The sequence below is a fragment of the Corvus hawaiiensis genome, chromosome 3 (assembly GCF_020740725.1).
Source record: "Corvus hawaiiensis isolate bCorHaw1 chromosome 3, bCorHaw1.pri.cur, whole genome shotgun sequence".
Lineage (NCBI taxonomy): Eukaryota > Metazoa > Chordata > Aves > Passeriformes > Corvidae > Corvus > Corvus hawaiiensis.
Window position 1 is genome coordinate 106,478,128 of NC_063215.1, and position 134,576 is coordinate 106,612,703.

The following is a 134,576-nucleotide window of genomic DNA, read 5'->3' on the forward strand; positions in this document are numbered from 1 at the left end:
CCTTGAAAACTGGCTTTGGAAAGCAAATACTTCCTAGGTGGAATTGTCAAATTCTAGAGACCCCTGTGGGTTGCCAACTGTTTGGAAGGAAAGGGATCCCCAAGTAGTGGATGAGCCATGAGCAGCACAGAAGCAAAGTAGTGGAATCTCTCTCTCCCTTCCTGCCAGCTCCATACAGTTCAGAGCAATTATAGTGATGCTAGTTTCATGAAAAATAAAAACAAAGTGATCTTCTCAATAATAAATAACCCCTCGAGTGCCTCACCCATTAGTTGTGGTGATTGTAAAGGTGGGAGTTCAACTAACTCACTTCTTCCCTTGTACCTGATCTACAGCTTCTTCTGAGTCTACAACAAAAACCCAGAGGAAGAAGAGTTCATGGTGTATGATAGGACCTGGGATGCCTCTGTTCCCAAGGGAACTGGCTGAACTTTTTGGCTTGAAGACTGACGTGCGGAAGCCCGGCCTTGGCAGTGCAGGTCTCCGCTCGCAGCCTGCTCAGGGGGCCTTGGCCCAGGAGCCCCGGCAGGGGCAGCTGAGCAGCGCTGCCCCCGGGGTCACTGCCAGGGAGCACAAGGTGAAGGCTGAGCATGGCTCAGCCTCACAAAGAGGTAAGGCGGGAGCTGGGCCGCTCTGTGGCGGGAGGAAGGCTCTTGTGCCAGCCTAGAGAGCCTGGGCACATTGCCAGGGAACAGTTCTGCCCTGCATGTGCCCCCTGCACTGAGCTGTGCTGCTCCCAGTGCCCCGTGGAGCTGTAGGGCTGCTCAGCTGTGGGGCCGGGAGAGGAGCAGGAGGGTGCGTGTGCAGCTGAGCCATTCCTGGAAAGCACAGGCCTCTGGGCTCCCTGCTGTCCCAGGGCAGCCCAGAGGCCAGGCTGCTCCTGTGCTGGCTCTGTGCAAGTGGGTCAGGGTGTCTCCCTGGCCTGCCTCAAGTGGCTGCTGGCAGGAGCATGTTTCCCTGTGCAGCTCTTTAGAAGTTTCCAGGTGGTCTGTCCCATTAAATACGTAGCTTCCGATGCTTTAGGTTTGCATTGCGGCCTCTGTTATATTTTGTGTCTCCACTTTGCAGGCGTGACTGGCTACAGTCTTATCAAGAAGTTTTCCTTGGACATTTCCTATGTTCCCTAACCGACAAAGCCCTTGCCTCCTGTCCAGAAGAGCTCTCTTTCCTCGAGCTCAGGAAGAAGGTGCTGCCTGTCCGAAGAATGTTTGAAGATTTGGATTTATACGTTAGGCTTTGTAGTTACAGATGTACATATGTTCTGACATGTAGATGTAGTTTGAATAAATGTGTTGTCATTTTATCTTTTAAATTTTGAAACTAGATTTTCAACAGTATATATTTTATTTTGATTGGTTTTGTTTGTTTTAAATAAAATAATTTTTAAAAAAAACAAGCCGAGAATGTGAGACCTGCTAGCCTAGAGGTTGTCAGAGTGCAGCTGACTCAACGTGCCACTGTCTCACGGTATTCTTTCCTCACAGCGCCTCTCCTCTTCCTCTTTTGCCATGTTTTCTTCATGTCATTTGTGCTGCTGTTTGTTATTTAGCATTACAATGGGGCCACCTATTACCATGTTTGGGGGACAATGGACCCAGAAGATCCTGTGTAGTCTCCAGTTTTCTGCCTCGATCTATTCTGTGCTCACAAAAGGCCTGAGCAAAGCAACAAAGAGAATGTGCCCAAATCCCAAAGCTTTGCTCCTTTGCAATGTCAGACGGATCTGGCTCAGAGGTGTCTTCAATCACAATTCCATAGGTAAGAAGAGGACGTGTATTTCACTGGGAAAAGAGGCACTGCTTTGGAAAAGGCATCTGTATGTATATTTACCCAGGACAGCAGTCCAACGGCGTTGTTTGCAACTTGTTTGCAGAAGGATGAGCAGACTGTGAGGTTATTGAACAGGTGACAAGGGTTCCTCAAATCTGTACCCTAGCCTGGGTGCCATTCAGCCCAGAGTTATGGGGTAATGGCGTAGTACATCCCACACATATTCTGCCTCCAAGAAAAGCTTGGCTTGGCTTAATCGAGTGAAATAAATAGAAGAGCAATGAAATGGACATTTAAACTCGTCACTTTAGAGTGATTCTCCTGCTTTCCAATGTCAGCCCTGTACCTCATGCTCCCAAGGCTTGTTATGAACGAGTGTTTGAGATTGCTTAAAAATTCACTGTCAAGGTTATCAGTAAAACCAGATTGAATATGTCCTAGGTTACAGTGTAAGATGCAACCAAGAGTATGTATTCTATTGTCACCTTCACAAGCTGTTAAAACAGATGGGGCTGTGTTTGTTATCTCCTACCATGACTCATCCTGGATAAATCCCTCTGGGGGCTATCTCTGTTTAATGGGCAATCAATGACCCACCCCATGACTCACAGAATTACATCAGCCCATTGGGAGATGCTCCACCCAGGGGGAGGAGCCAAGCATTCCCACCTGGATATAATCAGGTAGGATTGAAGCACAAGCAGCTCTTCTCTACTGGATTCCCAGAGGATAAGAGCTACTACTGGACCCTCTTCTGAAAACCAGAGTCTTCTACAGGATCACTGCTTCAATAGGACCACTTCATCTGGGCTCCTACCACCACCCTGACTAACAGGGTGTCAGGTTGTATCCTGACTCTGTCAGTGTTCTTGTACTATTGCAATTATTTTAATTTTCCTATTAAATTGCAGTTCTGTCTTGTGATCTCTCACTGGTTTGTTTTCAAACTAGTACAGAATGTTAAGTAACAGCTCAACAAAATTTGTTGGCAACATTCACACTATTACTTACTAGTCCTTTAAGGCACAACAAGGAAAAAAAGCAACAAACAAAATGCAGTCAATCAAACTAGACATGAACTGAGAACTCTCTCTCTCTGTGTGTGTGTTTAGACGGGTTTGACAAAGGGAGAGAAAGGACAAGGATGAAAAGGAATGTGGCCTAAAAGCTTAACAGCACTCAAGCTTAACAGTAGTTAAACTGGAGCCGTGAGGAGTGGGGGTATTGGCCCAGGATCCATTGTTGATCGACGATCCTTGAGCTCGCTGGCTCTGAGAGGCCCCACTGGAGGTTGCCAGTGGCAGCCGCTGTGGTCCAGGAGAGCTTCCAGGGCTTCCTTTTGGACCGCTGTTTATGGGCCACAAGACAGTGGGCTTCAGTCATAAAATGCTTCATCATGGCCGCACTTTGGGTCAGCACCCTGTCTTTGGAAGTGCGAGAAGAAGGATGTTATGGCCTTCAGGCAAGAAAAGTAGTTTCCAAGACTGTTCATAGAAAACCCCAGGAGCTGGTTAGACAGCACAAGTTCCTGGGAGCACTCAGTGTTTTGGGCAAGCTCAAGAGGAGCTGAGTCCAGGGGCTGTTCATCAAGGCTGGGGCCTAACAAGCATTTCTGAGATCACAGTGTGGCCTGACAAGGCCAGGGAAGATTCACCACCACAGTGTGAAGCATGAAGTTTTGATGTGGAGTGAAAAGCCGCTGCATGAAGTTTTGATGTGGAGTAAAAAGCCATGGCCCAGTGGAAGCCCGGGGCAGTTTCCTCAGGCCTGCGGGAGAATCCCACTGCAGATCCTTGTGCCACTGATTCCATCTCTCCCCACCTTTCTCAGTTCTTGGTGGCAAGGTCACTTAGGTTAGACACACAGCTCCCAAGAAGTGCTCCTGTATTTCTCTATACAATGAATTAAAGTGAGATTACACATCCCAAATCTGTGTTTTCTTTCTGGCAATCTGACTGATTGCAGGAATTTCTGGAACATCAAACTTGCTTCCTCAAATATTTCCTGTGCATGGTAATGAGCACAGAGGAAAGATTTAATGTTAAAAGCTTTGCCCAGGCAATGCTCTTTTGACAAGTTCCCTCCTTAGCTCTCCTTGGGAAGATCTGAAAGGTTCAATTGATGCCATGAAGATTTTTGCCTTTTCTTTTATACCCCGTTATACTTTTTTACAGCTTCTGTATTCCTAGTGCTTTTTGCCTACATTCTTGGACTTGTTTGTCAAGCTAAGAGACTAAACATTTTAGAAGCTTCGTAGCTAGGGATCAGTGTGCCCCAGACCCCAAGGTCCTCTCCAGAACACATTCTGTAAACCAAGATAGAACCATCCAGGGGAAGGTTCCTTGGGGAGGGGGGCTCACTTGAGCCTCTCATTGGGGAATCTTTGATAGATATGCTAATTAGTAAAACCTATAATGTTATACCCAATGTTGAGAGGGGAGACACAGAGAGATAGACTCGGTGGGGTGCATCTTGATGCCTATGACCTGGACGTGTACACCTAAGGATCCTTAAAATAAATACCAAGGTAAAATCCCTTTTCCCCTTCTAACCGTGCATGACTCTTGATTTTAAGACCAAGAAAAGGCATCACAATGACCCCAGCAAAAGCTCCTGCAATGGCTGCCCGCCAGCAGAGCAGGGCTGTCAGCTGTGAACCAAGTGTTGCCACAGGCAGCAGCTTACCCAGGGCAGCAAATCAGGAGCTAGGAAGGAGCTGATCTGAAGGCCAAACCTCCTTAGCTCCTTCCAAGAGCACTGCAACAATTCCTCATTCCAAGGAGGTGCAGTGCTGGACACCAGAGCTCTGTGTGAGGACTGGACACAAGTTTGCTCCCACCGAGTGCTGTGATGGTTTCTGCAGGAGCTCTGGGCTCCTGTGCCTGCCGGACACCATGAGGAGAGAAGGAGCCGAGTACACTGACACACCTTTGCCTCGAGCATAGCCTGGCCTTGACCAAACACACTGAAAGGTTTCCCCTTTGGCCCATGTCTCGAAACGTCCGGTCAGCTGTTTGACGACTCCAGTTGGTTTGGTGTAAAAGAACTTCCCTCAGAAATACTAGTGTCTTGGGGTAACTTTATGATGTGTATCCCATATTGCTGCCCTATGCCCAGAAATTAATTTTTGTGCCTTTTTATGCCTTTAAACTGAGCCTGAGAGGAGGAAGGGAAAACTGAGCAAAACTTTTTCAAAGCAGTTTGCAGCTTGTTCAAGGTCACACACAGATAGTGACATTTTCTCCAGCTGCGGCAGGGGAGGGAGGAGGCACCTGGCTTGCGGCTGCCCGGTCAGCTTTTGGCCAGTTGTTCAGTTTCTTTTTCTTCAGAGAGAGACTGAGAGTTGAACTTTTTTCCTTCCCTGGAATTTCAGATTTTCTCCCTTTTCTACTGGACTGCTTCAATTATCAGAGCATAGTGGGAGGACTTTCCATCAAGCACAGAGGGCCTGGCCCTGGGCCAAGTCCCAGCTCCAAGGAGACCAAAGGGAGGACTCTTAACACTTTGCCAGGTTTTTTCTCCACAGCGAGAGATTTTTATTAGTTAGCATTATTTTCCTTTTCCCGTGTGTTTGTTAAAGAAATCGTTTTTATCTCTTTCACTTTCCTTTGAGGAAAATTTATTTTTTCCCAAACCTGGTGGGGGAGGGGTGGTGATGTGCCTTCTCTCAGGGGATATATTTCTAAATTTGGCCAAACCGGTACAACTAGGTTTGTCTTCCTCCATGCCTTCCTCTCAGCAGCCTTGGGGATGTTCCTATGTGAAGCCATCTGTCTCAGTTTGAGAAAACTTAGGGCAGTCTGGAATTAGTTGTCTCCTCTAAACTGTTCCAACAATCCCTTTCCAGCAATAGGAAATGAATACTAATAGATGAAAGTGGAAAAAACCCAACATTTTATTAACAAACAGAATGCCCACAAGGCAAGGAAAAATAAGTAAGTAACTTGTAGATATCAAACTGTCAGACCTCACCGTCCTCCCACTGGAACAAAGACCCAAAATGCCAGAGGAAAACCCGCCCAGGACACGCGTTACAAGATGGCGCTGGCTTCTCTCTCGGGAAAAACAGGAGCTATCACGGAGTAGTTCTAGCAGCAGATGAAAGCTCGGTGGCTCGCCCAGCGTCGACTTCCACCCCACGGCAGAGCTCCGCAGAACGGTCATGGCAGGTGAGGCGGCTGGGCTGGTGCCCCTCGGGGTCTTTTCTCCCCGGCGTGGCTCAGCTCACAGACTCTTGGGCTGGGAGCGGGGCCACTCCACTTCTGCAGGCACGATGTCCCCGGTCTTGGACAAACAGTTTTCTCCTAGGAGAGCCCTGCATACTGTTCCACACATCTTTCCTAAAGGCCCAAACCAACTCCAGACACTGTACCTACAGCAGGTTTCCACAAAGGGCTGCAGAAATCCAGGACAGCTGCAAATGAGTGTCGGAAGGGTTTTGTCCTGGTCCTGACAACAGAAATCTTAATAATCTGAAGGAATTTCATTCAGATGTAGCATAGGATCTGAGTTTTTTCTATTGATATGTTTCATGATGACGAACAAGCTGGTACAAGGCTGACATGTGAAAGCATGAGCATGTCCTCCAAAGTGACCAGATTAATTGTCCATTTTATTATTCTTCTGGTTTTTCCCCTCATATAAGCCAAGGCAAGCTTTTCCTGGAGACAGAACATGTGTGGGATGAACTGTGGTCCCTCACAGGGTCACAGGGCTGGCAGTGACAAAGCAGGCAATCTGCTTCATTGGGAACCACTACAGAGCTACACCCCAGTGTGGGTTTCAGTAGCAGGGTATTATTAAGAGCTCCTTTCCTGCATGAGGTACAAAAAGGAGGTCCCTGACGATCATCTTGCAGCCATGCAGTAAAGAACTGATCCTGCTCCCCTAATTAAGCTTTGGCTGTGGCAATGACACTCTTCCCACTCATCTTTTTACACAGACACTTCAGGTTTTCCCCACACTCTTGCAATACTGGCAGTCGCTGTTTCCTATTTACTGTTCTTCCCCAGAGAGTGATGGTATAGCTGCAGCTTGGAAACAAAATGCCCTGAGATCTGGGGATCTTGAAGGAGCATGAAATGCTAATTAAATGTTAATCTGGGTAGCTACCCAGATCTGCACTTACCAGTATTCTGAGGCACCAGCAGGAGGATCATGCATCATTCCCGTTTGTTGGTGTTCCTGTTTCTGGTGTGCAAGAGCAATGACTTAGCGGAGAGACAGAAATGCCCCTATTCAAACAGTGGGTGTGCAAGTAGACATGAAGTTTCACTGCCTTTTCTAGGATATTTTAGAAAGATCTAAGAGAATATTGCAGGAGGGAGCAGGTGCCTAATTTTGTCTCCAGAGGAATCCCCAAAGGACACATCCACTCTGCTGGTGATGGCAACCCCATAAGCTCACGGACTAGTTTTCCCTGACGCATGCCAGCCTTCCCAGGCTTTACTAGTCCGGGATTTGACCCATAGCTAAGCAAACACACGCAGCCACGTGACACAGAGTTGTTCCTCCAGAAAACCTAAGTAACACATTCACATGCATTTTCTTCTCTAACATCCAAGCCTGGAAACCATGAAGACTTTGGTGTCAAAAGGTTACAGTTTGCACAGGGCTCAGAAGTGTTTTTCCCTAAGGCAGAGCAAATTGACATGTGAGGTTTAAAAGCTTCAAATGACTATGAAAGGCAACTGAGAAATAAATTCTGGAAAGGCAGCATTGTCAGTGATCATGCAGCCCACCAAGAGCTGGAGCTGAACCCAGAATTGCTTCTTCCAGCTAGGCAGGAATTCAATATGCTGGCAAGCACTGGTCCATGGTACCAAATGATCCCATACCCGTGGGCTGAATGGCACCCAGGCTAGGGTACAGATTTGAGGAACCCTTGTCACCTGTTCAATAACCTCACAGTCCGCTCATCCTTCTGCAAACAAGTTGCAAACAACGCCGTTGGACTGCTGTCCTGGGTAAATATACATACAGATGCCTTTTCCAAAGCAGTGCCTCTTTTCCCAGTGAAATACACGTCCTCTTCTTACCTATGGAATTGTGATTGAAGACACCTCTGAGCCAGATCCGTCTGACATTGCAAAGGAGCAAAGCTTTGGGATTTGGGCACATTCTCTTTGTTGCTTTGCTCAGGCCTTTTGTGAGAACAGAATAGATCGAGGCAGAAAACTGGAGACTACACAGGATCTTCTGGGTCCATTGTCCCCCAAACATGGTAATAGGTGGCCCCATTGTAATGCTAAATAACAAACAGCAGCACAAATGACATGAAGAAAACATGGCAAAAGAGGAAGAGGAGAGGCGCTGTGAGGAAAGAATACCGTGAGACAGTGGCACGTTGAGTCAGCTGCACTCTGACAACCTCTAGGCTAGCAGGTCTCACATTCTCGGCTTGTTTTTTTTAAAAATTATTTTATTTAAAACAAACAAAACCAATCAAAATAAAATATATACTGTTGAAAATCTAGTTTCAAAATTTAAAAGATAAAATGACAACACATTTATTCAAACTACATCTACATGTCAGAACATATGTACATCTGTAACTACAAAGCCTAACGTATAAATCCAAATCTTCAAACATTCTTCGGACAGGCAGCACCTTCTTCCTGAGCTCGAGGAAAGAGAGCTCTTCTGGACAGGAGGCAAGGGCTTTGTCGGTTAGGGAACATAGGAAATGTCCAAGGAAAACTTCTTGATAAGACTGTAGCCAGTCACGCCTACAAAGTGGAGACACAAAATATAACAGAGGCCGCAATGCAAACCTAAAGCATCGGAAGCTACGTATTTAATGGGACAGACCACCTGGAAACTTCTAAAGAGCTGCACAGGGAAACATGCTCCTGCCAGCAGCCACTTGAGGCAGGCCAGGGAGACACCCTGACCCACTTGCACAGAGCCAGCACAGGAACAGCCTGGCCTCTGGGCTGCCCTGGGACAGCAGGGAGCCCAGAGGCCTGTGCTTTCCAGGAATGGCTCAGCTGCACACGCACCCTCCTGCTCCTCTCCCGGCCCCACAGCTGAGCAGCCCTACAGCTCCACGGGGCACTGGGAGCAGCACAGCTCAGTGCAGGGGGCACATGCAGGGCAGAACTGTTCCCTGGCAATGTGCCCAGGCTCTCTAGGCTGGCACAAGAGCCTTCCTCCCGCCAGAGAGCGGCCCAGCTCCCGCCTTACCTCTTTGTGAGGCTGAGCCATGCTCAGCCTTCACCTTGTGCTCCCTGGCAGTGACCCCGGGGGCAGCGCTGCTCAGCTGCCCCTGCCGGGGCTCCTGGGCCAAGGCCCCCTGAGCAGGCTGCGAGCGGAGACCTGCACTGCCAAGGCCGGGCTTCCGCACGTCAGTCTTCAAGTCAAAAAGTTCAGCCAGTTCCCTTGGGAACAGAGGCATCCCAGGTCCTATCATACACCATGAACTCTTCTTCCTCTGGGTTTTTGTTGTAGACTCAGAAGAAGCTGTAGATCAGGTACAAGGGAAGAAGTGAGTTAGTTGAACTCCCACCTTTACAATCACCACAACTAATGGGTGAGGCACTCGAGGGGTTATTTATTATTGAGAAGATCACTTTGTTTTTATTTTTCATGAAACTAGCATCACTATAATTGCTCTGAACTGTATGGAGCTGGCAGGAAGGGAGAGAGAGATTCCACTACTTTGCTTCTGTGCTGCTCATGGCTCATCCACTACTTGGGGATCCCTTTCCTTCCAAACAGTTGGCAACCCACAGGGGTCTCTAGAATTTGACAATTCCACCTAGGAAGTAATTGCTTTCCAAAGCCAGTTTTCAAGGCCTTTGTTTCTGTAACTCCCCCCCAGTTCTTGGTTGGGTTTTCTTGGTGGTTTTTATTTCTCTTTACAACAAAGGCAGTGCTGGGACACAAACAATGGCACCACGTGTTAGAAGCAAAAGAAGATTTGCAATCAAATATAGATGTCCCCACTATTCAAGCAGCCCATATCTGTAGGGAACACATTGTTCATGCAAACGCCCCAGCTTTCTCTGCTTTGTTGCTCCAGGAGTTTATTCCCTGCTTTCCTTCCTGCAGAGACACCCAAACCCAACATAAACATGACCTGCCTCAAAACATTTCTGATCTTCGCTAATCCTGACAATTCAAAATTTTCTTCATGGAAACGGCATGGTGCAGGTTAATCTGAAATGCTCTACAACGGAGCTTTTGAAACTCAGAGAACTAATCATTCTGTACAGGCCTCCACCAATGATAAATCGTTTTTCTGCATCAGCAAAATTGTTTCTTCAAATCTCATCTCTCCTATCATTCCATGCCCAGAGATGGCAAAGGAACAACAACCCTGGCATTGAGGCTTTGAACTTGAAAGCAGGGACTGACACACATGCACCAGACACCTCATTTGGTCTGGCACAACTCTTCTTGTCAGGGATCAGGCAAGGCAGGGAGGGGGGACAAGGCAGAAGGCATCTCCTCCCCCAGCCTCAGCCTGCAATGCTGACACGGGCAGAGAGAGTCGGGGAAGAGATTTGCCATCGTGAACCTGCCATAGGTGGCTTTAGGCTTGTGCTGTCAGAGGATGACAAACTCTGATCCTGCATAGGCTGCATCCATTTGGAAGTCTCCTTCCCCTTAACTGGAACATTCACAAGGCCTTTCTGTCTAAGGAGGTTTCCCTATTTCTCCCCGTGCAAAACCAGGCAATGTCCATGAATCTCCTTCAGATCTCAAAGGGCTCAGCGCAGAAACTGCCCCAAGGGAAGGTGTTCTCCTTCTTCCTTCAAAGGCAGGAGGAAGGAGTGGGAACATTTCTCCTTTCATGCTAAATGTCTTTTTTTCTCTACTAATTATGACCTTAGAAAGGGTGCAGGGAGATGAAAGGCATGTGCAGGATGGAGAGGAATGTTTTCTTTTCCTGTGGCGCATTTCCCGAGCCCCAAGGTACCAGTGCAGCTCCTGGAGTAATTTTCACTGCACCACCGGAGCACACTCCCAGTGACCAGGCTCTGGGAGAGCCCATCAAGGAATTGAAAGGAATTTGAAGACATTTAAACCAGGATGGTTTTCAACCAAACTGCCACAATGCCACCCCTGGGTCAGCATTCCAATGGTCATTTTAGGACAGACATGCCCTGTACCTACCTGCATGTTCAGAGTTCTTCTCTTTGCTTCTGATGCTGGATCTTGGCCTTGAGAAAAGGGAGGACAAAAGAATATATGAGGAGGTAGAAAGAGAAGGGCATGGAATGTGTGTAGCATCAAAGGAGGCAAACCTTCTTAGCATGGTCCCCCTGATGAAGGAGGAAATGCAACACATAAACCCAACACGATGCAAAGCTGAGGAATTGTCCTTAAGCTTTCAGGTGCTGGAGTCCCACAGAGCTTGCCAAGCTCCGGCTGAAACACAGCAGTCATTCTTCAACTTGCATCAGACCTGCCCAGTTCTCTCCTTTTGCAGCCAAGTGGCTCCTACAGCCTCTGTGAAGCAGCAAGAGCTGCTGAGCTGAGACACAAGTCTGTATGGAGGGCAGCTACTTTTGTTCTCCTGCCCAAGCTTGACTTTGCCTGCTCATGCCTTACACTGGTGACAGTCTCGGGCTACATGGGGCCATAGCACTGCTCTCTCCTGAGAATGACAGTACACCTCCTTGCTCTTTTAAGGACAAAAAGGCCTTTTCCAACTCAGCTGCTAGGTAAGGATATTCCGATTGCACTTTAAAAGCCCTACGGACGCTTTTCAATTGGAATGATACTTCTGGGACTCCTGCTTTATCCTTGTCACTAGGATAAGCTTGACAGCTACATTTTCTCACACATATATCCAAGCCAATATCTTTGCATCAGGTACAGTCCTATAACTCTTCTCTAGCACCTTGCCCTCTTTGATCTTAAGCCCAGATCGAAATACTAAACATCGATCAGATTATACATCTGTACCCCAAGTTTTATCTGGGCTCTGGTTTCACGGTGGAGGCCCAGGCACAGAGAAGTCACACCTGACATTTACAGGAGCAGCACCTGAATTTGCAGACACCTCCTCAGTAGCCAATATTTGCCCTGACATATCCTCATGGCTGCAGAAGTTGACAGGCAAGGATCACAGTATTCAAAGAACCGCAGTATCCACATCCATGCAATACAGTTCCCAAATGACAGCACAAACACCACAGAGGGAATCAGTAGCCAAGTCCAGCAGAGGACCTGTTCTGAGGTGCTCTTAAGCCCTGCCTCCTCTTCCCCACAACCACCTCTGCTCTTAGGGCATATGGTGTTGGCTTTGCCATTGTGCTGGATCACCACAGATGGGCAAAATGGGGAATACACTGAGGTTTGCCTAAATACAAGGGAGAGATGACTGTGGAAAATAACCTCATGAGACGGGAAGCGTGAGGGGAACAGCACACTGGAGCAGCAGACACCTTGGCTTACCTCATCTCCTGGGACTCCTGGAAATCCAGCTGCGGAGAGCTTGGGACAGACGCTGCCGCACTGCTCACAGGGGGACTCACTGCCTTGTGTATTGGGGGGATCAAAGGTGGTCCCAATGATCCCTTCTTCATATCCCCAACACTGGAACACAGCAAGGAAGCCTGCAAAGAGTAGAACACAGTACTCCTCAGATCAAGCATCCAGCCTTGCCCCCCTTCATGCCTGAAGACATTTAGCCATGCTCTTAGCTGAGACCTGGCAGAGATGTCAATGGAGCAGCTTGGTCTAGGACAGGGAATGGAAAGGGAAGTGGTGAGGGAGAGGCCATGTCCCACATTTGCCACCGCTATCCCTGTGCTCACTTCTCTGGAAATGTGGCTACATTCCCAGATGGCATGCACATGTTTGGCACCAAGATGTTCTGCGGTGCCACTGCCTCCACTGGCCTTTTGGATTGTATGGGAATGGCCTTGGATCCCTATTCTCTCCCTGTCCCTAAAGCACCTAACAGCCAGTGCTGATCTCCAGCCAAGTCCCCACAAAGCCATCCTGCAGGAAGTCCAAACCTGCTTTTCTCAAGCCCCTCATTTCTGCTGCTGCTTCCCTTCCCTCGTACAGTTCCCCAGCAGCCTTTGAGCCCCGATGCTGCTGAGCTCTGGGCATGCTCGGTGCTCTCCAGCTCCCACACATCCATCATCTCAGGCTCACTGGCATTTAGGAAGTTCTGCTGAGCTCCCTGCCCTGCTGCTCTCTGGAAGGCCTCTGCCTGCCCAAGTTGCTCCAGGGCCCCCATGCCATGTCCAGCAAGCGGGGTGGAGGCAGCGGGGGCAGATGCACACCCTTCCTTAGTATCCCATTGTCCCTGGCACAGCTAAAGAGCCAAATCAGGCCCTGTTCAAACTTCAGTGGAAGGATCAGTTCCTCTCAGGGATACGCTGGGCCCTTTCTCAGCAAGGCTGGAATCAAGTACACAAGCCTTGGGTTGGACATTCTGTTTACCAAAGCTGTTGTTCATCTGCCTCCTCCTGCACCCCACGGCAAACCCAAAACAACTGCAGGTCCTGGCCCTGCTGCAAAGGCAATCGTGGGGGTGGGCTCTGGGCTGCTCTCCCCATGGCCACCTGCCATCCCTTCCCTCTGGACAAAGCCGTGCCAGAATGCACAAAGCTGCCCAGAAGCTGATGAAGTCTAGAAATAGCATCAGAGACAACTGGGCACAAGGGCATGGCTGTACAACTCAAAAGCTGACACAACCTGGAACTGACTTTGCAGGACTGCCGGTTCCAGCAAACACCTTTCTCCGTCCAAACCGGACACAGCTGACAGAGAACAGCACCAAGACACAGAGATGGTTCACACATACCCGTAGTTTACTAAATGTAGAAGGATTGGTTCACAAGATTGGCCAACTTCAGCTGCTCTGACTGCCTGTTGGTGTTTTCTCAGCCATAAGACAGAGCAGGAGCCACAAGAGAGCCAGAAACCATTCAAAGACCTCCCCTGCTATTGATACCCGCTGAGGACATGAAGCCTTCACTACACACCCACTGCAAAGACAGCCTGAAGTGCAGTGTCCTGCTGAGCTCTCCCTTTGCTCAGCTGCTTCCCTGGCCTCACACCACAGCAAAAGGTCTCCGAGCTCTGCCTACAGCACATAAACTGGAAATCCACCAGACAGGACTTAGGTTGGTGTCCTTACCATATGTCCTTTTCTCTCTGAACTCAGCTCCTGCTTTTTTCTCCTGTCATCATCATTGCCGGTGACATTTTTCCCATTCTCCTGCTCTCTGCTACTTATTTTGTTTGTGTTAGAAGAAGGAGAGCTCTTCTGGATGGGAGGCAATGGCTTGGAGGGAAGGAGCATAGAGGGAGATTCCACGGTAAACTTCTTCGCAAGAGTGTAGCCAGTCAGTCCTGCAAAATGGAAACACAAAATATAACAGAGGCCACAATGCCAACATAAAGCATCAGAAGCTACAGTATTTCATGTGAGAGATTCCCTGGAAACTTCTAAAGAGCTGCACAGGGAAACATGCTCCTGCCAGCAGCCACTTGAGGCAGGCCAGGGAGACACCCTGACCCACTTGCACAGAGCCAGCACAGGAACAGCCTGGCCTCTGGGCTGCCCTGGGACAGCAGGGAGCCCAGAGGCCTGTGCTTTCCAGGAATGGCTCAGCTGCACACGCACCCTCCTGCTCCTCTCCCGGCCCCACAGCTGAGCAGCCCTACAGCTCCACGGGGCACTGGGAGCAGCACAGCTCAGTGCAGGGGGCACATGCAGGGCAGAACTGTTCCCTGGCAATGTGCCCAGGCTCTCTAGGCTGGCACAAGAGCCTTCCTCCCGCCAGAGAGCGGCCCAGCTCCCGCCTTACCTCTTTGTGAGGCTGAGCCATGCTCAGCCTTCACCTTGTCCTCAATTGGAAGTTGCTTCAGGCACCCCATGCCACGACTAGGAAGGGGGGTGGAGAGAGCGGGGGCAGGTGCACACCCTTCCTTTGCATTCTGTCCTTTTTGGCACAGCTAAGAAGTCACGTCCGGAGGTGTCCAACTCAGCACTTTGTCATCTTCCTGCAGGTCATTGAGCCTTCACCAGCCCAAAATGTCGGAGAGGTTTTCCCGCACATGCGGAGGCTGGCTGGCAGCATGCTTCCTCAGCTTGGCGCCCATCACCTTGTAGAGGGCGCAGGCAAGCTTGGTGACCACAGTGCGGACATTGGCGCTTCGGACAGGCAGCGCCTTGTTCCCCAGGAAGGACCAGAGCACGGGCAGGGCGTAGCGCTGGACGACTTCGGGGCTCCTGGGATAAACCCATGCCACAAGCGCTGCCGGAAGAGAGACGCAAACTTCTTAACCACCAGCCTTAATGCAAACAAGGATCTACCTCTAGTTGTGATTTTGGGAGTCTCTCTGGCTAAGATCAGTGAAATAACAGTGAGAGCCCCATGATCCAGAAATGGGCAAAGCAGCTGAACATCCCCAAAACAGAACCACCAAGCCCTCAGGACTAATTTCTCCAGATCCGAGCCTTGTACCTGTGGCAGACTTCACACCTTTACTAAATCATTCCACAATCTGTTTCTGGCATGATGAATGACCAAAATGTCAAATTGCTGTTTATTTCCATTTAGAAGTTGTCTAAACCCACTGCTGAAGGTTTGAAAGGCACTTTAGAGAGGAAATTGAGAGATTTCTAATAAAAAGGATGACTCCGTTTTTGTGACCTGGCTTAATTAGCAGTGGATTTAGACCCCGCTAAAGCAAGGCTATAAATAAAGCAAGGCTATACACTGTCTTCTCTAGTATATATTGAGGTTATCATTTTTCCATCCCTTGGCTATTGCTGACATAGCAAGCTCCTCTGAGCAATCAATTATCAGCTGCATTTGGAGCATTTTGGGCAGCGCTGACATAGGAAGACCCTGACTGCACACCCTGAAATGCTCAGTCCAATGGCACTTCCACAGCACAGGCAGGGAGCCTCAGCACTCTGCTTCTGCCCCTCTGCCCCCAAAGGCTGCCTTGCACAAAATCCGTGCCTCTAACATGTGTGCTGAGTTTGGACCTAAGCTGTGACCCCCAGGCACTGCAGGCTTCCGCCTCAAAACTTTCCAAGAGCAAAGCAAGAATTCTGTGAGGACAAAACAAACCGATCCCCTGAAACAGCATTTGCCACCATTTTCCCTAAAGGATCAGAGCTGTCCCTGAGCTTCCAAGAGAGGAGCCAGCTTGGGAATTTTTAGCCCCTCCCTTTCCTGGAGGCAGCTTCTGAGATGCCCCAGTGAGAGCTCAGCCCCGAGGCCGAGTGCCGCCCCCATCTCAGATGCTGCACACCTCTGCAGCAGCCAGGGAAAACCTGCCCAATACACCTTCCATGGGTATTGGGCAGGAGGGACAAGCTCAGCACCTCCTGATTTGGAGGAGCCACTCTGGTGTCTATTCACTGGCATTCCCTGTAAATTCTGCCTCGGAAGACCTCTTGCCTTAGAAGGGGAGGCCATACCTGAGAGATGCTCCGTGACATCCAGCAGAGCTTGGCCCTTCAGTTCACTCCTGCGGTGGCTGAACTCTTTCATCAGGGATACTTTATCTACAAGGGAAACACACATTTCTGCTCTCTCTTCTGAGGTCATAAGAGAAAGGACAGTGGGGAGGGAAAGGGCAGGGGCAACTACATTTTGTAAAAGAAAGGAAATTCCTGCCGATTTTTGAATCCTTTTCTTCTTTCCTTCCAGCCTACCTGGGAGGATTTTAAATTCCAAAAGAAAAGCTCTCCTGTCACTTTTTAAATCCAAAGTTGTCTGCTGTACCAGGAGCTATGTTAAACATTTCACATCAGGGACCTCAAGACTTCAATCACACGTAAGCAGTGAAAAGATTTTGCATCCCAGAGCTTTGCAGAGGTGATCTTCTCTCTCCCCTATGGAAAAGGGTGAGAAGGCTCCAAAATGCACACCTCCGTTCCCACCTGAAGGATAAGCTGTTTTTAAATTGTCAGGTTACCTGTGTGGATCTAGGGACAAGACTCCAAGTTACTCATACAAGAGCTATTAGTGCTCAGTGCCTCAGTAGCCTGTGGGTTTCTGTAACATCTGTGAAATCAGATCTTGGCAGAGAGACTGGAAAATGAACTGATTTCCCAATACTTGACCGGCGTATGTATTTTGGTTTTCCTTGTGCCTATCTGTCGCGGTTTTGGGGGTCATGTTTGAATTTACTGTTGCCTGCATTGGCCTGCAAGCCTCGAGTCCTACCACTCTAATAAGCCAAGGCAAGCTTTTCCTGGAGACAGAACGTGTGTGGGATGAAGTTTGGTCCCTCACAGGGTCACAGGGCTGGCAGTGACAAAGCAGGCAATCTGCTTCATTGGGAACCACTACAGAGCTACACCCCAGTGTGGGTTTCAGTAGCAGGGTATTATTAAGAGCTCCTTTCCTGCATGAGATACAAAAAGGAGGTCCCAAATGATCTTCATGCAAGCATGCAGTAAAGAACTGATCCTGCTGTCCTAATGAAGCTAATGCCTATGATGTGGAGCCTTCCAGGAGGCTGCTCTGCAGAGGTTCTGATGCGCCGCTGTCCCTTCATGCCAACAGCAAAGCTATTCATTTGGGAAGTCAAATGGGGCCCAGGCAAACTCCAAAAATCCCTTTGGCCCTGAATTCCAGCAAAGCTGTAGTCCAGCACTTCCTCTTCAGACAAGCAGCACAGAGCCAAGGGCTCCTGGGACTTTTGGGAAATGCTGATGCACATTCAAGCCTGGTGGGGGACTGGTGCGTAAGGACTGCACCTGCACAGCTTCTGGTGGATGTCAGCTGGAGGTTTCCACAGGCAACAACAGCTGTCAAGGCACTCAGCGTTCTCTTGACTCGCAGAGGCAGAGACACACTTGAGGAGAGTCCATGCCAGGGCTCAGCCTTACCTAAGTGAGCCATGGATTCTTCCAGCGCTTTCACAGCTGCGGCATAAACCTCGGGGTCCTTTGAGTTTAGGTTGTTTGTTATTCCTTCAACCAGACAGATGATCACCGGGTTTAAGCCATCTTTCAGGATGCCTACGATTTCAGCCAGCACGTCCAGCGCCTTCTGCTTCACTTTCTTGTGCGTATCACCAAGTCTCGGGACAAAATAATCAAAAATCTGTGAAGAGAACAAACAACATGAAAGCTGGATTAAAATGTCCTTGTTTGAGGAAGGGACGCAGAAGTGAGCACTCAGCAATGTAAAAGATGAAAGTGATCCTTCCTGTCAGGTCAGCACTTGCTTGCACAATTTCCCTGTTTTCCTGTGGGCCGCTCACTGGAATGGTTGCACAACCTCATGCTGGTTGAAAGATTTTCATATATTTTGAAGAGCTTTGGGTGGGGACAGGATAGTTCCTATGGTGTTTCTCTCCACATTTCAGTCATTAAATTCATCCCATTTATTGATGTAAAATGGTATCTTTGCTTTCAAAGTATGGAACCAGATATTTACAATGCCCCTTTTTCTACGCAGTTGTCTCAAGTTCTGAGGGCAGTTACGATTTTGCCAAAACTATGGCTGGAGGAGATCCAGGTTTTGTTCCATCTGTCTCAGAACCTGTGTCTGGAGAAGTGCAGGGCTCTGATCAACTCTTGCAGGATCCAGACCAATTGTCTACCCAGCAGGTAGACTTCTGAAATTTAATGTGCTGGACCGCTCTCATTAGAGCAGGTTCAGTCCCTTGACAGCCACATTATCAGGCACCATTTTCTGGACAAAGGGAAAAAGCAGCTACTGGGAGGAGAAGGAAGAGATCTGTCCCTAGCCATTTCCCTCCTTTTCCAAAGAGAAAAAAGACCCCCCAAGAAGGGTGAGCACCGTCTTTACCAAGAGGACTAGGGATGCCGATGGAAACGAGTAACCAGAGTTGTGCCTGTGCAAGACAAGTCGGAGTTTACAGAAGTATCCTTTTAAAAAAAATTGGTTTAAACCTGCCCAGCCTGATACTTCTCTTCCCCATCCAAACCCATTTTTTTGTCTAGAGAATAATTGCCACGCTTTCAGTGGCTGGATTCCCTTCACTTAACCCAAGTGGGAGTAGGAGACAGCAGAAGTTACACCAGCAGAAAACTCTGTCCTCATCTGATGAACAGCATCAATAGGCACCTGCCAGACAAATACATCTGGACTGAAAGAACTTGTCCTGAAGCGTGGACCTGAATTAAATATTTCAGGGTAAGAGGCACCAGCCTGTCCCACACAGCCAGGATGTAGTGCCAAGACACACTGAATTAACTTGCCTGCTACAGGCTTGGGAAAGGAGCTAAAGGAAAGGAACAATGAAGACACCCTACATACTTGGACAGTGTTAGTGGAGACGAGCTGGGGGCTGCTTTTGCACAGGTCTAGGAGGAGTGCCACTCCTTCCATCCGTGTCTTAAACTCCTTGGCTTCCAGGAGATTGTACAGCTTCTGGAGCGACTCCGTTTCTTCCACAGCCGGAGGTAACGTGACCTGGGCTTTTGGGCGGCGTAGGAGGCGTCCATCAGAGGTAGACTTCACCCTGTTGAATAAAACCAAATGCGGACCTGTTGGTGATCATACCTTCAGTTAATTGTGAGCAGAACATCTTGGGGAGGTTTCCTAATGATGTGATTTCAAGCTAGAAAATCCTGATCTGAAAAACAACGGGAGACCTCATGACAATCATTACAGGAGACAATCTGCAAGCAACATTCTCACCAGTGCTTACTCAGGAAAACCAAGGATGAGATGCATCTCACTTCTCTCCAGACGGCTTCCCAGGTACACATGTCGCACTGCTTTGTGAAGAAAGAGAGATGCTACTTCCATGTTTAAATGCCTCATCATGAGGGAGGTGTGCGTCTTATAATAAGGAAACTCATCCCTCTGGAGAAGTGTCTCTACAGCAGGCATGACAATCTGGAAAAGTAGCTCAGATGCATCTGAACAGATGGATAGGGGCATATCTGAAGGATCCAGAAAATCCGTAAGAGGGATAAAAACAGAAGCCAGACATCCCAGCACTATGCTCACATGATTGCTTCCCTAGAGACTAGATCCACAGCTTAACAAACCCACTGGGAACAACTCTCTTGAGCATGGGAAGATCCTGACTACGCTACTGAGGCATGTGGTCACTCTCCTGCCAGCGCTGAGCATGACAGAGCTAAATAAATCCCCTCTGTTATCAGAGGACAACAGGTACAAGTAGCTCTCCCACTGGCAGGAAGAGACAGCAAGGACCAAATTCCTGTCTCAAATGCTGATTGCAGCACAGGGGGAAATAAACCAAACATGCTGTCCATCAAGCAAACAGTATGAAGGACAGGAATGTCAAGACAAAACGTCCACATTGAGACACCTGTTGACCAAAGTTGCTCAGGAACTGGCTTGCTACTTACTACTCATCTTGGTACTGTCTGAGGGTAAGAAAACCATGACTCAGGAAGGCCAAACCACATGCATGGGAAGTGCTATTTTGGGGAACAGCATCTTGCTTCTAGACTGGGACTTCTCATCAAAACACCCATCTGAAAAAGACTGCTCTCAGAGGAAAAAAACCCTGCTTGAATTTACTTGTCCCAAGTGAGGCAGCGGAGACATGGCCCTCTCACAGCCTCCACAGCACTGTCCTTGCCAGTGCACTGGATCTTCTGAGCTGCAACCAATGGGTGTCTTTTTGTCGCCCATTTTTTGTGGAAACCCTTCCAGAGAAGTTGTGTTCAGCGTAATGCAGAAGGAGACATTTTTTATGATAGAGCATTTGTAGGGAAAGGAAACAATCTCTGGCACAGGTCATCTCCACCAGAAAGATTTTCCTGAGGAAGAGACATGTAAAGCTTGCCACGTGCTTTGTCACATCTAACTAAAGTGCTCAGTACCGTTTACTAGAAGGCAATGTGGCCTGGGGCTTCTTCGAGCCATCGCTCCTCTTCTTCACAGGCTTCTCGACAGATGGGTGTTCATCCTTCTGCGTTTCCATCCCCTACAAAGGCATAAAGAAACCCCATGGATCTTTAGAATGTAAAATAGGAAATTACCTGTTTAAAACACAACTTATAACCAGGATCACTGCAACCAAGGCTTGGGCAAACCTTTCCGAACTTACAGAAGGAAACAGGCCAGAGGTTCAGTGATGCCAACTCCTTGTTTTCAATAGCCCATGGCAGGTTATGGCTGCTACCATACTGAGCAGCAGTCTAAAATCCCCAATTCATTCCTCTTGAGCATAAATGGGAATAATGCAAACTGGTAGGGAACTAATGCTCTTAAAGGAAGCTGCAGAAAAATTTGGACTCTTTGGAGGTTGGCCCATTGTGTTGGAAGTTGATTTGGTTCCACACTCACTCTCCCTGTTGCTGCACAAAGGCACACTCCCTTCTATAATGTAGGTAAAAAGAATAAAAATACCCCAGGCAAACAAATGATTTTCCACTGGATGCTGCTGAATTCACCAAGCTTCTTCCAGCTGCACAGGGCATGACAGCAAGGCAGTATTCCCAGAAGACAGACAGTAATTGTAGGAATTGGGATTGACTGGGACATCTTTTGTATATTTGGATATTTTCTTGGCACTACTCTACAGCTTCCTGTGTCTTTTGCAGACTCTGTTATCTCCAGAAGCACTGTTCTCACTTAATTGCGTCACTGGGGGCAGAGTAGGGATAGTGGGGTGGGGGGTTATGCTTAAATGTAAACCCATTTTCTCCTCTTTCCCTTCCCTGTTTGTGGCCAATATTCAAAATATCCAATACCCCACTTTTCCCCTAATATTATCAATTCCTTTGTGCTCTGCAGATGAACAGGCTACAGATCAACAGTTCATTCCCAGGAGCAAAATGATTTGGCAGAAGAGGAATGGGATAAGATTAGGTCTGTTTGATCTCATATCAGCAGTGGCAATACTTGCACAAAGGAGACATTTCTCCTACCAAGCACTTACTTTCTTCTTCATTCTTGTCAGAATATCTTCCAGGTCACGGGTGGAAAGAGATTGTTCCAAAAGCCTTTTAAATTTTTGGTGATTCAGCATCATTTTCACCATCTCCTGTCCATAATGCCTAAAACAAGAAAGAAAGAAAGAAAGAAAGAAGGAAAGAAAGAATAGAAGGTGAACAAACAAAGGAGGAGCATTAACAGAATAAGCTGATACCTTAAACTCAGCAGCTGCCATACCTGCATGAGAAGGCATTACCTACTCAGCAAAGAGAGAGATTTACCTCCACTTGGCACTGCACAGTGCTGTCAGCTGAACACAAGAGGCAAGAGGAGAACGTGGGGCAACAGAAAAATACAATCTCACTCTGAAACTGTGGGTGCGCTTCTGTGGCATCGAAGGATCCCAGGGAACAAGCAAAACACCTCTGCTTTGAGTCAGAGCTTATTAGCAGTGTCTTGCTGCCATTGCACAGTAATTTGCCTTTCTTTAACTGGCAGGGAAGCCAGGACCAAATGCCTCATGCTTGCTTTTGATTATTCTATACCATATGTATGCACAGGGACAGCTAGTTGCTCATGCGTTCTTGGCAGCTATTAATGGGAATTGAATCCTCAAAGTGAGGGGATTTGGGTGGTTTGGGTTGATTTTGCCACTAGGAAACCACAGTTTTCTTCAAGAAGCAATTTGGAGGTCATTCAGCCACAGATAAGAGCATTATAGAAATCTGCAGAAGAGGTTTAGAAAGACTGAATACATTGGCTAAAGACCCCGGGAATATTTCTAGGAAAGTCTTAAGTTAATGAGAAATAGATGTATGCGATCCTTCAGTGATGAACATTAGCCAACATTTTGGCTTTGTCTTGTGCACCTAAGGCCAAGCAAAACTGTTTGACTGGCTCATCTGATGGCTCTTTTGATCTCAGGAAAGAATCATTCAAGTCCCAGGAAGTTGGCAATGCTCCCTCTTGCGGGACAACCTCATGTTCCCCAGCACAGTCATTTCCCCAGACAAGCCAGGGCAGTGGTCACAGCACCAAGCCTGACAGAGCTCAAGAAGCCTTTGGACAATGCTCTCGGGCACATGGAGTGACTCTTGGGGGGCCCTGCACACAGGCAGGAGCTGGACTCGATGACCCTGATGGGTCCCTTCCAACTCAGCGTATTCCGTGACTCTGTGAACCTCATCCACACAGTGAGGGAACTTAATATTTCCTTTAGCTTCCACTCTTTTGTGGTTTTGCCCTTTACAGCCAGACACCCAACAGTTTTCCTGTTTTAGGAGGTGAAATGAAGATCATTACCTTGTGTCCTCGTGACAGTCCTGAGCAAGCGTCCCTGCCGCGTGCGCCAGCCTCTCAGCCCTGGGCGTTCCTGCGAGCTTCGTGACTCCAGTTTTCTCCATCAAGGACAGGAGGAGTTGGGCCGCGCACTTCCGCACCTGGACGTGGCGGCTCCTGGGAAGAAGAGAGCGGACACTGGGGCACAGGGAGCAGAGGGACACAGCGCAGGCCTTGGCCAGAGCATGCTCCCTGTCATTGCTGGGGGAAGGAGGCCTGGGTTCTCCCTGACACTTGGGACACCTGTAGAAGGTTCTGTCCGCAGAGAAACACAAAGTTAGCACTCTACAGAAGGACTGCCTGCAAGCAAGAGTGAGGAATTCAGTCTCCCTGCACTATCTGATACTCAATGTCTTTCCCCAAATTCACTCTGAGAAAGAGGGAAATTAAAGACAACCCAGGCTGACCCATCAGGAGCCAGCCACTACACAGACAGCCGCAGCAGGATTGAGGATATTTGCACCCATTTACCCCCAAATCTGCAGACCTTGGGAAAGAAACAAATGCAGGGAAAACACGCTGTGGGACATGAAGTTGCAGAATATTCTGCAATGCAGCCAGTTTCTTCTGTGAGGCTTGGCGAGAGATACATCTGAATGTTTCCCCCTTTTCCAAAGCTGAGGAAAGGGTGGCAGTCAGTTTAGCCAGCTTGTCCTGTTCTAGACAGTGTCTCTTGGGGACTATCAGGCCCAGCACCAACACTTAAGGCAGCACCTGCTTCAGCTGTCCCATGGCAGTCGGCCTGTGAAGGTGCCTGTACAGTGATTCATCATCTCAAGGCTAACATGAGACATCAGTTTGAATAGCAAGTGGGGCTCTAAGGCCAGGACAGTCCTACAAGACTCCTCTTGGCAGGAGCTGCACCTGCTGTGCAGGCTGTGCCACACCCAGCACGTTCTCCCCCATGTGCTCCATGCCCCAGCAAGAACCCTCCTTACTTCTCAAGTGAATGGCATAATGAGGATGCATGGTTTTTCCCAAGGCCTCTGTGGTTAGGGCTGTGAAATATCAAAGAGCGCTCACAGCTGCAGTTGCAATTGTCCCTCTTCCCACAAAACCACAGGGCTCTATCCTTAGCCTTTGCAGGCACTTTCACTTGCCCACCATTCACCACATCTAGGCAACTCGGACAGACTGGGAGAACTCCAGGAAGCAGCAGCAAGCTGAGTCAGGGGAGGTTGAGCTTGGATATCAGGAGAAAGTTTTTCACCCAGAGGGTGGCTGGGCACTGGAACAGGCTCCCCAGGGTACTGGTCACAGCACCAAGCCTGAGAAAGTTCAGGAAGCCTTTGGACAACGCTCTCAGGCACATGGTGTGACCCTTGGCGTGTTTGTTCTGTGCAAGGCCAGGAGCTGGACTCGATGAGCCTGATGGGCCCCTTCCAACTCAGCATATTCTACAGCTCTGTGATTCTGTCAACTAAAGGGCTGCACGAGGGCAGAAATAGGTGACAAGAGGAAAGAAGTGAGGTTGATTGGAGAATCAAGTCACTGAGATCACAGAAGATGCAGGATACAGGACCCTTCCCTCCCACCATTCCCATTCTCTCTCTCAGCCCTTCTCCCCCACACACAATAGAAGGTGAAGAATATCACTAAGAGAAGAAGAACCTACTGGACTCCACTGTCCATGAGAGCAGTCATTGCTCGTGCAGGAGTCACATGCTCCACCATGACTCCCAGGGTGTGACTGGCTGCTTTCTGAACAAACTCTGGGGAGTTCCACACCATCTGGAGAAGGACCCGAGCAACCTCATCCACCTCCGAGTCCATGTCCTTCTGCAAGGTCACAAAGAGCTCTCCAAGAGTGACGATTGCAGAGTAAGACACCTTTGAGCGAAGGTTGGTCACCTGGGGAAGTCATGAGGGGAAACATAAGAATCACCTTGAAAAGAAAACCAGTTGCCTTAGACAAAAGTCCCAGGAAATGACAACACTTCCCGCTATGTCCAGGGGAACACAAAAGCACAGGCAGAGCAGAAGAGCACAAGCACAGAAAGGCACTTAACTCTGGCACCTACTTGAGCTATGCCTCAGGCCTGCTTCCTGCAGGCCTAAAACATATTATTTCACTTAAAGTGTTCTACTTAACTCTTCTGGAATGTCCACTGCTTTGGTTTTAGGCCCTTTTATTCAAAAAACAAAGAAACAAATTAAAGCAAGGGCTGCTCTCAAGCCATAAAGGCACAAGTCATAAAGACAAAAGAGTCATTTGCTCCTGTTTGAAAAAGTAACAGCAGCAGTTGAAGCCCTCAGCCAGGAAACAGAAAACACAGGCTCAAGTCTACAGACTAATTGGCAGTGTTGAATTACAGCTTGGGCAGAGATTTGGACTGCAGCAAATAACATAATTAGTGTCTCCGCTTCTGCATTTGCACGTTGCATTGTAATGGCAGCTCGCTCCAAGAGGAGAGTGTCAGATGCCCGACCTACCAGTAAATAGAGCTACATGTGCACACAGATCCTATAGAGAGCTGACAGACATGAGAAAGATAAGGTCTAGAAACAGAAATGAAGGCAGTTCCTGAGCACACAGGGAGATGAACAAGCACATATCTACTCTACACACCGTGTAAGAAGCACGGAGGACGATTCAGAACAATGTTCTTACCTCGTTGGTAAGTGCCAAGCAAACCTCACGAAGTCTACAAAGAAGGACTTCTGAGTGGGACTCAGCCAGGTGTTTGATGCTGAAGAGTCCCTTCTCCTTCAGCTCCCTGAAAGGCAAGTACCAAAAAGATTGACTTTCTCTCCACCCAAGAACTAGGCAGCACCCTCTGAATTTACCAGGCTGGCGGCTCAGTCAAACAAAGGGAGGTGCTTTTCAAGCAGTACTTGATGAAATCGTGGAACTCGCTGCCACAGGTTGCTGTGGCTGTCAAAAGCATACACAAATCCAAGAGGCAAATAGAGGGCTTTCAGAGTCTTCATTTGTGGCCGTTTAACAAGACAGCCTTTCTGAAGTCTCTGGCACATGAAGTCCCTATGTCAGTGCTTCCTGGAGGCTGTGAGACCGTGCCATGCTGCTGTTTCTTGTCACCTCCCTGTACCTGTCCCTGAGACACAGTCCCACTGGGCTGTGTCTGGGGCATTTTCCTTCTTTGCCAGCCCCAGCAGGCAGTTCAGCAGTGAGAGTCTGCACTGGCACTCTGTAGCTGAGTTTCCACTCTGCAATCTAGGCCTGTCTGTCACCCACTCCACTCCACCTCACACATTCTCCAGGAAAGCAGCAGGATGCCCCAGAAGATTCCACACCAGGGCAAGAACAGCTGAAAGTCTAGCTTTTCCCAAAAGCCCCTACCTAAAACAGCAGCAACATGTTATTTACAAGGTGCAAACAACTCCCTCTCTCAGCACTTGCTTTGGGCAGGACCTGAGCTACAGGAAGGCGCGTGATGCATCGGGGCTGCAGCGCAGGGCTGGCGGCCGATGCCACGGGCATCCCTGAGTGTCACCCGGACCCCCCCACAGCTGCAGAAGCTCTCTGCACCTCACAGGGCACCAAACAGAAATGGGGAAGAGAAAGCAGAAGAGACAGGGCAGAGCAAAGGCGACTGCACAAGGAGATGCATTGCAGCAGATTTTTCATGCTTATCCCAGGGTGAATGGAGTCCTTATCCCAGGGTGAATGAAGCATCCAGCAGTGAGTAGATGATAACCCAGACATCAAAAAGACAACCAATATCACCTAACATTTGTGGGGTTATCACCTCTGGGCCTCTACAGGCCTCCTTCTGTCTGTGTCTAAGTTTGGGACACATTGTGAGTATTGACAAAACATCTCAGGCCCATATGAAGCAGTGAGAAGGAAACAGTTGACTTGCAAAAGTGCAAGATTCCTAGAGGATTTTATTTCTTTTTCCTTCTCTTCTGCCATGAGCCCCTCAGGACTAATGACAGGCTGAGTGACTCTATAGCACAACTCAGTGCATTTCTCAGAAAGAAGAACTCCCTGTAGCTGCTCCTGGGACTCACATGCGGAAGGTCTCAGGCAGACCCTGACTCCTGCATCTGCTGCCAGCAGTGGGGCCAGAGACAAATCTTACTCAGTCCCACTGGGCCCCGAGGCACCCAAATCTCTACACTCCAAACTGCTGCCATCCTGCTTCTGGCTTCAGCCAGCAAATCATCTTGTCCCACAGCTTTCTCTCTTCCCTCAAGATTTCCTTTGCAGCCCCACAGAGCAGCAGGCAAAGCGAGGAAACAGCACGGACCTGCTGCAGCTGGAGCACTGCTGCAGACCAAGGCCAAGAAAAGGCTGCTCTCAAATCTTTATCCTCTCTCTGCTCTGGAGTGGTTTCACTGGTGCCCCTCGGCCCTCTGGGCTGTTGGGGCTCAGAGGCACTAGCAAGATGCTCTCCTAACCTACCTTAACGCTAAGAGGGAGACAGAGTGAACGGGGCCTTTCTTACCAGTCATCGCTGCTGAGCAAGGAGAGTGCCTCGAGCAAGGACTGCTGTGGCTCCAAAGAGGCTCCGTCCTTCTGCCCCTTCCCACGGAGCGGCTCCTCTCGGCGCTCGGCACCAGTGGCCGTCTGCAGGGTCACTGTAAGGAGAGGGTCAGCCATGAGCGCTGCAGCCCCGGGCAAGGCACCCCGCCATGGAGCGGCCTGCAGCCCCATCTCCCAGCCAGGCTTCCATGAGGTACAAACTGGCACTGGCTCAGAGAATTCCCTGCTCTCTGGCTCCTTGCTTTCTCCCAGCCCCCCCAGCTGGGCACAGCTCCTTGGCTCAACCTGACAATTGCCCACACAGCGCCAGCTCCCAAGTGCCACAGGTACCACAGCCAGCGGCACGTTCCTGAGGCTGCAGAGCTCCCACTCCCTGTGAGACAGTGCCCACCAGCAGGACTTGCTCCCCACGAGGGACCCCTCAGCTGCCTCTCCTGTCTCAGCGCCCTGATTTCCCCGAGCCCTGAGGACAGAGGCACTCTGCAACTCCCTGAGGAAAGACCTGCAGCTGCCTCGTGACAGCACCAAGCCGAGCCTGAACAAGCGAGTCCTGCTGGGCCCGGCTGAATCCCCTCAGAGCAGCTACCAGGGAACAGCGATACCTGACCCTTCACACCTCACAGCGCCTCTGTTCCCATTGGCTTCAAATATTCTAGACAGAGGGCAGCTGAGTGCACTTACATTTCAGCCTGCTCTTGGGAAGGGAGTAGTTCATGGATTTTGTTCTTTCTAAGCATCATGAATCTTTACTATTTCAATAAAGTACACACTGGCTGTATTTCAAAGATGCTGAGGTGAAATTTGTTTGTCCTCAAATGGACTTGTGTGCACACTGTGCAAGCCTAAGCTTTCTCTTGTGGAAAAATGGAATCTCTAGCCCAGATGGTTGATAAAAAAGCCTTCCAAATGCAAATTGATGATAAGAATACGTAAATACAGATGCAAATTGTTGGCAGACACAATCTCTTGATAGTCAGTTTACAAGGTATGAGAAAATTCAGATGATAAATGCATTTCTTAAGAAACCCACTTGTCATCCAAAGGACTGTTGATCATCAATTTCATGTCATGCACTCAACAGGTCGTTTTCTAATGTGTACAAGGAAACATCTGAGCTGTCTCAAATGATGGAGTTTAAATATTGCACAGAATCTAGATGAACTGCTCTAGAATCTGTAGAAGTTTTGTGCTACCCTGCATGTTCTCACACAGTATGGAGGAAGTGTAACATCAAAAATATTCAGATGGGAGCTAATCTGGCTGTCACTGGTGTACCCCTGTCACTGCCATCAGTGGTGTCACTGCAGAAGGATGTCGATGTACACATCTATATTCAATAGGAATGGGGAGCCACGTCAGGCTAGTTCTGGTCAATTGTGAGCATGGAAGTAGCATCACTAGAAAAGAGCACTCAAAGTATCATTCCTAGCTCCCTTCTTCTTCTCTCACCCTACTCAGGATCATAGCACAGGCAGGCTGCCCTCACAGGAGAGGCAAGAGCCACTAGGGACTATGTGCTGTGTATTCACTGCAGGCAGCAAACAGCCTGGGAGCACCAGGCAGCCCCTCCTGGCTGTCACCTGCTACACAGGCCGCTGTATTTGGGTGGGGTGACACAGGAGGCGCTGCTTGTTCCCTCTTGGCATTGCAGGCCGTGGGATGGCAGCGGCGAGAAGCCATTGGGCACTTCTGGGAGCAGCAGCACGGCTGCACCAAGTGGCTGACTGCCATGCAGAGACAACCCTTGCTGGGAGAGCAGGAAAGCTGGCTGCAGAGGCGGACAGCAGCACAGGCAGAGGGCCAAGATGGAGAGTGGACAATTGATCGTGGTGGTACTCGTAGGTGCACAGTGAGCACACCCTGCCAGACTGCCCCGAGCTCATCCCTGCAGTTACAGCTGCCTCCTGGCACCAGTGCTGTAGTTTGCTCTATCAGGATGGGCAAAAGCCAGAGCTTAGGTCTTTACCACTACTTTATGCAGCTCAGCTTTCCAATGGATCAATAAGAACCAACTGCTCCAGTACTGCCGAGCTGGAGTAACTCAAGAGTAGATTTGCTGTTCATTCTCAGCACAGGCTATGAACCCAAGATCCCAGCTGTGGTGGCTGAGGCAGGAGGCAGTTTGTGCTCCTTGTGCAAGGAAAACCGGTGCAGGAAAAAGCTGCTGTGGAGCAGGCTTACCTGAGGAGTTGCGTGGGAAGCTGCCGTCTCCATGGATGATGGGCTTCTTGGGCAGTAAGGGCACGTTGTCCTGCTTCCTCAAGACCTTCTTCTTCAAGGCACTACCAGGGTGTTTCCTCTGCACACTGGAAGCTGTGCCATTGACAGGCGGTAGGCTAAAGCCTGCAGGGACCAAAGAGGAGCTTGGAAGTGGAGGGTGGCAATGGAAAGGCCCAGAAAACTTGCTGGAGCTGGGTAACATCTCTTTGTTATCCCAAAGAACTTCAAGTATAACAGTGGCACAGAAACCAATGGTTTCTGAAGAATGTCTCCTGTCCTCACCTTGGCAATTACACACAGTGAGGTGGAATGCTTTATTGCCATAACCTCCCACTGCTCCAAGGTACTGTTTCTCAGCCTGTGTCAGGAGGCCCTGCTTGAAGCAAGAAAATCACAGGAGTGCTCCAAGACAGATGAAGAGCCTACGTGATCAGTGAGCAGGCAGTTCCCTTCCTACAGGCCATGGCAGGAGAATAAAAACCATGTGCAATACGCAGCAAGGAGGGGTAAGTAGCTGTTGCTTAACACTCATGGCCAGGAATTGCAGCTGTTTCTCACTTCTGGCTTCTGAAGGACTCAGCTGCTCTCGGAGACCGTGAGGCCAAAAAGAGGAGTCACGTGAACACAAGTTGCAGAAACATTGATGTTAATGCATGGAAAAATTGAGAATGAGAGGGCTGTGAGATACAGCAAGAAAGGTAACCAGGAAAAATCAAACTCTCCCATTTTATTTTGCACCCTTGCTTACACTCAGCATTAGAATCCTTGCTTCTGTGCTTCCCAGGATGCACTTTGCCCACATTCACTGATGTGTAGCTTGCTCTGCCATTCAGAACTTCTCTACAAGGGCCTTTGCACATAAAGAATGCTTCTGGCATGACCTTAGCACCATCTCCAAACCAGTGACCTTGCCACCACTGGAAATAGCCAAGCAATTGCTCTGTAGCTGTCAAATATATTCCCAAGAGAATCCCCACCCCCCAAGAGTGGAAGATTATGATTTTCAGGGACAGTTTGGGCCTAGCACTAAACAGTCACTGGAAAGGAAGTCTGCTCATCCCTGTCCTTATCCCTCACCTTTCCAAAGCCATCCTTCAGGGCTTCGGCACTCGTAAGGCCAGCACTGGTGGGGTGATCCGTCTCCTTGGCCTGGCTCACTGGGAGGCCTGTTAATGGAAGCAAAGGTTCCTGTAAATCTCTGGCACACTTCAAGCCCCCAACAGCGCCTTGCTGGGCAACAGGCAAGACAGCTTCCAGATTGCAGAGCTCTGATAAGACCCAGAGATTGTGTCTGAGAGCAGCAAGCTACATATGCCTAGAACCTCTCCCAATGGATGGGCTACTGCCACAGTGCACTGGCAGCAGACATGGCATTGCTCTGTGGCCAGCAGAATGAAACCTCCTGCAGGATGGAGGCCTCAGCCCTGGATGCTGGAGAGCCGCTGCGTTTGATAGAGAAGGGCAGAGACGGAGCTTGCTCTTGACAGAGATTCTTATCTGTCCTAATTCATGCTGATTTTAGTAAACATCTTCTCCCTGGTTCCTAAAAGAACTCTTGGGTTTCAATGCCTGTAAGCATTTGGATCAATATTTTCTTGTCTTTGTGGCAATATTTTAGAGGACATGAAAAGAAAAGCTTAGGATTGCAGGAGTGTTAGCAAAACGTGAATTGTGTTCTTGAAACTGGATAATTTGCTTTCCCCAAGGATTTTCATTCTAAACTGTGTGAGATTGGGCCACTTTCAGGCCAGTCTGACTAAAGGCTGATTTTCCTAATGGAAGTGGAACAATGTAGCTCATTCTGAAACACTCTCCAACAGAGCCCTTAAAACTCAGAGGATGAATCACTCTTTACATGGCTTCACAGAGGATTAAAACACGTGGCAGCAAAGTAGCAAAAAACCAATGTCTTAAATCTGGATTTTTTGCCCTGCAAAATGGTCAGCTTAATAATAAAAAAGAGTTAGATATGGGCTTTGAGGAAGGAGGGCTATTCTGGATTGGGAGGCAAGGCCTTGGAAGGTAAGAGCATCTGAGAAGTTGACAGGGAAACTACTGACTCCAGGGTAACCTCCTTGGGACCAGTGCAGTCAGTCCCAAGTGCAAAGTGGAGACACAAAATATAACAGAGGCCACAATGCCAACATAAAGCATCGGAAGCTACAGTATTTCATGTGAGAGATTTCCTGGAAACTTCTAAAGAGCTGCACAGGGAAACATGCTCCTGCCAGCAGCCACTTGAGGCAGGCTGTGTGAATGAAGAGACACTGGCACATCAGAACCTCTGCAGAGCAGCCTCCTGGAAGGCTCCACATCATAGGCATTAGCTTCATTAGGACAGCAGGATCAGTTCTTTACTGCATGCTTGCATGAAGATCATTTGGGACCTCCTTTTTGTATCTCATGCAGGAAAGGAGCTCTTAATAATACCCTGCTACTGAAACCCACACTGGGGTGTAGCTCTGTAGTGGTTCCCAATGAAGCAGATTGCCTGCTTTGTCACTGCCAGCCTGGGTGACCCTGTGAGGGACCAAACTTCATCCCACACACGTTCTGTCTCCAGGAAAAGCTTGCCTTGGCTTATTAGAGTGGAAAAAAATAGAAGAATAATAAAATGGACAATTATACTTGGATACGATCACGCTGTCGATGTCAGCCTTGTACCTCATTCTCCCAAGGCTTGTAAGTCATCCTGAAACATATCAATAGAAAAAACTCAGATCCTATGCTACATCTGAATGAAATTGCCTCAGATCATTAAGAATTCTCCTGTCAGGACCAGGACAAAACCCTTCCCACACTCGCTTGTAGCTGTCCTGGATTTCTGCAGCTCTTTGTGGAAACCTGCTGTAGGCAGAGTGTCTGGAGTTGGTTTGGGCCTTTAGGAAAGATTTGTGGAACAGCAGCAGGGCTCTCCTAGGAGAAAAATGCTGGCCAGCGATCATATTTTAGTAGTCCCCTGTGGGGGATGGCTTCACACAGCAAGAGCCCCAAGGCTGCTGAGAGGAAGGCACAGAGGAAGATAACCCTCCTATTTCTGAGGGAAATTCTCTGACAACAAACCAACCTGAGTTGTCAAACAGCTGTGAGAAATATTCACTCAGCCATAAGGCTGAAAGAGGAGAAAGTCATCTAAGCAAAACTCTTTATGAGTATAAACAAGTCAGCTGAGTTGAGTGCATCTCCCTTAACATAAACAGAGTTGCCCAATCAAAATTAATAAAGAAATGACATTTATTATGCGACCGAAATATCGTTTTCAAACACCACGATCGAGAAAAACAGCACCGAGCCCGGGGTCGGAGCTGGGTGAACACGCATAGATCTGATCTCTATCGCATCAGACCTTCCAAGTTCACGAGTGCTGCTTTGGCTGGTCCCTTCTTATACAGTTTTTGGGCAGAGTCCGAATTAATTCTATTCTTCTCGTATTCATGAAGTTTTCTTGTCCCAGAGTAGTTGGGCCGCACAAAGCCTTTCCTGGGTCTGATGAATTGTCCATCCTGGGTGATGAGTGGGCCATTTCTGCTGATGGATGGGCCATCTCTGGTTCCCGGAACAGTTATTTTTAGTTCCCGGAATGTCCGATTCCTTATCAGATGCGCTGTAGATATCAGACTGTGGTGATCAAGTCGTCATGGTGCAAATGTCCCGGTGATAAGATCCAACCCCACCTAGGTGGAATCCTCACTTATTGTGAAAGAAATACTTTTAGTGTTGTGAAATTTTTCTCTCAGCCACGCTGGTGCAGGGATTTAGAAACTCGGTCTCTGTAGGGTCTCATTACATTTCAGTTTTAGATAGAATAGCACGAATTACATATTTTATTTATAACATCCCTGATGAGGCACAGCTCTGCCTCAAATGCACAAACCTTTATGCCTTTTCCTGGCCCATGGGGCTGCCTGTCCCCTTTCCCACGTGCCGGCTGCTCAGGAACTTACATTCTTTCCGACTGCCCACCAGGCTCCAAGCAACAGCTCCTTTCCCCTCCCCTTTCTCTGCCGGTAACAAGCGTGGGTTCCCTCCCCTTTTCCTCCCGCCCACACTCAGCAGGCCTGGCCTCCTGCTCGTTACATCTTTGCTTGTGTGACATGAGCACTCCTTCTCATGGCTACCTGCAATGCCTGAACGAAAACATCATTTTATCCCTCACGCAGCTGGCCTGATGTTTCGAGACATGGGCCAAAGGGGAAACCTTTCAGTGTGTTTGGTCAAGGCCGGGCTATGCTCAAGGCAAAGGTGTGTCAGTGTACTCGGCTCCTTCTCTCCGCATGGTGTCCGGCAGGCACAGGAGCCCAGAGCTCCTGCAGAAACCATCACAGCACTCGGTGGGAGCAAACTTGTGTCCAGTCCTCACACAGAGCTCTGGTGTCCAGCACTGCACCTCCTTGGAATGAGGAATTGTTGCAGTGCTCTTGGAAGGAGCTAAGGAGGTTTGGCCTTCAGATCAGCTCCTTCCTAGCTCCTGATTTGCTGCCCTGGGTAAGCTGCTGCCTGTGGCAACACTTGGTTCACAGCTGACAGCCCTGCTCTGCTGGCGGGCAGCCATTGCAGGAGCTTTTGCTGGGGACATTGAACCTTTCAGATCTTCCCAAGGAGAGCTAAGGAGGGAACTTGTCAAAAGAGCATTGCCTGGGCAAAGCTTTCAACATTAAATCTTTCCTCTGTGCTCATTACCATGCACAGGAAATATTTGAGGAAGCAAGCTTCCTGCTCCAGAAATTCCCCAAATCTATCAGTTTTCCAGAAAGAAAGCACAGATTTGGGATGTGTAATCTCACTTTAATTCATTGTGCAGAAAAATACAGGAGCACTTCTTGGGAGCTGTGTGTCTAACCTAAGTGACCTTGCCACCAAGAACTGAGAAAGGTGGGGAGAGATGGAATCAGTGGCACAAGGATCTGCAGTGGGATTTTCCCGCAGGCCTGAGGAAACTGCCCCGTTCCAATGGGCTTGTTGCACTAGATAAAACTCATGCTTCAGGTACATGATCTCTAAGCTGAAATTTCAGGGCTCAGAAAAGCCTCAAAGAACTGACATCACTCAAATTTAATTTTATCCTCCCATCAAGTCTCTGACTGATGATAAACTGTGTTTGACCTCCACAGCAGCTCCAGTCCTGATGGGCTCTGTAGCGTGCTTGCCATGAGCATGTTTCATATAACATTACTGTATGTTTGCTGCACAACAATGGGAGAACATCATGGACCTATTTCCTTGCTATTACTCCTATGAAATGAAACCTTGGAAGATATACCTGACTCCCTGCCTTATGTACTAGCCCCACTCTCAATGGGTCCCACAGAGAGCTTTGGCTGGAACTCAGGGGAACAGGAGAGTTTATCATCTTTGGAGAAAGGGGCAGGCAACTCAGGAGGACTCTACGGATGTCGTGAGGTTATGCAGGGACAAAATTGCAAGGGACAAAGCCCAAGTTTAATCTGACTCCTGCAGGGAAATCGTAGAATCACAGAATGACTTAGATTGGAAAGGACCTGAAAGATTCTCTACTTCCAAAGCTCTGGCTGTGGGCAGGGATACCTTCCACTATACCGGGTTGCTCAGGGCCCCATCCGACCTGGCCTTGAACGCTTCCAGGCTTGGGGCATCCACAGCTTCTCTGGGTAACTTGTTCCCAGTGCCTCAGCAGCCTCACAGTAAAGAATTTCTTCCTAGAAACTTGCAAAAGAGAGTAGAACTATTGCTGTAAATACAACAGCAACAAAAGGAGGGCTGAGGAGAATCTCTGCCTTTTATGTGGGGGGAAACAGAGAACAAAGCCTGAGGAAAAGCCTGAAGTACTTCATGCACTCTTCCTTCCCTGGGTGAAGACTGTCAGGGAGTGGTGGAATTAAATGGAATTAAATGCAGTTGGTGGCTGGTCACAAGTGGTGTTCCCCAGGGCTCAGCACTGGGGCCAGTCATGTTTCATATCTTTATCAATGATCTGGAGGAGAGGATCAAGGGCATCTCAGCCAGTTTGCAGACGACGCCAAGCTGGGTGGGAGTGTTGATCTGCTGGAGGGTAGGCAGTCTCTACAGAGAGATCTGGCCAGGCTGGATCATGGGCTGAGGTCAGTTGTATGAGGTTCAACAAGGTGAAGTGTCCCGTCCTGCACTTGGGCCACAACAACCCCACGGAAGGCTACAGGCCGGAGGCAGAGTGGCTGGAAAGCTGCCCAGCAGAGAAGGACCTGAGGGTGCTGCTTGGCAGTGGCGGAACATGAGCCAGCGTGTGCCCAGGTGGCCAAGAAGGCCAATGGCATCCCGTCCTGGGATATGCTTTAGTGGTGGCCTTGGCAGTGTTAGCGGGCTCAGGTTATTGGGGGAACTCTGTGAGCTTAAAGGTCTTTCCCAATGGAAACAGTTCTGTGCTTCTAAACCTCCATTCCTTGTTTTGAAGGATGCAGTCCCAAACAGACCTGCATTTGTGTTTTTAAGGAATTTAGCATCTACTTTTCCGTGCAAGTAAGAGGAATCAGGCTTGAAATGCTCTCAAAACACTTTTATTCCTTGATCTTAAGCTGTGTGTTTGAATTGAGGAGATTTTGTACAGAAAGGTTGGACCAGAAGATAAATGCAGGCAATTTAGCTGCAATGGCACTTGTTTCATCTGCTTTTCTGCTTCCTTTCCCCATGGGGGGCAGATTTGGGAGTATTTGTCTTGTGCTTTGAGTTCTGGCCCAGACTTGCTCATGGATGTGCTGTAAAATCTTATCTACCCCTTTCTACTGACAAAATCTTGCAGACTGGTGGGAATTGCTAGAGACAAGGCTTATAAAGCAGTCCCCAGTATGATTAGCCCAGTGTCCCTGCTTAAATCCAGGCCTGCTTGTATTAAAAAGGAGCAAACTCTTCTAACCACCCCGCCTTTTATTTGCAGCTCTTGGGGCAAGTCCTGCGTGCCATTCCAACTCTTTGTTATCAAATGTGCAAAGTGATGTTGCTGCTGTAGCAGCAGCCTGAGTTCAGTGGGAACAACTCCAAAGCACTGTCCTGGGTCCCACTGCAGTGGGCAAGGTCAGAGACTTGCCTCTGCTGCCATGGGCATCCTGCCATGGGGAGAGCAGCTGCTGGGGCTTCCCCCATTCTGCTGACAGCAGTCTGCCTCCAACATGTGGACTGTATGGCCATGATTTTGACAGCATGTGGAAAATGCATCATTTGAACATTTTTTCTGTTGCTCTAACATGACCTGACTCGAGCAGTTTGGTAGGCAGGACGCCCTGTGGGCAGGGCCATGGCAGGGATGGGTGGCTGTCACTCGCACTGGCAGCGTTATTTTTCCATGCAGGCTCCTGATGCTGCGGGGCAACGCACCAGCAGCTGTATCGGGCCCAGTGACCAGCAGCACATCGAGGAGACCCTCATCTGCACAGAGCCCATCACCCCTTTGCTCCCCCCATGGCGGCACAAGACAATTCCGCCCCAGGTGAAGGGCTGCAGCAGACTGGAGACTCCTTCAGCCAGGACTCGTTGCAATCTCCTTCCTGCAGCTGTGCCCGGAGGATGTTGGCCTACAGCGTCGGTGCCCATGCCCAGGAATGCTGCTCGGCTCAGGGAGGCGGAGTGTGTACAAAGGCTGCGCTCAAAGCGCTGATCGTGAGACCCCGGAGCCGCTGGCAAGTGCAGCAGCTCTTCTTCATTCCGTTCAAGTGAGAGCCCAGCCTTAGAGCCTGTCCCTGGGGACAGGGAAACGCTCTATGTATAGTTTTGAATTTTCAGGGACAGCCAAGATGAGAATTGTTTTGAGGCAGGTGATGTTAATGTTGGGTTTGGGTGTGTCTGCAGGAAAGAAAGCAGGAATAAACCCCTGCCACAAGGAAGGAGAACATTTGCATGGCCAATTTACACCCTACAGATACACTGATCATATCAGCCCACTGAATACTGGGAGCATCTAATGCAGGGGGCAAAGCTTCCTTTAATAGATGGGAAAGATGAGATTTGAACAAATAATTTTGCTGATGCAGACAAAGGGATCAGATCCACTGGTCCCTTGCCTCAGGGTTAGTTCTGCCAAATCCTGGCACGGCCCCTTTGGAATGATTCCTTAATTGCTGATATGCAGCTGGAATGCTGAATGCATCTGGGGAGAAGAATTGCTGAGTATGTAAGGTGGCATTTTTGCTGGATTAATTCTGGACTAGGAGTGAGCTATCTCATTAAAGCTTATCTTTCTCTCTTTTATTATTGACTGTAATGTTCTACAGGGGGCAAAAAATCCTGATTTCAGAAAGTTATTCCTTTTTTTTTACCGCTTGGCTGCCACATGATTTTATCATTGGTGGAGGCCTGTACAGAATGATTAGTTCTCTGAGTTTTAGGAGCTCTCTTGGAGAGCATTTCAGAATGACCTGCCCAGTGGTATTTCCATTAGGAAGATTTTCAATTGTTAGGATTAGCCAAGATCAGAAATATTTTGAGGCAGGTCATGTTTATGTTGCGTTTGGGTGTCTCTGCAGGAAGGAAAGCAGGGAATAAACCCCTGGAAAAATGAAGTAGAGCAAAAGTGGATTGTTTGGATAGGCCAATTTGTTCCCTACAGATATGGGCTGCTTGAATACTGGGGATATCTAATGGAAAGTGCAAAGCTTCTTCAACTTCTAACATGAGGTGCCATTGTTCATGTGCCAGCCCTTCGTTTGTTGTGAACAGAAAAAATCAAATCCAAAAAGTACAAAACCCAGCCCAGATGTGAGTGGGAGTTACAAAAATAAATGCCTTGAAAAGTAGCTTTGGAAAGTGCCTTTCCTCCTAGACAGTGTCAAACCCACAGGCCTGGCCTGCTGGGGCTTAGGGCTGGCTGCCCTTGGGAAGGGAAGGGGATGGTGTTGGGATGGGGGTTTTGCGGCCATGGAAACGAGAGAACCACGGGTGAGCGTGTCACAAAGGGGCAGCCCCGCGCTGAGGTTGTGAAGGTGGCGGGTGTCACAGACACGGCGGCAGGAGACGCGTCTGGCTCTGCCTCTCTGTGCCGACTGCTGGCGATTGGAGTCCCCCGACCTTGTTCTAAGGCTGGGTACCAAGCTCCCGTCGCTGTCTACGCCGAGAGCGTTCCCAAATTCAAACCCAGATACTTCTGCGAGGCAGAAGCACGGGTTCCAACATGGACTTCAGTGGAAAAGGAAAGACCGCTGAAGAAAAAGGTGAGGATAGAATGGAGATGAAAGGCCTCAGCCAAATGGAAAAAAATCCCAGCAGATTTCAGGGAAAACTGGTCGATGGTGGTCAGTGCTGGCTCTGTGTCAGAGTAGGTGGCTGACAGGTACAGATGATCCTGTTGGGATGCCCAAGGCATCACAACATTCTGTCCTTAGTTTACTCTGCTTTCTCCTTTTTCTGGGTAGCCAAGTCACTCATACTGCCAGCCAGGACAGGGACTGTGGCCACAGCAGACCACAAAGTGGACATGGTCATAAGATGCAAGGCCTGTTTCTACCTTTGCCATCAATGTCAGGTCTCACTAAAAATAAATTTCCCGTTCTTCCTCTGCTTGCTGATCAGCTCGAACCCTGAGGATGTTATAACGGTGCTATTAAAACACCAGCAAGGCCTGCCTGCTTGCTGAGAGGTCTTGCTGCTTTGCAGGAACAGCAGTCAGGACTGTGTGGGTCTGTACTTGGTAGGCACAGAAGCCCAGTCTCAAGAAGGAATGGGTTTTTTCCCCACTTATCATTGCAGCCTTCCACCTTGCCCTTCAGGCTTGGCAGGTCCATACTGTTAAGAAGAATTACAGCGATGCAAGTTTCATGAAAGATCAAAACAAAGCAAACTTCTCAATATTTAAAAAACCCCTTGAGTGCCTCACCCATTCGATGAGTAGATATCAAAGGCTGGAGTTCGACTAACTCACTTCTTCCCTTGTACCTGATCCACAGCTTCTTCAGTAGACAAAACCTCAAGGAAGAAGTGGATGGAGACCATGCCTAAGGAGGGCCCTGTGCGGCCTCCCCACCCTGGTGCCCTCCCGCCCCTGGCTGGCTGCAAGGATGCTGTGCAGACCCCCAGGCTTGGCAGTGCAGGTCTCCGCTCGCAGCCTGCTCAGGGGGCCTTGGCCCAGGAGCCCCGGCAGGGGCAGCTGAGCAGCGCTGCCCCCGGGGTCACTGCCAGGGAGCACAAGGTGAAGGCTGAGCATGGCTCAGCCTCACAAAGAGGTAAGGCGGGAGCTGGGCCGCTCTCTGGCGGGAGGAAGGCTCTTGTGCCAGCCTAGAGAGCCTGGGCACATTGCGAGGGAACAGTTCTGCCCTGCATGTGCCCCCTGCACTGAGCTGTGCTGCTCCCAGTGCCCCGTGGAGCTGTAGGGCTGCTCAGCTGTGGGGCCGGGAGAGGAGCAGGAGGGTGCGTGTGCAGCTGAGCCATTCCTGGAAAGCACAGGCCTCTGGGCTCCCTGCTGTCCCAGGGCAGCCCAGAGGCCAGGCTGTTCCTGTGCTGGCTCTGTGCAAGTGGGTCAGGGTGTCTCCCTGGTCTGCCTCAAGTGGCTGCTGGCAGGAGCATGTTTCCCTGTGCAGCTCTTTAGAAGTTTCCAGGGAATCTCTCACATGAAATATTGTAGCTTCAGAGGCTTTATGTTGGCATTGTGGCCTCTGTTATATTTTGTGTTTCCATTTTACAGGACTGACTGGCTACACTCTTGCCAAGAAGTTTACCGTGGCAACTCCCTCTATGCTCCTTCCCTCCAAGCAATTGCCTCCCATCCAGAAGAGCTCTCCTTCAAACGCAAAGAAAATAAGTAGCAGAGAGCAGGAGAATGGGAAAAATGGCACTAGCTACGACGAAGACGGTAGAGCAAACCAGGAGTTGAGTACAGAGGGAAAAGGATGGAAGGTAAGGAAATGAAGCTAGAGTCCTGTGTGAAAGGTTTTCAGTTTATGTGCTGTAGGCAGAGCTCGGAGACCTTTTGCTGTGGTGTGAGGCCAGGGAAGCAGCTGAGCAAAGGGAGAGCTCAGCAGGACACTGCACTTCAGGCTGTCTTTGCAGTGGGTGTGTTGTGCAGGCTTCATGTCCTCAGCGGGTATCAATAGCAGGGGAGGTCTTTGAATGGTTTCTGGCTCTCTTGTGGCTCCTGCTCTGTCTTATGGCTGAGAAAACACCAACAGGCAGTCAGAGCAGCTGAAGTTGGCCAATCTTGTGAACCAATCCTTCTACATTTAGTAAACTACAGGTATGTGTGAACCATCTCTGTGTCTTGGTGCTGTTCTCTGTCAGCTGTGTCCGGTTTGGACGGAGAAAGGTGTTTGCTGGAACAGGCAGTCCTGCAAAGTCAGTTCCAGGTTGTGTCAGCTTTTGAGTTGTACAGCCATGCCCTTGTGCCCAGTTGTCTCTGATGCTATTTCTAGACTTCATCAGCTTCTGGGCAGCTTTGTGCATTCTGGCATGGCTTTGTCCAGAGGGAAGGGATGGCAGGTGGCCATGGGGAGAGCAGCCCAGAGCCCACCCCCACGATTGCCTTTGCAGCAGGGCCAGGACCTGCAGTTGTTTTGGGTTTGCCGTGGGGTGCAGGAGGAGGCAGATGAACAACAGCTTTGGTAAACAGAATGTCCAACCCAAGGCTTGTGTACTTGATTCCAGCCTTGCTGAGAAAGGGCCCAGCGTATCCCTGAGAGGAACCGATCCGTCCGCTGAAGTTTGAACAGGGCCTGATTTGGCTCTTTAGCTGTGCCAGGGACAATGGGATGCTAAGGAAGGGTGTGCATCTGCCCCCGCTGCCTCCACCCCGCTTGCTGGACATGGCATGGGGGCCCTGGAGCAACTTGGGCAGGCAGAGGCCTTCCAGAGAGCAGCAGGGCAGGGAGCTCAGCAGAACTTCCTAAATGCCAGTGAGCCTGAGATGATGGATGTGTGGGAGCTGGAGAGCACCGAGCATGCCCAGAGCTCAGCAGCATCGGGGCTCAAAGGCTGCTGGGGAACTGTACGAGGGAAGGGAAGCAGCAGCAGAAATGAGGGGCTTGAGAAAAGCAGGTTTGGACATCCTGCAGGATGGCTTTGTGGGGACTTGGCTGGAGATCCGCACTGGCTGTTAGGTGCTATAGGGACAGGGAGAGAATAGGGATCCAAGGCCATTCCCATACAATCCAAAAGGCCAGTGGAGGCAGTGGCACTGCAGAACATCTTGGTGCCAAACATGTGGATACCATCTGGGAATGTAGCCACATTTCCAGAGAAGTGAGCACAGGGATAGCGGTGGCAAATGTGGGACATGATCTCTCCCTGACCACTTCCCTTTCCATTCCCTGTCCTAGACCAAGTTGCTCCATCAGTTTGACATCTCTGCCAGGTCTCAGCTAAGAGCATGGCTAAATGTCTTCAGGCATGAATGGGGGCAAGGCTGGATGCTTGATCTGAGGAGTACTGTGTTCTACTCTTTGCAGGCTTCCTTGCTGTGTTCCAGAGGTGGGGATATGAAGAAGGGATCATTGGGACCACCTTTGATCCCCCCAATACGCAAGGCAGTGAGTCCCCCTGTGAGCAGTGCGGCAGCGTCTGTCCCAAGCTCTCCGCAGCTGGATTTCCAGGAGTCCCAGGAGATGAGGTAAGCCAAGGTTTCTGCTGCTCCAGTGTGCTGTTCGCCTCGCTCTTCCCATCTCGTGAGGTTATTTTCCACAGTCATCTCTCCCTTGTATTTAGGCAAACCTCAGTGTATTCCCCATTTTGCCCATCTGTGGTGATCCAGCACAATGGCAAAGCCAACACCATATGCCCTAAGAGCAGAGGTGGTTGTGGGGAAGAGGAGGCAGGGCTTAAGAGCACCTCAGAACAGGTCCTCTGCTGGACTTGGCTACTGATTCCCTCTGTGGTGTTTGTGCTGTCATTTGGGAACTGTATTGCATGGATGTGGATACTGTGGTTCTTTGAATACTGTGATCCTTGCCTGTCAACTTCTGCAGCCATGAGGATATGTCAGGGCAAATATTGGCTACTGAGGAGGTGTCTGCAAATTCAGGTGCTGCTCCTGTAAATGTCAGGTGTGACTTCTCTGTGCCTGGGCCTCCACCGTGAAACCAGAGCCCAGATAAAACTTGGGGTACAGATGTATCATCTGATCGAAGTTTAGTATTTCGATCTGGGCTTACGATCAAAGAGGGCAAGGTGCTAGAGAAGAGTTATAGGACTGTACCTGATGCAAAGACATTGGCTTGGATATATGTGTGAGAAAATGTAGCTGTCAAGCTTATCCTAGTGACAAGGATAAAGCAGGAGTCCCAGAAGTATCATTCCAATTGAAAAGCGTCCATAGGGCTTTTAAAGTGCAATCGGAATATCCTTACCTAGCAGCTGAGTTGGAAAAGGCCTTTTTGTCCTTGAAAGAGCAAGGAGGTGTACTGTCATTCTCAGGAGAGAGCAGTGCTATGGCCCCATGTAGCCCGAGACTGTCACCAGTGTAAGGCATGAGCAGGCAAAGTCAAGCTTGGGCAGGAGAACAAAAGTAGCTGCCCTCCATACAGACTTGTGTCTCAGCTCAGCAGCTCTTGCTGCTTCACAGAGGCTGTAGGAGCCACTTGGCTGCAAAAGGAGAGAACTGGGCAGGTCTGATGCAAGTTGAAGAATGACTGCTGTGTTTCAGCCGGAGCTTGGCAAGCTCTGTGGGACTCCAGCACCTGAAAGCTTAAGGACAATTCCTCAGCTTTGCATCGTGTTGGGTTTATGTGTTGCATTTCCTCCTTCATCAGGGGGACCATGCTAAGAAGGTTTGCCTCCTTTGATGCTACACACATTCCATGCCCTTCTCTTTCTACTTCCTCATATATTCTTTTGTCCTCCCTTTTCTCAAGGCCAAGATCCAGCGGAAGAAGCAAAGAGAAGAACTCTGAACATGCAGGTAGGTACAGGGCATGTCTGTCCTAAAATGACCATTGGAATGCTGACCCAGGGGTGGCATTGTGACAGTTTGGTTGAAAACCATCCTGGTTTAAATGTCTTCAAATTCCTTTCAATTCCTTGATGGGCTCTCCCAGAGCCTGGTCACTGGGAGTGTGCTCCAGTGGTGCAGTGAAAATTACTCCAGGAGCTGCACTGGTACCTTGGGGCTTGGGAAATGCACCGCAGGAACAGAAAACATTCCTCTCCATCCTGCACATGCCTTTCATCTCCCTGCACCCTTTCTAAGGTCATAATTAGTAGAGAAAAAAAGACATTTAGCATGAAAGGAGAAATGTTCCCACTCCTTCCTCCTGCCTTTGAAGGAAGAAGGAGAACACCTTCCCTTGGGGCAGTTTCTGCGCTGAACCCTTTGAGATCTGAAGGAGATTCATGGACATTGCCTGGTTTTGCACTGGAAGAAATAGGGAAACCTCCTTAGACAGAAAGTCCTTGTGAATGTTCTAGTTAAGGGGAAGGAGACTTCCAAATGGATGCAGCCTATGCAGGATCAGAGTTTGTCATCCTCTGACAGCACAAGCCTAAAGCCACCTATGGCAGGTTCACGATGGCAAATCTCTTCCCCGACTCTCTCTGCCCGTGTCAGTATTGCAGGCTGAGGCTGGGGGAGGAGATGCCTTCTGCCTTGTCCCCCGTCCCTGCCTTGCCTGATCCCTGACAAGAAGAGTTGTGCCAGACCAAATGAGGTGTCTGGTGCATGTGTGTCAGTCCCTGCTTTCAAGTTCAAAGCCTCAATGCCAGGGTTGTTGTTCCTTTGCCATCTCTGGGCGTGGAATGATAGGAGAGATGAGATTTGAAGAAACAATTTTGCTGATGCAGAAAAAGGGATCAGATCCACTGGTCCCTTGCCTCAGGGTTAGTTCTGCCAAATCCTGGGCACGGCCCCTTTGGAATGATTCCTTAATTGCTGATATGCAGCTGGAATGCTGAATGCATCTGGGGAGAAGTATTGCTGAGTATGTAAGGTGGCATTTCTGGATTAATTTTGGAGTAGAAATGAGCTATCTCTTTTAATATTGACCTGGCCTTTCTACAGGGGGAAAAAAATCCAGATTTAAGACAGGTCTTCGTTTTATGATCTACCCCATGCCACTTCCATTGGGAAAATTTTGAATTGTCAGGATTAGCGAAGATCAGAAATGTTTTGAGGCAGGTCATGTTTGTGTTGGGTTTCAGTTTCTTTGCAGAGAAGAAAGCAGGCAATAAATCCCTGGAACCATGAATTAGAGCAAAAGTGGGATATTTGGATGACCCATTTGTTCCCTACAGATACAGGCTACTTGAGTATTGGGGACATCTCATGGGGAGTGCAAAGCTTCTGCAGCTTCTAACATGGGGTGCCATTGTTTGTGTCCCAGCACTGCCTTTGTTGTAAAGAGAAATAAAAACCACCAAGAAAACCCAACCGAGAACTGAGGGGGAGTTACAGAAACAAAGGCCTTGAAAACTTGCTTGGGAAAGCAATTACTTCCTAGGTGGAATTGTCAAATTCTAGAGACCCCTGTGGGTTGCCAACTGTTTGGAAGGAAAGGGATCCCCAAGTAGTGGATGAGCCATGAGCAGCACAGAAGCAAAGTAGTGGAATCTCTCTCTCCTGTCCTGCCAGCTCCATACAGTTCAGAGCAATTATAGTGATGCTAGTTTCATGAAAAATAAAAACAAAGTGATCTTCTCAATACTTAAAAATCCCCTTGAGTGCTTCACCCATGATTGTAAAGGTGGGAGTTCGACTAACTCACTTCTTCCCTTGTACCTGATCTACAGCTTCTTCAGTAGACAAAACCTCAAGGAAGAAGTGGATGGAGACCATGCCTAAGGAGGGCCCTGTGCGGCCTCCCCACCCTGGTGCCCTCCCGCCCCTGGCTGGCTGCAAGGATGCTGTGCAGACCCCCAGGCTTGGCAGTGCAGGTCTCCGCTCGCAGCCTGCTCAGGGGGCCTTGGCCCAGGAGCCCCGGCAGGGGCAGCTGAGCAGCGCTGCCCCCGGGGTCACTGCCAGGGAGCACAAGGTGAAGGCTGAGCATGGCTCAGCCTCACAAAGAGGTAAGGCGGGAGCTGGGCCGCTCTCTGGCGGGAGGAAGGCTCTTGTGCCAGCCTAGAGAGCCTGGGCACATTGCCAGGGAACAGTTCTGCCCTGCATGTGCCCCCTGCACTGAGCTGTGCTGCTCCCAGTGCCCCGTGGAGCTGTAGGGCTGCTCAGCTGTGGGGCCGGGAGAGGAGCAGGAGGGTGCGTGTGCAGCTGAGCCATTCCTGGAAAGCACAGGCCTCTGGGCTCCCTGCTGTCCCAGGGCAGCCCAGAGGCCAGGCTGTTCCTGTGCTGGCTCTGTGCAAGTGGGTCAGGGTGTCTCCCTGGTCTGCCTCAAGTGGCTGCTGGCAGGAGCATGTTTCCCTGTGCAGCTCTTTAGAAGTTTCCAGGGAATCTCTCACATGAAATATTGTAGCTTCAGAGGCTTTATGTTGGCATTGTGGCCTCTGTTATATTTTGTGTCTCCACTTTGCAGGTGTGACTAGGTTCATTTTTGCCAAGTCTTTCCGGCCATCTCCCTTTATGCCCCTTCCCTCCAAGCCATTGCCTCCCATCCAGAAGAGCTCTCCTTCTTCAAACGCAAAGAAAATAAGTAGCAGAGAGCAGGAGAATGGGAAAAATGGCACTAGCTACGACGAAGACAGTAGAGCAAACCAGGAGTTGAGTACAGAGGGAAAAGGATGGAAGGTAAGGAAATGAAGCTAGAGTCCTGTGTGGAAGGTTTTCAGTTTATGTGCTGTAGGCAGAGCTCGGAGACCTTTTGCTGTGGTGTGAGGCCAGGGAAGCAGCTGAGCAAAGGGAGAGCTCAGCAGGACACTGCACTTCAGGCTGTCTTTGCAGTGGGTGTGTAGTGCAGGCTTCATGTCCTCAGCGGGTATCAATAGCAGGGGAGGTCTTTGAATGGTTTCTGGCTCTCTTGTGGCTCCTGCTCTGTCTTATGGCTGAGAAAACACCAACAGGCAGTCAGAGCAGCTGAAGTTGGCCAATCTTGTGAACCAATCCTTCTACATTTAGTAAACTACGGGTATGTGTGAACCATCTCTGTGTCTTGGTGGTGTTTTCTGTCAGCTGTGTCCGGTTTGGACGGAGAAAGGTGTTTGCTGGAACAGGCAGTCCTGCAAAGTCAGTTCCAGGTTGTGTCAGCTTTTGAGTTGTACAGCCATGCCCTTGTGCCCAGTTGTCTCTGATGCTATTTCTAGACTTCATCAGCTTCTGGGCAGCTTTGTGCATTCTGGCATGGCTTTGTCCAGAGGGAAGGGATGGCAGGTGGCCATGGGGAGAGCAGCCCAGAGCCCACCCCCACGATTGCCTTTGCAGCAGGGCCAGGACCTGCAGTTGTTTTGGGTTTGCCGTGGGGTGCAGGAGGAGGCAGATGAACAACAGCTTTGGTAAACAGAATGTCCAACCCAAGGCTTGTGTACTTGATTCCAGCCTTGCTGAGAAAGGGCCCAGCGTATCCCTGAGAGGAACCGATCCTTCCACTGAAGTTTGAACAGGGCCTGATTTGGCTCTTTAGCTGTGCCAGGGACAATGGGATACTAAGGAAGGGTGTGCATCTGCCCCCGCTGCCTCCACCCTGCTTGCTGGACATGGCATGGGGGCCCTGGAGCAACTTGGGCAGGCAGAGGCCTTCCAGAGAGCAGCAGGGCAGGGAGCTCAGCAGAACTTCCTAAATGCCAGTGAGCCTGAGATGATGGATGTGTGGGAGCTGGAGAGCACCGAGCATGCCCAGAGCTCAGCAGCATCGGGGCTCAAAGGCTGCTGGGGAACTGTACGAGGGAAGGGAAGCAGCAGCAGAAATGAGGGGCTTGAGAAAAGCAGGTTTGGACATCCTGCAGGATGGCTTTGTGGGGACTTGGCTGGAGATCCGCACTGGCTTTTAGGTGCTTTAGGGACAGGGAGAGAATAGGGATCCAAGGCCATTCCCATACAATCCAGAAGGCCAGTGGAGGCAGTGGCACCGCAGAACATCTTGGTGCCAAACATGTGGATGCCATCTGGGAATGTAGCCACATTTCCAGAGAAGTGAGCACAGGGATAGCGGTGGCAAATGTGGGACATGATCTCTCCCTGACCACTTCCCTTTCCATTCCCTGTCCTAGACCAAGTTGCTCCATCAGTTTGACATCTCTGCCAGGTCCCAGCTAAGAGCATGGCTAAATGTCTTCAGGCATGAATGAGGGCAAGGCTGGATGCTTGATCTGAGGAGTACTGTGTTCTACTCTTTGCAGGCTTCCTTGCTGTGTTCCAGAGGTGGGGATATGAAGAAGGGATCATTGGGACCACCTTTGATCCCCCCAATACGCAAGGCAGTGAGTCCCCCTGTGAGCAGTGCGGCAGCGTCTGTCCCAAGCTCTCCGCAGCTGGATTTCCAGGAGTCCCAGGAGATGAGGTAAGCCAAGGTGTCTGCTGCTCCAGTGTGCTGTTCCCCTCACGCTTCCCATCTCATGAGGTTATTTTCCACAGTCATCTCTCCCTTGTATTTAGGCAAACCTCAGTGTATTCCCCATTTTGCCCATCTGTGGTGATCCAGCACAATGGCAAAGCCAACACCATATGCCCTAAGAGCAGAGGTGGTTGTGGGGAAGAGGAGGCAGGGCTTAAGAGCACCTCAGAACAGGTCCTCTGCTGGACTTGGCTACTGATTCCCTCTGTGGTGTTTGTGCTGTCATTTGGGAACTGTATTGCATGGATCTGGATACTGCGGTTCTTTGAATACTGTGATCCTTGCCTGTCAACTTCTGCAGCCATGAGGATATGTCAGGGCAAATATTGGCTACTGAGGAGGTGTCTGCAAATTCAGGTGCTGCTCCTGTAAATGTCAGGTGTGACTTCTCTGTGCCTGGGCCTCCACCGTGAAACCAGAGCCCAGATAAAACTTGGGGTACAGATGTATAATCTGATCGAAGTTTAGTATTTCGATCTGGGCTTAAGATCAAAGAGGGCAAGGTGCTAGAGAAGAGTTATAGGACTGTACCTGATGCAAAGATATTGGCTTGGATATATGTGTGAGAAAATGTAGCTGTCAAGCTTATCCTAGTGACAAGGATAAAGCAGGAGTCCCAGAAGTATCATTCCAATTGAAAAGTGTCCGTAGGGCTTTTAAAGTGCAATCGGAATATCCTTACCTAGCAGCTGAGTTGGAAAAGGCCTTTTTGTCCTTAAAAGAGCAAGGAGGTGTACTGTCATTCTCAGGAGAGAGCAGTGCTATGACGCCATGTAGCCCGAGACTGTCACCAGTGTAAGGCATGAGCAGGCAAAGTCAAGCTTGGGCAGGAGAACAAAAGTAGCTGCCCTCCATACAGACTTGTGTCTCAGCTCAGCAGCTCTTGCTGCTTCACAGAGGCTGTAGGAGCCACTTGGCTGCAAAAGGAGAGAACTGGGCAGGTCTGATGCAAGTTGAAGAATGACTGCTGTGTTTCAGCCGGAGCTTGGCAAGCTCTGTGGGACTCCAGCACCTGAAAGCTTAAGGACAATTCCTCAGCTTTGCATCGTGTTGGGTTTATGTGTTGCATTTCCTCCTTCATCAGGGGGACCATGCTAAGAAGGTTTGCCTCCTTTGATGCTACACACATTCCATGCCCTTCCCTTTCTACCTGCTCATATGTTCTTTTGTCCTCCCTTTTCTCAAGGCCAAGATCCAGCGGAAGAAGCAAAGAGATGAACTCTGAACATGCAAGTAGGTACAGGGCATGTCTGTCCTAAAATGACCATTGGAATGCTGACCCAGGGGTGGCATTGTGACAGTTTGGTTGAAAACCATCCTGGTTTAAGTGTCTTCAAATTCCTTTCAATTCCCTGATGGGCTCAGTGGATTCTCCCAGAGCCTGGTCACTGGGAGTGTGCTCCAGTGGTGCAGTGAAAATTACTCCAGGAGCTGCACTGGTACCTTGGGGCTCGGGAAATGCGCCACAGGAAAAGAAAACATTCCTCTCCATCCTGCACATGCCTTTCATCTCCCTGCACCCTTTCTAAGGTCATAATTAGTAGAGAAAAAAAGACATTTAGCATGAAAGGAGAAATGTTCCCACTCCTTCCTCCTGCCTTTGAAGGAAGAAGGAGAACACCTTCCCTTGGGGCAGTTTCTGCGCTGAGCCCTTTGAGATCTGAAGGAGATTCATGGACATTGCCTGGTTTTGCATGGGAAGAAATAGGGAAACCTCCTTAGACAGAAAGGCCTTGTGAATGTTCCAGTTAAGGGGAAGGAGACTTCCAAATGGATGCAGCCTATGCAGGATCAGAGTTTGTCATCCTCTGACAGCACAAGCCTAAAGCCACCTATGGCAGGTTCACGATGGCAAATCTCTTCCCCGACTCTCTCTGCCCGTGTCAGTATTGCAGGCTGAGGCTGGGGGAGGAGATGCCTTCTGCCTTGTCCCCCGTCCCTGCCTTGCCTGATCCCTGACAAGAAGAGTTGTGCCAGACCAAATGAGGTGTCTGGTGCATGTGTGTCAGCCCCTGCTTTCAAGTTCAAAGCCTCAATGCCAGGGTTGTTGTTCCTTTGCCATCTCTGGGCATGGAATGATAGGAGAGATGAGATTTGAAGAAACAATTTTGCTGATGCAGAAAAATGATTTATCATTGATGGAGGCCTGTACAGAATGATTAGTTCTCTGAGTTTCAAAAGCTCCATTGGAGAGCATTTCAGATTAACCTGCACCATGCCGTTTCCATTAAGAAAATTTTGAATTGTCAGGATTAGCGAAGATCAGAAATGTTTTGAGGCAGGTCATGTTTATGTTGGGTTTGGGTGTCTCTGCAGGAAGGAAAGCAGGGAATAAACTCCTGGAGCAACAAAGCAGAGAAAGCTGGGGCGTTTGCATGAACAATGTGTTCCCTACAAATATGGGCTGCTTGAATAGTGGGGACATGTAATGGGGATTGCAAATCTTCTTTTGCTTCTAACACGTGGTGCCATTGTTTGTGTCCCAGCACTGCCTTTGTTGTAAAGAGAAATAAAAACCACCAAGAAAACCCAACCAAGAACTGAGGGGGAGTTACAGAAACAAAGGCCTTGAAAACTGGCTTGGGAAAGCAATTAATTCCTAGGTGGAATTGTCAAATTCTAGAGACCCCTGTGGGTTGCCAACTGTTTGGAAGGAAAGGGATCCCCAAGTAGTGGATGAGCCATGAGCAGCACAGAAGCAAAGTAGTGGAATCTCTCTCTCCCTTCCTGCCAGCTCCATACAGTTCAGAGCAATTATAGTGATGCTAGTTTCATGAAAAATAAAAACAAAGTGATCTTCTCAATAATAAATAACCCCTCGAGTGCCTCACCCATTAGTTGTGGTGATTGTAAAGGTGGGAGTTCAACTAACTCACTTCTTCCCTTGTACCTGATCCACAGCTTCTTCAGTAGACAAAACCTCAAGGAAGAAGTGGATGGAGACCATGCCTAAGGAGGGCCCTGTGCGGCCTCCCCACCCTGGTGCCCTCCCGCCCCTGGCTCGCTGCAAGGATGCTGTGCAGACCCCCAGGCTTGGCAGTGCAGGTCTCCGCTCGCAGCCTGCTCAGGGGGCCTTGGCCCAGGAGCCCCGGCAGGGGCAGCTGAGCAGCGCTGCCCCCGGGGTCACTGCCAGGGAGGACAAGGTGAAGGCTGATCATGGCTCAGCCTCACAAAGAGGTAAGGCGGGAGCTGGGCCGCTCTCTGGCGGGAGGAAGGCTCTTGTGCCAGCCTAGAGAGCCTGGGCACATTGCCAGGGAACAGTTCTGCCCTGCATGTGCCCCCTGCACTGAGCTGTGCTGCTCCCAGTGCCCCGTGGAGCTGTAGGGCTGCTCAGCTGTGGGGCCGGGAGAGGAGCAGGAGGGTGCGTGTGCAGCTGAGCCATTCCTGGAAAGCACAGGCCTCTGGGCTCCCTGCTGTCCCAGGGCAGCCCAGAGGCCAGGCTGTTCCTGTGCTGGCTCTGTGCAAGTGGGTCAGGGTGTCTCCCTGGTCTGCCTCAAGTGGCTGCTGGCAGGAGCATGTTTCCCTGTGCAGCTCTTTAGAAGTTTCCAGGGAATCTCTCACATGAAATACTGTAGCTTCAGAGGCTTTATGTTGGCATTGTGGCCTCTGTTATATTTTGTGTCTCCACTTTGCACTTGGGACTGACTGCACTGGTCCCAAGGAGGTTACCCTGGAGTCAGTAGTTTCCCAGTCAACTTCTCAGATGCTCTTACCTTCCAAGGCCTTGCCCCCAATCCAGAATAGCCCTCCTTCCTCAAAGCCCATATCTAACTCTTTTTTATTATTAAGCTGACCATTTTGCAGGGCAAAAAATCCGGATTTAAGACATTGGTTTTCTGCTACTTTGCTGCCACGTGTTTTAATCCTCTGTGAAGCCATGTAAAGAGTGATTCATCCTCTGAGTTTTAACGGCTCTGTTGAAGAATATTTCAAAACGAGCTACATTGTTCCACTTCCATTAGGAAAATCAGCCTTTGGTCAGACTGGCCTGAAAGTGGCCCAATCTCACACAGTTTAGAATGAAAATCCTCGGGGAAAGCAAATTATCCAATTTCAAGAACACAATTCACGTTTTGCTAACACTCCTGCAATCCTAAGCTTTTCTTTTCATGTCCTCTAAAATATTGCCACAAAGAGAAGAAAATATTGATCTAAATGCTTACGGGTATTAGAACCCGGGAGTTCTTTTAGGAACCAGGGAGAAGATGTTTACTAAAATCAGCATGAATTAGGACAGATAAGAATCTCTGTCAAGAGCAAGCTCCGTCTCTGCCCTTCTCTATCAAATGCAGCAGCTCTCCAGCATCCAGGGCTGAGGCCTCCATCATGCAGGAGGTTTCATTCTGCTGGCCACAGAGCAATGCCATGTCTGCTGCCAGTGCACTGTGGCAGTAGCCCATCCATTGGGAGAGGTTCTAGGCATATGTAGCTTGCTGCTCTCAGACACAATCTCTGGGTCTTATCAGAGCTCTGCAATCTGGAAGCTGTCTTGCCTGTTGCCCAGCAAGGCGCTGTTGGGGGCTTGAAGTGTGCCAGAGATTTACAGGAACCTTTGCTTCCATTAACAGGCCTCCCAGTGAGCCAGGCCAAGGAGACGGATCACCCCACCAGTGCTGGCCTTACGAGTGCCGAAGCCCTGAAGGATGGCTTTGGAAAGGTGAGGGATAAGGACAGGGATGAGCAGACTTCCTTTCCAGTGACTGTTTAGTGCTAGGCCCAAACTGTCCCTGAAAATCATAATCTTCCACTCTTGGGGGGTGGGGATTCTCTTGGGAATATATTTGACAGCTACAGAGCAATTGCTTGGCTATTTCCAGTGGTGGCAAGGTCACTGGTTTGGAGATGGTGCTAAGGTCATGCCAGAAGCATTCTTTATGTGCAAAGGCCCTTGTAGAGAAGTTCTGAATGGCAGAGCAAGCTACACATCAGTGAATGTGGGCAAAGTGCATCCTGGGAAGCACAGAAGCAAGGATTCTCATGCTGAGTGTAAGCAAGGGTGCAAAATAAAATGGGAGAGTTTGATTTTTCCTGGTTACCTTTCTTGCTGTATCTCACAGCCCTCTCATTCTCAATTTTTCCATGCATTACCATCAATGTTTCTGCAACTTGTTTTCACGTGACTCCTCTTTTTGGCCTCACGGTCTCCGAGAGCAGCTGAGTCCTTCAGTAGCCAGAAGTGAGAAACAGCTGCAATTCCTGGCCATGAGTGTTAAGCAACAGCTACTGACCCCTCCTTGCTGCGTATTGCACATGGTTTTTATTCTCCTGCCATGGCCTGTAGGAAGGGAACTGCCTGCTCACTGATCACGTAGGCTCTTCATCTGTCTTGGAGCACTCCTGTGATTTTCTTGCTTCAAGCAGGGCCTCCTGACACAGGCTGAGAAACAGTACCTTGGAGCAGTGGGAGGTTATGGCAATAAAGTGTTCCACCTCACTGTGTGTAATTGCCAAGGTGAGGACAGGAGACATTCTTCAGAAACCATTGGAATGTACATGGAGCTGCATCAAGGACTGTGGAAATCTATGGACTCTGTGCTCCTGATGAGATGTTGTGTCTGGTTTGTGTGTCTCTGCTTACAGTCTGTGATGCATTCCCATTGCATGTAGGTCCGTGCTGCATTGGGCAAGTTGGCTCAAAGGAACTTAGAGCGGATGCCAATGGAGCTTTTGGAGAAAGAGATCAAGACAGAGAGAGAAAAGGAAACGTCCTTGCAGCTGCCTCCACAGAGAGTTGACCCCGGGGATGCAGCTGCGGCAAGTAAGTGGTTGCTACACCTGTGGTCCTTTCTGATCACTTGCTTGCCCTCTGCACAGTGTTGCCCTCAGACTGGGGGGCTGTTACATTTGCATCTGAGTGGGAGTTTGCATAGGATGTGTTTCCGGTCCCCAAAGAAAAATGGAGAGGCATGAAGTGTCTTGCCCATGGCCTCACTGAGTCCGTAACAGAATATCAGCTTCCCACCTTCCCCTCTGAAGTCCTTCAGAGTGTAAAATTCTGTCTTGCAAAGTACACTGGGGCTTCAGACTCTCTCCTGGATAGCAGCCTCCAGGAAAAGTGGGTCCAAAAGAATGCTTTTCAACCAAGGTGCAACCTGGAAGAAACAAAATTCAACTCCTTCTAATGAAAACCCCAGAGACCCTTCTCCCACCACTCCCTGCTGAGGAGCTGGTGCTGTAGAGCTGTGCTGAAGCCCCGAGCCAGTGCTTCTGTTGTAGCCCCAGGAGCAAGCAGCGTTGCCGACTGAATCCGGGCTGAGGGGCTCTGACTGCAGTGCTGTGTGCGCTGCCCCAGGGCAGCAGCAGGGACCTCAGGAGGCAGCACTCAGCCCGAGGGCATCACGCAAGGTTATCTGTGCTTTCTTTTGGTAACTTCCCCAGCCAGCCTCTGAAACAGGAAAACAAAAGCAAAGCAATACTGGGGTTTCCTTGTTTCTTCGGGGAAGCATCACTGCAATTTGGTTCTAAACCAGAAGAGGGTAGATTTTGATTAGATATTAGGAAGAATTTCTTTATAATGAAGGGGATGAAACACTGGAAGAGTTTGCCCTGAGAAGCTGTTGTTGATCGATCCTTGAAGGTGTTCAAGGCCATGTTAGATGGGGCCCTGAGGAAGCTGCTCGTGCTGAAGATGTCCCTGCTCATGGGGGCTGGACTAGATGGTGGTTAAAGGTGCCTTCCCACATAAACTCTTCTAGGATTCTGTGATCACTTTCCCATGGTGCTGTGCCACTGTTATACTTGAAGTTCTTTGGGATAACAAAGAGATGTTACCCAGCTCCAGCAAGTTTTCTGGGCCTTTCCATTGCCACCCTCCACTTCCAAGCTCCTCTTTGGTCCCTGCAGGCTTTAGCCTACCGCCTGTCAATGGCACAGCTTCCAGTGTGCAGAGGAAACACCCTGGTAGTGCCTTGAAGAAGAAGGTCTTGAGGAAGCAGGACAACGTGCCCTTACTGTCCAAGAAGCCCATCATCCATGGAGACGGCAGCTTCCCACGCAACTCCTCAGGTAAGCCTGCTCCACAGCAGCTTTTTCCTGCACCGGTTTTCCTTGCACAAGGAGCACAAACTGCCTCCTGATTCAGCCACCACAGCTGGGATCTTGGGTTCATAGCCTGTGCTGAGAATGAACAGCAAATCTACTCTTGAGTTACTCCAGCTCGGCAGTACTGGAGCAGTTGGTTCTTATTGATCCATTGGAAAGCTGAGCTGCATAAAGTAGTGGTAAAGACCTAAGCTCTGGCTTTTGCCCATCCTGATAGAGCAAACTACAGCACTGGTGCCAGGAGGCAGCTGTAACTGCAGGGATGAGCTCGGGGCAGTCTGGCAGGGTGTGCTCACTGTGCACCTACGAGTACCACCACGATCAATTGTCCACTCTCCATCTTGGCCCTCTGCCTGTGCTGCTGTCCGCCTCTGCAGCCAGCTTTCCTGCTCTCCCAGCAAGGGTTGTCTCTGCATGGCAGTCAGCCACTTGGTGCAGCCGTGCTGCTGCTCCCAGAAGTGCCCAATGGCTTCTCGCCGCTGCCATCCCACGGCCTGCAATGCCAAGAGGGAACAAGCAGCGCCTCCTGTGTCACCCCACCCAAATACAGCGGCCTGTGTAGCAGGTGACAGCCAGGAGGGGCTGCCTGGTGCTCCCAGGCTGTTTGCTGCCCGCAGTGAATACACAGCACATAGTCCCTAGTGGCTCTTGCCTCTCCTGTGAGGGCAGCCTGCCTGTGCTATGATCCTGAGTAGGGTGAGAGAAGAAGAAGGGAGCTAGGAATGATACTTTGAGTGCTCTTTTCTAGTGATGCTACTTCCATGCTCACAATTGACCAGAACTAGCCTGACGTGGCTCCCCATTCCTATTGAATATAGATGTGTACATCCACATCCTTCTGCAGTGACACCACTGATGGCAGTGACAGGGGTACACCAGTGACAGCCAGATTAGCTCCCATCTGAATATTTTTGATGTTACACTTCCTCCATACTGTGTGAGAACATGCAGGGTAGCACAAAACTTCTACAGATTCTAGAGCAGTTCATCTAGATTCTGTGCAATATTTAAACTCCATCATTTGAGACAGCTCAGATGTTTCCTTGTACACATTAGAAAACGACCTGTTGAGTGCATGACATGAAGTTGATGATCCAGAGTCCTTTGGATGACAAGTGGGTTTCTTAAGAAATGCATTTATCATCTGAATTTTCTCATACCTTGTAAACTGACTATCAAGAGATTGTGTCTGCCAACAATTTGCATCTGTATTTACGTATTCTTATCATCAATTTGCATTTGGAAGGCTTTTTTATCAACCATCTGGGCTAGAGATTCCATTTTTCCACAAGAGAAAGCTTAGGCTTGCACAGTGTGCACACAAGTCCATTTGAGGACAAACAAATTTCACCTCAGCATCTTTCAAATACAGCCAGTGTGTACTTTATTGAAATAGTAAAGATTCATGATGCTTGGAAAGAACAAAATCCATGAACTACTCCCTTCCCAAGAGCAGGCTGAAATGTAAGTGCACTCAGCTGCCCTCTGTCTAGAATATTTGAAGCCAATGGGAACAGAGGCGCTGTGAGGTGTGAAGGGTCAGGTATCGCTGTTCCCTGGTAGCTGCTCTGAGGGGATTCAGCCGGGCCCAGCAGGACTCGCTTGTTCAGGCTCGGCTTGGTGCTGTCACGAGGCAGCTGCAGGTCTTTCCTCAGGGAGTTGCAGAGTGCCTCTGTCCTCAGGGCTCGGGGAAATCAGGGCGCTGAGACAGGAGAGGCAGCTGAGGGGTCCCTCGTGGGGAGCAAGTCCTGCTGGTGGGCACTGTCTCACAGGGAGTGGGAGCTCTGCGGCCTCAGGAACGTGCCGCTGGCTGTGGTACCTGTGGCACTTGGGAGCTGGCGCTGTGTGGGCAATTGTCAGGTTGAGCCAAGGAGCTGTGCCCAGCTGGGGGGGCTGGGAGAAAGCAAGGAGCCAGAGAGCAGGGAATTCTCTGAGCCAGTGCCAGTTTGTACCTCATGGAAGCCTGGCTGGGAGATGGGGCTGCAGGCCGCTCCATGGCGGGGTGCCTTGCCCGGGGCTGCAGCGCTCATGGCTGACCCTCTCCTTACAGTGACCCCGCAGACGGCCACTGGTGCCGAGCGCCGAGAGGAGCCGCTCCGTGGGAAGGGGCAGAAGGACGGAGCCTCTTTGGAGCCACAGCAGTCCTTGCTCGAGGCACTCTCCTTGCTCAGCAGCGATGACTGGTAAGAAAGGCCCCGTTCACTCTGTCTCCCTCTTAGCGTTAAGGTAGGTTAGGAGAGCATCTTGCTAGTGCCTCTGAGCCCCAGCAGCCCAGAGGGCCGAGGGGCACCAGTGAAACCACTCCAGAGCAGAGAGAGGATAAAGATTTGAGAGCAGCCTTTTCTTGGCCTTGGTCTGCAGCAGTGCTCCAGCTGCAGCAGGTCCGTGCTGTTTCCTCGCTTTGCCTGCTGCTCTGTGGGGCTGCAAAGGAAATCTTGAGGGAAGAGAGAAAGCTGTGGGACAAGATGATTTGCTGGCTGAAGCCAGAAGCAGGATGGCAGCAGTTTGGAGTGTAGAGATTTGGGTGCCTCGGGGCCCAGTGGGACTGAGTAAGATTTGTCTCTGGCCCCACTGCTGGCAGCAGATGCAGGAGTCAGGGTCTGCCTGTGACCTTCCGCATGTGAGTCCCAGGAGCAGCTACAGGGAGTTCTTCTTTCTGAGAAATGCACTGAGTTGTGCTATAGAGTCACTCAGCCTGTCATTAGTCCTGAGGGGCTCATGGCAGAAGAGAAGGAAAAAGAAATAAAATCCTCTAGGAATCTTGCACTTTTGCAAGTCAACTGTTTCCTTCTCACTGCTTCATATGGGCCTGAGATGTTTTGTCAATACTCACAATGTGTCCCAAACTTAGACACTGACAGAAGGAGGCCTGTAGAGGCCCAGAGGTGATAACCCCACAAATGTTAGGTGATATTGGTTGTCTTTTTGATGTCTGGGTTATCATCTACTCACTGCTTCATTCACCCTGGGATAAGGACTCCATTCACCCTGGGATAAGCATGAAAAATCTGCTGCAATGCATCTCCTTGTGCAGTCGCCTTTGCTCTGCCCTGTCTCTTCTGCTTTCTCTTCCCCATTTCTGTTTGGTGCCCTGTGAGGTGCAGAGAGCTTCTGCAGCTGTGGGGGGGGGGTCCGGGTGACACTCAGGGATGCCCGTGGCATCAGCTGCCAGCCCTGCGCTGCAGCCCCGATGCATCACGCGCCTTCCTGTAGCTCAGGTCCTGCCCAAAGCAAGTGCTGAGAGAGGGAGTTGTTTGCACCTTGTAAATAACATGTTGCTGCTGTTTTAGGTAGGGGCTTTTGGGAAAAGCTAGACTTTCAGCTGTTCTTGCCCGGGTGTGGAATCTTCTGGGGCATCCTGCTGCTTTCCTGGAGAATGTGTGAGGTGGAGTGGAGTGGGTGACAGACAGGCCTAGATTGCAGAGTGGAAACTCAGCTACAGAGTGCCAGTGCAGACTCTCACTGCTGAACTGCCTGCTGGAGCTGGCAAAGAAGGAAAATGCCCCAGACACAGCCCAGTGGGACTGTGTCTCAGGGACAGGTACAGGGAGGTGACAAGAAACAGCAGCATAGCACGGTCTCACAGCCTCCAGGAAGCACTGACATAGGGACTTCATGTGCCAGAGACTTCAGAAAGGCTGTCTTGTTAAACGGCCACAAATGAAGACTCTGAAAGCCCTCTATTTGCCTCTTGGATTTGTGTATGCTTTTGACAGCCACAGCAACCTGTGGCAGCAAGTTCCACGATTTCATCACGTACTGTTTGAAAAGCACCTCCCTTTATTTGACTGAGCCGCCAGCCTGGTAAATTCAGAGGGTGCTGCCTAGTTCTTGGGTGGAGAGAAAGTCACTCTTTTTGGTACTTGCCTTTCAGGGAGCTGAAGGAGAAGGGACTCTTCAGCATCAAACACCTGGCTGAGTCCCACTCAGAAGTCCTTCTTTGTAGACTTCGTGAGGTTTGCTTGGTACTTACCAACGAGGTAAGAACATTGTTCTGAATCGTCCTCCGTGCTTCTTACACGGTGTGTAGAGTAGATATGTGCTTGTTCATCTCCCTGTGTGCTCAGGAACTGCCTTCATTTCTGTTTCTAGACCTTATCTTTCTCATGTCTGTCAGCTCTCTATAGGATCTGTGTGCACATGTAGCTCTATTTACTGGTAGGTCGGGCATCTGACACTCTCCTCTTGGAGCGAGCTGCCATTACAATGCAACGTGCAAATGCAGAAGCGGAGACACTAATTATGTTATTTGCTGCAGTCCAAATCTCTGCCCAAGCTGTAATTCAACACTGCCAATTAGTCTGTAGACTTGAGCCTGTGTTTTCTGTTTCCTGGCTGAGGGCTTCAACTGCTGCTGTTACTTTTTCAAACAGGAGCAAATGACTCTTTTGTCTTTATGATTTGTGCCTTTATGGCTTGAGAGCAGCCCTTGCTTTAATTTGTTTCTTTGTTTTTTGAATAAAAGGGCCTAAAACCAAAGCAGTGGACATTCCAGAAGAATTAAGTAGAACACTTTAAGTGAAATAATATGTTTTAGGCCTGCAGGAAGCAGGCCTGAGGCCTAGCACAAGTAGGTGCCAGAGTTAAGTGCCTTTCTGTGCTTGTGCTCTTCTGCTCTGCCTGTGCTTTTGTGTTCCCCTGGACACAGCGGGAAGTGTTGTCATTTCCTGGGACTTTTGTCTAAGGCAACTGGTTTTCTTTTCAAGGTGATTCTTATGTTTCCCCGCATGACTTCCCCAGGTGACCAACCTTCGCTCAAAGGTGTCTTACTCTGCAATCGTCACTCTTGGAGAGCTCTTTGTGACCTTGCAGAAGGACATGGACTCGGAGGTGGATGAGGTTGCTCGGGTCCTTCTCCAGATGGTGTGGAACTCCCCAGAGTTTGTTCAGAAAGCAGCCAGTCACACCCTGGGAGTCATGGTGGAGCATGTGACTCCTGCACGAGCAATGACTGCTCTCATGGACAGTGGAGTCCAGTAGGTTCTTCTTCTCTTAGTGATATTCTTCACCTTCTATTGTGTGTGGGGGGGGAGAAGGGCTGAGAGAGAGAATGGGAACGGTGGGAGGGAAGGGTCCTGTATCCTGCATCTTCTGTGAACTCAGTGACTTGATTCTCCAATCAACCTCACTTCTTTCCTCTTGTCACCTATTTCTGCCCTCATGCAGCCCTTTAGTTGACAGAATCACAGAGCTGTAGAATATGCTGAGTTGGAAGGGGCCCATCAGGCTCATCGAGTCCAGCTTCTGGCCTTGCACAGAACAAACACGCCAAGGGTCACACCATGTGCCTGAGAGCATTGTCCAAAGGCTTCCTGAACTCTCTCAGGCTTGGTGCTGTGACCAGTGCCCTGGGGAGCCTGTTCCAGTGCCCAGCCACCCTCTGGGTGAAAAACTTTTTCCTGATATCCAAGCTCAACCTCCCCTGACTCAGCTTGCTGCTGCTTCCTGGAGTTCTCCCAGTCTGTCCGAGTTGCCTAGATGTGGTGAATGGTGGGCAAGTGAAAGTGCCTGCAAAGGCTAAGGATAGAGCCCTGTGGTTTTGTGGGAAGAGGGACAATTGCAACTGCAGCTGTGAGCGCTCTTTGATATTTCACAGCCCTAACCACAGAGGCCTTGGGAAAAACCATGCATCCTCATTATGCCATTCACTTGAGAAGTAAGGAGGGTTCTTGCTGGGGCATGGAGCACATGGGGGAGAACGTGCTGGGTGTGGCACAGCCTGCACAGCAGGTGCAGCTCCTGCCAAGAGGAGTCTTGTAGGACTGTCCTGGCCTTAGAGCCCCACTTGCTATTCAAACTGATGTCTCATGTTAGCCTTGAGATGATGAATCACTGTACAGGCACCTTCACAGGCCGACTGCCATGGGACAGCTGAAGCAGGTGCTGCCTTAAGTGTTGGTGCTGGGCCTGATAGTCCCCAAGAGACACTGTCTAGAACAGGACAAGCTGGCTAAACTGACTGCCACCCTTTCCTCAGCTTTGGAAAAGGGGGAAACGTTCAGATGTATCTCTTGCCAAGCCTCACAGAAGAAACTGGCTGCATTGCAGAATATTCTGCAACTTCATGTCCCACAGCGTGTTTTCCCTGCATTTGTTTCTTTCCCAAGGTCTGCAGATTTGGGGGTAAATGGGTGCAAATATCCTCAATCCTGCTGCGGCTGTCTGTGTAGTGGCTGGCCCCTGATGGGTCAGCCTGGGTTGTCTTTAATTTCCCTCTTTCTCAGAGTGAATTTGGGGAAAGACATTGAGTATCAGATAGTGCAGGGAGACTGAATTCCTCACTCTTGCTTGCAGGCAGTCCTTCTGTAGAGTGCTAACTTTGTGTTTCTCTGCGGACAGAACCTTCTACAGGTGTCCCAAGTGTCAGGGAGAACCCAGGCCTCCTTCCCCCAGCAATGACAGGGAGCATGCTCTGGCCAAGGCCTGCGCTGTGTCCCTCTGCTCCCTGTGCCCCAGTGTCCGCTCTCTTCTTCCCAGGAGCCGCCACGTCCAGGTGCGGAAGTGCGCGGCCCAACTCCTCCTGTCCTTGATGGAGAAAACTGGAGTCACGAAGCTCGCAGGAACGCCCAGGGCTGAGAGGCTGGCGCACGCGGCAGGGACGCTTGCTCAGGACTGTCACGAGGACACAAGGTAATGATCTTCATTTCACCTCCTAAAACAGGAAAACTGTTGGGTGTCTGGCTGTAAAGGGCAAAACCACAAAAGAGTGGAAGCTAAAGGAAATATTAAGTTCCCTCACTGTGTGGATGAGGTTCACAGAGTCACGGAATACGCTGAGTTGGAAGGGACCCATCAGTGTCATCGAGTCCAGCTCCTGCCTGTGTGCAGGGCCCCCCAAGAGTCACTCCATGTGCCCGAGAGCATTGTCCAAAGGCTTCTTGAGCTCTGTCAGGCTTGGTGCTGTGACCACTGCCCTGGCTTGTCTGGGGAAATGACTGTGCTGGGGAACCTGAGGTTGTCCCGCAAGAGGGAGCATTGCCAACTTCCTGGGACTTGAATGATTCTTTCCTGAGATCAAAAGAGCCATCAGATGAGCCAGTCAAACAGTTTTGCTTGGCCTTAGGTGCACAAGACAAAGCCAAAATGTTGTCTAATGTTCATCACTGAAGGATCGCATACATCTATTTCTCATTAACTTAAGACTTTCCTAGAAATATTCCAGGGGTCTTTAGCCAATGTATTCAGTCTTTCTAAACCTCTTCTGCAGATTTCTATAATGCTCTTATCTGTGGCTGAATGACCTCCAAATTGCTTCCTGAAGAAAACTGTGGTTTCCTAGTGGCAAAATCAACCCAAACCACCCAAATCCCCTCACTTTGAGGATTCAATTCCCATTAATAGCTGCCAAGAACGCATGAGCAACTAGCTGTCCCTGTGCATACATATGGTATAGAATAATCAAAAGCAAGCATGAGGCATTTGGTCCTGGCTTCCCTGCCAGTTAAAGAAAGGCAAATTACTGTGCAATGGCAGCAAGACACTGCTAATAAGCTCTGACTCAAAGCAGAGGTGTTTTGCTTGTTCCCTGGGATCCTTCGATGCCACAGAAGCGCACCCACAGTTTCAGAGTGAGATTGTATTTTTCTGTTGCCCCACGTTCTCCTCTTGCCTCTTGTGTTCAGCTGACAGCACTGTGCAGTGACAAGTGGAGGTAAACCTCTCTCTTTGCTGAGTAGGTAATGCCTTCTCATGCAGGTATGGCAGCTGCTGAGTTTAAGGTATCAGCTTATTCTGTTAATGCTCCTCCTTTGTTTGTTCACCTTCTATTCTTTCTTTCTTTCTTTCTTTCTTTCTTTCTTTCTTGTTTTAGGCATTATGGACAGGAGATGGTGAAAATGATGCTGAATCACCAAAAATTTAAAAGGCTTTTGGAACAATCTCTTTCCACCCGTGACCTGGAAGATATTCTGACAAGAATGAAGAAGAAAGTAAGTGCTTGGTAGGAGAAATGTCTCCTTTGTGCAAGTATTGCCACTGCTGATATGAGATCAAACAGACCTAATCTTATCTCATTCCTCTTCTGCCAAATCATTTTGCTCCTGGGAATGAACTGTTGATCTGTAGCCTGTTCATCTGCAGAGCACAAAGGAATTGATAATATTAGGGGAAAAGTGGGGTATTGGATATTTTGAATATTGGCCACAAACAGGGAAGGGAAAGAGGAGAAAATGGGTTTACATTTAAGCATAACCCCCCACCCCACTATCCCTACTCTGCCCCCAGTGACGCAATTAAGTGAGAACAGTGCTTCTGGAGATAACAGAGTCTTTGCAAAAGACACAGGAAGCAGTAGTGCCAAGAAAATTTCCAAATATACAAAAGATGTCCCAGTCAATCCCAATTCCTACAATTACTGTCTGTCTTCTGGGAATACTGCCTTGCTGTCATGCCCTGTGCAGCTGGAAGAAGCTTGGTGAATTCAGCAGCATCCAGTGGAAAATCATTTGTTTGCCTGGGGTATTTTTATTCTTTTTACCTACATTATAGAAGGGAGTGTGCCTTTGTGCAGCAACAGGGAGAGTGAGTGTGGAACCAAATCAACTTCCAACACAATGGGCCAACCTCCAAAGAGTCCAAATTTTTCTGCAGCTTCCTTTAAGAGCATTAGTTCCCTACCAGTTTGCATTATTCCCATTTATGCTCAAGAGGAATGCATTTGGGATTTTAGACTGCTGCTCAGTATGGTAGCAGCCATAACCTGCCATGGGCTATTGAAAACAAGGAGTTGGCATCACTGAACCTCTGGCCTGTTTCCTTCTGTAAGTTCGGAAAGGTTTGCCCAAGCCTTGGTTGCAGTGATCCTGGTTATAAGTTGTGTTTTAAACAGGTAATTTCCTATTTTACATTCTAAAGATCCATGGGGTTTCTTTATGCCTTTGTAGGGGATGGAAACGCAGAAGGATGAACACCCATCTGTCGAGAAGCCTGTGAAGAAGAGGAGCGATGGCTCGAAGAAGCCCCAGGCCACATTGCCTTCTAGTAAACGGTACTGAGCACTTTAGTTAGATGTGACAAAGCACATGGCAAGCTTTACATGTCTCTTCCTCAGGAAAATCTTTCTGGTGGAGATGACCTGTGCCAGAGATTGTTTCCTTTCCCTACAAATGCTCTATCATAAAAAATGTCTCCTTCTGCATTACGCTGAACACAACTTCTCTGGAAGGGTTTCCACAAAAAATGGGCGACAAAAAGACACCCATTGGTTGCAGCTCAGAAGATCCAGTGCAGTGGCAAGGACAGTGCTGTGGAGGCTGTGAGAGGGCCATGTCTCCGCTGCCTCACTTGGGACAAGTAAATTCAAGCAGGGTTTTTTTCCTCTGAGAGCAGTCTTTTTCAGATGGGTGTTTTGATGAGAAGTCCCAGTCTAGAAGCAAGATGCCGTTCCCCAAAATAGCACTTCCCATGCATGTGGTTTGGCCTTCCTGAGTCATGGTTTTCTTACCCTCAGACAGTACCAAGATGAGTAGTAAGTAGCAAGCCAGTTCCTGAGCAACTTTGGTCAACAGGTGTCTCAATGTGGACGTTTTGTCTTGACATTCCTGTCCTTCATACTGTTTGCTTGATGGACAGCATGTTTGGTTTATTTCCCCCTGTGCTGCAATCAGCATTTGAGACAGGAATTTGGTCCTTGCTGTCTCTTCCTGCCAGTGGGAGAGCTACTTGTACCTGTTGTCCTCTGATAACAGAGGGGATTTATTTAGCTCTGTCATGCTCAGCGCTGGCAGGAGAGTGACCACATGCCTCAGTAGCGTAGTCAGGATCTTCCCATGCTCAAGAGAGTTGTTCCCAGTGGGTTTGTTAAGCTGTGGATCTAGTCTCTAGGGAAGCAATCATGTGAGCGTAGTGCTGGGATGTCTGGCTTCTGTTTTTATCCCTCTTACGGATTTTCTGGATCCTTCAGATATGCCCCTATCCATCTGTTCAGATGCATCTGAGCTACTTTTCCAGATTGTCATGCCTGCTGTAGAGACACTTCTCCAGAGGGATGAGTTTCCTTATTAGAAGACGCACACCTCCCTTACGATGAGGCATTTAAACATGGAAGTAGCATCTCTCTTTCCTCACAAAGCAGTGCGACATGTGTACCTGGGAAGCCGTCTGGAGAGAAGTGAGATGCATCTCATCCTTGGTTTTCCTGAGTAAGCACTGGTGAGAATGTTGCTTGCAGATTGTCTCCTGTAATGATTGTCATGAGGTCTCCCGTTGTTTTTCAGATCAGGATTTTCTAGCTTGAAATCACATCATTAGGAAACCTCTCCAAGATGTTCTGCTCACAATTAACTGAAGGTATGATCACCAACAGGTCCGCATTTGGTTTTATTTTCCAGGGTGAAGTCTACCTCTGATGGACGCCTCCTACGCCGCCCAAAAGCCCAGGTCACGTTACCTCCGGCTGTGGAAGAAACGGAGCCGCTCCAGAAGCTGTACAATCTCCTGGAAGCCAAGGAGTTTAAGACACGGATGGAAGGAGTGGCACTCCTCCTAGACCTGTGCAAAAGCAGCCCCCAGCTCGTCTCCACTAACACTGTCCAAGTATGTAGGGTGTCTTCATTGTTCCTTTCCTTCAGCTCCTTTCCCAAGCCTGTAGCAGGCAAGTTAATTCAGTGTGTCTTGGCACTACATCCTGGCTGTGTGGGACAGGCTGCTGCCTCTTACCCTGAAATATTTAATTCAGGTCCACGCTTCAGGACAAGTTCTTTCAGTCCAGATGTATTTGTCTGGCAGGTGCCTATTGATGCTGTTCATCAGATGAGGACAGAGTTTTCTGCTGGTGTAACTTCTGCTGTCTCCTACTCCCACTTGGGTTAAGTGAAGGGAATCCAGCCACTGAAAGCGTGGCAATTATTCTCTAGACAAAAAAATGGGTTTGGATGGGGAAGAGAAATATCAGGCTGGGCAGGTTTAAACCAATTTTTTTTGAAAGGATACTTCTGTAAACTCCGACTTGTCTTGCACAGGCACAACTCTGGTTACTCGTTTCCATCGGCATCCCTAGTCCTCTTGGTAAAGACGGTGCTCACCCTTCTTGGGGGGGTCTTTTTTCTCTTTGGAAAAGGAGGGAAATGGCTAGGGACAGATCTCTTCCTTCTCCTCCCAGTAGCTGCTTTTTCCCTTTGTCCAGAAAATGGTGCCTGATAATGTGGCTGTCAAGGGACTGAACCTGCTCTAATGAGAGTGGTCCAGCACATTAAATTTCAGAAGTCTACCTGCTGGGTAGACAATTGGTCTGGATCCTGGAAGAGTTGATCAGAGCCCTGCACTTCTCCAGACACAGGTTCTGAGACAGATGGAACAAAACCTGGATCTCCTCCAGCCATAGTTTTGGCAAAATCGTAACTGCCCTCAGAACTTGAGGCAACTGTGTAGAAAAAGGGGCATTGTAAATATCTGGTTCCATACTTCGAAAGCAAAGATACCGTTTTGCATCAATAAATGGGATGAATTTAATGACTGAAATGTGGAGAGAAACACCATAGGAACTATTCTGTCCCCACCCAAAGCTCTTCAAAATATATGAAAATCTTTCAACCAGCATGAGGTTGCGCAACCATTCCAGTGAGCGGCCCACAGGAAAACAGGGAAATTGTGCAAGCAAGTGCTGACCTGACAGGAAGGATCACTTTCATCTTTTACATTGCTGAGTGCTCACTTCTGCGTCCCTTCCTCAAACAAGGACATTTTAATCCAGCTTTCATGTTGTTTGTTCTCTTCACAGATTTTTGATTATTTTGTCCCGAGACTTGGTGATACGCACAAGAAAGTGAAGCAGAAGGCGCTGGACGTGCTGGCTGAAATCGTAGGCATCCTGAAAGATGGCTTAAACCCGGTGATCATCTGTCTGGTTGAAGGAATAACAAACAACCTAAACTCAAAGGACCCCGGGGTTTATGCCGCAGCTGTGAAAGCGCTGGAAGAATCCATGGCTCACTTAGGTAAGGCTGAGCCCTGGCATGGACTCTCCTCAAGTGTGTCTCTGCCTCTGCGAGTCAAGAGAACGCTGAGTGCCTTGACAGCTGTTGTTGTCTGTGGAAACCTCCAGCTGACATCCACCAGAAGCTGTGCAGGTGCAGTCCTTACGCACCAGTCCCCCAGCAGGCTTGAATGTGCATCAGCATTTCCCAAAAGTCCCAGGAGCCCTTGGCTCTGTGCTGCTTGTCTGAAGAGGAAGTGCTGGACTACAGCTTTGCTGGAATTCAGGGCCAAAGGGATTTTTGGAGTTTGCCTGGGCCCCAGTTGACTTCCCAAATGAATAGCTTTGCTGTTGGCATGAAGGGACAGCGGCGCATCAGAACCTCTGCAGAGCAGCCTCCTGGAAGGCTCCACATCATAGGCATTAGCTTCATTAGGACAGCAGGATCAGTTCTTTACTGCATGCTTGCATGAAGATCATTTGGGACCTCCTTTTTGTATCTCATGCAGGAAAGGAGCTCTTAATAATACCCTGCTACTGAAACCCACACTGGGGTGTAGCTCTGTAGTGGTTCCCAATGAAGCAGATTGCCTGCTTTGTCACTGCCAGCCCTGGTGACCCTGTGAGGGACCACAGTTCATCCCACACACGTTCTGTCTCCAGGAAAAGCTTGCCTTGGCTTATTAGAGTGGTAGGACTCGAGGCTTGCAGGCCAATGCAGGCAACAGTAAATTCAAACATGACCCCCAAAACCGCGACAGATAGGCACAAGGAAAACCAAAATACATACGCCGGTCAAGTATTGGGAAATCAGTTCATTTTCCAGTCTCTCTGCCAAGATCTGATTTCACAGATGTTACAGAACCCCACAGGCTACTGAGGCACTGAGCACTAATAGCTCTTGTATGAGTAACTTGGAGTCTTGTCCCTAGATCCACACAGGTAACCTGACAATTTAAAAACAGCTTATCCTTCAGGTGGGAACGGAGGTGTGCATTTTGGAGCCTTCTCACCCTTTTCCATAGGGGAGAGAGAAGATCACCTCTGCAAAGCTCTGGGATGCAAAACCTTTTCACTGCTTACGTGTGATTGAAGTCTTGAGGTCCCTGATGTGAAATGTTTAACATAGCTCCTGGTACAGCAGACAACTTTGGATTTAAAAAGTGACAGGAGAGCTTTTCTTTTGGAATTTAAAATCCTCCCAAGTAGGCTGGAAGGAAAGAAGAAAAGGATTCAAAAATCGGCAGGAATTTCCTTTCTTTTACAAAATGTAGTTGCCCCTGCCCTTTCCCACCCCACTGTCCTTTCTCTTATGACCTCAGAAGAGAGAGCAGAAATGTGTGTTTCCCTTGTAGATAAAGTATCCCTGATGAAAGAGTTCAGCCACCGCAGGAGTGAACTGAAGGGCCAAGCTCTGCTGGATGTCACGGAGCATCTCTCAGGTATGGCCTCCCCTTCTAAGGCAAGAGGTCTTCCGAGGCAGAATTTACAGGGAATGCCAGTGAATAGACACTAGAGTGGCTCCTCCAAATCAGGAGGTGCTGAGCTTGTCCCTCCTGCCCAATACCCATGGAAGGTGTATTGGGCAGGTTTTCCCTGGCTGCTGCAGAGGTGTGCAGCATCTGAGATGGGGGCGGCGCTCGGCCTCGGGGCTGAGGTCTCACTGGGGCATCTCAGAAGCTGCCTCCAGGAAAGGGAGGGGCTAAAAATTCCCAAGCTGGCTCCTCTCTTGGAAGCTCAGGGACAGCTCTGATCCTTTAGGGAAAATGGTGGCAAATGCTGTTTCAGGGGATCGGTTTGTTTTGTCCTCACAGAATTCTTGCTTTGCTCTTGGAAAGTTTTGAGGCGGAAGCCTGCAGTGCCTGGGGGTCACAGCTTAGGTCCAAACTCAGCACACATGTTAGAGGCACGGATTTTGTGCAAGGCAGCCTTTGGGGGCAGAGGGGCAGAAGCAGAGTGCTGAGGCTCCCTGCCTGTGCTGTGGAAGTGCCATTGGACTGAGCATTTCAGGGTGTGCAGTCAGGGTCTTCCTATGTCAGCGCTGCCCAAAATGCTCCAAATGCAGCTGATAATTGATTGCTCAGAGGAGCTTGCTATGTCAGCAATAGCCAAGGGATGGAAAAATGATAACCTCAATATATACTAGAGAAGACAGTGTATAGCCTTGCTTTATTTATAGCCTTGCTTTAGCGGGGTCTAAATCCACTGCTAATTAAGCCAGGTCACAAAAACGGAGTCATCCTTTTTATTAGAAATCTCTCAATTTCCTCTCTAAAGTGCCTTTCAAACCTTCAGCAGTGGGTTTAGACAACTTCTAAATGGAAATAAACAGCAATTTGACATTTTGGTCATTCATCATGCTGGAAACAGATTGTGGAATGATTTAGTAAAGGTGTGAAGTCTGCCACAGGTACAAGGCTCGGATCTGGAGAAATTAGTCCTGAGGGCTTGGTGGTTCTGTTTTGGGGATGTTCAGCTGCTTTGCCCATTTCTGGATCATGGGGCTCTCACTGTTATTTCACTGATCTTAGCCAGAGAGACTCCCAAAATCACAACTAGAGGTAGATCCTTGTTTGCATTAAGGCTGGTGGTTAAGAAGTTTGTGTCTCTCTTCCGGCAGCGCTTGTGGCATGGGTTTATCCCAGGAGCCCCGAAGTCGTCCAGCGCTACGCCCTGCCCGTGCTCTGGTCCTTCCTGGGGAACAAGGCGCTGCCTGTCCGAAGCGCCAATGTCCGCACTGTGGTCACCAAGCTTGCCTGCGCCCTCTACAAGGTGATGGGCGCCAAGCTGAGGAAGCATGCTGCCAGCCAGCCTCCGCATGTGCGGGAAAACCTCTCCGACATTTTGGGCTGGTGAAGGCTCAATGACCTGCAGGAAGATGACAAAGTGCTGAGTTGGACACCTCCGGACGTGACTTCTTAGCTGTGCCAAAAAGGACAGAATGCAAAGGAAGGGTGTGCACCTGCCCCCGCTCTCTCCACCCCCCTTCCTAGTCGTGGCATGGGGTGCCTGAAGCAACTTCCAATTGAGGACAAGGTGAAGGCTGAGCATGGCTCAGCCTCACAAAGAGGTAAGGCGGGAGCTGGGCCGCTCTCTGGCGGGAGGAAGGCTCTTGTGCCAGCCTAGAGAGCCTGGGCACATTGCCAGGGAACAGTTCTGCCCTGCATGTGCCCCCTGCACTGAGCTGTGCTGCTCCCAGTGCCCCGTGGAGCTGTAGGGCTGCTCAGCTGTGGGGCCGGGAGAGGAGCAGGAGGGTGCGTGTGCAGCTGAGCCATTCCTGGAAAGCACAGGCCTCTGGGCTCCCTGCTGTCCCAGGGCAGCCCAGAGGCCAGGCTGTTCCTGTGCTGGCTCTGTGCAAGTGGGTCAGGGTGTCTCCCTGGTCTGCCTCAAGTGGCTGCTGGCAGGAGCATGTTTCCCTGTGCAGCTCTTTAGAAGTTTCCAGGGAATCTCTCACATGAAATACTGTAGCTTCTGATGCTTTATGTTGGCATTGTGGCCTCTGTTATATTTTGTGTTTCCATTTTGCAGGACTGACTGGCTACACTCTTGCGAAGAAGTTTACCATGGAATCTCCCTCTATGCTCCTTCCCTCCAAGCCATTGCCTCCCATCCAGAAGAGCTCTCCTTCTTCTAACACAAACAAAATAAGTAGCAGAGAGCAGGAGAATGGGAAAAATGTCACCGGCAATGATGATGACAGGAGAAAAAAGCAGGAGCTGAGTTCAGAGAGAAAAGGACATATGGTAAGGACACCAACCTAAGTCCTGTCTGGTGGATTTCCAGTTTATGTGCTGTAGGCAGAGCTTGGAGACCTTTTGCTGTGGTGTGAGGCCAGGGAAGCAGCTGAGCAAAGGGAGAGCTCAGCAGGACACTGCACTTCAGGCTGTCTTTGCAGTGGGTGTGTAGTGCAGGCTTCATGTCCTCAGCGGGTATCAATAGCAGGGGAGGTCTTTGAATGGTTTCTGGCTCTCTTGTGGCTCCTGCTCTGTCTTATGGCTGAGAAAACACCAACAGGCAGTCAGAGCAGCTGAAGTTGGCCAATCTTGTGAACCAATCCTTCTACATTTAGTAAACTACGGGTATGTGTGAACCATCTCTGTGTCTTGGTGGTGTTTTCTGTCAGCTGTGTCCGGTTTGGACGGAGAAAGGTGTTTGCTGGAACAGGCAGTCCTGCAAAGTCAGTTCCAGGTTGTGTCAGCTTTTGAGTTGTACAGCCATGCCCTTGTGCCCAGTTGTCTCTGATGCTATTTCTAGACTTCATCAGCTTCTGGGCAGCTTTGTGCATTCTGGCACGGCTTTGTCCAGAGGGAAGGGATGGCAGGTGGCCATGGGGAGAGCAGCCCAGAGCCCACCCCCACGATTGCCTTTGCAGCAGGGCCAGGACCTGCAGTTGTTTTGGGTTTGCCGTGGGGTGCAGGAGGAGGCAGATGAACAACAGCTTTGGTAAACAGAATGTCCAACCCAAGGCTTGTGTACTTGATTCCAGCCTTGCTGAGAAAGGGCCCAGCGTATCCCTGAGAGGAACTGATCCTTCCACTGAAGTTTGAACAGGGCCTGATTTGGCTCTTTAGCTGTGCCAGGGACAATGGGATCCTAAGGAAGGGTGTGCATCTGCCCCCGCTGCCTCCACCCCGCTTGCTGGACATGGCATGGGGGCCCTGGAGCAACTTGGGCAGGCAGAGGCCTTCCAGAGAGCAGCAGGGCAGGGAGCTCAGCAGAACTTCCTAAATGCCAGTGAGCCTGAGATGATGGATGTGTGGGAGCTGGAGAGCACCGAGCATGCCCAGAGCTCAGCAGCATTGGGGCTCAAAGGCTGCTGGGGAACTGTACGAGGGAAGGGAAGCAGCAGCAGAAATGAGGGGCTTGAGAAAAGCAGGTTTGGACATCCTGCAGGATGGCTTTGTGGGGACTTGGCTGGAGATCCGCACTGGCTGTTAGGTGCTTTAGGGACAGGGAGAGAATAGGGATCCAAGGCCATTCCCATACGATCCAAAAGGCCAGTGGAAGCAGTGGCACCGCAGAACATCTTGGTGCCAAACATGTGGATGCCATCTGGGAATGTAGCCACATTTCCAGAGAAGTGAGCACAGGGATAGCGATGGCAAATGTGGGACATGGCCTCTCCCTCACCACTTCCCTTTCCATTCCCGGTCCTAGACCAAGTTGCTCCATCAGTTTGACATCTCTGCCAGGTCCCAGCTAAGAGCATGGCTAAATGTCTTCAGGCATGAATGGGGGCAAGGCTGGATGCTTGATCTGAGGAGTACTGTGTTCTACTCTTTGCAGGCTTCCTTGCTGTGTTCCAGTGGTGGGGATATGAAGAAGGGGTCATTGGGACCACCTTTGATCCCCCCAATACGCAAGGCAGTGAGTCCCCCTGTGAGCAGTGCGGCAGCGTCTGTCCCAAGCTCTCCGCAGCTGGATTTCCAGGAGTCCCAGGAGATGAGGTAAGCCAAGGTTTCTGCTGCTCCAGTGTGCTGTTCCCCTCGCTCTTCCCGTCTCATGAGGTTATTTTCCACAGTCATCTCTCCCTTGTATTTAGGCAAACCTCAGTGTATTCCCCATTTTGCCCATCTGTGGTGATCCAGCACAATGGCAAAGCCAACACCATATGCCCTAAGAGCAAAGGTGGTTGTGGGGAAGAGGAGGCAGGGCTTAAGAGCACCTCAGAACAGGTCCTCTGCTGGACTTGGCTACTGATTCCCTCTATGGTGTTTGTGCTGTCATTTGGGAACTGTATTGCATGGATGTGGATACTGTGGTTCTTTGAATACTGTGATCCTTGCCTGTCAACTTCTGCAGCCATGAGGATATGTCAGGGCAAATATTGGCTACTGAGGAGGTGTCTGCAAATTCAGGTGCTGCTCCTGTAAATGTCAGGTGTGACTTCTCTGTGCCTGGGCCTCCACCGTGAAACCAGAGCCCAGATAAAACTTGGGGTACAGATGTATAATCTGATCGATGTTTAGTATTTCGATCTGGGCTTAAGATCAAAGAGGGCAAGGTGCTAGAGAAGAGTTATAGGACTGTACCTGATGCAAAGACATTGGCTTGGATATATGTGTGAGAAAATGTAGCTGTCAAGCTTATCCTAGTGACAAGGATAAAGCAGGAGTCCCAGAAGTATCATTCCAATTGAAAAGCGTCCGTAGGGCTTTTAAAGTGCAATCGGAATATCCTTACCTAGCAGCTGAGTTGGAAAAGGCCTTTTTGTCCTTGAAAGAGCAAGGAGGTGTACTGTCATTCTCAGGAGAGAGCAGTGCTATGGCCCCACGTAGCCCGAGACTGTCACCAGTGTAAGGCATGAGCAGGCAAAGTCAAGCTTGGGCCGGAGAACAAAAGTAGCTGCCCTCCATACAGACTTGTGTCTCAGCTCAGCAGCTCTTGCTGCTTCACAGAGGCTGTAGGAGCCACTTGGCTGCAAAAGGAGAGAACTGGGCAGGTCTGATGCAAGTTGAAGAATGACTGCTGTGTTTCAGCCGGAGCTTGGCAAGCTCTGTGGGACTCCAGCACCTGAAAGCTTAAGGACAATTCCTCAGCTTTGCATCGTGTTGGGTTTATGTGTTGCATTTCCTCCTTTATCAGGGGGACCATGCTAAGAAGGTTTGCCTCCTTTGATGCTACACACATTCCATGCCCTTCTCTTTCTACCTCCTCATATGTTCTTTTGTCCTCCATTTTCTCAAGGCCAAGATCCAGCAGCAGAAGCAAAGAGAAGAACTCTGAACATGCAAGTAGGTACAGGGCATGTCTGTCCTAAAATGACCATTGGAATGCTGACCCAGGGGTGGCATTGTGACAGTTTGGTTGAAAACCATCCTGGTTTAAATGTCTTCAAATTCCTTTCAATTCCTTGATGGGCTCTCCCAGAGCCTGGTCACTGGGAGTGTGCTCCGGTGGTGCAGTGAAAATTACTCCAGGAGCTGCACTGGTACCTTGGGGCTCGGGAAATGCGCCACAGGAAAAGAAAACATTCCTCTCCATCCTGCACATGCCTTTCATCTCCCTGCACCCTTTCTAAGGTCATAATTAGTAGAGAAAAAAAGACATTTAGCATGAAAGGAGAAATGTTCCCACTCCTTCCTCCTGCCTTTGAAGGAAGAAGGAGAACACCTTCCCTTGGGGCAGTTTCTGCGCTGAACCCTTTGAGATCTGAAGGAGATTCATGGACATTGCCTGGTTTTGCATGGGAAGAAATAGGGAAACCTCCTTAGACAGAAAGTCCTTGTGAATGTTCCAGTTAAGGGGAAGGAGACTTCCAAATGGATGCAGCCTATGCAGGATCAGAGTTTGTCATCCTCTGACAGCACAAGCCTAAAGCCACCTATGGCAGGTTCACGATGGCAAATCTCTTCCCCGACTCTCTCTGCCCATGTCAGTATTGCAGGCTGAGGCTGGGGGAGGAGATGCCTTCTGCCTTGTCCCCCCTCCCTGCCTTGCCTGATCCCTGACAAGAAGAGTTGTGCCAGGTCAAATGAGGTGTCTGGTGCATGTGTGTCAGTCCCTGCTTTCAAGTTCAAAGCCTCAATGCCAGGGTTGTTGTTCCTTTGCTATCTCTGGGCGTGGAATGATAGGAGAGATGAGATTTGAAGAAACAATTTTGCTGATGCAGAAAAACGATTTATCATTGATGGAGGCCTGTACAGAATGATTAGTTCTCTGAGTTTCAAAAGCTCCGTTGGAGAGCATTTCAGATTAACCTGCACCATGCCATTTCCATTAAGAAAATTTTGAATTGTCAGGATTAGCGAAGATCAGAAATGTTTTGAGGCAGGTCATGTTTATGTAGGGTTTGGGTGTCTCTGCAGGAAGGAAAGCAGGGAATAAACTCCTGGAGCAACAAAGCAGAGAAAGCTGGGACGTTTGCATGACCAATGTGTTCCCTACAGATATGGGCTGCTTGAATAGTGGGGACATGTAATGGGGATTGCAAATCTTCTTTTGCTTCTAACACGTGGTGCCATTGTTTGTGTCCCAGCACTGCCTTTGTTGTAAAGAGAAATAAAAACCACCAAGAAAACCCAACCAAGAACTGAGGGGGAGTTACAGAAACAAAGGCCTTGAAAACTGGCTTGGGAAAGCAATTACTTCCTAGGTGGAATTGTCAAATTCTAGAGACCCCTGTGGGTTGCCAACTGTTTGGAAGGAAAGGGATCCCCAAGTAGTGGATGAGCCATGAGCAGCACAGAAGCAAAGTAGTGGAATCTCTCTCTCCCTTCCTGCCAGCTCCATACAGTTCAGAGCAATTATAGTGATGCTAGTTTCATGAAAAATAAAAACAAAGTGATCTTCTCAATAATAAATAACCCCTCGAGTGCCTCACCCATTAGTTGTGGTGATTGTAAAGGTGGGAGTTCAACTAACTCACTTCTTCCCTTGTACCTGATCTACAGCTTCTTCTGAGTCTACAACAAAAACCCAGAGGAAGAAGGGAAAGAGTTCATGGTGTGTGATAGGACCTGGGATGCCTCTGTTCCCAAGGGAACTGGCTGAACTTTTCGGCTTGAAGACTGATGTGCGGAAGCCCGGCCTTGGCAGTGCAGGTCTCCGCTCGCAGCCTGCTCAGGGGGCCTTGGCCCAGGAGCCCCGGCAGGGGCAGCTGAGCAGCGCTGCCCCCGGGGTCACTGCCAGGGAGCACAAGGTGAAGGCTGAGCATGGCTCAGCCTCACAAAGAGGTAAGGCGGGAGCTGGGCCGCTCTCTGGCGGGAGGAAGGCTCTTGTGCCAGCCTAGAGAGCCTGGGCACATTGCCAGGGAACAGTTCTGCCCTGCATGTGCCCCCTGCACTGAGCTGTGCTGCTCCCAGTGCCCCGTGGAGCTGTAGGGCTGCTCAGCTGTGGGGCCGGGAGAGGAGCAGGAGGGTGCGTGTGCAGCTGAGCCATTCCTGGAAAGCACAGGCCTCTGGGCTCCCTGCTGTCCCAGGGCAGCCCAGAGGCCAGGCTGTTCCTGTGCTGGCTCTGTGCAAGTGGGTCAGGGTGTCTCCCTGGCCTGCCTCAAGTGGCTGCTGGCAGGAGCATGTTTCCCTGTGCAGCTCTTTAGAAGTTTCCAGGTGGTCTGTCCCATTAAATACGTAGCTTCCGATGCTTTAGGTTTGCATTGCGGCCTCTGTTATATTTTGTGTCTCCACTTTGCAGGCGTGACTGGCTACAGTCTTATCAAGAAGTTTTCCTTGGACATTTCCTATGTTCCCTAACCGACAAAGCCCTTGCCTCCTGTCCAGAAGAGCTCTCTTTCCTCGAGCTCAGGAAGAAGGTGCTGCCTGTCCGAAGAATGTTTGAAGATTTGGATTTATACGTTAGGCTTTGTAGTTACAGATGTACATATGTTCTGACATGTAGATGTAGTTTGAATAAATGTGTTGTCATTTTATCTTTTAAATTTTGAAACTAGATTTTCAACAGTATATATTTTATTTTGATTGGTTTTGTTTGTTTTAAATAAAATAATTTTTAAAAAAAACAAGCCGAGAATGTGAGACCTGCTAGCCTAGAGGTTGTCAGAGTGCAGCTGACTCAACGTGCCACTGTCTCACGGTATTCTTTCCTCACAGCGCCTCTCCTCTTCCTCTTTTGCCATGTTTTCTTCATGTCATTTGTGCTGCTGTTTGTTATTTAGCATTACAATGGGGCCACCTATTACCATGTTTGGGGGACAATGGACCCAGAAGATCCTGTGTAGTCTCCAGTTTTCTGCCTCGATCTATTCTGTGCTCACAAAAGGCCTGAGCAAAGCAACAAAGAGAATGTGCCCAAATCCCAAAGCTTTGCTCCTTTGCAATGTCAGACGGATCTGGCTCAGAGGTGTCTTCAATCACAATTCCATAGGTAAGAAGAGGACGTGTATTTCACTGGGAAAAGAGGCACTGCTTTGGAAAAGGCATCTGTATGTATATTTACCCAGGACAGCAGTCCAACGGCGTTGTTTGCAACTTGTTTGCAGAAGGATGAGCGGACTGTGAGGTTATTGAACAGGTGACAAGGGTTCCTCAAATCTGTACCCTAGCCTGGGTGCCATTCAGCCCACGGGTATGGGATCATTTGGTACCATGGACCAGTGCTTGCCAGCATATTGAATTCCTGCCTAGCTGGAAGAAGCAATTCTGGGTTCAGCTCCAGCTCTTGGTGGGCTGCATGATCACTGACAATGCTGCCTTTCCAGAATTTATTTCTCAGTTGCCTTTCATAGTCATTTGAAGCTTTTAAACCTCACATGTCAATTTGCTCTGCCTTAGGGAAAAACACTTCTGAGCCCTGTGCAAACTGTAACCTTTTGACACCAAAGTCTTCATGGTTTCCAGGCTCGGATGTTAGAGAAGAAAATGCATGTGAATGTGTTACTTAGGTTTTCTGGAGGAAAAACTCTGTGTCACGTGGCTGCGTGTGTTTGCTTAGCTATGGGTCAAATCCCGGACTAGTAAAGCCTGGGAAGGCTGGCATGCATCAGGGAAAACTAGTCCGTGAGCTTATGGGGTTGCCATCACCAGCAGAGTGGATGTGTCCTTTGGGGATTCCTCTGGAGACAAAATTAGGCACCTGCTCCCTCCTGCAATATTCTCTTAGATCTTTCTAAAATATCCTAGAAAAGGCAGTGAAACTTCATGTCTACTTGCACACCCACTGTTTGAATAGGGGCATTTCTGTCTCTCCGCTAAGTCATTGCTCTTGCACACCAGAAACAGGAACACCAACAAACGGGAATGATGCATGATCCTCCTGCTGGTGCCTCAGAATACTGGTAAGTGCAGATCTGGGTAGCTACCCAGATTAACATTTAATTAGCATTTCATGCTCCTTCAAGATCCCCAGATCTCAGGGCATTTTGTTTCCAAGCTGCAGCTATACCATCACTCTCTGGGGAAGAACAGTAAATAGGAAACAGCGACTGCCAGTATTGCAAGAGTGTGGGGAAAACCTGAAGTGTCTGTGTAAAAAGATGAGTGGGAAGAGTGTCATTGCCACAGCCAAAGCTTAATTAGGGGAGCAGGATCAGTTCTTTACTGCATGGCTGCAAGATGATCGTCAGGGACCTCCTTTTTGTACCTCATGCAGGAAAGGAGCTCTTAATAATACCCTGCTACTGAAACCCACACTGGGGTGTAGCTCTGTAGTGGTTCCCAATGAAGCAGATTGCCTGCTTTGTCACTGCCAGCCCTGTGACCCTGTGAGGGACCACAGTTCATCCCACACATGTTCTGTCTCCAGGAAAAGCTTGCCTTGGCTTATATGAGGGGAAAAACCAGAAGAATAATAAAATGGACAATTAATCTGGTCACTTTGGAGGACATGCTCATGCTTTCACATGTCAGCCTTGTACCGGCTTGTTCGTCATCATGAAACATATCAATAGAAAAAACTCAGATCCTATGCTACATCTGAATGAAATTCCTTCAGATTATTAAGATTTCTGTTGTCAGGACCCGGATAAAATCCTTCCGACACTCACTTGCAGCTGTCCTGGATTTCTGCAGCCCTTTGTGGAAACCTGCTGTAGGTACAGTGTCTGGAGTTGGTTTGGGCCTTTAGGAAAGATGTGTGGAACAGTATGCAGGGCTCTCCTAGGAGAAAACTGTTTGTCCAAGACCGGGGACATCGTGCCTGCAGAAGTGGAGTGGCCCCGCTCCCAGCCCAAGAGTCTGTGAGCTGAGCCACGCCGGGGAGAAAAGACCTCGAGGGGCACCAGCCCAGCCGCCTCACCTGCCATGACCGTTCTGCGGAGCTCTGCCGTGGGGTGGAAGTCGACGCTGGGCGAGCCACCGAGCTTTCATCTGCTGCTAGAACTACTCCGTGATAGCTCCTGTTTTTCCCGAGAGAGAAGCCAGCGCCATCTTGTAACGCTTGTCCTGGGCGGGTTTTCCTCTGGCATTTTGGGTCTTTGTTCCAGTGGGAGGACGGTGAGGTCTGACAGTTTGATATCTACAAGTTACTTACTTATTTTTCCTTGCCTTGTGGGCATTCTGTTTGTTAATAAAATGTTGGGTTTTTTCCACTTTCATCTATTAGTATTCATTTCCTATTGCTGGAAAGGGATTGTTGGAACAGTTTAGAGGAGACAACTAATTCCAGACTGCCCTAAGTTTTCTCAAACTGAGACAGATGGCTTCACATAGGAACATCCCCAAGGCTGCTGAGAGGAAGGCATGGAGGAAGGCAAACCTAGTTGTACCAGTTTGGCCAAATTTAGAAATATATCCCCTGAGAGAAGGCACATCACCACCCCTCCCCCACCAGGTTTGGGAAAAAATAAATTTTCCTCAAAGGAAAGTGAAAGAGATAAAAACGATTTCTTTAACAAACACACGGGAAAAGGAAAATAATGCTAACTAATAAAAATCTCTCGCTGTGGAGAAAAAACCTGGCAAAGTGTTAAGAGTCCTCCCTTTGGTCTCCTTGGAGCTGGGACTTGGCCCAGGGCCAGGCCCTCTGTGCTTGATGGAAAGTCCTCCCACTATGCTCTGATAATTGAAGCAGTGCAGTAGAAAAGGGAGAAAATCTGAAATTCCAGGGAAGGAAAAAAAGTTCAACTCTCAGTCTCTCTCTGGAGAAAAAGAAACTGAACAACTGGCCAAAAGCTGACCGGGCAGCCGCAAGCCGGGTGCCTCCTCCCTCCCCTGCCGCAGCTGGAGAAAATGTCACTATCTGTGTGTGACCTTGAACAAGCTGCAAACTGCTTTGAAAAAGTTTTGCTCAGTTTTCCCTTCCCCCTCTCAGGCTCAGTTTAAAGGCATAAAAAGGCACAAAAATTAATTTCTGGGCATAGGGCAGCAATATGGGATACACATCATAAAGTTACCCCAAGACACTAGTATTTCTGAGGGAAGTTCTTTTACACCAAACCAACTGGAGTCGTCAAACAGCTGACCGGACGTTTCGAGACATGGGCCAAAGGGGAAACCTTTCAGTGTGTTTGGTCAAGGCCGGGCTATGCTCGAGGCAAAGGTGTGTCAGTGTACTCGGCTCCTTCTCTCCGCATGGTGTCCGGCAGGCACAGGAGCCCAGAGCTCCTGCAGAAACCATCACAGCACTCAGTGGGAGCAAACTTGTGTCCAGTCCTCACGCAGAGCTCTGGTGTCCAGCACTGCACCTCCTTGGAATGAGGAATTGTTGCAGTGCTCTTGGAAGGAGCTAAGGAGGTTTGGCCTTCAGATCAGCTCCTTCCTAGCTCCTGATTTGCTGCCCTGGGTAAGCTGCTGCCTGTGGCAACACTTGGTTCACAGCTGACAGCCCTGCTCTGCTGGCGGGCGGCCATTGCAGGAGCTTTTGCTGGGGTCATTGTGATGCCTTTTCTTGGTCTTAAAATCAAGAGTCATGCACGGTTAGAAGGGGAAAAGGGATTTTACCTTGGTATTTATTTTAAGGATCCTTAGGTGTACACGTCCAGGTCATAGGCATCAAGATGCACCCTGCCGAGTCTATCTCTCTGTGTCTCCCCTCTCAACATTGGGTATAACATTATAGGTTTTACTAATTAGCATATCTATCAAAGATTCCCCAATGAGAGGCTCAAGTGAGCCCCCCTCCCCAAGGAACCTTCCCCTGGATGGTTCTATCTTGGTTTACAGAATGTGTTCTGGAGAGGACCTTGGGGTCTGGGGCACACTGATCCCTAGCTACGAAGCTTCTAAAATGTTTAGTCTCTTAGCTTGACAAACAAGTCCAAGAATGTAGGCAAAAAGCACTAGGAATACAGAAGCTGTAAAAAAGTATAACGGGGTATAGAAGAAAAGGCAAAAATCTTCATGGCATCAATTGAACCTTTCAGATCTTCCCAAGGAGAGCTAAGGAGGGAACTTGTCAAAAGAGCATTGCCTGGGCAAAGCTTTTAACATTAAATCTTTCCTCTGTGCTCATTACCATGCACAGGAAATATTTGAGGAAGCAAGTTTGTTGTTCCAGAAATTCCTGCAATCAGTCAGATTGCCAGAAAGAAAACACAGATTTGGGATGTGTAATCTCACTTTAATTCATTGTATAGAGAAATACAGGAGCACTTCTTGGGAGCTGTGTGTCTAACCTAAGTGACCTTGCCACCAAGAACTGAGAAAGGTGGGGAGAGATGGAATCAGTGGCACAAGGATCTGCAGTGGGATTCTCCCGCAGGCCTGAGGAAACTGCCCCGGGCTTCCACTGGGCCATGGCTTTTTACTCCACATCAAAACTTCATGCAGCGGCTTTTCACTCCACATCAAAACTTCATGCTTCACACTGTGGTGGTGAATCTTCCCTGGCCTTGTCAGGCCACACTGTGATCTCAGAAATGCTTGTTAGGCCCCAGCCTTGATGAACAGCCCCTGGACTCAGCTCCTCTTGAGCTTGCCCAAAACACTGAGTGCTCCCAGGAACTTGTGCTGTCTAACCAGCTCCTGGGGTTTTCTATGAACAGTCTTGGAAACTACTTTTCTTGCCTGAAGGCCATAACATCCTTCTTCTCGCACTTCCAAAGACAGGGTGCTGACCCAAAGTGCGGCCATGATGAAGCATTTTATGACTGAAGCCCACTGTCTTGTGGCCCATAAACAGCGGTCCAAAAGGAAGCCCTGGAAGCTCTCCTGGACCACAGCGGCTGCCACTGGCAACCTCCAGTGGGGCCTCTCAGAGCCAGCGAGCTCAAGGATCGTCGATCAACAATGGATCCTGGGCCAATACCCCCACTCCTCACGGCTCCAGTTTAACTACTGTTAAGCTTGAGTGCTGTTAAGCTTTTAGGCCACATTCCTTTTCATCCTTGTCCTTTCTCTCCCTTTGTCAAACCCGTCTAAACACACACACAGAGAGAGAGAGTTCTCAGTTCATGTCTAGTTTGATTGACTGCATTTTGTTTGTTGCTTTTTTTCCTTGTTGTGCCTTAAAGGACTAGTAAGTAATAGTGTGAATGTTGCCAACAAATTTTGTTGAGCTGTTACTTAACATTCTGTACTAGTTTGAAAACAAACCAGTGAGAGATCACAAGACAGAACTGCAATTTAATAGGAAAATTAAAATAATTGCAATAGTACAAGAACACTGACAGAGTCAGGATACAACCTGACACCCTGTTAGTCAGGGTGGTGGTAGGAGCCCAGATGAAGTGGTCCTATTGAAGCAGTGATCCTGTAGAAGACTCTGGTTTTCAGAAGAGGGTCCAGTAGTAGCTCTTATCCTCTGGGAATCCAGTAGAGAAGAGCTGCTTGTGCTTCAATCCTACCTGATTATATCCAGGTGGGAATGCTTGGCTCCTCCCCCTGGGTGGAGCATCTCCCAATGGGCTGATGTAATTCTGTGAGTCATGGGGTGGGTCATTGATTGCCCATTAAACAGAGATAGCCCCCAGAGGGATTTATCAAGGATGAGTCATGGTAGGAGATAACAAACACAGCCCCATCTGTTTTAACAGCTTGTGAAGGTGACAATAGAATACATACTCTTGGTTGCATCTTACACTGTAACCTAGGACATATTCAATCTGGTTTTACTGATAACCTTGACAGTGAATTTTTAAGCAATCTCAAACACTCGTTCATAACAAGCCTTGGGAGCATGAGGTACAGGGCTGACATTGGAAAGCAGGAGAATCACTCTAAAGTGACGAGTTTAAATGTCCATTTCGTTGCTCTTCTATTTATTTCACTCGATTAAGCCAAGCCAAGCTTTTCTTGGAGGCAGAATATGTGTGGGATTTATAAATACTACGCCATTACCCCATAACTCTGGGCTGAATGGCACCCAGGCTAGGGTACAGATTTGAGGAACCCTTGTCACCTGTTCAATAACCTCACAGTCCACTCATCCTTCTGCAAACAAGTTGCAAACAACGCCGTTGGACTGCTGTCCTGGGTAAATATACATACAGATGCCTTTTCCAAAGCAGTGCCTCTTTTCCCAGTGAAATACACGTCCTCTTCTTACCTATGGAATTGTGATTGAAGACACCTCTGAGCCAGATCCGTCTGACATTGCAAAGGAGCAAAGCTTTGGGATTTGGGCACATTCTCTTTGTTGCTTTGCTCAGGCCTTTTGTGAGCACAGAATAGATCGAGGCAGAAAACTGGAGACTACACAGGATCTTCTGGGTCCATTGTCCCCCAAACATGGTAATAGGTGGCCCCATTGTAATGCTAAATAACAAACAGCAGCACAAATGACATGAAGAAAACATGGCAAAAGAGGAAGAGGAGAGGCGCTGTGAGGAAAGAATACCGTGAGACAGTGGCACGTTGAGTCAGCTGCACTCTGACAACCTCTAGGCTAGCAGGTCTCACATTCTCGGCTTGTTTTTTTTAAAAATTATTTTATTTAAAACAAACAAAACCAATCAAAATAAAATATATACTGTTGAAAATCTAGTTTCAAAATTTAAAAGATAAAATGACAACACATTTATTCAAACTACATCTACATGTCAGAACATATGTACATCTGTAACTACAAAGCCTAACGTATAAATCCAAATCTTCAAACATTCTTCGGACAGGCAGCACCTTCTTCCTGAGCTTGAGGAAAGAGAGCTCTTCTGGACAGGAGGCAAGGGCTTTGTCGGTTAGGGAACATAGGAAATGTCCAAGGAAAACTTCTTGATAAGACTGTAGCCAGTCACGCCTGCAAAGTGGAGACACAAAATATAACAGAGGCCACAATGCAAACCTAAAGCATCAGAAGCTACGTATTTAATGGGACAGACCACCTGGAAACTTCTAAAGAGCTGCACAGGGAAACACTCTCCTGCCAGCAGCCACTTGAGGCAGACCAGGGAGACACCCTGACCCACTTGCACAGAGCCAGCACAGGAACAGCCTGGCCTCTGGGCTGCCCTGGGACAGCAGGGAGCCCAGAGGCCTGTGCTTTCCAGGAATGGCTCAGCTGCACACGCACCCTCCTGCTCCTCTCCCGGCCCCACAGCTGAGCAGCCCTACAGCTCCACGGGGCACTGGGAGCAGCACAGCTCAGTGCAGGGGGCACATGCAGGGCAGAACTGTTCCCTGGCAATGTGCCCAGGCTCTCTAGGCTGGCACAAGAGCCTTCCTCCCGCCAGAGAGCGGCCCAGCTCCCGCCTTACCTCTTTGTGAGGCTGAGCCATGCTCAGCCTTCACCTTGTCCTCAATTGGAAGTTGCTTCAGGCACCCCATGCCACGACTAGGAAGGGGGGTGGAGAGAGCGGGGGCAGGTGCACACCCTTCCTTTGCATTCTGTCCTTTTTGGCACAGCTAAGAAGTCACGTCCGGAGGTGTCCAACTCAGCACTTTGTCATCTTCCTGCAGGTCATTGAGCCTTCACCAGCCCAAAATGTCGGAGAGGTTTTCCCGCACATGCGGAGGCTGGCTGGCAGCATGCTTCCTCAGCTTGGCGCCCATCACCTTGTAGAGGGTGCAGGCAAGCTTGGTGACCACAGTGCGGACATTGACGCTTCGGACAGGCAGCGCCTTGTTCCCCAGGAAGGACCAGAGCACGGGCAGGGCGTAGCGCTGGACGACTTCGGGGCTCCTGGGATAAACCCATGCCACAAGCGCTGCCGGAAGAGAGACGCAAACTTCTTAACCACCAGCCTTAATGCAAACAAGGATCTACCTCTAGTTGTGATTTTGGGAGTCTCTCTGGCTAAGATCAGTGAAATAACAGTGAGAGCCCCATGATCCAGAAATGGGCAAAGCAGCTGAACATCCCCAAAACAGAACCACCAAGCCCTCAGGACTAATTTCTCCAGATCCGAGCCTTGTACCTGTGGCAGACTTCACACCTTTACTAAATCATTCCACAGTCTGTTTCTGGCATGATGAATGACCAAAATGTCAAATTGCTGTTTATTTCCATTTAGAAGTTGTCTAAACCCACTGCTGAAGGTTTGAAAGGCACTTTAGAGAGGAAATTGAGAGATTTCTAATAAAAAGGATGACTCCGTTTTTGTGACCTGGCTTAATTAGCAGTGGATTTAGACCCCGCTAAAGCAAGGCTATAAATAAAGCAAGGCTATACACTGTCTTCTCTAGCATATATTGAGGTTATCATTTTTCCATCCCTTGGCTATTGCTGACATAGCAAGCTCCTCTGAGCAATCAATTATCAGCTGCATTTGGAGCATTTTGGGCAGCGCTGACATAGGAAGACCCTGACTGCACACCCTGAAATGCTCAGTCCAATGGCACTTCCACAGCACAGGCAGGGAGCCTCAGCACTCTGCTTCTGCCCCTCTGCCCCCAAAGGCTGCCTTGCACAAAATCCGTGCCTCTAACATGTGTGCTGAGTTTGGACCTAAGCTGTGACCCCCAGGCACTGCAGGCTTCCGCCTCAAAACTTTCCAAGAGCAAAGCAAGAATTCTGTGAGGACAAAACAAACCGATCCCCTGAAACAGCATTTGCCACCATTTTCCCTAAAGGATCAGAGCTGTCCCTGAGCTTCCAAGAGAGGAGCCAGCTTGGGAATTTTTAACCCCTCCCTTTCCTGGAGGCAGCTTCTGAGATGCCCCAGTGAGAGCTCAGCCCCGAGGCCGAGTGCCGCCCCCATCTCAGATGCTGCACACCTCTGCAGCAGCCAGGGAAAACCTGCCCAATACACCTTCCATGGGTATTGGGCAGGAGGGACAAGCTCAGCACCTCCTGATTTGGAGGAGCCACTCTAGTGTCTATTCACTGGCATTCCCTGTAAATTCTGCCTCGGAAGACCTCTTGCCTTAGAAGGGGAGGCCATACCTGAGAGATGCTCCGTGACATCCAGCAGAGCTTGGCCCTTCAGTTCACTCCTGCGGTGGCTGAACTCTTTCATCAGGGATACTTTATCTACAAGGGAAACACACATTTCTGCTCTCTCTTCTGAGGTCATAAGAGAAAGGACAGTGGGGAGGGAAAGGGCAGGGGCAACTACATTTTGCAAAAGAAAGGAAATTCCTGCCGATTTTTGAATCCTTTTCTTCTTTCCTTCCAGCCTACTTGGGAAGATTTTAAATTCCAAAAGAAAAGCTCTCCTTTCACATTTTAAATCCAAAGTTGTCTGCTGTACCAGGAGCTATGTTAAACATTTCACATCAGGGACCTCAAGACTTCAATCACACGTAAGCAGTGAAAAGGTTTTGCATCCCAGAGCTTTGCAGAGGTGATCTTCTCTCTCCCCTATGGAAAAGGGTGAGAAGGCTCCAAAATGCACACCTCCATTCCCACCTGAAGGATAAGCTGTTTTTAAATTGTCAGGTTACCTGTGTGGATCTAGGGACAAGACTCCAAGTTACTCATACAAGAGCTATTAGTGCTCAGTGCCTCAGTAGCCTGTGGGGTTCTGTAACATCTGTGAAATCAGATCTTGGCAGAGAGACTGGAAAATGAACTGATTTCCCAATACTTGACCGGCGTATGTATTTTGGTTTTTCTTGCGCCTATCTGTTGCGGTTTTGGGGGTCTCGTTTGAATTTAAACACTGTTGCCTGCATTGGCCTGCAAGCCTCGAGTCCTGCCACTCTAATAAGCCAAGGCAAGCTTTTCCTGGAGACAGAACGTGTGTGGGATGAAGTTTGGTCCCTCACAGGGTCACAGGGCTGGCAGTGACAAAGCAGGCAATCTGCTTCATTGGGAACCACTACAGAGCTACACCCCAGTGTGGGTTTCAGTAGCAGGGTATTATTAAGAGCTCCTTTCCTGCATGAGATACAAAAAGGAGGTCCCAAATGATCTTCATGCAAGCATGCAGTAAAGAACTGATCCTGCTGTCCTAATGAAGCTAATGCCTATGATGTGGAGCCTTCCAGGAGGCTGCTCTGCAGAGGTTCTGATGCGCCGCTGTCCCTTCATGCCAACAGCAAAGCTATTCGTTTGGGAAGTCAACTGGGGCCCAGGCAAACTCCAAAAATCCCTTTGGCCCTGAATTCCAGCAAAGCTGTAGTCCAGCACTTCCTCTTCAGACAAGCAGCACAGAGCCAAGGGCTCCTGGGACTTTTGGGAAATGCTGATGCACATTCAAGCCTGGTGGAGGACTGGTGCGTAAGGACTGCACCTGCACAGCTTCTGGTGGATGTCAGCTGGAGGTTTCCACAGACAACAACAGCTGTCAAGGCACTCAGCGTTCTCTTGACTCGCAGAGGCAGAGACACACTTGAGGAGAGTCCATGCCAGGGCTCAGCCTTACCTAAGTGAGCCATGGATTCTTCCAGCGCTTTCACAGCTGCGGCATAAACCCCGGGGTCCTTTGAGTTTAGGTTGTTTGTTATTCCTTCAACCAGACAGATGATCACCGGGTTTAAGCCATCTTTCAGGATGCCTACGATTTCAGCCAGCACGTCCAGCGCCTTCTGCTTCACTTTCTTGTGCGTATCACCAAGTCTCGGGACAAAATAATCAAAAATCTGTGAAGAGAACAAACAACATGAAAGCTGGATTAAAATGTCCTTGTTTGAGGAAGGGACGCAGAAGTGAGCACTCAGCAATGTAAAAGATGAAAGTGATCCTTCCTGTCAGGTCAGCACTTGCTTGCACAATTTCCCTGTTTTCCTGTGGGCCGCTCACTGGAATGGTTGCGCAACCTCATGCTGGTTGAAAGATTTTCATATATTTTGAAGAGCTTTGGGTGGGGACAGAATAGTTCCTATGGTGTTTCTCTCCACATTTCAGTCATTAAATTCATCCCATTTATTGATGCAAAACGGTATCTTTGCTTTCGAAGTATGGAACCAGATATTTACAATGCCCCTTTTTCTACACAGTTGCCTCAAGTTCTGAGGGCAGTTACGATTTTGCCAAAACTATGGCTGGAGGAGATCCAGGTTTTGTTCCATCTGTCTCAGAACCTGTGTCTGGAGAAGTGCAGGGCTCTGATCAACTCTTCCAGGATCCAGACCAATTGTCTACCCAGCAGGTAGACTTCTGAAATTTAATGTGCTGGACCGCTCTCATTAGAGCAGGTTCAGTCCCTTGACAGCCACATTATCAGGCACCATTTTCTGGACAAAGGGAAAAAGCAGCTACTGGGAGGAGAAGGAAGAGATCTGTCCCTAGCCATTTCCCTCCTTTTCCAAAGAGAAAAAAGACCCCCCCAAGAAGGGTGAGCACCGTCTTTACCAAGAGGACTAGGGATGCCGATGGAAATGAGTAACCAGAGTTGTGCCTGTGCAAGACAAGTCGGAGTTTACAGAAGTATCCTTTTAAAAAAAATTGGTTTAAACCTGCCCAGCCTGATACTTCTCTTCCCCATCCAAACCCATTTTTTTGTCTGGAGAATAATTGCCACGCTTTCAGTGGCTGGATTCCCTTCACTTAACCCAAGTGGGAGTAGGAGACAGCAGAAGTTACACCAGCAGAAAACTCTGTCCTCCTCTGATGAACAGCATCAATAGGCACCTGCCAGACAAATACATCTGGACCGAAAGAACTTGTCCTGAAGCGTGGACCTGAATTAAATATTTCAGGGTAAGAGGCACCAGCCTGTCCCACACAGCCAGGATGTAGTGCCAAGACACACTGAATTAACTTGCCTGCTACAGGCTTGGGAAAGGAGCTAAAGGAAAGGAACAATGAAGACACCCTACATACTTGGACAGTGTTAGTGGAGACGAGCTGGGGGCTGCTTTTGCACAGGTCTAGGAGGAGTGCCACTCCTTCCATCCGTGTCTTAAACTCCTTGGCTTCCAGGAGATTGTACAGCTTCTGGAGCGACTCCGTTTCTTCCACAGCCGGAGGTAACGTGACCTGGGCTTTTGGGCGGCGTAGGAGGCGTCCATCAGAGGTAGACTTCACCCTGTTGAATAAAACCAAATGCGGACCTGTTGGTGATCATACCTTCAGTTAATTGTGAGCAGAACATCTTGGGGAGGTTTCCTAATGATGTGATTTCAAGCTAGAAAATCCTGATCTGAAAAACAACGGGAGACCTCATGACAATCTGTCATGGGTTAGCAAGCATAGTCCCGGAAGTGATGTTCTTGCAAAGGAGTGCTTACAGCTCCTTCTGTGACCTGACAGAACCTATCAGCTGGCCACTTTGAATATGGACAATTCTTTAAGCCACTTAAAGTTGTGACCGCCTCTGTGATCCACACTTAAGAACAGGAAACCCCGAGGCAGACTCTCTCTGTCTTGTTTCCGGTGCTGGGACAGGTGGCTGCGGGCCCCGTGTGGGGGCCAGCGGGCCCGGCCCAGGCCCTGCTCAGGCCAGGCCGGGTCGGGCCACGGCCATCCTGGAGCCGACGGGCCCTGTTCCACCCGCGGAACCCCCCCCACAGCAGGGCTGTGGGCAGCCGGAGCGGCTCGGCTCCCCCTCTCCAGAGCTGCCAAGATTCAGCTAAAGCTGCACGGCTGTCTGGCAGAGGTCATGTGACCAACAGCGATAAGCCACATTCCAGCTGCAAGGCCTAGGTGAGATTAACCCTTTTAGTGCTATGAAGAGCTGAAAACCGGAGGGAAGTGAAAGAGGAGATGCTTAAAGCTGAAATTCTGTTGTGAAGCTATGATCGATCAGAGTACCTGCTGTAATTTCATGAAGGCATGGGGGGTGGAGCATTCAACTTGTACTTGTGAGCAAAAGCACCTGCGCTGAGATAAGCAGATGCTGACGCAGCTGTAATTTCATGAGAAGTTTGAACAGGGAGAGATGGAAGTGATGAGGACTTTTGCTCCAAATGGAAAAGGAGAAAACCTCAGGTCCTAGAGATGCTCCCAGAGATAGTTCTAAAGAGGAAGATGAGGAAGACCCTTTGCTTCCAGGGAAGGAGAAGGGCCTCTATTCTTAGAAATGAAATACTCCCAGAGATGGGTGAAGAGAACTTTTGTTTCTGAACGGCTCAACCTTAAAATTTTACCCCAGCAATTCAAGAGTGGACCCTCGAAAGCAGTTGTGGGAAAAGCTGCAAGACGGGGGAAGGGACTCACATGCAAGCAGAGAACCAACCCGGGTGGCTGGCTCCTTGCGATAATGTTTTCATAGCATGGGCAAGAGACTCCTCTTCCTAAATGGACTGAACAAGGTTATTATGGAAGTGGTAAACAGACTGAACATCTCAAGGGCTGTCTTTTTACATTATCACTGCAAGAAGGGAGAAAGGCAGGGGGGAGGAGAAGTGTTCTGAAGGCGTGGTATGACTTTGTTTTTCTTCTTTTAGGTCTGTTAATAAACTTCTTTCTATTCTTTCAAGTTTGGTGACTGCTTTGCATTTCTCCTAATTCTTATCTCACAGAAGGTAAATAGTAATGAGTATTTTGGACCAAACCACTACACTAAATTGGTGTTTCTGCCTGGTTACAAACCAAACCCGCTACACAATCATTACAGGAGACAATCTGCAAGCAACATTCTCACCAGTGCTTACTCAGGAAAACCAAGGATGAGATGCATCTCACTTCTCTCCAGACGGCTTCCCAGGTACACATGTCGCACTGCTTTGTGAAGAAAGAGAGACGCTACTTCCATGTTTAAATGCCTCATCATGAGGGAGGTGTGCGTCTTATAATAAGGAAACTCATCCCTCTGGAGAAGTGTCTCTACAGCAGGCATGACAATCTGGAAAAGTAGCTCAGATGCATCTGAACAGATGGATAGGGGCATATCTGAAGGATCCAGAAAATCCGTAACAGGGATAAAAACAGAAGCCAGACATCCCAGCACTACGCTCACATGATTGCTTCCCTAGAGACTAGATCCACAGCTTAACAAACCCACTGGGAACAACTCTCTTGAGCATGGGAAGATCCTGACTACGCTACTGAGGCATGTGGTCACTCTCCTGCCAGCGCTGAGCATGACAGAGCTAAATAAATCCCCTCTGTTATCAGAGGACAACAGGTACAAGTAGCTCTCCCACTGGCAGGAAGAGACAGCAAGGACCAAATTCCTGTCTCAAATGCTGATTGCAGCACAGGGGGAAATAAACCAAACATGCTGTCCATCAAGCAAACAGTATGAAGGACAGGAATGTCAAGACAAAACGTCCACATTGAGACACCTGTTGACCAAAGTTGCTCAGGAACTGGCTTGCTACTTACTACTCATCTTGGTACTGTCTGAGGGTAAGAAAACCATGACTCAGGAAGGCCAAACCACGTGCATGGGAAGTGCTATTTTGGGGAACAGCATCTTGCTTCTAGACTGGGACTTCTCATCAAAACACCCATCCGAAAAAGACTGCTCTCAGAGGAAAAAAACCCTGCTTGAATTTACTTGTCCCAAGTGAGGCAGCGGAGACATGGCCCTCTCACAGCCTCCACAGCACTGTCCTTGCCACTGCACTGGATCTTCTGAGCTGCAACCAATGGGTGTCTTTTTGTCGCCCATTTTTTGTGGAAACCCTTCCAGAGAAGTTGTGTTCAGCGTAATGCAGAAGGAGACATTTTTTATGATAGAGCATTTGTAGGGAAAGGAAACAATCTCTGGCACAGGTCATCTCCACCAGAAAGATTTTCCTGAGGAAGAGACATGTAAAGCTTGCCACGTGCTTTGTCACATCTAACTAAAGTGCTCAGTACCGTTTACTAGAAGGCAATGTGGCCTGGGGCTTCTTCGAGCCATCGCTCCTCTTCTTCACAGGCTTCTCGACAGATGGGTGTTCATCCTTCTGCGTTTCCATCCCCTACAAAGGCATAAAGAAACCCCATGGATCTTTAGAATGTAAAATAGGAAATTACCTGTTTAAAACACAACTTATAACCAGGATCACTGCTACCAAGGCTTGGGCAAACCTTTCCGAACTTACAGAAGGAAACAGGCCAGAGGTTCAGTGATGCCAACTCTTTGTTTTCAATAGCCCAAGGCAGGTTATGGCTGCTACCATACTGAGCAGCAGTCTAAAATCCCCAATTCATTCCTCTTGAGCATAAATGGGAATAATGCAAACTGGTAGGGAACTAATGCTCTTAAAGGAAGCTGCAGAAAAATTTGGACTCTTTGGAGGTTGGCCCATTGTGTTGGAAGTTGATTTGGTTCCACACTCACTCTCCCTGGTGCTGCACAAAGCCACACTCCCTTCTATAACGTAGGTAAAAAGAATAAAAAAATAACCCAGGCAAACAAATGATTTTCCTCTGGATGCTGCTGAATTCACCAAGCTTCTTCCAGCTGCACAGGGCATGACAGCAGGGCAGTATTCCCAGAAGACAGATAGTAATTGTAGGAATTGGGATTGACTGGGACATCTTTTGAATATTTGGAAATTTTCTTGGCACTACTGCTTCCTGTGTCTTTTGCAAAGACTCTGTTATCTCCAGAAGCACTGTTCTCACTTAATTGCGTCACTGGGGGCAGAGTAGGGATAGTGGGGTGGGGGGTTATGCTTAAATGTAAACACATTTCCTCCTCTTTCCCTTCCCTGTTTGTGGCCAATATACAAAATATCCAATACCCCACTTTTCCCCTAATATTATCAATCCCTTTGTGCTCTGCAGATGAACAGGCTACGGATCAACAGTTCATTCCCAGGAGCAAAATGATTTGGCAGAAAAGGAATGAGATAAGATTAGGTATGTTTGATCTCATATCAGCAGTGGCAATACTTGCACAAAGGAGACATTTCTCCTACCAAGCACTTACTTTCTTCTTCATTCTTGTCAGAATATCTTCCAGGTCACGGGTGGAAAGAGATTGTTCCAAAAGCCTTTTAAATTTTTGGTGATTCAGCATCATTTTCACCATCTCCTGTCCATAATGCCTAAAACAAGAAAGAAAGAAAGAAAGAAAGAAAGAAAGAAAGAAAGAATAGAAGGTGAACAAACAAAGGAGGAGCATTAACAGAATAAGCTGATACCTTAAACTCAGCAGCTGCCATACCTGCATGAGAAGGCATTACCTACTCAGCAAAGAGAGAGATTTACCTCCACTTGGCACTGCACAGTGCTGTCAGCTGAACACAAGAGGCAAGAGGAGAACGTGGGGCAACAGAAAAATACAATCTCACTCTGAAACTGTGGGTGCGCTTCTGTGGCATCGAAAGATCCCAGGGAACAAGCAAAACACCTCTGCTTTGAGTCAGAGCTTATTAGCAGTGTCTTGCTGCCATTGCACAGTAATTTGCCTTTCTTTAACTGGCAGGGAAGCCAGGACCAAATGCCTCATGCTTGCTTTTGATTATTCTATACCATATGTATGCACAGGGACAGCTAGTTGCTCATGCGTTCTTGGCAGCTATTAATGGGAATTGAATCCTCAAAGTGAGGGGATTTGGGTGGTTTGGGTTGATTTTGCCACTAGGAAACCACAGTTTTCTTCAGGAAGCAATTTGGAGGTCATTCAGCCACAGATAAGAGCATTACAGAAATCTGCAGAAGAGGTTTAGAAAGACTGAATACATTGGCTAAAGACCCCGGGAATATTTCTAGGAAAGTCTTAAGTTAATGAGAAATAGATGTATGCGATCCTTCAGTGATGAACATTAGCCAACATTTTGGCTTTGTCTTGTGCACCTAAGGCCAAGCAAAACTGTTTGACTGGCTCATCTGATGGCTCTTTTGATCTCAGGAAAGAATCATTCAAGTCCCAGGAAGTTGGCAATGCTCCCTCTTGCGGGACAACCTCAGGTTCCCCAGCACAGTCATTTCCCCAGACAAGCCAGGGCAGTGGTCACAGCACCAAGCCTGACAGAGCTCAAGAAGCCTTTGGACAATGCTCTCGGGCACATGGAGTGACTCTTGGGGGGCCCTGCACACGGGCAGGAGCTGGACTCGATGACACTGATGGGTCCCTTCCAATTCAGCGTATTCCGTGACTCTGTGAACCTCATCCACACAGTGAGGGAACTTGATATTTCCTTTAGCTTCCACTCTTTTGTGGTTTTGCCCTTTACAGCCAGACACCCAACAGTTTTCCTGTTTTAGGAGGTGAAATGAAGATCATTACCTTGTGTCCTTGTGACAGTCCTGAGCAAGCGTCCCTGCCGCGTGCGCCAGCCTCTCAGCCCTGGGCGTTCCTGCGAGCTTCGTGACTCCAGTTTTCTCCATCAAGGACAGGAGGAGTTGGGCCGCGCACTTCCGCACCTGGACGTGGCGGCTCCTGGGAAGAAGAGAGCGGACACTGGGACACAGGGAGCAGAGGGACACAGCGCAGGCCTTGGCCAGAGCATGCTCCCTGTCATTGCTGGGGGAAGGAGGCCTGGGTTCTCCCTGACACTTGGGACACCTGTAGAAGGTTCTGTCCGCAGAGAAACACAAAGTTGGCACTCTACAGAAGGACTGCCTGCAAGCAAGAGTGAGGAATTCAGTCTCCCTGCACTATCTGATACTCAACGTCTTTCCCCAAATTCACTCTGAGAAAGAGGGAAATTAAAGACAACCCAGGCTGACCCATCAGGAGCCAGCCACTACACAGACAGCCGCAGCAGGATTGAGGATATTTGCACCCATTTACCCCCAAATCTGCAGACCTTGGGAAAGAAACAAATGCAGGGAAAACACGCTGTGGGACATGAAGTTGCAGAATATTCTGCAATGCAGCCAGTTTCTTCTGTGAGGCTTGGCAAGAGATACATCTGAACGTTTCCCCCTTTTCCAAAGCTGAGGAAAGGGTGGCAGTCAGTTTAGCCAGCTTGTCCTGTTCTAGACAGTGTCTCTTGGGGACTATCAGGCCCAGCACCAACACTTAAGGCAGCACCTGCTTCAGCTGTCCCACGGCAGTCGGCCTGTGAAGGTGCCTGTACAGTGATTCATCATCTCAAGGCTAACATGAGACATCAGTTTGAATAGCAAGTGGGGCTCTAAGGCCAGGACAGTCCTACAAGACTCCTCTTGGCAGGAGCTGCACCTGCTGTGCAGGCTGTGCCACACCCAGCACGTTCTCCCCCATGTGCTCCATGCCCCAGCAAGAACCCTCCTTACTTCTCAAGTGAATGGCATAATGAGGATGCATGGTTTTTCCCAAGGCCTCTGTGGTTAGGGCTGTGAAATATCAAAGAGCGCTCACAGCTGCAGTTGCAATTGTCCCTCTTCCCACAAAACCACAGGGCTCTATCCTTAGCCTTTGCAGGCACTTTCACTTGCCCACCATTCACCACATCTAGGCAACTCGGACAGACTGGGAGAACTCCAGGAAGCAGCAGCAAGCTGAGTCAGGGGAGGTTGAGCTTGGATATCAGGAAAAAGTTTTTCACCCAGAGGGTGGCTGGGCACTGGAACAGGCTCCCCAGGGCACTGGTCACAGCACCAAGCCTGAGAAAGTTCAGGAAGCCTTTGGACAACGCTCTCAGGCACATGGTGTGACCCTTGGCGTGTTTGTTCTGTGCAAGGGCAGGAGCTGGACTCGATGAGCCTGATGGGCCCCTTCCAACTCAGCATATTCTACAGCTCTGTGATTCTGTCAACTAAAGGGCTGCATGAGGGCAGAAATAGGTGACAAGAGGAAAGAAGTGAGGTTGATTGGAGAATCAAGTCACTGAGTTCACAGAAGATGCAGGATACAGGACCCTTCCCTCCCACCGTTCCCATTCTCTCTCTCAGCCCTTCTCCCCCCCCACACACAATAGAAGGTGAAGAATATCACTAAGAGAAGAAGAACCTACTGGACTCCACTGTCCATGAGAGCAGTCATTGCTCGTGCAGGAGTCACATGCTCCACCATGACTCCCAGGGTGTGACTGGCTGCTTTCTGAACAAACTCTGGGGAGTTCCACACCATCTGGAGAAGGACCCGAGCAACCTCATCCACCTCCGAGTCCATGTCCTTCTGCAAGGTCACAAAGAGCTCTCCAAGAGTGACGATTGCAGAGTAAGACACCTTTGAGCGAAGGTTGGTCACCTGGGGAAGTCATGCGGGGAAACATAAGAATCACCTTGAAAAGAAAACCAGTTGCCTTAGACAAAAGTCCCAGGAAATGACAACACTTCCCGCTGTGTCCAGGGGAACACAAAAGCACAGGCAGAGCAGAAGAGCACAAGCACAGAAAGGCACTTAACTCTGGCACCTACTTGTGCTAGGCCTCAGGCCTGCTTCCTGCAGGCCTAAAACATATTATTTCACTTAAAGTGTTCTACTTAATTCTTCTGGAATGTCCACTGCTTTGGTTTTAGGCCCTTTTATTCAAAAAACAAAGAAACAAATTAAAGCAAGGGCTGCTCTCAAGCCATAAAGGCACAAGTCATAAAGACAAAAGAGTCATTTGCTCCTGTTTGAAAAAGTAACAGCAGCAGTTGAAGCCCTCAGCCAGGAAACAGAAAACACAGGCTCAAGTCTACAGACTAATTGGCAGTGTTGAATTACAGCTTGGGCAGAGATTTGGACTGCAGCAAATAACATAATTAGTGTCTCCGCTTCTGCATTTGCACGTTGCATTGTAATGGCAGCTCGCTCCAAGAGGAGAGTGTCAGATGCCCGACCTACCAGTAAATAGAGCTACATGTGCACACAGATCCTATAGAGAGCTGACAGACATGAGAAAGATAAGGTCTAGAAACAGAAATGAAGGCAGTTCCTGAGCACACAGGGAGATGAACAAGCACATATCTACTCTACACACCGTGTAAGAAGCACGGAGGACGATTCAGAACAATGTTCTTACCTCGTTGGTAAGTGCCAAGCAAACCTCACGAAGTCTACAAAGAAGGACTTCTGAGTGGGACTCAGCCAGGTGTTTGATGCTGAAGAGTCCCTTCTCCTTCAGCTCCCTGAAAGGCAAGTACCAAAAAGATTGACTTTCTCTCCACCCAAGAACTAGGCAGCACCCTCTGAATTTACCAGGCTGGCGGCTCAGTCAAACAAAGGGAGGTGCTTTTCAAGCAGTACGTGATGAAATCGTGGAACTCGCTGCCACAGGTTGCTGTGGCTGTCAAAAGCATACACAAATCCAAGAGGCAAATAGAGGGCTTTCAGAGTCTTCATTTGTGGCCGTTTAACAAGACAGCCTTTCTGAAGTCTCTGGCACATGAAGTCCCTATGTCAGTGCTTCCTGGAGGCTGTGAGACCGTGCCATGCTGCTGTTTCTTGTCACCTCCCTGTACCTGTCCCTGAGACACAGTCCCATTGGGCTGTGTCTGGGGCATTTTCCTTCTTTGCTAGCCCCAGCAGGCAGTTCAGCAGTGAGAGTCTGCACTGGCACTCTGTAGCTGAGTTTCCACTCTGCAATCTAGGCCTGTCTGTCACCCACTCCACTCCACCTCACACATTCCCCAAGAAAGCAGCAGGATGCCCCAGAAGATTCCACACCCGGGCAAGAACAGCTGAAAGTCTAGCTTTTCCCAAAAGCCCCTACGTAAAACAGCAGCAACATGTTATTTACAAGGTGCAAACAACTCCCTCTCTCAGCACTTGCTTTGGGCAGGACCTGAGCTACAGGAAGGCGCGTGATGCATCGGGGCTGCAGCGCAGGGCTGGCAGCTGATGCCACGGGCATCCCTGAGTGTCACCCGGACCCCCCCACAGCTGCAGAAGCTCTCTGCACCTCACAGGGCACCAAACAGAAATGGGGAAGAGAAAGCAGAAGAGACAGGGCAGAGCAAAGGCGACTGCACAAGGAGATGCATTGCGGCAGATTTTTCATGCTCATCCCAGGGTGAATGGAGTCCTTATCCCAGGGTGAATGAAGCAGTGAGTAGATGATAACCCAGACATCAAAAAGACAACCAGTATCACCTAACATTTGTGGGGTTATCACCTCTGGGCCTCTACAGGCCTCCTTCTGTCAGTGTCTAAGTTTGGGACACATTGTGAGTATTGACAAAACATCTCAGGCCCATATGAAGCAGTGAGAAGGAAACAGTTGACTTGCAAAAGTGCAAGATTCCTAGAGGATTTTATTTCTTTTTCCTTCTCTTCTGCCATGAGCCCCTCAGGACTAATGACAGGCTGAGTGACTCTATAGCACAACTCAGTGCATTTCTCAGAAAGAAGAACTCCCTGTAGCTGCTCCTGGGACTCACATGCAGAAGGTCACAGGCAGACCCTGACTCCTGCATCTGCTGCCAGCAGTGGGGCCAGAGACAAATCTTACTCAGTCCCACTGGGCCCCGAGGCACCCAAATCTCTACACTCCAAACTGCTGCCATCCTGCTTCTGGCTTCAGCCAGCAAATCATCTTGTCCCACAGCTTTCTCTCTTCCCTCAAGATTTCCTTTGCAGCCCCACAGAGCAGCAGGCAAAGCGAGGAAACAGCACGGACCTGCTGCAGCTGGAGCACTGCTGCAGACCAAGGCCAAGAAAAGGCTGCTCTCAAATCTTTATCCTCTCTCTGCACTGGAGTGGTTTCACTGGTGCCCCTCGGCCCTCTGGGCTGTTGGGGCTCAGAGGCACTAGCAAGATGCTCTCCTAACCTACCTTAACGCTAAGAGGGAGACAGAGTGAACGGGGCCTTTCTTACCAGTCATCGCTGCTGAGCAAGGAGAGTGCCTCGAGCAAGGACTGCTGTGGCTCCAAAGAGGCTCCGTCCTTCTGCCCCTTCCCACGGAGCGGCTCCTCTCGGCGCTCGGCACCAGTGGCCGTCTGCGGGGTCACTGTAAGGAGAGGGTCAGCCATGAGCGCTGCAGCCCCGGGCAAGGCACCCCGCCATGGAGCGGCCTGCAGCCCCATCTCCCAGCCAGGCTTCCATGAGGTACAAACTGGCACTGGCTCAGAGAATTCCCTGCTCTCTGGCTCCTTGCTTTCTCCCAGCCCCCCCAGCTGGGCACAGCTCCTTGGCTCAACCTGACAATTGCCCACACAGCGCCAGCTCCCAAGTGCCACAGGTACCACAGCCAGCGGCACGTTCCTGAGGCCGCAGAGCTCCCACTCCCTGTGAGACAGTGCCCACCAGCAGGACTTGCTCCCCACGAGGGACCCCTCAGCTGCCTCTCCTGTCTCAGCGCCCTGATTTCCCCGAGCCCTGAGGACAGAGGCACTCTGCAACTCCCTGAGGAAAGACCTGCAGCTGCCTCGTGACAGCACCAAGCCGAGCCTGAACAAGCGAGTCCTGCTGGGCCCGGCTGAATCCCCTCAGAGCAGCTACCAGGGAACAGCGATACCTGACCCTTCACACCTCACAGCGCCTCTGTTCCCATTGGCTTCAAATATTCTAGACAGAGGGCAGCTGAGTGCACTTACATTTCAGCCTGCTCTTGGGAAGGGAGTAGTTCATGGATTTTGTTCTTTCCAAGCATCATGAATCTTTACTATTTCAATAAAGTACACACTGGCTGTATTTCAAAGATGCTGAGGTGAAATTTGTTTGTCCTCAAATGGACTTGTGTGCACACTGTGCAAGCCTAAGCTTTCTCTTGTGGAAAAATGGAATCTCTAGCCCAGATGGTTGATAAAAAAGCCTTCCAAATGCAAATTGATGATAAGAATACGTAAATACAGATGCAAATTGTTGGCAGACACAATCTCTTGATAGTCAGTTTACAAGGTATGAGAAAATTCAGATGATAAATGCATTTCTTAAGAAACCCACTTGTCATCCAAAGGACTCTTGATCATCAATTTCATGTCATGCACTCAACAGGTCGTTTTCTAATGTGTACAAGGAAACATCTGAGCTGTCTCAAATGATGGAGTTTAAATATTGCACAGAATCTAGATGAACTGCTCTAGAATCTGTAGAAGTTTTGTGCTACCCTGCATGTTCTCACACAGTATGGAGGAAGTGTAACATCAAAAATATTCAGATGGGAGCTATCTGGCTGTCACTGGTGTACCCCTGTCACTGCCATCAGTGGTGTCACTGCAGAAGGATGTGGATGTACACATCTATATTCAATAGGAATGGGGAGCCACGTCAGGCTAGTTCTGGTCAATTGTGAGCATGGAAGTAGCATCACTAGAAAAGAGCACTCAAAGTATCATTCCTAGCTCCCTTCTTCTTCTCTCACCCTACTCAGGATCATAGCACAGGCAGGCTGCCCTCACAGGAGAGGCAAGAGCCACTAGGGACTATGTGCTGTGTATTCACTGCGGGCAGCAAACAGCCTGGGAGCACCAGGCAGCCCCTCCTGGCTGTCACCTGCTACACAGGCCGCTGTATTTGGGTGGGGTGACACAGGAGGCGCTGCTTGTTCCCTCTTGGCATTGCAGGCCGTGGGATGGCAGCGGCGAGAAGCCATTGGGCACTTCTGGGAGCAGCAGCACGGCTGCACCAAGTGGCTGACTGCCATGCAGAGACAACCCTTGCTGGGAGAGCAGGAAAGCTGGCTGCAGAGGCGGACAGCAGCACAGGCAGAGGGCCAAGATGGAGAGTGGACAATTGATCGTGGTGGTACTCGTAGGTGCACAGTGAGCACACCCTGCCAGACTGCCCCGAGCTCATCCCTGCAGTTACAGCTGCCTCCTGGCACCAGTGCTGTAGTTTGCTCTATCAGGATGGGCAAAAGCCAGAGCTTAGGTCTTTACCACTACTTTATGCAGCTCAGCTTTCCAATGGATCAATAAGAACCAACTGCTCCAGTTCTGCCGAGCTGGAGTAACTCAAGAGTAGATTTGCTGTTCATTCTCAGCACAGGCTATGAACCCAAGATCCCAGCTGTGGTGGCTGAATCAGGAGGCAGTTTGTGCTCCTTGTGCAAGGAAAACCGGTGCAGGAAAAAGCTGCTGTGGAGCAGGCTTACCTGAGGAGTTGCGTGGGAAGCTGCCGTCTCCATGGATGATGGGCTTCTTGGGCAGTAAGGGCACGTTGTCCTGCTTCCTCAAGACCTTCTTCTTCAAGGCACTACCAGGGTGTTTCCTCTGCACACTGGAAGCTGTGCCATTGACAGGCGGTAGGCTAAAGCCTGCAGGGACCAAAGAGGAGCTTGGAAGTGGAGGGTGACAATGGAAAGGCCCAGAAAACTTGCTGGAGCTGGGTAACATCTCTTTGTTATCCCAAAGAACTTCAAGTATAACAGTGGCACAGAAACCAATGGTTTCTGAAGAATGTCTCCTGTCCTCACCTTGGCAATTACACACAGTGAGGTGGAATGCTTTATTGCCATAACCTCCCACTGCTCCAAGGTACTGTTTCTCAGCCTGTGTCAGGAGGCCCTGCTTGAAGCAAGAAAATCACAGGAGTGCTCCAAGACAGATGAAGAGCCTACGTGATCAGTGAGCAGGCAGTTCCCTTCCTACAGGCCATGGCAGGAGAATAAAAACCATGTGCAATACGCAGCAAGGAGGGGTCAGTAGCTGTTGCTTAACACTCATGGCCAGGAATTGCAGCTGTTTCTCACTTCTGGCTACTGAAGGACTCAGCTGCTCTCGGAGACCGTGAGGCCAAAAAGAGGAGTCACGTGAAAACAAGTTGCAGAAACATTGATGGTAATGCATGGAAAAATTGAGAATGAGAGGGCTGTGAGATACAGCAAGAAAGGTAACCAGGAAAAATCAAACTCTCCCATTTTATTTTGCACCCTTGCTTACACTCAGCATGAGAATCCTTGCTTCTGTGCTTCCCAGGATGCACTTTGCCCACATTCACTGATGTGTAGCTTGCTCTGCCATTCAGAACTTCTCTAAAAGGGCCTTTGCACATAAAGAATGCTTCTGGCATGACCTTAGCACCATCTCCAAACCAGTGACCTTGCCACCACTGGAAATAGCCAAGCAATTGCTCTGTAGCTGTCAAATATATTCCCAAGAGAATCCCCACCCCCCAAGAGTGGAAGATTATGATTTTCAGGGACAGTTTGGGCCTAGCACTAAACAGTCACTGGAAAGGAAGTCTGCTCATCCCTGTCCTTATCCCTCACCTTTCCAAAGCCATCCTTCAGGGCTTCGGCACTCGTAAGGCCAGCACTGGTGGGGTGATCCATCTCCTTGGCCTGGCTCACTGGGAGGCCTGTTAATGGAAGCAAAGGTTCCTGTAAATCTCTGGCACACTTCAAGCCCCCAACAGCGCCTTGCTGGGCAACAGGCAAGACAGCTTCCAGATTGCAGAGCTCTGATAAGACCCAGAGATTGTGTCTGAGAGCAGCAAGCTACATATGCCTAGAACCTCTCCCAATGGATGGGCTACTGCCACAGTGCACTGGCAGCAGACATGGCATTGCTCTGTGGCCAGCAGAATGAAACCTCCTGCATGATGGAGGCCTCAGCCCTGGATGCTGGAGAGCCGCTGCGTTTGATAGAGAAGGGCAGAGACGGAGCTTGCTCTTGACAGAGATTCTTATCTGTCCTAATTCATGCTGATTTTAGTAAACATCTTCTTCCTGGTTCCTAAAAGAACTCCTGGGTTTCAATGCCCGTAAGCATTTGGATCAATATTTTCTTGTCTTTGTGGCAATATGTTAGAGGACATGAAAAGAAAAGCTTAGGATTGCAGGAGTGTTAGCAAAACGTGAATTGTGTTCTTGAAACTGGATAATTTGCTTTCCCCAAGGATTTTCATTCTAAACTGTGTGAGATTGGGCCACTTTCAGGCCAGTCTGACTAAAGGCTGATTTTCCTAATGGAAGTGGAACAATGTAGCTCATTCTGAAACACTCTCCAACAGAGCCCTTAAAACTCAGAGGATGAATCACTCTTTACATGGCTTCACAGAGGATAAAAACACGTGGCAGCAAAGTAGCAGAAAACCAATGTCTTAAATCTGGATTTTTTGCCCTGCAAAATGGTCAGCTTAATAATAAAAAAGAGTTAGATATGGGCTTTGAGGAAGGAGGGCTATTCTGGATTGGGAGGCAAGGCCTTGGAAGGTAAGAGCATCTGAGAAGTTGACAGGGAAACTACTGACTCCAGGGTAACCTCCTTGGGACCAGTGCAGTCAGTCCCAAGTGCAAAGTGGAGACACAAAATATAACAGAGGCCACAATGCCAACATAAAGCATCTGAAGCTACAGTATTTCATGTGAGAGATTCCCTGGAAACTTCTAAAGAGCTGCACAGGGAAACACGCTCCTGCCAGCAGCCACTTGAGGCAGGCTGTGTGAATGAAGAGACACTGGCACATCAGAACCTCTGCAGAGCAGCCTCCTGGAAGGCTCCACATCATAGGCATTAGCTTCATTAGGACAGCAGGATCAGTTCTTTACTGCATGCTTGCATGAAGATCATTTGGGACCTCCTTTTTGTATCTCATGCAGGAAAGGAGCTCTTAATAATACCCTGCTACTGAAACCCACACTGGGGTGTAGCTCTGTAGTGGTTCCCAATGAAGCAGATTGCCTGCTTTGTCACTGCCAGCCCTGGTGACCCTGTGAGGGACCAAACTTCATCCCACACACGTTCTGTCTCCAGGAAAAGCTTGCCTTGGCTTATTAGAGTGGAAAAAAATAGAAGAATAATAAAATGGACAATTATACTTGGATACGATCACGCTGTCGATGTCAGCCTTGTACCTCATTCTCCCAAGGCTTGTAAGACATCCTGAAACATATCAATAGAAAAAACTCAGATCCTATGCTACATCTGAATGAAATTGCCTCAGATCATTAAGAATTCTCCTGTCAGGACCAGGACAAAACCCTTCCCACACTCGCTTGTAGCTGTCCTGGATTTCTGCAGCTCTTTGTGGAAACCTGCTGTAGGCAGAGTGTCTGGAGTTGGTTTGGGCCTTTAGGAAAGATTTGTGGAACAGCAGCAGGGCTCTCCTAGGAGAAAAATGCTGGCCAGCGATCATATTTTAGTAGTCCCCTGTGGGGGATGGCTTCACACAGCAAGAGCCCCAAGGCTGCTGAGAGGAAGGCACAGAGGAAGATAACCCTCCTATTTCTGAGGGAAATTCTCTGACAACAAACCAACCTGAGTTGTCAAACAGCTGTGAGAAATATTCACTCAGCCATAAGGCTGAAAGAGGAGAAAGTCATCTAAGCAAAACTCTTTATGAGTATAAACAAGTCAGCTGAGTTGAGTGCATCTCCCTTAACATAAACAGAGTTGCCCAATCAAAATTAATAAAGAAATGACATTTATTATGCGACCGAAATATCGTTTTCAAACACCACGATCGAGAAAAACAGCACCGAGCCCGGGGTCGGAGCTGGGTGAACACGCATAGATCTGATCTCTATCGCATCAGACCTTCCAAGTTCACGAGTGCTGCTTTGGCTGGTCCCTTCTTATACAGTTTTTGGGCAGAGTCCGAATTAATTCTATTCTTCTCGTATTCATGAAGTTTTCTTGTCCCAGAGTAGTTGGGCCGCACAAAGCCTTTCCTGGGTCTGATGAATTGTCCATCCTGGGTGATGAGTGGGCCATTTCTGCTGATGGATGGGCCATCTCTGGTTCCCGGAACAGTTATTTTTAGTTCCCGGAATGTCCGATTCCTTATCAGATGCGCTGTAGATATCAGACTGTGGTGATCAAGTCGTCATGGTGCAAATGTCCCGGTGATAAGATCCAACCCCACCTAGGTGGAATCCTCACTTATTGTGAAAGAAATACTTTTAGTGTTGTGAAATTTTTCTCTCAGCCACGCTGGTGCAGGGATTTAGAAACTCGGTCTCTGTAGGGTCTCATTACATTTCAGTTTTAGATAGAATAGCACGAATTACATATTTTATTTATAACATCCCTGATGAGGCACAGCTCTGCCTCAAATGCACAAACCTTTATGCCTTTTCCTGGCCCATGGGGCTGCCTGTCCCCTTTCCCACGTGCCGGCTGCTCAGGAACTTACATTCTTTCCGACTGCCCACCAGGCTCCAAGCAACAGCTCCTTTCCCCTCCCCTTTCTCTGCCGGTGACAAGCGTGGGTTCCCTCCCCTTTTCCTCCCGCCCACACTCAGCAGGCCTGGCCTCCTGCTCGTTACATCTTTGCTTGTGTGACATGAGCACTCCTTCTCATGGCTACCTGCAATGCCTGAACGAAAACATCATTTTATCCCTCACGCAGCTGGCCTGATGTTTCGAGACATGGGCCAAAGGGGAAACCTTTCAGTGTGTTTGGTCAAGGCCGGGCTATGCTCAAGGCAAAGGTGTGTCAGTGTACTCGGCTCCTTCTCTCCTCATGGTGTCCGGCAGGCACAGGAGCCCAGAGCTCCTGCAGAAACCATCACAGCACTCGGTGGGAGCAAACTTGTGTCCAGTCCTCACACAGAGCTCTGGTGTCCAGCACTGCACCTCCTTGGAATGAGGAATTGTTGCAGTGCTCTTGGAAGGAGCTAAGGAGGTTTGGCCTTCAGATCAGCTCCTTCCTAGCTCCTGATTTGCTGCCCTGGGTAAGCTGCTGCCTGTGGCAACACTTGGTTCACAGCTGACAGCCCTGCTCTGCTGGCGGGCGGCCATTGCAGGAGCTTTTGCTGGGGACATTGAACAGATCTTCCCAAGGAGAGCTAAGGAGGGAACTTGTCAAAAGAGCATTGCCTGGGCAAAGCTTTTAATATTAAATCTTTCCTCTGTGCTCATTACCATGCACAGGAAATATTTGAGGAAGCAAGCTTCCTGCTCCAGAAATTCCCCAAATCTATCAGTTTTCCAGAAAGAAAGCACAGATTTGGGATGTGTAATCTCACTTTAATTCATTGTGCAGAAAAATACAGGAGCACTTCTTGGGAGCTGTGTGTCTAACCTAAGTGACCTTGCCACCAAGAACTGAGAAAGGTGGGGAGAGATGGAATCAGTGGCACAAGGATCTGCAGTGGGATTCTCCCGCAGGCCTGAGGAAACTGCCCCGTTCCAATGGGCTTGTTGCACTAGATAAAACTCATGCTTCAGGTACATGATCTCTAAGCTGAAATTTCAGGGCTCAGAAAAGCCTCAAAGAACTGACATCACTCAAATTTAATTTTATCCTCCCATCAAGTCTCTGACTGATGATAAACTGTGTTTGACCTCCACAGCAGCTCCAGTCCTGATGGGCTCTGTAGCGTGCTTGCCATGAGCATGTTTCATATAACATTACTGTATGTTTGCTGCACAACAATGGGAGAACATCATGGACCTATTTCCTTGCTATTACTCCTATGAAATGAAACCTTGGAAGATATACCTGACTCCCTGCCTTATGTACTAGCCCCACTCTCAATGGGTCCCACAGAGAGCTTTGGCTGGAACTCAGGGGAACAGGAGAGTTTATCATCTTTGGAGAAAGGGGCAGGCAACTCAGGAGGACTCTACGGATGTCGTGAGGTTATGCAGGGACAAAATTGGAAGGGACAAAGCCCAAGTTTAATCTGACTCCTGCAGGGAAATCGTAGAATCACAGAATGACTTAGATTGGAAAGGACCTGAAAGATTCTCTACTTCCAAAGCTCTGGCTGTGGGCAGGGATACCTTCCACTATACCGGGTTGCTCAGGGCCCCATCTGACCTGGCCTTGAACGCTTCCAGGCTTGGGGCATCCACAGCTTCTCTGGGTAACTTGTTCCCAGTGCCTCAGCAGCCTCACAGTAAAGAATTTCTTCCTAGAAACTTGCAAAAGAGAGTAGAACTATTGCTGTAAATACAACAGCAACAAAAGGAGGGCTGAGGAGAATCTCTGCCTTTTATGTGGGGGGAAACAGAGAACAAAGCCTGAGGAAAAGCCTGAAGTACTTCATGCACTCTTCCTTCCCTGGGTGAAGACTGTCAGGGAGTGGTGGAATGAAATGGAATTAAATGCAGTTGGTGGCTGGTCACAAGTGGTGTTCCCCAGGGCTCAGCACTGGGGCCAGTCGTGTTTCATATCTTTATCAATGATCTGGAGGAGAGGATCAAGGGCCTCTCAGCCAGTTTGCAGACGACGCCAAGCTGGGTGGGAGTGTTGATCTGCTGGAGGGTAGGCAGTCTCTACAGAGAGATCTGGCCAGGCTGGATCATGGGCTGAGGTCAGTTGTATGAGGTTCAACAAGGTGAAGTGTCCCGTCCTGCACTTGGGCCACAACAACCCCACGGAAGGCTACAGGCCGGGGGCAGAGTGGCTGGAAAGCTGCCCAGCAGAGAAGGACCTGAGGGTGCTGCTTGGCAGTGGCTGAACGTGAGCCAGCGTGTGCCCAGGTGGCCAAGAAGGCCAATGGCATCCCGTCCTGGGATATGCTTTAGTGGTGGCCTTGGCAGTGTTAGCGGGCTCAGGTTATTGGGGGAACTCTGTGAGCTTAAAGGTCTTTCCCAATGGAAACAGTTCTGTGCTTCTAAACCTCCATTCCTTGTTTTGAAGGATGCAGTCCCAAACAGACCTGCATTTGTGTTTTTAAGGAATTTAGCATCTACTTTTCCGTGCAAGTAAGAGGAATCAGGCTTGAAATGCTCTCGAAACACTTTTATTCCTTGATCTTAAGCTGTGTGTTTGAATTGAGGAGATTTTGTACAGAAAGGTTGGACCAGAAGATAAATGCAGGCAATTTAGCTGCAATGGCACTTGTTTCATCTGCTTTTCTGCTTCCTTTCCCCATGGGGGGCAGATTTGGGAGTATTTGTCTTGTGCTTTGAGTTCTGGCCCAGACTTGCTCATGGATGTGCTGTAAAATCTTATCTACCCCTTTCTACTGACAAAATCTTGCAGACTGGTGGGAATTGCTAGAGACAAGGCTTATAAAGCAGTCCCCAGTATGATTAGCCCAGTGTCCCTGCTTAAATCCAGGCCTGCTTGTATTAAAAAGGAGCAAACTCTTCTAACCACCCCGCCTTTTATTTGTAGCTCTTGGGGCAAGTCCTGTGTGCCATTCCAACTCTTTGTTATCAAATGTGCAAAGTGATGTTGCTGCTGTAGCAGCAGCCTGAGTTCAGTGGGAACAACTCCAAAGCACTGTCCTGGGTCCCACTGCAGTGGGCAAGGTCAGAGACTTGCCTCTGCTGCCATGGGCATCCTGCCATGGGGAGAGCAGCTGCTGGGGCTTCCTCCATTCTGCTGACAGCGGTCTGCCTCCAACATGTGGATTGTATGGCCATGATTTTGACAGCATGTGGAAAATGCATCATTTGAACATTTTTTATGTTGCTCTAACATGACCTGACTCGAGCAGTTTGGTAGGCAGGACGCCCTGTGGGCAGGGCCATGGCAGGGATGGGTGGCTGTCACTCGCACTGGCAGCGTTATTTTTCCATGCAGGCTCCTGATGCTGCGGGGCAACGCACCAGCAGCTGTATCGGGCCCAGCGACCAGCAGCACATCGAGGAGACCCTCATCTGCACAGAGCCCATCACCCCTTTGCTCCCCCCATGGCGGCACAAGACAATTCCGCCCCAGGTGAAGGGCTGCAGCAGACTGGAGACTCCTTCAGCCAGGACTCGTTGCAATCTCCTTCCTGCAGCTGTGCCCGGAGGATGTTGGCCTGCAGCAGCGGTGCCCATGCCCAGGAATGCTGCTCGGCTCAGGGAGGCGGAGTGTGTACAAAAGCTGCGCTCAAAGCGCTGATCACGAGACCCCGGAGCCGCTGGCAAGTGCAGCAGCTCTTCTTCATTCTGTGCAAGTGAGAGCCCAGCCTTAGAGCCTGTCCCTGGGGACAGGGAAACGCTCTGTGTATAGTTTTGAATTTTCAGGGACAGCCAAGATGAGAATTGTTTTGAGGCAGGTGATGTTAATGTTGGGTTTGGGTGTGTCTGCAGGAAAGAAAGCAGGAATAAACCCCTGCCACAAGGAAGGAGAACATTTGCATGGCCAATTTACACCCTACAGATACACTGATCGTATCGGCCCACTGAATACTGGGAGCATCTAATGCAGGGGGCAAAGCTTCCTTTAATAGATGGGAAAGATGAGATTTGAACAAATAATTTTGCTGATGCAGACAAAGGGATCAGATCCACTGGTCCCTTGCCTCAGGGTTAGTTCTGCCAAATCCTGGCACGGCCCCTTTGGAATGATTCCTTAATTGCTGATATGCAGCTGGAATGCTGAATGCATCTGGGGAGAAGAATTGCTGAGTATGTAAGGTGGCATTTTTGCTGGATTAATTCTGGACTAGGAGTGAGCTATCTCATTAAAGCTTATCTTTCTCTCTTTTATTATTGACTGTAATGTTCTACAGGGGGCAAAAAATCCTGATTTCAGAAAGTTATTCCTTTTTTTTTACCGCTTGGCTGCCACATGATTTTATCATTGGTGGAGGCCTGTACAGAATGATTAGTTCTCTGAGTTTTAGGAGCTCTCTTGGAGAGCATTTCAGAATGACCTGCCCAGTGGTATTTCCATTAGGAAGATTTTCAATTGTTAGGATTAGCCAAGATCAGAAATATTTTGAGGCAGGTCATGTTTATGTTGCGTTTGGGTGTCTCTGCAGGAAGGAAAGCAGGGAATAAACCCCTGGAAAAATGAAGTAGAGCAAAAGTGGATTGTTTGGATAGGCCAGTTTGTTCCCTACAGATATGGGCTGCTTGAATACTGGGGATATCTAATGGAAAGTGCAAAGCTTCTTCAACTTCTAACATGAGGTGCCATTGTTCATGTGCCAGCCCTTCGTTTGTTGTGAACAGAAAAAATCAAATCCAAAAAGTGCAAAACCCAGCCCAGATGTGAGTGGGAGTTACAAAAATAAATGCCTTGAAAAGTAGCTTTGGAAAGTGCCTTTCCTCCTAGACAGTGTCAAACCCACAGGCCTGGCCTGCTGGGGCTTAGGGCTGGCTGCCCTTGGGAAGGGAAGGGGATGGTGTTGGGATGGGGGTTTTGCGGCCATGGAAACGAGAGAACCACGGGCGAGCGCGTCACAAAGGGGCAGCCCCGCGCTGAGGTTGTGAAGGTGGCGGGTGTCACAGACACGGCGGCAGGAGACGCGTCTGGCTCTGCCTCTCTGTGCCGACTGCTGGCGATTGGAGTCCCCCGACCTTGTTCTAAGGCTGGGTACCAAGCTCCCGTCGCTGTCTACGCCGAGAGTGTTCCCAAATTCAAACCCAGATACTTCTGCGAGGCAGAAGCACGGGTTCCAACATGGACTTCAGTGGAAAAGGAAAGACCGCTGAAGAAAAAGGTGAGGATAGAATGGAGATGAAAGGCCTCAGCCAAATGGAAAAAAATCCCAGCAGATTTCAGGGAAAACTGGTCGATGGTGGTCAGTGCTGGCTCTGTGTCAGAGTAGGTGGCTGACAGGTACAGATGATCCTGTTGGGATGCCCAAGGCATCACAACATTCTGTCCTTAGTTTACTCTGCTTTCTCCTTTTTCTGGGTAGCCAAGTCACTCATACTGCCAGCCAGGACAGGGACTGTGGCCACAGCAGACCACAAGTGGACATGGTCATAAGATGCAAGGCCTGTTTCTACCTTTGCCATCAATGTCAGGTCTCACTAAAAATAAATTTCCCGTTCTTCCTCTGCTTGCTGATCAGCTCGAACCCTGAGGATGTTATAACGGTGCTATTAAAACACCAGCAAGGCCTGCCTGCTTGCTGAGAGGTCTTGCTGCTTTGCAGGAAAAGTAGTCAGGACTGTGTGGGTCTGTACTTGGTAGGCACAGAAGCCCAGTCTCAAGAAGGAATGGGTTTTTTCCCCACTTATCATTGCAGCCTTCCACCTTGCCCTTCAGGCTTGGCAGGTCCATACTGTTAAGAAGAATTACAGCGATGCAAGTTTCATGAAAGATCAAAACAAAGCAAACTTCTCAATATTTAAAAAACCCCTTGAGTGCCTCACCCATTCGATGAGTAGATATCAAAGGCTGGAGTTCGACTAACTCACTTCTTCCCTTGTACCTGATCCACAGCTTCTTCAGTAGACAAAACCTCAAGGAAGAAGTGGATGGAGACCATGCCTAAGGAGGGCCCTGTGCGGCCTCCCCACCCTGGTGCCCTCCCGCCCCTGGCTGGCTGCAAGGATGCTGTGCAGACCCCCAGGCTTGGCAGTGCAGGTCTCCGCTCGCAGCCTGCTCAGGGGGCCTTGGCCCAGGAGCCCCGGCAGGGGCAGCTGAGCAGCGCTGCCCCCGGGGTCACTGCCAGGGAGCACAAGGTGAAGGCTGAGCATGGCTCAGCCTCACAAACAGGTAAGGCGGGAGCTGGGCCGCTCTCTGGCGGGAGGAAGGCTCTTGTGCCAGCCTAGAGAGCCTGGGCACATTGCCAGGGAACAGTTCTGCCCTGCATGTGCCCCCTGCACTGAGCTGTGCTGCTCCCAGTGCCCCGTGGAGCTGTAGGGCTGCTCAGCTGTGGGGCCGGGAGAGGAGCAGGAGGGTGCGTGTGCAGCTGAGCCATTCCTGGAAAGCACAGGCCTCTGGGCTCCCTGCTGTCCCAGGGCAGCCCAGAGGCCAGGCTGTTCCTGTGCTGGCTCTGTGCAAGTGGGTCAGGGTGTCTCCCTGGCCTGCCTCAAGTGGCTGCTGGCAGGAGCATGTTTCCCTGTGCAGCTCTTTAGAAGTTTCCAGGGAATCTCTCACATGAAATACTGTAGCTTCCGTTGCTTTATGTTGGCATTGTGGCCTCTGTTATATTTTGTGTTTCCATTTTACAGGACTGACTGGCTACACTCTTGCCAAGAAGTTTACCGTGGCAACTCCCTCTATGCTCCTTCCCTCCAAGCCATTGCCTCCCATCCAGAAGAGCTCTCCTTCTTCAAACGCAAAGAAAATATGTAGCAGAGAGCAGGAGAATGGGAAAAATGGCACTAGCTACGACGAAGACAGTAGAGCAAACCAGGAGTTGAGTACAGAGGGAAAAGGATGGAAGGTAAGGAAATGAAGCTAGAGTCCTGTGTGGAAGGTTTTCAGTTTATGTGCTGTAGGCAGAGCTCGGAGACCTTTTGCTGTGGTGTGAGGCCAGGGAAGCAGCTGAGCAAAGGGAGAGCTCAGCAGGACACTGCACTTCAGGCTGTCTTTGCAGTGGGTGTGTAGTGCAGGCTTCATGTCCTCAGCGGGTATCAATAGCAGGGGAGGTCTTTGAATGGTTTCTGGCTCTCTTGTGGCTCCTGCTCTGTCTTATGGCTGAGAAAACACCAACAGGCAGTCAGAGCAGCTGAAGTTGGCCAATCTTGTGAACCAATCCTTCTACATTTAGTAAACTACGGGTATGTGTGAACCATCTCTGTGTCTTGGTGTTGTTCTCTGTCAGCTGTGTCCAGTTTGGACGGAGAAAGGTGTTTGCTGGAACCGGCAGTCCTGCAAAGTCAGTTCCAGGTTGTGTCAGCTTTTGAGTTGTACAGCCATGCCCTTGTGCCCAGTTGTCTCTGATGCTATTTCTAGACTTCATCAGCTTCTGGGCAGCTTTGTGCATTCTGGCATGGCTTTGTCCAGAGGGAAGGGATGGCAGGTGGCCATGGGGAGAGCAGCCCAGAGCCCACCCCCACGATTGCCTTTGCAGCAGGGCCAGGACCTGCAGTTGTTTTGGGTTTGCCGTGGGGTGCAGGAGGAGGCAGATGAACAACAGCTTTGGTAAACAGAATGTCCAACCCAAGGCTTGTGTACTTGATTCCAGCCTTGCTGAGAAAGGGCCCAGCGTATCCCTGAGAGGAACTGATCCTTCCACTGAAGTTTGAACAGGGCCTGATTTGGCTCTTTAGCTGTGCCAGGGACAATGGGATCCTAAGGAAGGGTGTGCATCTGCCCCCGCTGCCTCCACCCTGCTTGCTGGACATGGCATGGGGGCCCTGGAGCAACTTGGGCAGGCAGAGGCCTTCCAGAGAGCAGCAGGGCAGGGAGCTCAGCAGAACTTCCTAAATGCCAGTGAGCCTGAGATGATGGATGTGTGGGAGCTGGAGAGCACCGAGCATGCCCAGAGCTCAGCAGCATTGGGGCTCAAAGGCTGCTGGGGAACTGTACGAGGGAAGGGAAGCAGCAGCAGAAATGAGGGGCTTGAGAAAAGCAGGTTTGGACATCCTGCAGGATGGCTTTGTGGGGACTTGGCTGGAGATCAGCACTGGCTGTTAGGTGCTTTAGGGACAGGGAGAGAATAGGGATCCAAGGCCATTCCCATACAATCCAAAAGGCCAGTGGAGGCAGTGGCACCGCAGAACATCTTGGTGCCAAACATGTGGATGCCATCTGGGAATGTAGCCACATTTCCAGAGAAGTGAGCACAGGGATAGCGGTGGCAAATGTGGGACATGATCTCTCCCTGACCACTTCCCTTTCCATTCCCTGTCCTAGACCAAGTTGCTCCATCAGTTTGACATCTCTGCCAGGTCCCAGCTAAGAGCATGGCTAAATGTCTTCAGGCATGAATGGGGGCAAGGCTGGATGCTTGATCTGAGGAGTACTGTGTTCTACTCTTTGCAGGCTTCCTTGCTGTGTTCCAGTGTTGGGGATATGAAGAAGGGATCATTGGGACCACCTTTGATCCCCCCAATACGCAAGGCAGTGAGTCCCCCTGTGAGCAGTGCGGCAGCGTCTGTCCCAAGCTCTCCGCAGCTGGATTTCCAGGAGTCCCAGGAGATGAGGTAAGCCAAGGTTTCTGCTGCTCCAGTGTGCTGTTCCCCTCGCGTTTCCCATCTCGTGAGGTTATTTTCCACAGTCATCTCTCCCTTGTATTTAGGCAAACCTCAGTGTATTCCCCATTTTGCCCATCTGTGGTGATCCAGCACAATGGCAAAGCCAACACCATATGCCCTAAGAGCAGAGGTGGTTGTGGGGAAGAGGAGGCAGGGCTTAAGAGCACCTCAGAACAGGTCCTCTGCTGGACTTGGCTACTGATTCCCTCTGTGGTGTTTGTGCTGTCATTTGGGAACTGTATTGCATGGATGTGGATACTGCGGTTCTTTGAATACTGTGATCCTTGCCTGTCAACTTCTGCAGCCATGAGGATATGTCAGGGCAAATATTGGCTACTGAGGAGGTGTCTGCAAATTCAGGTGCTGCTCCTGTAAATGTCAGGTGTGACTTCTCTGTGCCTGGGCCTCCACCGTGAAACCAGAGCCCAGATAAAACTTGGGGTACAGATGTATCATCTGATCGAAGTTTAGTATTTCGATCTGGGCTTAAGATCAAAGAGGGCAAGGTGCTAGAGAAGAGTTATAGGACTGTACCTGATGCAAAGACATTGGCTTGGATAAATGTGTGAGAAAATGTAGCTGTCAAGCTTATCCTAGTGACAAGGATAAAGCAGGAGTCCCAGAAGTATCATTCCAATTGAAAAGCGTCCGTAGGGCTTTTAAAGTGCAATCGGAATATCCTTACCTAGCAGCTGAGTTGGAAAAGGCCTTTTTGTCCTTGAAAGAGCAAGGAGGTGTACTGTCATTCTCAGGAGAGAGCAGTGCTATGGCCCCATGTAGCCCGAGACTGTCACCAGTGTAAGGCATGAGCAGGCAAAGTCAAGCTTGGGCAGGAGAACAAAAGTAGCTGCCCTCCATACAGACTTGTGTCTCAGCTCAGCAGCTCTTGCTGCTTCACAGTGGCTGTAGGAGCCACTTGGCTGCAAAAGGAGAGAACTGGGCAGGTCTGATGCAAGTTGAAGAATGACTGCTGTGTTTCAGCCAGAGCTTGGCAAGCTCTGTGGGACTCCAGCACCTGAAAGCTTAAGGACAATTCCTCAGCTTTGCATCGTGCTGGGTTTATGTGTTGCATTTCCTCCTTCATCAGGGGGACCATGCTAAGAAGGTTTGCCTCCTTTGATGCTACACACATTCCGTGCCCTTCTCTTTCTACCTCCTCATATATTCTTTTGTCCTCCCTTTTCTCAAGGCCAAGATCCAGCGGAAGAAGCAAAGAGAAGAACTCTGAACATGCAGGTAGGTACAGGGCATGTCTGTCCTAAAATGACCATTGGAATGCTGACCCAGGGGTGGCATTGTGACAGTTTGGTTGAAAACCATCCTGGTTTAAATGTCTTCAAATTCCTTTCAATTCCTTGATGGGCTCTCCCAGAGCCTGGTCACTGGGAGTGTGCTCCGGTGGTGCAGTGAAAATTACTCCAGGAGCTGCACTGGTACCTTGGGGCTCGGGAAATGCGCCACAGGAAAAGAAAACATTCCTCTCCATCCTGCACATGCCTTTCATCTCCCTGCACCCTTTCTAAGGTCATAATTAGTAGAGAAAAAAAGACATTTAGCATGAAAGGAGAAATGTTCCCACTCCTTCCTCCTGCCTTTGAAGGAAGAAGGAGAACACCTTCCCTTGGGGCAGTTCCTGTGCTGAACCCTTTGAGATCTGAAGGAGATTCATGGACATTGCCTGGTTTTGCACGGGAAGAAATAGGGAAACCTCCTTAGACAGAAAGGCCTTGTGAATGTTCCAGTTAAGGGGAAGGAGACTTCCAAATGGATGCAGCCTATGCAGGATCAGAGTTTGTCATCCTCTGACAGCACAAGCCTAAAGCCACCTATGGCAGGTTCACGATGGCAAATCTCTTCCCCGACTCTCTCTGCCCGTGTCAGTATTGCAGGCTGAGGCTGGGGGAGGAGATGCCTTCTGCCTTGTCCCCCCTCCCTGCCTTGCCTGATCCCTGACAAGAAGAGTTGTGCCAGACCAAATGAGGTGTCTGGTGCATGTGTGTCAGTCCCTGCTTTCAAGTTCAAAGCCTCAATGCCAGGGTTGTTGTTCCCTTGCCATCTCTGGGCATGGAATGATAGGAGAGATGAGATTTGAAGAAACAATTTTGCTGATGCAGAAAAAGGGATCAGATCCACTGGTCCTTTGCCTCAGGGTTAGTTCTGCCAAATCCTGGGCACGGCCCCTTTGGAATGATTCCTTAATTGCTGATATGCAGCTGGAATGCTGAATGCATCTGGGGAGAAGTATTGCTGAGTATGTAAGGTGGCATTTCTGGATTAATTTTGGAGTAGAAATGAGCTATCTCTTTTAATATTGACCTGGCCTTTCTACAGGGGGAAAAAAATCCAGATTTAAGACAGGTCTTCGTTTTATGATCTGCCCTATGCCACTTCCATTGGGAAAATTTTGAATTGTCAGGAACTGCCATGATCAGAAATGTTTTGAGGCAGGTCATGTTTGTGTTGGGTTTCAGTTTCTTTGCAGAGAAGAAAGCAGGCAATAAATCCCTGGAACCATGAATTAGAGCAAAAGTGGGATATTTGGATGACCCATTTGTTCCCTACAGATACAGGCTACTTGAGTATTGGGGACATCTCATGGGGAGTGCAAAGCTTCTGCAGCTTCTAACATGGGGTGCCACTGTTTGTGTCCCAGCACTGCCTTTGTTGTAAAGAGAAATAAAAACCACCAAGAAAACCCAACCCAGAACTGAGGGGGAGTTACAGAAACACAGGCCTTGAAAACTTGCTTGGGAAAGCAATTACTTCCTAGGTGGAATTGTCAAATTCTAGAGACCCCTGTGGGTTGCCAACTGTTTGGAAGGAAAGGGATCCCCAAGTAGTGGATGAGCCATGAGCAGCACAGAAGCAAAGTAGTGGAATCTCTCTCTCCCTTCCTGCCAGCTCCATACAGTTCAGAGCAATTATAGTGATGCTAGTTTCATGAAAAATAAAAACAAAGCGATCTTCTCAATACTTAAAAATCCCCTTGAGTGTTTCACCCATGATTGTAAAGGTGGGAGTTCGACTAACTCACTTCTTCCCTTGTACCTGATCTACAGCTTCTTCAGTAGACAAAACCTCAAGGAAGAAGTGGATGGAGACCATGCCTAAGGAGGGCCCTGTGCGGCCTCCCCACCCTGGTGCCCTCCCGCCCCTGGCTGGCTGCAAGGATGCTGTGCAGACCCCCAGGCTTGGCAGTGCAGGTCTCCGCTCGCAGCCTGCTCAGGGGGCCTTGGCCCAGGAGCCCCGGCAGGGGCAGCTGAGCAGCGCTGCCCCCGGGGTCACTGCCAGGGAGCACAAGGTGAAGGCTGAGCATGGCTCAGCCTCACAAAGAGGTAAGGCGGGAGCTGGGCCGCTCTCTGGCGGGAGGAAGGCTCTTGTGCCAGCCTAGAGAGCCTGGGCACATTGCCAGGGAACAGTTCTGCCCTGCATGTGCCCCCTGCACTGAGCTGTGCTGCTCCCAGTGCCCCGTGGAGCTGTAGGGCTGCTCAGCTGTGGGGCCGGGAGAGGAGCAGGAGGGTGCGTGTGCAGCTGAGCCATTCCTGGAAAGCACAGGCCTCTGGGCTCCCTGCTGTCCCAGGGCAGCCCAGAGGCCAGGCTGTTCCTGTGCTGGCTCTGTGCAAGTGGGTCAGGGTGTCTCCCTGGCCTGCCTCAAGTGGCTGCTGGCAGGAGAGTGTTTCCCTGTGCAGCTCTTTAGAAGTTTCCAGGGAATCTCTCACATGAAATACTGTAGCTTCAGAGGCTTTATGTTGTCATTGTGGCCTCTGTTATATTTTGTGTCTCCACTTTGCAGGTGTGACTAGGTTCATTTTTGCCAAGTCTTTCCGGCCATCTCCCTTTATGCCCCTTCCCTCCAAGCCATTGCCTCCCATCCAGAAGAGCTCTCCTTCTTCAAACGCAAAGAAAATATGTAGCAGAGAGCAGGAGAATGGGAAAAATGGCACTAGCTACGACGAAGACAGTAGAGCAAACCAGGAGTTGAGTACAGAGGGAAAAGGATGGAAGGTAAGGAAATGAAGCTAGAGTCCTGTGTGAAAGGTTTTCAGTTTATGTGCTGTAGGCAGAGCTCGGAGACCTTTTGCTGTGGTGTGAGGCCAGGGAAGCAGCTGAGCAAAGGGAGAGCTCAGCAGGACACTGCACTTCAGGCTGTCTTTGCAGTGGGTGTGTAGTGCAGGCTTCATGTCCTCAGCGGGTATCAATAGCAGGGGAGGTCTTTGAATGGTTTCTGGCTCTCTTGTGGCTCCTGCTCTGTCTTATGGCTGAGAAAACACCAACAGGCAGTCAGAGCAGCTGAAGTTGGCCAATCTTGTGAACCAATCCTTCTACATTTAGTAAACTACGGGTATGTGTGAACCATCTCTGTGTCTTGGTGGTGTTTTCTGTCAGCTGTGTCCGGTTTGGACGGAGAAAGGTGTTTGCTGGAACAGGCAGTCCTGCAAAGTCAGTTCCAGGTTGTGTCAGCTTTTGAGTTGTACAGCCATGCCCTTGTGCCCAGTTGTCTCTGATGCTATTTCTAGACTTCATCAGCTTCTGGGCAGCTTTGTGCATTCTGGCACGGCTTTGTCCAGAGGGAAGGGATGGCAGGTGGCCATGGGGAGAGCAGCCCAGAGCCCACCCCCACGATTGCCTTTGCAGCAGGGCCAGGACCTGCAGTTGTTTTGGGTTTGCCGTGGGGTGCAGGAGGAGGCAGATGAACAACAGCTTTGGTAAACAGAATGTCCAACCCAAGGCTTGTGTACTTGATTCCAGCCTTGCTGAGAAAGGGCCCAGCGTATCCCTGAGAGGAACCGATCCTTCCACTGAAGTTTGAACAGGGCCTGATTTGGCTCTTTAGCTGTGCCAGGGACAATGGGATCCTAAGGAAGGGTGTGCATCTGCCCCCGCTGCCTCCACCCTGCTTGCTGGACATGGCATGGGGGCCCTGGAGCAACTTGGGCAGGCAGAGGCCTTCCAGAGAGCAGCAGGGCAGGGAGCTCAGCAGAACTTCCTAAATGCCAGTGAGCCTGAGATGATGGATGTGTGGGAGCTGGAGAGCACCGAGCATGCCCAGAGCTCAGCAGCATCGGGGCTCAAAGGCTGCTGGGGAACTGTACGAGGGAAGGGAAGCAGCAGCAGAAATGAGGGGCTTGAGAAAAGCAGGTTTGGACATCCTGCAGAATGGCTTTGTGGGGACTTGGCTGGAGATCCGCACTGGCTGTTAGGTGCTTTAGGGACAGGGAGAGACTAGGGATCCAAGGCCATTCCCATACGATCCAAAAGGCCAGTGGAGGCAGTGGCACCGCAGAACATCTTGGTGCCAAACATGTGCATGCCATCTGGGAATGTAGCCACATTTCCAGAGAAGTGAGCACAGGGATAGCGGTGGCAAATGTGGGACATGGCCTCTCCCTCACCACTTCCCTTTCCATTCCCTGTCCTAGACCAAGTTGCTCCATCAGTTTGACATCTCTGCCAGGTCTCAGCTAAGAGCATGGCTAAATGTCTTCAGGCATGAATGAGGGCAAGGCTGGATGCTTGATCTGAGGAGTACTGTGTTCTACTCTTTGCAGGCTTCCTTGCTGTGTTCCAGTGTTGGGGATATGAAGAAGGGGTCATTGGGACCACCTTTGATCCCCCCAATACGCAAGGCAGTGAGTCCCCCTGTGAGCAGTGCGGCAGCGTCTGTCCCAAGCTCTCCGCAGCTGGATTTCCAGGAGTCCCAGGAGATGAGGTAAGCCAAGGTTTCTGCTGCTCCAGTGTGCTGTTCCCCTCACGCTTCCCATCTCGTGAGGTTATTTTCCACAGTCATCTCTCCCTTGTATTTAGGCAAACCTCAGTGTATTCCCCATTTTGCCCATCTGTGGTGATCCAGCACAATGGCAAAGCCAACACCATATGCCCTAAGAGCAGAGGTGGTTGTGGGGAAGAGGAGGCAGGGCTTAAGAGCACCTCAGAACAGGTCCTCTGCTGGACTTGGCTACTGATTCCCTCTGTGGTGTTTGTGCTGTCATTTGGGAACTGTATTGCATGGATGTGGATACTGCGGTTCTTTGAATACTGTGATCCTTGCCTGTCAACTTCTGCAGCCATGAGGATATGTCAGGGCAAATATTGGCTACTGAGGAGGTGTCTGCAAATTCAGGTGCTGCTCCTGTAAATGTCAGGTGTGACTTCTCTGTGCCTGGGCCTCCACCGTGAAACCAGAGCCCAGATAAAACTTGGGGTACAGATGTATCATCTGATCGAAGTTTGGTATTTCGATCTGGGCTTAAGATCAAAGAGGGCAAGGTGCTAGAGAAGAGTTATAGGACTGTACCTGATGCAAAGACATTGGCTTGGATAAATGTGTGAGAAAATGTAGCTGTCAAGCTTATCCTAGTGACAAGGATAAAGCAGGAGTCCCAGAAGTATCATTCCAATTGAAAAGCGTCCGTAGGGCTTTTAAAGTGCAATCAGAATATCCTTACCTAGCAGCTGAGTTGGAAAAGGCCTTTTTGTCCTTGAAAGAGCAAGGAGGTGTACTGTCATTCTCAGGAGAGAGCAGTGCTATGACGCCATGTAGCCCGAGACTGTCACCAGTGTAAGGCATGAGCAGGCAAAGTCAAGCTTGGGCAGGAGAACAAAAGTAGCTGCCCTCCATACAGACTTGTGTCTCAGCTCAGCAGCTCTTGCTGCTTCACAGAGGCTGTAGGAGCCACTTGGCTGCAAAAGGAGAGAACTGGGCAGGTCTGATGCAAGTTGAAGAATGACTGCTGTGTTTCAGCCGGAGCTTGGCAAGCTCTGTGGGACTCCAGCACCTGAAAGCTTAAGGACAATTCCTCAGCTTTGCATCGTGTTGGGTTTATGTGTTGCATTTCCTCCTTCATCAGGGGGACCATGCTAAGAAGGTTTGCCTCCTTTGATGCTACACACATTCCATGCCCTTCTCTTTCTACCTGCTCATATGTTCTTTTGTCCTCCCTTTTCTCAAGGCCAAGATCCAGCGGAAGAAGCAAAGAGAAGAACTCTGAACATGCAGGTAGGTACAGGGCATGTCTGTCCTAAAATGACCATTGGAATGCTGACCCAGGGGTGGCATTGTGACAGTTTGGTTGAAAACCATCCTGGTTTAAGTGTCTTCAAATTCCTTTCAATTCCTTGATGGGCTCTCCCAGAGCCTGGTCACTGGGAGTGTGCTCCAGTGGTGCAGTGAAAATTACTCCAGGAGCTGCACTGGTACCTTGGGGCTTGGGAAATGCACCGCAGGAACAGAAAACATTCCTCTCCATCCTGCACATGCCTTTCATCTCCCTGCACCCTTTCTAAGGTCATAATTAGTAGAGAAAAAAAGACATTTAGCATGAAAGGAGAAATGTTCCCACTCCTTCCTCCTGCCTTTGAAGGAAGAAGGAGAACACCTTCCCTTGGGGCAGTTTCTGCGCTGAACCCTTTGAGATCTGAAGGAGATTCATGGACATTGCCTGGTTTTGCACTGGAAGAAATAGGGAAACCTCCTTAGACAGAAAGTCCTTGTGAATGTTCCAGTTAAGGGGAAGGAGACTTCCAAATGGATGCAGCCTATGCAGGATCAGAGTTTGTCATCCTCTGACAGCACAAGCCTAAAGCCACCTATGGCAGGTTCACGATGGCAAATCTCTTCCCCGACTCTCTCTGCCCGTGTCAGTATTGCAGGCTGAGGCTGGGGAAGGAGATGCCTTCTGCCTTGTCCCCCGTCCCTGCCTTGCCTGATCCCTGACAAGAAGAGTTGTGCCAGACCAAATGCGGTGTCTGGTGCATGTGTGTCAGTCCCTGCTTTCAAGTTCAAAGCCTCAATGCCAGGGTTGTTGTTCCTTTGCCATCTCTGGGCATGGAATGATAGGAGAGATGAGATTTGAAGAAACAATTTTGCTGATGCAGAAAAAGGGATCAGATCCACTGGTCCCTTGCCTCAGGGTTAGTTCTGCCAAATCCTGGGCACGGCCCCTTTGGAATGATTCCTTAATTGCTGATATGCAGCTGGAATGCTGAATGCATCTGGGGAGAAGTATTGCTGAGTATGTAAGGTGGCATTTCTGGATTAATTTTGGAGTAGAAATGAGCTATCTCTTTTAATATTGACCTGGCCTTTCTACAGGGGGAAAAAATTCCAGATTTAAGACAGATCTTCTTTTTATGATTACCCTATGCAACTTCCATTGAGAAAATTTTGAATTGTCAGGAACTGCCATGATCAGAAATGTTTTGAGGCAGGTCATGTTTGTGTTGGGTTTCAGTTTCTTTGCAGAGAAGAAAGCAGGCAATAAATCCCTGGAACCATGAATTAGAGCAAAAGTGGGATATTTGGATGACCCATTTGTTCCCTACAGATACAGGCTACTTGAGTATTGGGGACATCTCATGGGGAGTGCAAAGCTTCTGCAGCTTCTAACATGGGGTGCCACTGTTTGTGTCCCAGCACTGCCTTTGTTGTAAAGAGAAATAAAAACCACCAAGAAAACCCAACCCAGAACTGAGGGGGAGTTACAGAAACAAAGGCCTTGAAAACTGGCTTTGGAAAGCAATTAATTCCTAGGTGGAATTGTCAAATTCTAGAGACCCCTGTGGGTTGCCAACTGTTTGGAAGGAAAGGGATCCCCAAGTAGTGGATGAGCCATGAGCAGCACAGAAGCAAAGTAGTGGAATCTCTCTCTCCCTTCCTGCCAGCTCCATACAGTTCAGAGCAATTATAGTGATGCTAGTTTCATGAAAAATAAAAACAAAGTGATCTTCTCAATAATAAATAACCCCTCGAGTGCCTCACCCATTAGTTGTGGTGATTGTAAAGGTGGGAGTTCAACTAACTCACTTCTTCCCTTGTACCTGATCTACAGCTTCTTCAGTAGACAAAACCTCAAGGAAGAAGTGGATGGAGACCATGCCTAAGGAGGGCCCTGTGCGGCCTCCCCACCCTGGTGCCCTCCCGCCCCTGGCTGGCTGCAAGGATGCTGTGCAGACCCCCAGGCTTGGCAGTGCAGGTCTCCGCTCGCAGCCTGCTCAGGGGGCCTTGGCCCAGGAGCCCCGGCAGGGGCAGCTGAGCAGCGCTGCCCCCGGGGTCACTGCCAGGGAGCACAAGGTGAAGGCTGAGCATGGCTCAGCCTCACAAAGAGGTAAGGCGGGAGCTGGGCCGCTCTCTGGCGGGAGGAAGGCTCTTGTGCCAGCCTAGAGAGCCTGGGCACATTGCCAGGGAACAGTTCTGCCCTGCATGTGCCCCCTGCACTGAGCTGTGCTGCTCCCAGTGCCCCGTGGAGCTGTAGGGCTGCTCAGCTGTGGGGCCGGGAGAGGAGCAGGAGGGTGCGTGTGCAGCTGAGCCATTCCTGGAAAGCACAGGCCTCTGGGCTCCCTGCTGTCCCAGGGCAGCCCAGAGGCCAGGCTGTTCCTGTGCTGGCTCTGTGCAAGTGGGTCAGGGTGTCTCCCTGGTCTGCCTCAAGTGGCTGCTGGCAGGAGCATGTTTCCCTGTGCAGCTCTTTAGAAGTTTCCAGGGAATCTCTCACATGAAATACTGTAGCTTCAGAGGCTTTATGTTGGCATTGTGGCCTCTGTTATATTTTGTGTTTCCATTTTACAGGACTGACTGACTTGGCTACTCTTGCCAAGAAATTTACCGTGGAATCTCCCTCTATGCTCCTTCCCTCCAAGCCATTGCCTCCCATCCAGAAGAGCTCTCCTTCTTCTAACACAAACAAAATAAGTAGCAGAGAGCAGGGGAATGGGGAAAATGGCACTAGCTACGATGAAGACAGTAGAGCAAACCAGGAGTTGAGTACAGAGGGAAAAGGATGGAAGGTAAGGAAATGAAGCTAGAGTCCTGTGTGAAAGGTTTTCAGTTTATGTGCTGTAGGCAGAGCTCGGAGACCTTTTGCTGTGGTGTGAGGCCAGGGAAGCAGCTGAGCAAAGGGAGAGCTCAGCAGGACACTGCACTTCAGGCTGTCTTTGCAGTGGGTGTGTAGTGCAGGCTTCATGTCCTCAGCGGGTATCAATAGCAGGGGAGGTCTTTGAATGGTTTCTGGCTCTCTTGTGGCTCCTGCTCTGTCTTATGGCTGAGAAAACACCAACAGGCAGTCAGAGCAGCTGAAGTTGGCCAATCTTGTGAACCAATCCTTCTACATTTAGTAAACTACGGGTATGTGTGAACCATCTCTGTGTCTTGGTGGTGTTTTCTGTCAGCTGTGTCCGGTTTGGACGGAGAAAGGTGTTTGCTGGAACAGGCAGTCCTGCAAAGTCAGTTCCAGGTTGTGTCAGCTTTTGAGTTGTACAGCCATGCCCTTGTGCCCAGTTGTCTCTGATGCTATTTCTAGACTTCATCAGCTTCTGGGCAGCTTTGTGCATTCTGTCATGGCTTTGTCCAGAGGGAAGGGATGGCAGGTGGCCATGGGGAGAGCAGCCCAGAGCCCACCCCCACGATTGCCTTTGCAGCAGGGCCAGGACCTGCAGTTGTTTTGGGTTTGTCGTGGGGTGCAGGAGGAGGCAGATGAACAACAGCTTTGGTAAACAGAATGTCCAACCCAAAGCTTGTGTACTTGATTCCAGCCTTGCTGAGAAAGGGCCCAGCGTATCCCTGAGAGGAACCGATCCTTCCACTGAAGTTTGAACAGGGCCTGATTTGGCTCTTTAGCTGTGCCAGGGACAATGGGATACTAAGGAAGGGTGTGCATCTGCCCCCGCTGCCTCCACCCCGCTTGCTGGACATGGCATGGGGGCCCTGGAGCAACTTGGGCAGGCAGAGGCCTTCCAGAGAGCAGCAGGGCAGGGAGCTCAGCAGAACTTCCTAAATGCCAGTGAGCCTGAGATGATGGATGTGTGGGAGCTGGAGAGCACCGAACACGCCCAGAACTCAGCAGCATCGGGGCTCAAAGGCTGCTGGGGAACTGTACGAGGGAAGGGAAGCAGCAGCAGAAATGAGGGGCTTGAGAAAAGCAGGTTTGGACATCCTGCAGGATGGCTTTGTGGGGACTTGGCTGGAGATCAGCACTGGCTGTTAGGTGCTTTAGGGACAGGGAGAGAATAGGGATCCAAGGCCATTCCCATACGATCCAAAAGGCCAGTGGAGGCAGTGGCACCGCAGAACATCTTGGTGCCAAACATGTGGATGCCATCTGGGAATGTAGCCACATTTCCAGAGAAGTGAGCACAGGGGTAGCGATGGCAAATGTGGGACATGGCCTCTCCCTCACCACTTCCCTTTCCATTCCCTGTCCTAGACCAAGTTGCTCCATCAGTTTGACATCTCTGCCAGGTCTCAGCTAAGAGCATGGCTAAATGTCTTCAGGCATGAAGGGGGGCAAGGCTGGATGCTTGATCTGAGGAGTACTGTGTTCTACTCTTTGCAGGCTTCCTTGCTGTGTTCCAGTGGTGGGGATATGAAGAAGGGATCATTGGGACCACCTTTGATCCCCCCAATACGCAAGGCAGTGAGTCCCCCTGTGAGCAGTGCAGCAGCGTCTGTCCCAAGCTCTCCGCAGCTGGATTTCCAGGAGTCCCAGGAGATGAGGTAAGCCAAGGTGTCTGCTGCTCCAGTGTGCTGTTCCCCTCACGCTTCCCATCTCATGAGGTTATTTTCCACAGTCATCTCTCCCTTGTATTTAGGCAAACCTCAGTGTATTCCCCATTTTGCCCATCTGTGGTGATCCAGCACAATGGCAAAGCCAACACCATATGCCCTAAGAGCAGAGGTGGTTGTGGGGAAGAGGAGGCAGGGCTTAAGAGCACCTCAGAACAGGTCCTCTGCTGGACTTGGCTACTGATTCCCTCTGTGGTGTTTGTGCTGTCATTTGGGAACTGTATTGCATGGATGTGGATACTGCGGTTCTTTGAATACTGTGATCCTTGCCTGTCAACTTCTGCAGCCATGAGGATATGTCAGGGCAAATATTGGCTACTGAGGAGGTGTCTGCAAATTCAGGTGCTGCTCCTGTAAATGTCAGGTGTGACTTCTCTGTGCCTGGGCCTCCACCGTGAAACCAGAGCCCAGATAAAACTTGGGGTACAGATGTATCATCTGATCGAAGTTTAGTATTTCGATCTGGGCTTAAGATCAAAGAGGGCAAGGTGCTAGAGAAGAGTTATAGGACTGTACCTGATGCAAAGATATTGGCTTGGATATATGTGTGAGAAAATGTAGCTGTCAAGCTTATCCTAGTGACAAGGATAAAGCAGGAGTCCCAGAAGTATCATTCCAATTGAAAAGCGTCCGTAGGGCTTTTAAAGTGCAATCGGAATATCCTTACCTAGCAGCTGAGTTGGAAAAGGCCTTTTTGTCCTTGAAAGAGCAAGGAGGTGTACTGTCATTCTCAGGAGAGAGCAGTGCTATGGCCCCATGTAGCCCGAGACTGTCACCAGTGTAAGGCATGAGCAGGCAAAGTCAAGCTTGGGCAGGAGAACAAAAGTAGCTGCCCTCCATACAGACTTGTGTCTCAGCTCAGCAGCTCTTGCTGCTTCACAGAGGCTGTAGGAGCCACTTGGCTGCAAAAGGAGAGAACTGGGCAGGTCTGATGCAAGTTGAAGAATGACTGCTGTGTTTCAGCCGGAGCTTGGCAAGCTCTGTGGGACTCCAGCACCTGAAAGCTTAAGGACAATTCCTCAGCTTTGCATCGTGTTGGGTTTATGTGTTGCATTTCCTCCTTCATCAGGGGGACCATGCTAAGAAGGTTTGCCTCCTTTGATGCTACACACATTCCATGCCCTTCTCTTTCTACCTCCTCATATGTTCTTTTGTCCTCCCTTTTCTCAAGGCCAAGATCCAGCGGAAGAAGCAAAGAGATGAACTCTGAACATGCAAGTAGGTACAGGGCATGTCTGTCCTAAAATGACCATTGGAATGCTGACCCAGGGGTGGCATTGTGGCAGTTTGGTTGAAAACCATCCTGGTTTAAATGTCTTCAAATTCCTTTCAATTCCCTGATGGGCTCAGTGGATTCTCCCAGAGCCTGGTCACTGGGAGTGTGCTCCGGTGGTGCAGTGAAAATTACTCCAGGAGCTGCACTGGTACCTTGGGGCTCGGGAAATGCGCCACAGGAAAAGAAAACATTCCTCTCCATCCTGCACATGCCTTTCATCTCCCTGCACCCTTTCTAAGGTCATAATTAGTAGAGAAAAAAAGACATTTAGCATGAAAGGAGAAATGTTCCCACTCCTTCCTCCTGCCTTTGAAGGAAGAAGGAGAACACCTTCCCTTGGGGCAGTTTCTGCGCTGAACCCTTTGAGATCTGAAGGAGATTCATGGACATTGCCTGGTTTTGCATGGGGAGAAATAGGGAAACCTCCTTAGACAGAAAGTCCTTGTGAATGTTCCAGTTAAGGGGAAGGAGACTTCCAAATGGATGCAGCCTATGCAGGATCAGAGTTTGTCATCCTCTGACAGCACAAGCCTAAAGCCACCTATGGCAGGTTCACGATGGCAAATCTCTTCCCCGACTCTCTCTGCCCGTGTCAGTATTGCAGGCTGAGGCTGGGGGAGGAGATGCCTTCTGCCTTGTCCCCCGTCCCTGCCTTGCCTGATCCCTGACAAGAAGAGTTGTGCCAGACCAAATGAGGTGTCTGGTGCATGTGTGTCAGTCCCTGCTTTCAAGTTCAAAGCCTCAATGCCAGGGTTGTTGTTCCTTTGCCATCTCTGGGCATGGAATGATAGGAGAGATGAGATTTGAAGAAACAATTTTGCTGATGCAGAAAAACAATTTATCATTGATGGAGGCCTGTACAGAATGATTAGTTCTCTGAGTTTCAAAAGCTCCATTGGAGAGCATTTCAGATTAACCTGCACCATGCCGTTTCCATTAAGAAAATTTTGAATTGTCAGGATTAGCGAAGATCAGAAATGTTTTGAGGCAGGTCATGTTTATGTTGGGTTTGGGTGTCTCTGCAGGAAGGAAAGCAGGGAATAAACTCCTGGAGCAACAAAGCAGAGAAAGCTGGGGCGTTTGCATGAACAATGTGCTCCCTACAGATATGGGCTACTTGAATAGTGGGGACATGTAATGGGGATTGCAAATCTTCTTTTGCTTCTAACACGTGGTGCCATTGTTTGTGTCCCAGCACTGCCTTTGTTGTAAAGAGAAATAAAAACCACCAAGAAAACCCAACCAAGAACTGAGGGGGAGTTACAGAAACAAAGGCCTTGAAAACTGGCTTGGGAAAGCAATTAATTCCTAGGTGGAATTGTCAAATTCTAGAGACCCCTGTGGGTTGCCAACTGTTTGGAAGGAAAGGGATCCCCAAGTAGTGGATGAGCCATGAGCAGCACAGAAGCAAAGTAGTGGAATCTCTCTCTCCCTTCCTGCCAGCTCCATACAGTTCAGAGCAATTATAGTGATGCTAGTTTCATGAAAAATAAAAACAAAGTGATCTTCTCAATAATAAATAACCCCTCGAGTGCCTCACCCATTAGTTGTGGTGATTGTAAAGGTGGGAGTTCAACTAACTCACTTCTTCCCTTGTACCTGATCTACAGCTTCTTCTGAGTCTACAACAAAAACCTCAAGGAAGAAGGGAAAGAGTTCATGGTGTGTGATAGGACCTGGGATGCCTCTGTTCCCAAGGGAACTGGCTGAACTTTTCGGCTTGGAGACGGATGCGCGGAAGCCCGGCCTTGGCAGTGCAGGTCTCCGCTCGCAGCCTGCTCAGGGGGCCTTGGCCCAGGAGCCCCGGCAGGGGCAGCTGAGCAGCGCTGCCCCCGGGGTCACTGCCAGGGAGCACAAGGTGAAGGCTGAGCATGGCTCAGCCTCACAAAGAGGTAAGGCGGGAGCTGGGCCGCTCTCTGGCGGGAGGAAGGCTCTTGTGCCAGCCTAGAGAGCCTGGGCACATTGCCAGGGAACAGTTCTGCCCTGCATGTGCCCCCTGCACTGAGCTGTGCTGCTCCCAGTGCCCCGTGGAGCTGTAGGGCTGCTCAGCTGTGGGGCCGGGAGAGGAGCAGGAGGGTGCGTGTGCAGCTGAGCCATTCCTGGAAAGCACAGGCCTCTGGGCTCCCTGCTGTCCCAGGGCAGCCCAGAGGCCAGGCTGTTCCTGTGCTGGCTCTGTGCAAGTGGGTCAGGGTGTCTCCCTGGCCTGCCTCAAGTGGCTGCTGGCAGGAGCATGTTTCCCTGTGCAGCTCTTTAGAAGTTTCCAGGGAATCTCTCACATGAAATACTGTAGCTTCCGTTGCTTTATGTTGGCATTGTGGCCTCTGTTATATTTTGTGTCTCCACTTTGCACTTGGGACTGACTGCACTGGTCCCAAGGAGGTTACCCTGGAGTCAGTAGTTTCCCTGTCAACTTCTCAGATGCTCTTACCTTCCAAGGCCTTGCCCCCAATCCAGAATAGCCCTCCTTCCTCAAAGCCCATATCTAACTCTTTTTTATTATTAAGCTGACCATTTTGCAGGGCAAAAAATCCGGATTTAAGACATTGGTTTTCTGCTACTTTGTTGCCACGTGTTTTAATCCTCTGTGAAGCCATGTAAAGAGTGATTCATCCTCTGAGTTTTAACGGCTCTGTTGGAGAGTGTTTCAGAATGAGCTACATTGTTCCACTTCCATTAGGAAAATCAGCCTTTGGTCAGACTGGCCTGAAAGTGGCCCAATCTCACACAGTTTAGAATGAAAATCCTCGGGGAAAGCAAATTATCCAATTTCAAGAACACAATTCACGTTTTGCTAACACTCCTGCAATCCTAAGCTTTTCTTTTCATGTCCTCTAAAATATTGCCACAAAGAGAAGAAAATATTGATCTAAATGCTTACGGGTATTAGAACCCGGGAGTTCTTTTAGGAACCAGGGAGAAGATGTTTACTAAAATCAGCACGAATTAGGGCAGATAAGAATCTCTGTCAAGAGCAAGCTCCGTCTCTGCCCTTCTCTATCAAACGCAGCGGCTCTCCAGCATCCAGGGCTGAGGCCTCCATCATGCAGGAGGTTTCATTCTGCTGGCCACAGAGCAATGTCATGTCTGCTGCCAGTGCACTGTGGCAGTAGCCCATCCATTGGGAGAGGTTCTAGGCATATGTAGCTTGCTGCTCTCAGACACAATCTCTGGGTCTTATCAGAGCTCTGCAATCTGGAAGCTGTCTTGCCTGTTGCCCAGCAAGGCGCTGTTGGGGGCTTGAAGTGTGCCAGAGATTTACAGGAACCTTTGCTTCCATTAACAGGCCTCCCAGTGAGCCAGGCCAAGGAGACGGATCACCCCACCAGTGCTGGCCTTACGAGTGCCGAAGCCCTGAAGGATGGCTTTGGAAAGGTGAGGGATAAGGACAGGGATGAGCAGACTTCCTTTCCAGTGACTGTTTAGTGCTAGGCCCAAACTGTCCCTGAAAATCATAATCTTCCACTCTTGGGGGGTGGGGATTCTCTTGGGAATATATTTGACAGCTACAGAGCAATTGCTTGGCTATTTCCAGTGGTGGCAAGGTCACTGGTTTGGAGATGGTGCTAAGGTCATGCCAGAAGCATTCTTTATGTGCAAAGGCCCTTGTAGAGAAGTTCTGAATGGCAGAGCAAGCTACACATCAGTGAATGTGGGCAAAGTGCATCCTGGGAAGCACAGAAGCAAGGATTCTAATGCTGAGTGTAAGCAAGGGTGCAAAATAAAATGGGAGAGTTTGATTTTTCCTGGTTACCTTTCTTGCTGTATCTCACAGCCCTCTCATTCTCAATTTTTCCATGCATTACCATCAATGTTTCTGCAACTTGTTTTCACGTGACTCCTCTTTTTGGCCTCACGGTCTCCGAGAGCAGCTGAGTCCTTCAGAAGCCAGAAGTGAGAAACAGCTGCAATTCCTGGCCATGAGTGTTAAGCAACAGCTACTTACCCCTCCTTGCTGCGTATTGCACATGGTTTTTATTCTCCTGCCATGGCCTGTAGGAAGGGAACTGCCTGCTCACTGATCACGTAGGCTCTTCATCTGTCTTGGAGCACTCCTGTGATTTTCTTGCTTCAAGCAGGGCCTCCTGACACAGGCTGAGAAACAGTACCTTGGAGCAGTGGGAGGTTATGGCAATAAAGTGTTCCACCTCACTGTGTGTAATTGCCAAGGTGAGGACAGGAGACATTCTTCAGAAACCATTGGAATGTACATGGAGCTGCATCAAGGACTGTGGAAATCTATGGACTCTGTGCTCCTGATGAGATGTTGTGTCTGGTTTGTGTGTCTCTGCTTACAGTCTGTGATGCATTCCCATTGCATGTAGGTCCGTGCTGCATTGGGCAAGTTGGCTCAAAGGAACTTAGAGCGGATGCCAATGGAGCTTTTGGAGAAAGAGATCAAGACAGAGAGAGAAAAGGAAACGTCCTTGCAGCTGCCTCCACAGACAGTTGACCCCGGGGATGCAGCTGCGGCAAGTAAGTGGTTGCTACACCTGTGGTCCTTTCTGATCACTTGCTTGCCCTCTGCACAGTGTTGCCCTCAGACTGGGGGGCTGTTACATTTGCATCTGAGTGGGAGTTTGCATAGGATGTATTTCCGGTCCCCAAAGAAAAATGGAGAGGCATGAAGTGTCTTGCCCATGGCCTCACTGAGTCCGTAACAGAATATCAGCTTCCCACCTTCCCCTCTGAAGTCCTTCAGAGTGTAAAATTCTGTCTTGCAAAGTACACTGGGGCTTCAGACTCTCTCCTGGATAGCAGCCTCCAGGAAAAGTGGGTCCAAAAGAATGCTTTTCAACCAAGGTGCAACCTGGAAGAAACAAAATTCAACTCCTTCTAATGAAAACCCCAGAGACCCTTCTCCCACCACTCCCTGCTGAGGAGCTGGTGCTGTAGAGCTGTGCTGAAGCCCCGAGCCAGTGCTTCTGTTGTAGCCCCAGGAGCAAGCAGCGTTGCCGACTGAATCCGGGCTGAGGGGCTCTGACTGCAGTGCTGTGTGCGCTGCCCCAGGGCAGCAGCAGGGACCTCAGGAGGCAGCACTCAGCCCGAGGGCATCACGCAAGGTTATCTGCGCTTTCTTTTGGTAACTTCCCCAGCCAGCCTCTGAAACAGGAAAACAAAAGCAAAGCAATACTGGGGTTTCCTTGTTTCTTCGGGGAAGCATCACTGCAATTTGGTTTTAAACCAGAAGAGGGTAGATTTTGATTAGATATTAGGAAGAATTTCTTTATAATGAAGGAGATGAAACACTGGAAGAGTTTGCCCTGAGAAGCTGTTGTTGATCGATCCTTGAAGGTGTTCAAGGCCATGTTAGATGGGGCCCTGAGGAAGCTGCTCGTGCTGAAGATGTCCCTGCTCATGGGGGCTGGACTAGATGGTGGTTAAAGGTGCCTTCCCACATAAACTCTTCTAGGATTCTGTGATCACTTTCCCATGGTGCTGTGCCACTGTTATACTTGAAGTTCTTTGGGATAACAAAGAGATGTTACCCAGCTCCAGCAAGTTTTCTGGGCCTTTCCATTGCCACCCTCCACTTCCAAGCTCCTCTTTGGTCCCTGCAGGCTTTAGCCTACCGCCTGTCAATGGCACAGCTTCCAGTGTGCAGAGGAAACACCCTGGTAGTGCCTTGAAGAAGAAGGTCTTGAGGAAGCAGGACAACGTGCCCTTACTGTCCAAGAAGCCCATCATCCATGGAGACAGCAGCTTCCCACGCAACTCCTCAGGTAAGCCTGCTCCACAGCAGCTTTTTCCTGCACCGGTTTTCCTTGCACAAGGAGCACAAACTGCCTCCTGATTCAGCCACCACAGCTGGGATCTTGGGTTCATAGCCTGTGCTGAGAATGAACAGCAAATCTACTCTTGAGTTACTCCAGCTCGGCAGTACTGGAGCAGTTGGTTCTTATTGATCCATTGGAAAGCTGAGCTGCATAAAGTAGTGGTAAAGACCTAAGCTCTGGCTTTTGCCCATCCTGATAGAGCAAACTACAGCACTGGTGCCAGGAGGCAGCTGTAACTGCAGGGATGAGCTCGGGGCAGTCTGGCAGGGTGTGCTCACTGTGCACCTACGAGTACCACCACGATCAATTGTCCACTCTCCATCTTGGCCCTCTGCCTGTGCTGCTGTCCGCCTCTGCAGCCAGCTTTCCTGCTCTCCCAGCAAGGGTTGTCTCTGCATGGCAGTCAGCCACTTGGTGCAGCCGTGCTGCTGCTCCCAGAAGTGCCCAATGGCTTCTCGCCGCTGCCATCCCACGGCCTGCAATGCCAAGAGGGAACAAGCAGCGCCTCCTGTGTCACCCCACCCAAATACAGCGGCCTGTGTAGCAGGTGACAGCCAGGAGGGGCTGCCTGGTGCTCCCAGGCTGTTTGCTGCCCGCAGTGAATACACAGCACATAGTCCCTAGTGGCTCTTGCCTCTCCTGTGAGGGCAGCCTGCCTGTGCTATGATCCTGAGTAGGGTGAGAGAAGAAGAAGGGAGCTAGGAATGATACTTTGAGTGCTCTTTTCTAGTGATGCTACTTCCATGCTCACAATTGACCAGAACTAGCCTGACGTGGCTCCCCATTCCTATTGAATATAGATGTGTACATCCACATCCTTCTGCAGTGACACCACTGATGGCAGTGACAGGGGTACACCAGTGACAGCCAGATTAGCTCCCATCTGAATATTTTTGATGTTACACTTCCTCCATACTGTGTGAGAACATGCAGGGTAGCACAAAACTTCTACAGATTCTAGAGCAGTTCATCTAGATTCTGTGCAATATTTAAACTCCATCATTTGAGACAGCTCAGATGTTTCCTTGTACACATTAGAAAACGACCTGTTGAGTGCATGACATGAAATTGATGATCCAGAGTCCTTTGGATGACAAGTGGGTTTCTTAAGAAATGCATTTATCATCTGAATTTTCTCATACCTTGTAAACTGACTATCAAGAGATTGTGTCTGCCAACAATTTGCATCTGTATTTACGTATTCTTATCATCAATTTGCATTTGGAAGGCTTTTTTATCAACCATCTGGGCTAGAGATTCCATTTTTCCACAAGAGAAAGCTTAGGCTTGCACAGTGTGCACACAAGTCCATTTGAGGACAAACAAATTTCACCTCAGCATCTTTCAAATACAGCCAGTGTGTACTTTATTGAAATAGTAAAGATTCATGATGCTTGGAAAGAACAAAATCCATGAACTACTCCCTTCCCAAGAGCAGGCTGAAATGTAAGTGCACTCAGCTGCCCTCTGTCTAGAATATTTGAAGCCAATGGGAACAGAGGCGCTGTGAGGTGTGAAGGGTCAGGTATCGCTGTTCCCTGGTAGCTGCTCTGAGGGGATTCAGCCGGGCCCAGCAGGACTCGCTTGTTCAGGCTCGGCTTGGTGCTGTCACGAGGCAGCTGCAGGTCTTTCCTCAGGGAGTTGCAGAGTGCCTCTGTCCTCAGGGCTCGGGGAAATCAGGGCACTGAGACAGGAGAGGCAGCTGAGGGGTCCCTCGTGGGGAGCAAGTCCTGCTGGTGGGCACTGTCTCACAGGGAGTGGGAGCTCTGCGGCCTCAGGAACGTGCCGCTGGCTGTGGTACCTGTGGCACTTGGGAGCTGGCGCTGTGTGGGCAATTGTCAGGTTGAGCCAAGGAGCTGTGCCCAGCTGGGGGGGCTGGGAGAAAGCAAGGAGCCAGAGAGCAGGGAATTCTCTGAGCCAGTGCCAGTTTGTACCTCATGGAAGCCTGGCTGGGAGATGGGGCTGCAGGCCGCTCCATGGCGGGGTGCCTTGCCCGGGGCTGCAGCGCTCATGGCTGACCCTCTCCTTACAGTGACCCCGCAGACGGCCACTGGTGCCGAGCGCCGAGAGGAGCCGCTCCGTGGGAAGGGGCAGAAGGACGGAGCCTCTTTGGAGCCACAGCAGTCCTTGCTCGAGGCACTCTCCTTGCTCAGCAGCGATGACTGGTAAGAAAGGCCCCGTTCACTCTGTCTCCCTCTTAGCGTTAAGGTAGGTTAGGAGAGCATCTTGCTAGTGCCTCTGAGCCCCAACAGCCCAGAGGGTCGAGGGGCACCAGTGAAACCACTCCAGAGCAGAGAGAGGATAAAGATTTGAGAGCAGCCTTTTCTTGGCCTTGGTCTGCAGCAGTGCTCCAGCTGCAGCAGGTCCGTGCTGTTTCCTCGCTTTGCCTGCTGCTCTGTGGAGCTGCAAAGGAAATCTTGAGGGAAGAGAGAAAGCTGTGGGACAAGATGATTTGCTGGCTGAAGCCAGAAGCAGGATGGCAGCAGTTTGGAGTGTAGAGATTTGGGTGCCTCGGGGCCCAGTGGGACTGAGTAAGATTTGTCTCTGGCCCCACTGCTGGCAGCAGTGGCAGGAGTCAGGGTCTGCCTGTGACCTTCCGCATGTGAGTCCCAGGAGCAGCTACAGGGAGTTCTTCTTTCTGAGAAATGCACTGAGTTGTGCTATAGAGTCACTCAGCCTGTCATTAGTCCTGAGGGGCTCATGGCAGAAGAGAAGGAAAAAGAAATAAAATCCTCTAGGAATCTTGCACTTTTGCAAGTCAACTGTTTCCTTCTCACTGCTTCATATGGGCCTGAGATGTTTTGTCAATACTCACAATGTGTCCCAAACTTAGACACTGACAGAAGGAGGCCTGTAGAGGCCCAGAGGTGATAACCCCACAAATGTTAGGTGATACTGGTTGTCTTTTTGATGTCTGGGTTATCATCTACTCACTGCTTCATTCACCCTGGGATAAGGACTCCATTCACCCTGGGATAAGCATGAAAAATCTGCTGCAATGCATCTCCTTGTGCA

General features: G+C 49.6%; 3 protein-coding genes and 7 long non-coding RNA genes across 12 annotated transcripts; 4 read left to right on the forward strand and 6 right to left on the reverse strand.

The window, feature by feature from the left end:
- Positions 1–14,615: 14,615 nt before the first annotated feature.
- Positions 14,616–21,635, reverse strand: LOC125323402 (TOG array regulator of axonemal microtubules protein 2-like). Its single transcript, XM_048298333.1, has 5 exons — positions 21,604–21,635; positions 20,543–20,646; positions 18,996–19,200; positions 17,597–17,813; positions 14,616–14,999 (listed from the first exon to the last, which is right to left on the reverse strand). Exons 1-5 carry the CDS (start codon positions 21,613–21,615, stop codon positions 14,764–14,766), a joined length of 774 nt encoding a protein of 257 aa, XP_048154290.1. The 5' UTR covers positions 21,616–21,635; the 3' UTR covers positions 14,616–14,763.
- A 45-nt stretch (positions 21,636–21,680) lies between these two features.
- LOC125322531 lies at positions 21,681–24,594 on the reverse strand. The gene is made up of 3 exons (XR_007202059.1): positions 24,553–24,594; positions 22,902–23,054; positions 21,681–21,721 (listed from the first exon to the last, which is right to left on the reverse strand). It is a non-coding gene; the product is annotated as an uncharacterized LOC125322531 (long non-coding RNA).
- Positions 24,595–24,747: 153 nt separating this feature from the next.
- LOC125322630 lies at positions 24,748–27,466 on the reverse strand. The gene is made up of 3 exons (XR_007202124.1): positions 27,350–27,466; positions 25,549–25,654; positions 24,748–24,788 (listed from the first exon to the last, which is right to left on the reverse strand). It is a non-coding gene; the product is annotated as an uncharacterized LOC125322630 (long non-coding RNA).
- An 18,030-nt stretch (positions 27,467–45,496) lies between these two features.
- Positions 45,497–53,673, forward strand: LOC125324098. 2 transcript variants are annotated; one of them, XR_007202805.1, is made up of 3 exons: positions 45,497–45,528; positions 52,526–52,614; positions 53,565–53,673. It is a non-coding gene; the product is annotated as an uncharacterized LOC125324098 (long non-coding RNA). The 2 variants fall into 2 exon arrangements; XR_007202806.1 differs by lacking the exon at positions 45,497–45,528 and adding an exon at positions 51,113–51,134.
- Positions 53,674–53,687: 14 nt separating this feature from the next.
- Positions 53,688–58,957, forward strand: LOC125324100. Its single transcript, XR_007202807.1, has 4 exons — positions 53,688–53,715; positions 54,801–54,962; positions 57,049–57,181; positions 58,873–58,957. It is a non-coding gene; the product is annotated as an uncharacterized LOC125324100 (long non-coding RNA).
- A 975-nt stretch (positions 58,958–59,932) lies between these two features.
- LOC125322508 lies at positions 59,933–62,849 on the forward strand. The gene is made up of 3 exons (XR_007202037.1): positions 59,933–59,974; positions 61,476–61,628; positions 62,809–62,849. It is a non-coding gene; the product is annotated as an uncharacterized LOC125322508 (long non-coding RNA).
- Positions 62,850–62,894: 45 nt separating this feature from the next.
- On the forward strand, positions 62,895–69,910 carry LOC125323413 (TOG array regulator of axonemal microtubules protein 2-like). 2 transcript variants are annotated; one of them, XM_048298353.1, is made up of 5 exons: positions 62,895–62,926; positions 63,881–63,984; positions 65,327–65,531; positions 66,715–66,931; positions 69,530–69,910. In XM_048298353.1, the coding sequence occupies exons 1-5, from the start codon at positions 62,915–62,917 to the stop codon at positions 69,763–69,765; spliced, it is 774 nt and encodes a 257-aa protein (XP_048154310.1). In that variant the 5' UTR covers positions 62,895–62,914; the 3' UTR covers positions 69,766–69,910. The 2 variants fall into 2 exon arrangements, with proteins under 2 accessions (XP_048154310.1, XP_048154309.1); XM_048298352.1 differs by lacking the exon at positions 69,530–69,910 and having other exon boundaries at positions 66,715–67,317.
- A 14,239-nt stretch (positions 69,911–84,149) lies between these two features.
- On the reverse strand, positions 84,150–92,403 carry LOC125322367 (TOG array regulator of axonemal microtubules protein 2-like). Its single transcript, XM_048296020.1, has 5 exons — positions 92,372–92,403; positions 91,312–91,415; positions 88,387–88,591; positions 86,987–87,203; positions 84,150–84,385 (listed from the first exon to the last, which is right to left on the reverse strand). Exons 1-5 carry the CDS (start codon positions 92,381–92,383, stop codon positions 84,150–84,152), a joined length of 774 nt encoding a protein of 257 aa, XP_048151977.1. The 5' UTR covers positions 92,384–92,403.
- A 46-nt stretch (positions 92,404–92,449) lies between these two features.
- On the reverse strand, positions 92,450–95,369 carry LOC125322555. Its single transcript, XR_007202074.1, has 3 exons — positions 95,328–95,369; positions 93,674–93,826; positions 92,450–92,489 (listed from the first exon to the last, which is right to left on the reverse strand). It is a non-coding gene; the product is annotated as an uncharacterized LOC125322555 (long non-coding RNA).
- A 153-nt stretch (positions 95,370–95,522) lies between these two features.
- LOC125322524 lies at positions 95,523–98,261 on the reverse strand. Its single transcript, XR_007202052.1, has 3 exons — positions 98,118–98,261; positions 96,324–96,429; positions 95,523–95,563 (listed from the first exon to the last, which is right to left on the reverse strand). It is a non-coding gene; the product is annotated as an uncharacterized LOC125322524 (long non-coding RNA).
- Positions 98,262–134,576: the final 36,315 nt, after the last annotated feature.

What these genes read in the sequence shown, in the direction of transcription:
- LOC125323402 (XM_048298333.1), bottom strand. An exon ending in ACATTGCCTTCTAGTAAACG is followed by an intron (nt 19,201 to 20,542) that starts GTACTGAGCACT and finishes TTTATTCAACAG; the next exon opens with GGTGAAGTCTACCTCTGATG. An exon ending in TCTCCACTAACACTGTCCAA is followed by an intron (nt 17,814 to 18,995) that starts GTATGTAGGGTG and finishes TTCTCTTCACAG; the next exon opens with ATTTTTGATTATTTTGTCCC.
- LOC125322367 (XM_048296020.1), bottom strand. An exon ending in ACATTGCCTTCTAGTAAACG is followed by an intron (nt 88,592 to 91,311) that starts GTACTGAGCACT and finishes TTTATTCAACAG; the next exon opens with GGTGAAGTCTACCTCTGATG. An exon ending in TCTCCACTAACACTGTCCAA is followed by an intron (nt 87,204 to 88,386) that starts GTATGTAGGGTG and finishes TTCTCTTCACAG; the next exon opens with ATTTTTGATTATTTTGTCCC.
- LOC125323413 (XM_048298352.1), top strand. An exon ending in ACATTGCCTTCTAGTAAACG is followed by an intron (nt 63,985 to 65,326) that starts GTACTGAGCACT and finishes TTTATTTTCCAG; the next exon opens with GGTGAAGTCTACCTCTGATG. An exon ending in TCTCCACTAACACTGTCCAA is followed by an intron (nt 65,532 to 66,714) that starts GTATGTAGGGTG and finishes TTCTCTTCACAG; the next exon opens with ATTTTTGATTATTTTGTCCC.